Below are 144,179 nucleotides of genomic sequence, written 5' to 3'. Positions count from 1 at the left end.
ATGTTAATGTCCCCCTGAGAGAGTAACACACTTCCTTTGTTTTCTATGTACTGTACTGTGCCTATGTGACCACAAGGTAATACCTGAACTATTCCAAAGCGATGTTTGCACAGTTTTGAGTTTTTTGTATCTAACATCCTCATACACCTTTATCGTAAGAGCGTATCTTATATCTACGATGGAGTGTTTGATCAAAAGAAAATATGAAGCTGGTTTTAAATTAAAAGTCGTTGAAGTGGTGAAAGACATTGGTAACTGCGATGCTGCAACAAAATTCGATGCGTCTGAGAGACTGGTGCGACATTGGAGGAAGCAAGAAAATGTAAAAAAAAAAAAAATAATAATTAAGAGTCGTATTTTTGAATGGCATATATGTCAGGGTCTGATTTTATGATCGATTTTTCGGGTTTCAAGACCTGACTTATACGCGAGTAAATAAAGTATTAATCCGGTGGTGCAGTGGGTAGCACTGCTGACTTGCAGTTAGGAGACCTGGGGACCTGGGTTCGCTTCCCGGGTCCTCCCTGCGTGGAGTTTGCATGTTCTCCCCGTGTCTGCGTGGGTTTCCTCCGGGCGCTCCGGTTTCCTCCCACAGTCCAAAGACATGCAGGTTAGGTGGATTGGTGATTCTAAATTGGCCCTAGTGTGTGCTTGGTGTGTGGGTGTGTTTGTGTGTGTCCTGCGGTGGGTTGGCACCCTGCCCGGGATTGGTTCCTGCCTTGTGCCCTGTGTTGGCTGGGATTGGCTCCAGCAGACCCCCGTGACCCTGTGTTCGGATTCAGCGGGTTGGAAAATGGATGGATGGATGGCATTTTCAATATCTGTAAACTGTGATATTTGTCCTATCTGAACTGCCTTAGTGTGGGGCGTACCCAATGTAAGTAGTGTATCTGCTACAAACACATGCAACAAAGTTCATCCTTCTTGTTTAAGCCTTTGGTGACATAGCCGGTAAGTTTATGTATGTAAAAAGTTTACTGTGCTGTATCGCTACAGTTTAAAAGCTGTTACCAAACTATTCTGTTATTTGTGTGTTGAATACTTGGTTTCTTTACTTTGTAGTTTCACTGCTGCTCTTTGTTAATAAACTGAAGATTTGTACACCTTGTGTCAAGCCAGTCTCCAAGTTGTTATATTGATAAAGGGAGGGGTTTAGCTGTCTGAATATCTGTTACATCATAATAATGAGATCAGAACAGTGTGAGTGGGTCAGAGAGAGGATGTGCAGCATTGTTCATAATGGCACTCAGTTTTGTGTTATTATTTTACCCTTTAAGGTTCCAGAGTGCATCCTATAACTAACCTTGCCCTTTTAATTGCGAGTAACACAAGTGTTTAGTACCTTTTAGAAGAAGTTGAATATTTACTCATCACCCTCATTGTTTCTTTTTACTGCAAAATATATCTCCACTAGGACTGTTAGATTTATTGATGTAGCGTCTGCAGACAGGGTTAATTAATTGATTTCCAAAACCTCTTCCTTATTTCAAATTCTTTTCCCATTGGGATTTGGTGCTTTTACCACCCTGCCACAACCATTCTCGATTAATAAACTCCTAACAGGTCTGCAAAAGTTTTACACCTTCATATATCTTGGAGCATATGTCCTCTTACATTTCCAATTGTAACCTTAGATCCAAACTTTTCTTGCTATTCTGCGAGTAACACATAAAAGAAATGGTGAGACTCTTTTGTTTTTATGCTCGAAAAATATTAGGTAGAGATACATCAGGCCGACATGGCAGAAATGTGCTTAAATCACATCTGAAAACGTACTTACATGTAATCTGGATTTTTTTAAATTTGTGATTAAAAACCTGGTTTGTCTTTAGTTTCCACTGCTTGGTATCTGGTGGTGGCCCTGTGGTACCACCTTCTGGATGAAATTGCCTGAGTCTGGAGGAGAGAAGAACCACACTGAACTTTTTTCTTGATGACGTCTACGTTGGATGATTCTCTCTTTTATTCTTTAGATACTCAATAGAAAGTTCAGCAGGGCCTGGTTGGGCTTTTCATCTTGGAACCACAGAGGTTTTTTTCTCCACTGTGGTTGTTTTCCTCTCCCCACCGACCCTTAGTATACTATGATAAGCTGATTTGATTATTTATTTATTTTTCTTGCAACCATTTCTAAAGCATCTTAGAAGTCACAACATAAATACACATCATTGCTGTTGTTTATATGCAGAAGTTGTTGCTCCATTATGAAATTCACCTCACAGATAGCAAGCTTGGATAGTTACTCCTCTCTCCCTCTATAAACCCTTTGTTTTTGGAGACCAGATTGACATCAGATAATTTAATTTTGATGTAGAAGTAAATGGGTTACATTTGACTGGCTTTATTTATAAAGAGACATCTTTCCATCCTAAAGGCCACTCTGCTGATATGTAATCCATTTTATGGATGTCTGTTGTATGACTTTACAGAATTTACTTATGGCCATTTTGCGTGACACTTGGTAACTCTTAGCTCTCCCACTGATCTCATGTATCCTATATCACTGAATCAATAATGACATCCAGCAGGCAAAGAAAAGCTGACAAAAGCAATATGCTGCTTGAACTATTACAACAATAAGCAACTGACTGGTTTAAAAGAACATAAATCTGTATGAGAAAGGTTATATTTTATGTCATTTATAGTTAAAGACTTTAAATATATATTATTTAAAATATCTTTTTAAGATGAATGCTTCTATCTATCCATTGATCAATCCATTTTACTGATTAGGGCCATTACCCTCTCAAAAAACGGCTGCATCTTGTACAACTTTACATGAGCCAGCTCAAGTGGTTCCTCTTCATCACATTACAGAAATTCAATTTTAGTCGAGTTTTGCATTTAGGAAAAAACATTGCTAGAAATGATCACACAATGGCACTGAAAATCTTATACAATTCCATATAGGAAATGGCACAGTAAACAACAACAATAATCTATTTCTTGCACAGCCCAAAATCAAACAAGTAATGCCTCAATGAGCTTTAACAGACGGCATGTTTTGACAGCCCACCTAGACTTGATCGGATAAGAAGATAAAAATAAACTCCCAAAAAAAACTTTGTAGGGAAAAAATGGAAGAAATCTTGGCTGAGGCAATTCAGAGAGACACCTGTTTCCAGGTAAGATGAGCGTGCAGTGATTGTCAAAAATGGAGTAAATACAACACACAAAACAGAATACAAGTAATCCACTTCACAGAGCTATACGGCCAATCTATCACTGCCATCTCAGAAATACAATACAATAGTAAAAACTACTTTGTTGTTACACAGCACTCCTCACAAAGTGCAGATGTAAAATGCAAGAACAGATTAAACTACTCACTAAGTACAAAACTATCACATATCAACAAGGATTCCATATCACAATATGTTAAGCAGAAAAACTGGTGTGTTTAGCGTATGTTTCATTTGAAGTGTGCACATTTAGCTGTGATAACATTAAAAGTCAATTGCTAATTTCCTGATCTGTATGTTTATATTCTAAATATACAAAGTCCCTATGGCTGTCTTACCAGCATCATAGGCAAAGTAGCAAAACAAACATAAAAAGCCATCAGAAACATTGTGGGCCCCTATGCTCCTGGGGCCCCTGGCCAGTGCCCATTGTGCCCATACATTAAGACAGTGCTTAAGGTACATTAGAAATCTTTTGCTAATGCCATTTACTGAATGTTTAATGCTATTAATTTAGTAGTATTTCATTAGTACGCAGGTGTTGTACCGTGATAGCCATTATGAATGTAGTGAGAAGTCAAGCAAAATGACACCTTTTATCGGCTAACTAAAAAGATTACAATATGCAAGCTTTCAAGGCAACTCAGGACCCTTCTTCTTCTTTTTGATTACATCTTGCCTGAAAAAGGGGCCTGAGTTGGCTCGAAAGCTTGCATTTATAATCTTTTTAGTTAGCCGATAAAAGGTGTCATTTTGCTTGACTTCTCACTATAGTATTTCATTGATGCGCATTACGATTAAGATTATATCCTGTCTTTCAAAAAAAAAAAACACACACACACACATACCTATTTTATCTTAGAATGCCTATAATGGAGAAAAAGATTACTTTTACCAAAGTGCTGACAGGGCGGTAAAGGAAATAAACAGATTAATCTGAATGATTCCTCATGCCTCCTTGTCTCTGACGAGACATTTGCAGTTGGTTCAACTTATTTAGCAGTGGGCTGCCCATTGACCGATACTTTCTTCATAGGACATATGCTCAAAAGGAATGCTTATGTGTGTTAATTTGGTGAAGAGGAGACCAGCCACCCAACTACATAGACAGGGAATTTACCTTGTATATAGGACGGTGATTGGATTTTTTGTTTTTTCCTGATTATTTTGTGCTTTTTTCCCCCCTGATGGAATTATTATCTTTATTGTGATATACTTTGACTTTCTTTGCATTTATTCTAAATGGTGGCGAGTAGGAGACCAGCCTCCTGTCATTTATGGGACTCACAATTCACAAACACAGTACGAAAAAGTAATTTTTTTTATTTTCTTTTTTAAATTGAAATTATTAAAAGCAAGTAATATTCCATACAATAAAGTCAAACTTAGCAAAACTAAATTCAACACAACCCACACCCATGAGAATCAGAAGAAGGCCAACAGCCAGAGTAAAACTTTAAGAGTAGAAAAGAGGAACATCTTTTCCCCAATATTAATGCATATTCTAAAATGTAATTGATTGGATCCTATGAGTTTTTAAAAAAGTTTTGCACAGATCCTCTAAGTGAGAATTAGATTTTTTCCCATTTCAAATAGTTATATAACATCAGTTACCCACTGACTTAAAAGAGGTGGGTTAGGATTCTTCCAGTTGAGCAAGACAAGTCAACATGCTAATAGTGAAGTAAAGGCAATTCCAGTTTGTTAGTCCTTCTCCACTTTAAGCCCATCTGGGAGTCCACCAAACACAGCTGTTAGAGGATTAGGAGAGATTGGGACACCAAGGCTGTCTGAAAATCATTTAAATATTATTTCCACAATGATGTTAGCTTGGTGCAAACCTAAAACATGTGGCCCAGTGAGGCTGGAGCTCGATTGCAATGTTCAGAGGTAGGATCTTGCCATGAATACATTTTGGACAATTTTAAATGAGACAAATCTGCTTGATAAAGATTTTAAAAGTAATTCTAAATGCTAATAGATCAAGAGTAGTTCTTCTTTACCTGAATAATGCCTCTGAGGTCATGTTTTGAAATCAGTGTGAAAAAGCACACAAAGAAACAAACAGAGTTAGAGAAGGAATAGAGAAGAATCTCTAGGTTTATTACAGATCTGAGTAATAGGAAATGAGTGGAGGAGCTGGAGTTGTTCAACCTAAAGAGATGCTTATAGAGCAAGCTAGAAACAAGATGATAGTGATGTATCCTCAATGTTACCTTTTTTAGCCTTGGAATATAACTGAGGATTGATTAATTCAAGTCTGCTGTACAACTGAAGCTGAATTTCTAATAAGTAAGAAAATTACTTTTTAAGGTCTAATGTTTTTTGATCATTTTTTTCATAGATTCAAGGAATTCAAAACACACATTAAAAAGGGTCAGATGAAAATGGACCAAAAACTATGTACCCCATACAGCACCTAGAATTTAACCACAGGTCAAAATATACAATACAAATATAGAGAAATATAGATATATAGAGCGCTGAATGCCAAAAAGATTATATTTCAGAACAACACAAATGGGATATGACATTAGACCATCCATAAGAATATTTTCTTATAGTAAAAAATAGCTGTAGTGAAAAAATTGACTGGACTCACTTCCTGTTCACATTTTTTTGAGCTGCCAGATGTGTTCCGGTAGTATGATACCTACTTTTTCAATTATGAAAATCTTGATGATTCACAGTCTTCCACTGAGGACAGAGAAGAAACGTACATGTCCAGACACTTGCAGACTGCATATCCTTAACCTCTTCTGTAGGAATCAAGAAAAAGGAAAAGTCATTTGCTAGGTAACAGCAGGGCGGGAGTTCAGTCTTCCCACATAGAGCAATTTTACATTTACATTTATTTGCTTAACAGACACTTTTATTCAAAGTGACTTACAAAAGCGGTCAACATAATTAAGTAAACACCAGTTCAGGGGACTGTTTGGAAACAAGTGTTACAGGACAAGTTTCCAAAATTGATCACCATAAGTGAAGAGATTAAACCAAAATACAAGCTAGTTACAGAAAACCTAAAAAGAAACTCACCAAAACAAGAGAGATTTCAAATGTTTCTTAAACAAATTGAGGGAGTCAGAATTTCAAATTATGGTGAGCAGGTCATTCATGCAGCTAGAAGCTACACAAGAAAAAAGTCTGGATTGAGATTTGATGCCATGCAGGTGTGGCATCAGCAGACACCATTCATCAACAGACCTGAGTGGTCAAAAACAATCATGTCTCCATATATATATATATATATATATATATATACATAGGTGTTGACCCGCTGTCTACTCTGTAAGCAAGCATCAAGGATTTGAAATTAAAATATGCCTTGTGGAGAAAACACAATGATGTGTACAATGGGGTGTTTAAGTGTGCCTTCGCATATTTAGAATATCACCTTTTTAAAAAAATGCACTGCATTTCTGTCCTGCGGTAGGTTGGCACCCTGCCCGGGATTGGTTGCTGCCTTGTGCCCTGTGTTGGCTGGGATTGGCTCCAGAAGACCCCCGTGACCCTGTGTTCGGATTCAGCGGGTTGGAAAATGGATGGATGGACTGCATTTCTGCGGTGATGTGAACTAGAGGCATAAACATAATTGATTTGACAGGTTTGTGACAGATTATATGCATTGTGTATCTTAAGAAAAGAACATAAAATAACTTGAGAGGACTTCAAATCGGACACCGAGATCTCAGCAGCTTACAGTATACATGGATCAAATTCCTCATAACTGAGAAGCTTGATTGTCTGCTTTGACAAATTACAGGTTAATGAAAACTTTATATTGCTTCTCAGACTGAAAGAAGAGATTATATTTGACAATAACAACATTCATATCTTCCCATATTTCTCCCCTTCAACAGTTATTAAACACGCCGCATTCTACAGCATTAGACAGCACCTACGCAGATCTGAAATCAGATACAGACTGTTATCTGCCAAATTGAAAGTGATTATTGAAGGTCAGTTTTACATTTTTAGTTCTCTGGATGAAGCATTCTGACATTCTTTTGAAACATGATCATGAGTCATATCATATCTTGGCAAGGCAAAGAAAATTCTGTTTTGCAGTGACATTTGCTGTAACTATAAATTATTTCCTTTTCAGACACTTTTTGTTTTGTTAAATTACAATTATTATATTGAAACTTCTTTCATTGAATATATGTGCATTTTGGTAACCACAAAGTAACTAGTTATTTACAGTGTGTGTGTGTGTGTTTTTTTTTTCACATCATACTCTTGGTTTATTGCATTGGGAATTTACTATGTCACACACGTGTGCATGGGAGGCAGCTAAAGGGATTGAGTAAGGGCAATTCCGAATCAGACCAGGATGTGGCAGAGTGCACTGACTCTTTTTCTCCCTTTCCTGCAGACCATTCATGGGAGATTCCACCTGGCCCTCTTGACGTCACATCAGGGTCCGAGCCTATGGAAGAAGACCTTGCTGGCTCTGGCCCCTGTGATGTCACGTCCGGGCTCGAGCCTATGGCTGAAGACACTTGTGAGCCCGACCCCTTTGACCTCACTTCCTGTCTTCCCCTTTAAAAGACTCCACCTTTTCCCTATTCCCTCAGTTCTGTTTAGGACTTGGTTTTGTGCACATCAGTGCTGTTTACATTTTCACAACTTTGCAGCCAGAATACCAAATATACGGGTGGCTGCCCCAAACCTTGCTATGACTCAGAGTGGAGTTTATGACAACTATTATACATTATCTCAGTTTTCATGGGAACTGTTTTACATCTTTCCCTAGGTTCATAGGGACTGTTTAAGATTATATCCTAGATTTACTGTATTTGGTACTGTACTATAATATCATGTCCCACTTTTAACATTTTCTACACCACTGCTGGGGGGTTCATTTTGTTTTGGACATTCTCTGACTCTTGGCATGTCAGAGGACATTTGTGAGGTGTGATCTAGCCTCACTTGGTTAGGCAAAATGCGAATTTGGGGGTGTTGGGGATGCGATAGAGAGCATTGCACTTTATTTATCCTTTCTACCCCAATAATTGTAAGTTCCAACAAAACAATAGGCTCCATAGCCATAACATCTTGACAATAATATGATTAATATGAAATCTAGTTCAAGGTCAAAGCTATCATATGTAACAATGTACTGCCTTAACTTAAGACAATGAAATGTCAAGAAAATTTGAGAAGCAGTGTCTTTATGACGAAACAGTAAACTTTGTGAGCTGGAATGTTTAAGGTCTCAATCATGAATTAAAAAGAAAAAAGTATTCTCTCACCTAACGTGTCTAAATGCCAAGATAGCATTTTTACAGGAGAATCACTTAATAAATAAGGACCAATTTCGGCTGGAAAAAAATTGGATTGGCCAAATGCTCCACTCCAGCTATACAAGGAAAATTAGAAGTGTGGAAATCTTAATACACAGAAAAATTCCATTTATAGTATCCGACGTTGCTGATCCTGAAGGGCAATATGTCATGGTGATGGGTAATTTATTTAATGTTGAAGTGATTTTAATAAATATCTATGTACCTAATGTGGATGATAGAGATTTCATCCACAAATTTATTACATCAATTCCCAATGTGAAAACTCATAAAATTATAATGGCTGGAGACTTTAATTGTGTTTTAAATCCAGACCTGGGGCCTCGTGTAGAAACGGTGCGTATGCAGAAAAATGTTACGTACAAACGTTTCCAATGCTCAAATTGCGATGTATAAAACCTAAACTTGGCGTAAAGCCACACACATTTTCACAGTAGTTCCAACCCTGGCGTACGCAAGTTCTCCGCTCGGTTTTGCAGACTGGCGGCACCCAGCGTCAAAGCAGTGCTACAGTTCCTGTGTGGTTACCCTTTCTTTTTTAGATCCACATCCCTGATGCGGCTTTATCATATACACTGAAACTGACTGCATATTGTTTATTAGTTTAATGCATCTGATTGTAATTAACTTGTAACAATATAATGGTCCAGGGAACAGCCAAAGTATTCCAAATACCATAGCTGCTTTAGCGTTATTACTCTTACTGCACCTTCTTTTTCTTCTTTCAGCTGCTCCCATTAGGGGTTGTCACAGTGGATCATCTTTTTCCATATTACTCTCACTGAATCACTCGGAGTATTTATATCACTATATCTGAGTGGGGAATCACAGATCTACAGCAAAGAATTATCGGTATACAGCATCAAGCACACGCTGCCTCAGCCATGCTGCCTATTTGAACTGCTCTCACGCAGCAAACGCTTCAAAGCCTTTCTTGTACGGACCTCACGGTTCAGAAAGTTACATCACAAGAACTATAAACGCACTCAATCAGTCCATCAAGTGCTCCTTGTAGAACTGTTTGTACTTATAAGTACAATTATCTCACTGTAAACTTGCGATACAGTTATAATATTGCACAACCTGAGCCACTTTATAAAGCACATATTTACATATGATGACGATATCATTTTTAAGATGAAATGCAGCAAAATATGTTTATTATATTATACAGATAGAACTTCATTTAAATAATCTATATTGTTAATAATTAAACATGTGAGGACACGGTGTCGCTGCGCTAGCAAGGATCCTGCGCTCCGTTCACGGATTTTTCCTGCCTCGCACTGTATTCTTGCTGGGTCTGACACGACACTGAATGTATAGAATAATTAAACATGTACTACGAAGATATTTCAATGTTCCTTAAAAGTTTTGAAGAATCTGCATTCTAAGCTTGCAGATGGCTTAACGTCTACTACAGAGCTGACTGTGTGGCGATTGGGTATTTGGAGAAAGAAAAGTAAGGACAGGAATTGGCGGTTAGTACGTTTGAAAGAGACAGTACTGCTACAATAAAGTATTTCATCGGAGGTCGCGCATGGAGCAGCAGGCATCTTGCGTGAAACATGAACAATCACTGTGCCACCGTGTTCCCATGTTTAATACATGCTTTAACTCCTATCATCATGAAAATGATATCACGTATACATCTCAGTATTTTAATTATTCAGAAGGCTGTAATATTACGAATGTAATGGATTCTGTGTCCTGTCGGAGGAAGAGAAAGCCCGGAAGCATGTAGTGATTCACACACACAGAGCACATTGAAGATCAAATACAAAACAAAACATTTAACATGCTACTTTAGTTACGATGGGATTTGAAAAACTAGTAAATTAAACTATTTTAAGATGAAGTTTATGATATTCTACTTTAATGACAAAATAAACTACGTGATTAAAGTGGAAATTTCGAGATTAAAGTTGACATTTCGTGCTTTTCACACTGTGTGCCTTTTTTTTTCTCTGTACCCTAATAAGCCTTCATATGACACTCAGACGGTGGGCTACGAGTCGCCTTTTCACGGCGACTTTGATATGTGACAACTTCTTTTTTATTTCGGGCACTGTGCAACTTTGTGAACTTGAGTTTTCGAGTTCCTCCGACACGCTATGTCACTCGATCAACTTCCTTTTCTTGATTATATCACTGTTTAAACCAACAAATAATAAGTTTTTTTCTTTGCCTCCACTTGGTATTCACTGAAATTCTTCTATTTTCCCCTGTGCTTTTGCCATTGTCTTTTCACAGAACGCTGAGCTTAAGGGCAATTTATATTGATTTACATATTCAAAGAGGCGTAATTCTGGGAGGAGTTAGGGCGGGACAGCAGATACATGCACGTGCGTTACTTTTCACGCTGACCGGGATTTATGTAGTGGAACAACGTGGAATTTGGCGATCGCACAGATTTATACTTCTGGATTTTTTTGTGCGAAAGCACATTTCCGCTTTTGTCTGTACGCCATGTTATAGTGTGAATTCTACGCACGGCATTATACATGAGGCCCCTGGATAGGTCTTCACCTACATTGGCAATAACATTTAATACTGCAAATATAATGAGTTTGTAATGAATCGTGACTTATCAGATTTTTAAACTCAAATTTAAGAGTATATTCCATCTTCTTACTAGTACATCATTGTTAGTGAAGAATTTATTATTTCTTCATAGATAATAATTCTTTGCCAATCATTAAATTTTGCAAGTACGACACTATTGTTATCTATGCCCTACACACTCGTTTCATAGATGGCGTCATAACCTCCTGTCATTAGCTGATGAGAACTGTATCGAATCCATATTCATATTCCAAGCAGATTGATTATTTACTAGAAACAAATACATCCTTAGTGGTCTCTGCAGGAACACTCTGGAAAACTCTGAAGGCATTTTTAAGAGGAGAGACTATTTCATATCTTTCTCACAAAAACAAATTGGAAACCAAGAAGGCAACAGAGTTAATTAGAGAAATTATCAGAATAGATCAAGAATATACCAGGTCTCCAAAAGAGGCACTTTATAGGAAAATACAGGTTTTGCAATCAGGATTTAACCTATTGACAACTAAAGAAACGGAACAGCTCATCTTTAAATTGTGACATTATTATTACGAACACAGAGAAAAGGCTATAAGATGTTAGCTCAACAGTTCCACAAGCAGAAAGTCTGGATCAAACTACTTTATAGCCATCCAGAAATCTTGGTTTGTATTAACAAAATTATTTCAGAGTACTTCAAACTAGAATGTGGTACTCAACAAGGCTGCACCCTATCACCATTGCTCTTTGCAATCATCATTGAGTTATTGGCTGTTTATTTTCAAAATGAATCAGCGATAAAAGGGATTACCATAGAATGATTTGAACAGAAAATATCACTATATACAGATGATATGGTACTACTGTATATATATCAGACCCACAAAATTCTGTGCCAGTAGTCCTAAAAGCACTAGCAGATTTTCAAAAGATGTCTGTACTCAAAATCAATTTTTGAGTAAAAGTGTGCTTTTTCAGTGAACTCTGTAGCACACAATATTAGACTGGGCACCTTCCCATTTATCTTAGCAGATCAGTTCAAATACCTAGGAGTAAACATCACAAGTACTGTAAATACAACAAAATTTTGCTATCTGTATGGAAAAAAATAAACAAGATGTGAAAAGATGGTTTACCCTTCAAAGCATCCCTGTATACATTAACAAATCATTTTTTAAGAAATCAGATTCCAGCATAACCTCATTTTATTTGGAATTTAAAACATCCATGTATCCAATAGGTGACTCTACAATAACCTAAAGCAGAAAGGGGCATGGCACTACCTAACTTTCAATTTTATTACTGAGCGGCAAATATACAAGCCATAAAGATCTAGACATTGACACAAATCGTGGTCTGCAATGGAATTAAAATCCAGCAGTATTTTTTTTATATTCCACGCTTTGTGCTCCAGTAAATACAAATTATCATCATTACACTAATAATTGAATTGGTCATTCATTCATTCAGAATATAGAAACAATGTAGGAAGCACTTTAAGACAGAGAAGCTCTTGTCTGTTGCACCTCTACATGACAACCACCTTTTTCTATCCTCTCAAATATGCACAGCATATAATGTTTGGAGAATGTCCGGGATTAATCAATTTAAGAGAATTGTACATAGATAGTGTTTTTGCATTCTACAAACAATTATGCTTCAAATTTAACTTCTCATCAGTACAACTTTTGCATTACTTTCAAATTAGAAACTTTGGATTTTTCCTCACCTCCCACCTGTTTCAATTCCAGAAGAAATATTGATCAGTCTTGGTGACTCAGTTAGCATCTCTATAATATATAAAAACATGTTTAAGTCCGTTCCTTTCAAAGATCCAAGGGTACGGTGGGAAAAAGACCTTTCACTTAATATTTCAGAAAAGGAGTGGAAGGCAGCCATGCATAGAATACACTCTAGCTCCATATGCACAAAGCACTCGATTATTCAACTTAAAATCTTTTATCGAGCGCATTTATCTTTTTTTAAATTGTTCAAAATGTATCCAGGGCAAGATTCAACCTGTGAACATTGCCACATGTTCACTGGGCCACATATTTTGTTGTGTACCAAATTAACATTGTTTTGGAGAAAAAGCTGTGAATGCCTCTCAGATGGCCTTGGTGTCACAATCCCTCCTAATCCATTAACAGCTGTGTTTGGGGGGCTCTCAGATGGGCTTAAAGTGGAGAAGGACAAACTAACTGTAATTGCCTTTACTTCACTATTGGCATGTAGACTTATCTTGCTCAACTGGAAGAATCCTAACCCACCTCTTTTAAGTCAGTGGGTAACCGATGTTATATACTATTTGAAATTGGAAAAACTCTAATTCTTACTTAGAGGATCTGTTCAAAACTTGGCAGGATCTAATCAATAATATTTTAAATTAAGCTTCTCCATTGCAGAAAAGGATACTCTTCCTTCCTTGTTGCTTTTAAAGATTAGCTCTGGTTGTTGGCTCTCCTTTCTTTCTCTTGGATGATAGTTAAACTTTGGTTTGTTAAGTTTCCCTTGATTATATGAAATGTTATTTGTATCCAATAAAATCATTAAAAAAAGAACAAAAGAAAAGAACACATGTAAACTCGGAAGTGTGAACTAAACCTTGAGGAGCAATACTTCTTGTTTTCCATTCCAAAAAGCCTTTAAAATCTCCCAAAATTTTAGTAGCAGTTTTGCAAAACTGAATCAAAAACTTGTCTGTTCACTAGCTGAAACTCTGTTTTCTATTACTCATCTGTGCTTTAGTTATTTCTCTGTTTTGGCATTATCTTTTTGTTCATGATGGCCTTTGTTTTCAATTTTTTTAAGTATCAACTAGTAAAGCAAGAAAACATTGATGAGTACATCCTATTTGCCTTCCCCTCTTCTTCATTAATAGCAGCACACTGCCTGCTGTCATCAGAACATGTAGCCAGTTAAAGCAGCAGGGCTTTTTGCTCATCATCAGTCAATAAAAGCATTGCGAGGCATAGAGACACAGTGCTGGTGGCCCGTTTGTCTCCGTATAGTACTCATCAAGAAGACGTTATTTCTTTTGATAAGGTTGATTTGTAAACTGCAAAGTGAAAGATCCATCAATCACAAGATTATAAGCCACGCTGCAGTAAATGGGACCTAGCTTGAAATTTCCCTAGGCAAAACAGTGGTTAACTTCTTTATGGTTTATAAGACAGATGTTTTTGCAGAAAGCTATAATGAGTACCGCAACTATGAAGTAAGAGCAACAAAAACTAGTAATCTAGCAAACAGCAGCAAAGCCATTTTTACTAATTAACATATTTCCTGAGCCACCGCATTGTAAAGGCTTTGGCATTCTGAATGAAGCTGCATTCATTTTAGCTTTTCCATCATAAATATGAAGGAGAGGGGGCAATGCAACTTTTGGGAATTTTGTTTTCTTATAAAATTGCAAAATTTTTGCCGCTTCCTCAGTAAACATGGTGAGGAAAGTAAACAATTTAGTATTATTTGACAGACATCGGGACGCTCTGCTGACGCAGGCTGTGGTTCTGGCAGTTCCACCTGAAGATCTCCGTGGTGGCCCCTTAGTGTAAATGCAAAGACGTGGTTCTGTCCATAGCGTGTCATCAGCCTGTGTCAGGCCCCTCCGCAGACGGTGCAGGTACTCACCATGACCAAAATGGCAGGCAGGCTGTCTGTAGAGTGAATGCGTCACAAATCAAGTATGAAACCACAGCATGAATCAAAAGCCTGTTATAAAGTTGGCACCATCACCCATAGCACAGGCCAATCATTGCACATAATTAAGTAACATTTCCTGTAAGTTCATACTTTGAAGTGCAAAAATTAAAATTATTCAGTGAGTCAATCTCTTTTTATATAGCCATTCATCTGTTTATGAGGAATCAGAATACACTTGTATCAGTCACGTACACTAATGTGTTCTAGCAATTTGTTTGGATAGTTCTGGTACATCATACAAGGGCAACTCAGAAAAGGTAAATATAAAAAATAAAATGATAAAATGTGATGCAGCATACAAGGGCAATATAAAAATTTAGAGGCAAAGTAGGATTAAAATATCTGAAGCTCAGACATGATTAGTCAGAATAACTGCATGTTACAAATAACTGTTTAGGTGACATGTTGTTTTAGCTTTCACTACACAAAGGCATTTGCCAGAGAGAAGTCTTTGGAACCAAAGTTGCCCTCGGTGAGTTAGATCAGCAAAGATCTTTACTCCACCTTCCTTACCCTAGGCTCATATAAGACTTGAATGTAAGGTAAGTTACAGCATATGATCTTTTCACAGGTTCTGATGATGCATTGCAGACTGGCTTCAGCCTGAACAGAGGCAGCACCGAACCAGACAGTTATAGATGCGGTCAGAATGAACTCTGGACCAGAGGTACTTGAAGGTGATTGAATTACCTCAGCTGACACATGAAGTCCATGGGCTTTCTTAATAATGCATGTGATGTTATTGTGCCACTTAAGGTTTTTTGACAACACAGTGCCCAGAAACTTAAATGACTATGTTATCCTAACAGCTGAGCAACATCCTTGGCATTTTCCAGGTGCAGATGAGAAATAAAACTTGCACTTGTTGCAGGTTTAGTGCTGAAAACACAGTCTCTCTCATACAAACACACACACAAATAGGTCCAGATTAGAGCTGCCAGACATGCATGTGTTTGTAAGTGGGTAAAAATCCAGAACACCTTTAGAAAATTTCACATGAGCATGTGTAAACTTTACACAGGCTGAAGTAACAATAAAGCTTATTATAATACAAATGCAATCAAGACAGAAAATAGGCATTCAGTAAGTTTGATTTTATTTATATAGCACCTTTCAAGGAGAAAAACAGATTGATTTGCTCCATACAATTTTACATATTCTGTTTATACTGGCATATTCTGCATTTGGGATGAGAGAGTGAAGCAGTAGTGAGGGCTACTGCCTTATGAATTCAACATTATGGGTTAGAATCTTGGGACCTCATTATTAAAACTTTGTGAATCTTAGTGCAGAACTATGCACACCAGAAAAAACAAAAATATACTTTGGCAAAAAAAAAATCAGATTTATAAAACCTGTTATACACACATTTCCAAACAATTTACTGTTTATAAATCACAATGTAAATTACCTTGTGGGCGGCACGGTGGCGCAGTGGGTAGCGCTGCTGCCTCGCAGTTGGGAGATCTGGGGACCTGGGTTCGATTCCCGGGTCCTCCCTGCGTGGAGTTTGCATGTTCTCCCCGTGTCTGCGTGGGTTTCCTCCGGGCGCTCCGGTTTCCTCCCACAGTCCAAAGACATGCAGGTTAGGTGGATTGGCGATTCTAAATTGGCCCTAGTGTGTGCTTGGTGTGTGGGTGTGTTTGTGTGTGTCCTGCGGTGGGTTGGCACCCTGCCCAGGATTGTTTCCTGCCTTGTGCCCTGTGTTGGCTGGGATTGGCTCCAGCAGACCCCCGTGACCCTGTGTTCGGATTCAGCGGGTTGGAAAATGGATGGATGGATGGAAATTACCTTGTAAATATCTACACGTGAACACACCTTGAAAGCTACCATGAAACATCCATATATGGAACATGCTAATCAACCTCATACATATGCAATCTCGATGATGCAGAACTTCATTGGCCGGTAGAGCTGCCTCCATCCTGATGTGACAAGACCTCACCACATGTATTCAAGAGTATCTGGTATCTGGCTCCGCCACTGACAGTGTAAGATCATGCACAGCATTATAGTGCCTCTCCTCTGTACTCTGGGGGTCCAGGAATGGCATAAGGTGCCAGTGTATGAGTGGGTAGCCACTATCACCTGGCAAATGTCATGATGTGACTGCTGTTAAAATGAATAGTACAGGCCATATGAAATACTGACTGTTCAGGAAATTACCTTACCAGCAAGCCAGGTGCCTCATACAAGACCATCATGTCTGCGAAATCTACTTTGCCTCAAAATAAATGAATCACCCGGGTCACTGAGATAATACGTTTTCTGACCATATCATGTCATTACGGATGACTTGTGCATTAACGGGTTATAACTACTTATGTGTAGCAAAAGCAACTTTGACATCAATAGGCATCCTTATTGAAATATGAATGCAGGTAATCACTCCAATTACATTAGGAAAACCAGACACTGCTGCAAATTGTCTATTTATGTTTTCAAAAACATGTTATGTTTTATGTATATGCACCGACAATATACAAAAATTGGATGTAGTGCCTCGCCGGACAGTTAATGGTCAGAGTGGTGGTTGGCAGAGATATGCCTGACCTGTTGGCCAGTTCCCTGAGAAGCAACAATAATTAGTTGAACAAAAACTTCTCAAATACCAAAAAAGTATTTAAGTAGAAATACGTAGCATTGGCCTCCTTAAAAACAAACTAAAATACAACCTATACATCATATTCATTATTGTTGAGGTACTGTATAATATGTTTGACACGGCAACCCACATTCTTACAACAGCTCGGTGATATGAATTATTATGCATGTGAGTCATCCTTTAGCTGATTTTGCTGCATTTCTCCGCTTGATTAAGGGTGTCAGGAGAAAGTAGGGTGAAATGACACGTTTTATTGGCTAACTAAATAGATTACAAATGCAAGCTTTCGAGGCAGCTACACACCTTGCCTGGTGCAGGGGCTTTAGCTGCTATGAAAGCTTGCATTTGTAATCTATTTAGTTAGCCAATAAAACGTGTCATTTCACCCTACTTTCTCCTGTATCAATCTATGGCTAACATGGTACAACACTCTACTGCTGTGATTAAGGGTGTCTTTATTTCCCAGTTTCTCCTATCTTGTGTATATATGGGTCAGAGATGCTGTAAATGTACACACGCTCCCCGGTCAAGTCTTCTTTTATAAGTCGCAAAGTTTGCATGGGAAGTGGAATACATGCATTTGAAGCCTCTTTTTTTTTTTCGTACACAAGCTTTAATAAGCAAGGCATCAGACTAATATATATGTGGTGTCACAGACGGCTGGGGTTCTGACCCGGCCGGGACGTTTAAAGGGACCGGAAGGTGACCTTTATGTCTTCCGGGTCATGAGGGGGCAACCGCCCTGAACTGGGAAAGGACCACGGGAGAGGAGGAGAGACTTTCCAACTCGTTGGGACCTGTGGCCACCACCAGGGGGCAACTTAAGCCTTGTAGGATCCGGAGAATGGTCACTTTTGCCACACCAGGCAAGATGGCGGATGAACCTGCCAGGGACGCCCGGAGTGCTACCGGTGCAAAGGGCAGCACTTCCGCCACACCAGGAAGTGCTGCCGGAAGATCGTCACCAGCCACCTGGAGCACATCCGGGCGGGAATAAAAGGGACCGCCTTCCTACAGTCTGGGAGCTAGAGTCGGGAGTGGGAGCAGCATGAAGCTCCCAGGAGGAGACAGGCGGTCAAGGACTGTGATAGAGAAGTCTAATTGTGGTGATTTACTTGCTGAGTACTGTGTGTGCTGTTTGGGACTGTGTTCCTCTGTTTATTTGTGGTTTAATAAACGTGTGATTTTATAAAGATGTGGTTTCTGACTGGTGGTGTCCAGATAAGCCTCACAGTGGATTAGATTGTGGCGTTTTCCTTTACCTCAAGTTAAGTGAGTGCTGGTAAGGGTGTAAGTGTTCCCTGGCATCTCATCTAGGGTTGATTCCTGTGGTATTCCCTATTAGATAAGGGACCCTGGGTAAGGGAGATAGATAGATAGATAGATAGATAGATAGATAGATAGATAGATAGATAGATAGATAGATAGATAGATAGATAGATAGATAGATAGATAGATAGATAGCACCTTTTTTGGATGGAACTCCATTCATAAACATTTTTTAAAATCAGTTTCCCATCATTGCAGGGTGTGCATCTAATAATATCCCATGTTTATTTGAAATAAATTCAACCTGACAGCTGTTTTAAATATTACCACTTTTCTGACCGACCTTGGCATGAAGCAGATGAATACAGTGAGCCACAGTGAAACAGTAGTCACTTCATTTGGCATTTGCAGTTAATGTACCCCAAATATATGTCATTAATATGATAAATTTAATTCTGCTTATGGTTTTCATTTTGTGAGAATTATTTTGAAATATGCATAAAACACAAGTCAAATAAAAAGAAAATGTTGGAACTCTTTATTTAATTTAGAGCGCTTTTTTAGCAGAGTAACTGAACAACATACTATACATTTCATTTCGTATTAGAGGTTTCTCGGCAATTGCAGATTTTTAGTATTTTATTATTGTTGTACTTGGGTGTTGTACCGTGTTAGCCATTATGAATGTAGTGAGAAGTCTTGCCTGAAGAAGGAGGCTGAGTTGCCTCGAAAGCTTGCATACTGAAATCTTTTTAGTTAGCCAATAAAAGGTGTCACTTTGCTTGACTTCTCATTTACATTATTGTTGTGATGAAGGTATTCTCAGTTGTCAAGGAGTTGGCAGGGTCAAATGTATTGCCAAAATAGAAGTGTGAGAGTCTGGTATAAGCCCAATAGAGATAAAAAGAGAGAGGAACATCCACGCTGAATGGAATTCCACCTGTAGTGTGGAAAAATGAACACCACTGGGGGCAGTAGGTCCTATCTGAGTAACATGTGTTCCAGAAGGAATATGGATTGACGAAGAGTGAAGTACGGTATCCCCCGGGACACAGGATATGGCAGGGCTTTTAAAGGTGAAGTCATGGAGGAATGACTAAACACCTCATTACTCTCCAGCTCATTTGGATTCAGCATACAGTTCCTGACTGCAGACAGGCAGCTTGAATGTTTGTTAATAAACCAGACTGATAAGAAATATAGAAGTTTAAAAGTATGCTGGTAATAGTCATTGATCATGGCATCAGAGAGTGGTGATGTGCTAATCAACATGCAGTAATTATTTCACTGTACGCCTTACATGTGACAGCACTGACCCATTAAAAATATTGGGATGAGAGCAGGCGATTCATCACAACACCTAGTTTGTCTAAAATAAAATCAAGTGGAGTTTTTAGGGTCTTTAAAGTCTATCTCTCCACCCCATGAATTGGTAATTTATTTCATGTGTGTATGAAGAGTAACTTACTAACTTTTGCGCAAACATTTGCCCTTAACAAGTTGCCAACTGTGTCCCTTTATTCTTCCATCCATCTATTATCCAACCTGCTATATCCTAACTACAGTGTCACGGGGGTCTGCCAGAGCCAATCCCAGCCAACACAGGGCGCAAGGCAGGAAAGAAACCCCGGGCAGGGTGCCAGCCCACCGAAGGGCGCACACACACACACACCAAGCACACACTAGGGACAATTTAGAATTGCCAATGCACCTAACCTGCATGTCTTTGGACTGAAACCGGAGTACCTGGAGGAAACCCACGCAGACACGGGGAGAACATGCAAACTCCACGCAGGGAGGACCCGGGAAGCGAACCCAGATCTCCTAACTGCAAGGCAGCAGTGCTACCCACTGCGCCACTGTGCCACCCCCCTTTATTCTTATTATTTCTATTAATATTGTAAAACTTGGAATCCATTATACTGATTTCTTTCATAGTTTTTAACACTTCGATCATGTCACCTTTTAATCTCTGTTTGCCTAAACTGAAAAGGTTCAACTCCTGCAATCTTTCCTCACAGTTCTTGACTCTAAGAATCAGCATTATTGTTCTTCTCCAGACTTTCTTTAGAGCTGCTACATTTTTACTTTCTCACACACATAGTACTGTATAGAGAATGTATAGGAATCGTGAAAAAAAATTGACCTTGAGATTTCGATAAATCGTAACGTTTTAGACCTTCCTGAGTGTGAAAATATCATTTTTGAAATTATGTCTGTCTGTGTGTAAGCACAATAACTCAAACGCTTTGACCTGGTCTATAAGATTTTGTACACCTGCTTTATACTAAAAATATCTGTTGATATGCTATCAAGTTTTGGGCAACCAGAAGTGGTACTTTAACTGAATACTTTCACAAATTTTCAAGTAAACTATGGTTATAATTACAGATAGAGGAGAGAGGTTAGGAGAATGCATTGATACAGCGCATTGCCGCACCCACCACATAACAAACCAATTCAGGATCCCAGATTTGGACCCAAGTGCAGCCATGCAACGGGTGACACCTCAGCACCATACTAGTTCAGATGGAATGGAACAGTGTGCGTTTTTTTTTATGGTGGCTGGAGTGCCAATTCTGCCACCAACCCCCAAGAGGGCCTACCTATAGGGCTGGATGCATATTAACATCATACCCAGGATGAAGCAATTGCAGGTTAAGGGCCTTGCTCAAGGGCCCAACAGAATGAGTCTGTTTTGGCGTTTACAGGATTCGAACTGGAAACCTTCTGATTGCCAGTGCAAATCCCTAGCCTCCACTCCACCCATAATTACAAATAGATGTTTCAAATTTTGTGTAAATATTTATAATGGTAAAAAGCAAACAGATATGAAATTTGAGAAAAATTACGCAACCAGAAGTAAAACTGTAGTATTTATTTAAAAAACTATTCAAACTTTTTGTATCATGGAAATATAAATGTGTACACGATATTAAAAACTGTATTCAATATAACGGATATTCTTTCAATAACTACTATTCATTTTATTTTAATTTATACATCATCAGTTTAACAATAGCGTGTAAACATTGAACATGCCATGTAAATATAAAGATGTAATGGGAACAATAAGCTGCTACATCCCTGTTGTGTTCCTGGTAATACATTTAATTTTATGATTTTGTTTTTATTTCCACCATCATTATCATAATTAAATGTAGCTAAATACAGTTTTACCTATCGCAATTTATTGCAACAAATATTATATTATACTAACATGTTTTTGGATATCTATAACTCTTTTTACTTTGCACGTAATCTAGGTAATGCATATGTAATCATGAAAAAATTCTAGCACCATTATTGACCTCCCTAAGTGTGAAAATATCATTTAATATAAAGTTTGATTATAAACAGAGATAAATGATTGTGTATCGATATTATCAGTTAGTTATGATAAGAAAAAGAGATTTGATGTTTGAGAAATATTGCGCAACTAGAAGTGGTTCTAATGACCTTTTCCTCTGTCTCAGTATATGAGAAAGTCATAGGGGAGCACACTCCCGATTTTTTGTAATATGCAGACCAAAACTGGGTCAAAATATGGCCTCATTGGTGAGTTATGTAACTTAAGCATAATCTCTCTTGACTTGTATTGCACACATTGTGCTATTTAATCTAATGTCCTAGAAGCATTCTTGATTGATACTTCTTCTGTTAGGATGTAGATAGTTCAGAGTCCACTTTGACTCCGAAGTCCTTCTACAAGGTGTACTTTCAAGTTTCAGACCCCACATTGTGTAATCAGATCTCGCATTAATACTTCACACGTATAACATATTACATTTACTTGAATTACATTTCAAATCGCTCTGTAAGAACTAAACTGATTCTACATTATCTGCCCCTGCATCTTGTTTTATATCCTCTTTACACCTAACCAGGTTATTGATTATAATATTCTTGTGCAGATCTTTTATGTCAGGACACAGAGCTAAGGCCCAAGCATTGATCCCTGATGGGCACCACTTTTAACATCACCTAATTTTGAAAATGTTCCTCACAGCATAACCCTTTGCTTCATGAGTTTGATCTAATTTTGTACCCGCCTACAGACTGCACCATGAATTCCTAATTCTTTTAGATAGATAGATAGATAGATAGATAGATAGATAGATAGATAGATAGATAGATAGATAGATAGATAGATAGATAGATAGATAGATAGATAGATAGATAGATAGATAGATAGATAGATAGATAGATAGATAGATAGATAGATAGATAGATAGATAGATAGATAGATACTTTATTAATCCCAATGGGAAATTCACAATTTTAGGTTGATCACTAACCTTGCATGTAGTACCTCATCAAAAGCCTTCTGAAAATCAAAATAAATAATGTCATATGCACCTCTCTTAATTGTATGCTTTTATTGCTTCCTCATAGAATCCTAGCATTTCAGAGAAATGCGACCTTCTTCATCTGAACCCATGTTGAGTATTTGCTAACACTCCTGTTTTACCCGTGTGCTGCCTGATCTATTCTTTAATAATCCCTTCCATTAATTTACCTGTGATGCACGTTAAGCTTACTGTCAGCCAAATCTCCCTTTTTAGACAGCAGGATAATATTTGCTAGCCTCCAGTCTTTAGAAATTTCCCCAGTTTGTAGAGAATTTAGGAGGTTTTTATATATGTAAGTGTTTATATGTGAACTCAAATGAACCTACAACCAATTTAAGGAGATACTGTCTATTTATGGGCAATGTAGGGACACGTGGTCACTATCAAAGATCTACCATGTTGTCAACTGTAGGTACAGAAGGGCCATTCTGACTCAAGAAGTGACTTGGAAGTGATGGGTTTAAAGCTACTAACACTGGTTATGATGAAGAAGTAAAGAGACAGGAGAGTACTCTGATTTTACTTCTCCGGTATTTAAAATGATGATTCACCATACCTAGTGGACAAGAATTCAAGCCTGTGTGGCTAATTCCAATTTATCTAGTTGTTTGATTTTTCTTTATTGCCTGGATTGTTCCTCTGGGTATTTTAACTCATGATAAGCAAGTTTTTGAGTCTCCTTTTAATTGATTTTGGTGAGGAGAAACTTCATGTGCTCACTTTCTTCTGTTGCAGTACTTTAATACAAGTATTTTTAAAAGTATTTTAAAAATGTGAGATAACATACAAAGAAATCCATAAATAATCACTAGCATCTTATTTACATGTCTGACTTGCAGTAGGCCAGCATCAGCATAGGAGCTGGAGTCCATCCTGGCAGCACTGGCAGGAACCAGCTGTGGATGGTGGGCATCAGTAAAACTCCACAAAATGAACAAAAAAAGGGTAGAAATACAGTATGTTTTGACTGTTTAGTCTGCATCATAAATAAATGATAACAAAAGTATGTGGACACTCCTCCAAATGATTGAGTTCAGGTGTTTCAGTTAACAGGTGCATAAAATCAAATACATCGGAATCTCTATTAATAAAAATTGCTAGTAGAATGGGTCGTACTGAAGGGCACATTAACTTTAAATGTGGCACTGTCGCAGGATTCCACCTTTGCTTCAAGTTAGTACGGGAAATGTCTGCTCTACTAGATCTGCCCCAGTCAACGATATGTGCTATTAATGTGAATTGGAAGTGCCAAGGAGTAACAATGCCAAATGTTGAAGCGCAAATCACGTAAAAATCATCAATCCTCTGTTACATTACTCACAAACTGCCTATAAAGTGCAATATAAATAAAATGTATTATTATTATTATTATTATGGAAGCAAGATTAACACAAGAACTGTGCAAAAGCTTTCATGAATGGGTTTTCGTGGTTGAGCAGCGGCACACAAGCCTAAGATCACTGTGTGCAATGTCTAGCAAAAGCTAGAGTGATGCAAAGCAGCCTGCCATTGGACTCTGGTGCAGTGAAAAAGTGTTCTCTGAAGTCATGAATCATGCTTCAATATGGCAGTTTGGTGGACAAATCCGGGTTTGGAAGATGCTACTGTCTGGACTGCATACTGCTCCTGCTGTAAAGTTTGATGGAGGACGGATAATGGTCTGGGGTTGTTTTTCAGGGTTTAGGATAGACCCTCTGGTTCCAGTGAAAGGTACTGTTAATGCTACAAAGACATTTCAGACAATTGTGTGTTATAGTTTAGGGAAGGGCCTTGTCTGTTCTAGCATGACTGTACCCCTGTCCATAAAGACATGATTTAATGATCTTGGTCATGACATCCAACCTATTGAACATCTTTGGAATAAATTTGAATTGAATTTCAAGGCAGATGTTCTCAATTAACATCAGCACCTTACCTCACAAATGCCCTTTGAGCTGAATGGGCACAAATTCCCATAGATACCCTCCAAAATCTGTTGGATAACCTTCTCAGAGAAGTTGAGGCTGTTATAGGGTGGACAGCTTAATACTGATGCCCATGGTTTTGGAATGGGATGTCCAACAAGTTGCATATGGGGGTGATAGTCAGGTGTCCACAAGCTTTTGGCCATATTGTGTACATGAATGTTTATCACTTACCAAGGAAATAAAGAGTAATAAGCACAAAGTGTAAACAAGAAACATCTAAAGGCACTCCACAGGCCTACCCTCTACCCTTATCTCACATATATAGACACACGCCAAACTAATTTAAAGCTGTCAATCAATAATAAGCATGTCTCCAAGATATACAAAGGGTAAAACCCAACAAGACACAACACTGTCAAAACAGACAGCAGATAGCCAGGATTCAAACTCAGATCTCTAAGGGTGTGAAATAGAATCACTAATTAACTTATTAGCTGGTAGTGAAGGTCCACTGCAAACAGTTTATATTTCGATTCCACAAATGCTACATAGAATTGACATCTTGTGAGTGAAGAAGCCACCACATTAGGATGAAGTTCATGGGGCATCAACCAAATTGAAAAGGCCACTCACTAATTGACACAACTTCTTTTTTTCTCTCACTTTTGACCCCGGCTTCTACTTCCCACACCACTTAAGTATTTACTTCTCTACATTCAAAAGGTGAGGTAGATTTAATACCCCCACCCTGGGGTCAGAACAGACCTTAAATGTCAGGGTCTACTCGTGGCCCCTGATGACCCTGCATTAAAGAAGGAGTCAGATCTCCAAGACGGCTCCCTACTCCCTACTAGACATGGTCTCCTAAGGTCAATCTTGGGATTGTAAACCCTCTGTGATTCAGCTGTGGTCGCTTACTTGTAATAAATCTTTCCTTGGTATCAAAATCTTTAAAAGGAAGATCTGTCATCCCTAACCTCTGAGTCCTAAGTCATCACTATATGCTTCCATTTGAGCTGCTTCTTCTTCTTTCACATTGGGCGGTCACCCTAATTGGTCTCTGCCTGAGCACTTAGCCTACATGCCAAGCTTATCCCATAGCAGCCACTGTGTTCCCCTACCAGCATATACAGAACCTCTCCTGCCGCCCGTGTGGCTGACTTTTTTTGCCTAACTCTGCTCTGTGCCATCTTGATGCCTGTTGGCCATCCCTTAACATCATTTATCTTGTGCAATTTTCAATTTACTGTCTCTTCCAAAAACAATGCTTAAACCATTAAAACACCACCATAGGCCATGAAGATGGACTCACCATGTTTTTGAAGTATCTTGTTCACTACATCAGTTTAAATCAGGATGACCCTTTAGACCATGTGATGCTTCCCCAGTCCTCTAGATTTCAGTTTTTGGGTTCTTTACTTCAATGTTACCTCACTTTCTTGTTTTTTGCTGAAAGGAATGGAACTCTATTGGACTGTCAACTCTGTGTTCTGATGTACTCCTCTTGGCATGACTGTACATCTCCATTGGCGTCTTTTAGTATTTTTTCTGAGTATATATCCAGCCATAGAACAGTCACAGGCTTCTTCTTGATATACCAAAGACACTGTTGAATATGGAATGCCCATCAGTCTTGCTTTTTCTGAAAGACACATTCCCATAATATCATGTTCAAAGCCACTTAATTCATGCTGATCCTTCATATGGAATTTATGCACACAATATCTGTTTGTCATGGACATTGTCTGCAGGTTGACATGGCAGCATATGTATGTGTAAGAAAACCTTTACTCTCCACTCAATTCATTTTCAAAGAGCACCCTTCCTTTGGCAATTGACAGTGTGAAATAACTCACAAGAACACTGGAAGAGCACTGAAAAGACCTACAGCAGAGAATCAGACCAGAGGTCATGTGTTGTGAACTAACATCACTGTTCTCAGTGCTATAAAAGTTTTAACTTATGGCAAATAGCAAAATTCCAAAGGCACAGCTCTTAAGATGGATAGAGGATTGATGCTCAAAATTAATTCTGCTGATGTCATTTATATTTTGACCTTTACTTTCTACTGCTTGTGGTGGGCTGGTATCCTGCCCGGGGATTTGTTCCTGCCTTGTGCCCTGTGTTGGCTGGGATTGGCTCCAGCAGACCCCCATGACCCTGTGTTAGGATATAGCAGGTTGGATAATGACTGACTGACTGACTTTCTACTGCTCCCTTGCATTTCATAGGACATGGAAAAATAACAGTATCCATTTGTGCTGTCTGGACTGAAAGAGATAAAATTCAAAATTGAACACAATTTATGGAGAATTAAATTGGTATTAACTGAGCAATATTGAAACATGATTGCAGGAGAGAAGAAATCAAGGTGATCCATACCAATGTTATTATTAAATAGGTAGAACACAATGTTTTAATATTACGTTAGTCACCAACTACAAGATAATCCTTACTTACATATGTTAGTTACATGTAATGTTTACTAAAAGTCAAAAAGTTCCATTTGCTTAAATGCCGTATTTAGATGCCAGCATGAGCCGCTTGTGATAGAAGCTGCACAGCAACAAACATTTCCTTAAAGCAGAAAAAACCACTAAGCATCAGAACGTGGGACACATTGCTTGCAATTACCAGCCACCAGTTGCTCTGCTTTCAACAAAAAAGATTACAGTGGTATGTATGTCTTTCATTTCCTAGGAACATCTGAGTCCTGGGGTGTTTTCCGAATAAAGATTTTTAGTGAAGCAGTATTTAATTGTATGAAATTAAATCAAATGTGAAAAACTGGCTGTGCAAAAATTTGGGTCCCCTTGTAATTTTGCTGATTTGAATGCATGTCACTGCTCAATACTGATTACTTGCAACACCAAATTGGTTAGATTAGCTCGTTAAGCCTTGAACTTCATAGACAGGTGTGTCCAATCATGAGAAAAGGTATTTAAGGTGGTCAATTGCAAGTTGTGCTTCTCTTTGACTCTCCTCTGAAGAGTGACAGCATGGGATCCTCAAAGCAACTCTCAAAAGATCTGAAAACAAAGATTGTTCAGTATCATGGTTTAGGGGAAGGCTATAAAAAGCTATCTCAGAGGTTTAAACTGTCAGGAAATGGAAGGCCACAGGCACAGTTGCTGTTAAACCCTGGTCTGGCAGGCCAAGAAAAATACAGGAGTGGGATATGCGCAGGATTGTGAGAATAGTTACAGACAACCCACACATCACCTCCAAAGACCTGTAAGAACATCTTGCTGCAGATGGTGTATCTGTACATCGTTCTACAATTCAGCACAATTTGCACAGACAACATCTGTATGGCAGGGTGATGAGAAAGAAGCCCTTTCTGCACTCACGCCACAAACAGTCGCTTGTTGTATGCAAATGCTCATTTAGACAAGCCAGGTTCATTTTGGAACAAAGTGCTTTGGACTGATAAGACAAAAATTGAGTTATTTGGTCATAACAAAAAGCACTTTGCATGGCGGAAGAAGAACACCGCATTCCAAGAAGAACACCTGCTACCTACTGTCAAATTTGGTGGAGGTTCCATCATTCTGTGGGGCTATGTGGCTAGTTCAGGGACTGGGGCCCTTGTTAAAGTCGAGGGTCAGATGAATTCAACCCAACAAATTCTTCAGGATAATGTTCAAGCATCAGTCACAAAGTTGAAGTTACACAGGGGTTGGATATTCTAACAAGACAATGAGACAAAACACAGTTCAAAATCTACAAAGGCATTCATGCAGAGGGAGAAGTACAATGTTCTGGAATGGCCGTCACAGTCCCCTGACTTGAATATCATCGAAAATCTATGGGATGATTTGAAGCAGGCTGTCTATGCTTGGCACCCATCAAATTTAACTGAACTGGAGAGATTTTGTATGGAAGAATGGTCAAAAATACCTTCATCCAGAATCCAGACACTGATCAAAGGCTATAGATAGATAGATAGGAGGCGTCTAGAAGCTGTTAGATTTACAAAAGGAGGCCCAACTAAGTATTGATGTAATATCTCTGTTGGGGTGCCCATATGTATGCACCTGTCTAATTTTGTTATGATGCATATTGCATATTTTCTGTTAATCCAATTAACTTAATGTCACTGCTGAAATACTACTGTTTCTATAAGGCATGTCATATATTAAAAGGAAGTTGCTACTTTGAAAGCTCAGCCAATGATAAACAAAAATCCAAAGAATTAAGAGTTCCCAAACTTTTTCATATGACTGTATACACTTTTTAAAAGATGACTTTAATCTTGTAAGAATTAATTTAATATTGGGGATTTTGCTTTGTATTGCTCTTTAAAGTGCATTGTGTAAAGAGGTTTCCTTAAAATATAGACTATAAAGTAAATGCTCTAGAGTAGAATGCTCTGCAAGATTAAAGCCTTTTTTAATTTCTCACCGTATTCACTACCAGCAACAACCAGAGACACAGATCTTCACTCCACTGCCAATCACTGGCAGAAAACATATGTAAGTACAAGTTCTGAGTGGACAGACCAAGGAGGTGAAGACCATGATGATGCAGTTAGAAACGTAATCCTAACCATCAAGCATGGACCTCCGGCCACCTACGGCACACTTAAAGGAAACTAATCATCCCAGGCATTCCTTATAACCATCTGGAAGTGTTCATGTGCCCAGTGACACTGAAACCCTACTGCTGAGTCATTTCATTTTACATTAATTTATAGTTTCTGTTGCATTGGAGTCACATGATGCTGGATCCTGTCCCATTTGTATGTGACATCAGCCTACCACAGGGTATACACAAGCAAATACGGCAGCATACTGCCATGGCTTCAAATTACACCAAATAATAGGCATCCCTCGATTCCACTACAGGACAGACAGTACAAGACCTTTAACATCTGTCACAAGCAGCTGTGCTGAGTGTGAGGGCACCTTCTTTTCCGGACCACCACATGGCCTTGATGAGACATCAGCATGTCATCACCATGTATAGCAACTGGCTTTTGTCCACTGCATGCCAGTGGTTCTTAATTTTCGTCACAACTACACATTGTAAAGAGTTCAGGCATTCCTATGAAATTTAGTTATATGTTTAGAAGAGGTATATGAGTGGTCAGCAGGGAATGGCCATTCCTGACATGCACTTTCAGACACTAGTGGAATTAGACAGACCTTGTGGTAAGAACAAGGGAGTTGTGCAGGCCTAATCAAGGTGACACTCCAGGATATCAACAGGAACTCAGATCTGAAAAGCTGAAAGCCTCTAGGCTAGTGATCCTTATATATGGGGAAAGATGGCACTTAAGTAAATATGGCTTTAAACTCACATCTTTCATTTAAACATTAGAGCGATTGTGATGAAAACATGCCATTCACCCCATCAAGCTCATCCATCTTAATCACCTGGGTTGCTCAACTTTGCATCATCTGTCTCTTTTTTAGTTTGATTGGCTGGCACTACAGGTGTGATAGAACATAAATACACGCCAGTACTTTCATAATCTCTTAATACTTTAGTGATGTATGTAGTAGTCGGGATGACACCATTGCACTGATTTCAGTAAATTCCTCAAAAAAATAAACCCAAATGTAACATTTTCAGGAAGATACCATAACCGTAACACATTGGCTAACATTATCAGCTTGAATTCTAGTTTATCCTGTGTAGTTTATATCTTTTATATCTCATTCCTCTGGGGATAGAAGTTTCCAGGTCCAGTCCACAAACAAGCTGTGGAGTTAATTGGCCTGTGGTAACTGATGCACAGTGACAGAACATTTACCCGGTGGACTGGCATCGTATTAGGCATGAGTTCCTTCTGCCAAGGTAAGCTCTGGTGTTGTGCATCCCTAAACTTTTATTAAAACAGTCAACACAATCAGCAGAGAGTATCAAAGAAGCTACACCACTTTGGTGGAAGAGAAGAAAGTGCTGTGGCTTTTATATTTATTAAGCTCATCTTTGAATCAACCTGAGGCTTTATGTGCTGGCACAAGTCTTCTGTAGTATAAGAAGAGGTTTGGTGGCAAAAACATTTAACCTGAGTCCAGCGTCTGTCAGCAGTATTGTCTTGTGTGTGTATGTGAGTGTGTGTTTCTGATAAGTGGTCCGTGGTGCAGTGTGAATTTTAAATAAATAATCACAGCCCATAAAGTGTAGGCACCAGTTGGGCAATGGTATGTATGAGTGCATTTCACACTAAGATTATTTGAGATACTGGCTGACCGTGCCACAAACATATGCAGAGGTGGGCAGATCTGTCTCAATGGTGCCGTAGAGAAGGCAGATCATTGCACCCATGGCCAATTAGACTGGCTGTATAAGAGGAGCCTGCATGGCAAAGAGGAAAAGACAGAAAAAGAGAAAAAGGAAGGAAAGAGAGAACAGCAAAAACCATGAGAACAGCATTGGGTGAAGAGGCAGGACGACCCAGCCAGCAAGTGTAGGAGAGACAGTATGGTTGTTGTCCCCATGAAGGAGTGAAGGATCAGTGCTTTAGAGGCAGATCGTCCCCACTAAATATTTGTTGAGGAGTGAGTGCAAACGAGGTGGAAGCATGCCAGGGGAGTGAGATGGATGACAAGATGGCACCCGACTTCCCCATCTGACCGATGCCACACGAGGAAACTAAGACGGGGGTCATGTTGGTGAGAACCATGGTGGCTAGTGTTTTGGTTGGCTAAGCGAGAAATGGGTGAGCTGGGTAAATGAAGTGGGAAATATGCTGGGCTCGTGAGACAGAACATTGACCTGATGACTGTATACATTAGAACATTAGAACAATCTAGGCGAGAACAGGCCTTTCAGTCCAACAAAGCTCGCTAGTCCTATCCACTGAATTCTTTTACAAAAACATCAAGTAGAGTTTTGAAAGTCCCACTGTCTACCTCACTACTTCGTAGCTTATTCCAAGTGTCTATGGTTCTCTGTAAAGAAAAACCTCCTAATGTTTATGCGAAATTCACCCTTAACAAGTTTCCAACTGTGCCCCCATGTTCGTGATGAACTCATTTTAAAATAACCGTCTCGATCCACTGTACTAATTCCCTTCATAATTTTTAACACATGTCACCTCTTAATCTTCTTTTACTTAAAAGGAAAAGGCTCAGCACTTTTAACCATTCTTCATAATTCACCCCATTTAGCCCTGGAATCAGCCTTGTTGCTCTTCTCTGGACCTTTTCTAGTGCTGCTATGTCCTTTTTGTAGCCTGGAGGCCAAAACTGCACACAGTACTCAAGATGAGGCCTCACCAGCGTGTCATAAAGCTTGAGCATAACCTCCATGGACTTGTACTCCACACATCAAGTCGCTATATAATCTGACATTCTGTTTTCCTTCTTAATGGCTTCTGAGTACTGTCTGGCAGTTGATAGCGTAGAGTTCACTATGACTTCTAAATTCTTCTCATAAGGTGTACTTTTTATTTTCAGACCTCCCATTGTATATTCAAACCTAACACTTTTACTTCTTATATGTAATATCCATCCATCCATTATCCAACCCATTATATCCTAACTACAGGGTCATGGGGGGTCTGCTGGAGCCAATCCCAGCCAACACAGGGCACAAGGCAGGAAACAAATCCCAGGCAGGGTGCCAGCCCACCGCAGGGCATCTTACGTGTAAGGCTTACATTAAATTTCATCTGCCACAAATCTGCCCAAGCCTGTATGCTATCCAAGTCCTTCTGTAATGATTTAACGGATTCCGGATTATCTGCAAATCCACCAATCTTGGTATCATCTGCAAACTTAACCAGCTTGTTACTTATACTCCTGTCTAAATCATTTATATACTGTATATTAAAAACAGCAGCGGCCCCAGCACTGACCCCTGCTGGACACCGCTCTTAACATCAGACAATTCTGATAAGGTTCCTTGCACCATCACCCTCTGCTTCCTGTGTCTGAGCCAATTCTACACACATCTAAAAACATCACCCTTAGCTCCCACTTCTTTTAGTTTGATACCCAAACTCTCATGTGGCACCTTATTGAATGCTTTCTGAAAGTCCAGATGAATAATATCATATGCTCCAGTTGATCATATAATTTTGCTGTTTCCTTATAGAATTCCAGCATGTTGGTAAAACCTGAACCCATGCTGACTGTTCAGAAAAACTGCTGCCAGGTGCTGCTCAATCCTTTCCTTAATAATTCCTTCCATTCATTTTCCTGTGATGCATGTTAAGCTTTCTGGTCTGTAGTCGCTTGGATCTGCCCAGTCACCCTTTGATGGGATGATATTTGTCATTTTCTAGTCCTTCAGAATCCCCCCAGTGCATAGTGACTTCTTAAAAATATGTGTCAAGGGTTTATAAATGTACTTGTTAGCCTCCTTAAGAACTCAAGGATAAATATTATCTGGTCCTGGTGATTTGTTTGACTTTAGTGTAGTTAGTGTTTACTCTCATTTTAACTTGATTTTAAATTAACAGATTGTTACTGTTTTAATGGATTGTTTATTCATTTATTGGAGATTTTGCACTGCACTATGGACATTTTGATTTGGATTGTTTTAATAAAAGCACTTATTCACTTTTTCACATACCCCTTACTATGTATGTGTAATAATTTGCTATGCTGATCTCAGTTACAGTATCAACAGTGGCGGGTTCAAGAGGCTCCCAAACAGGAGTGGGAACTTGGAGTTGACCTGCACAGTCACAGTGTTTTTTGTTTCTTTAATTTCAGCTACTTTTCACATTTTTCTTTCTCTTTTATTTATGTTTTAGATCTATTTAGAAAATATAATGATACCTTTGATGAAAGCCTTTTTATATTTTTGTGAGTAAGTATGTCAATACAGTCAGGGCAGACGTTAAAAAAACTGTCATCAAAGGAGGAGAAAGAGGGCGAAACAACAGACAATGTGGTGGTCAACCCTGAAAGGAGCCCCTTCATACACTAACAAAATTACAAGCAACTGAGTCAACCAAACAAAATGGGATGAATGAGAGCTTAGTCAACAGAGAGTGAATCTTGCCACAAGTAGTACTAGTGAGATGTCAACTGCTTTTTGCACTTCTTATCACCCACCACTTATAGGCCTATAAAATTATGGTCAGCCACTGAGAAGCAGGAGATTGCACAATGTGTGCTCTCAAGAGCTTTGTAATCCAAAACAGGGTTGACCTCTGAAGACAGCAGCAGTAGATTTTAAGTTTATAGAGCCCTTATTGTCACGTGTACAAAGTAAAATGAAGTTGTTACTTGCTTGTGCTAATCAACATGCAACACGTGGCCCTCTCCCCAGTGCCATGATAAGCAAGTAACACTACCTTTCTTCAGAACATCTGCCTTCTTTATTAGAAAAATCTCAGAACAAACAGGCAAACAGAATAAGAACATTTATTTTATCCATTTATTATGTTAAAGTAAATGTGGGCAAAACCTGTTTTTCTTCTGTCCCCATCATATGTGCCATTTCTAGGCATCCTGGAAGGGCTAGTGTAGTGTGAACATTGGGAATCCACTGGAAGTGCCACCTGTAGGTAAAAAATGAATTTTCTGAGATAGGAATGGAGAGGGAAAGATTTTTTTGTGTATAGTAGTGTCCTTTACATAAAGCAAGCATACAGTGGATTCTGAAAGACTTCTTCACTGTACTGTTTTCTAATTTAGAATATAAATGGATAAATATGCCCTTTTTCTACTAATATACACTCAGTAACACAAAATAACAAAGTGAAAATATGTTTCTTAAGGAAAGATTCCAATATCACTGAAAAATGAAACATCTCTTTCAAAAAGGTATTCAGACCCTTTCCTGTAGCACCCCAAATTGTGGTCATTTTGCTTCAGCTCTCCTTGCGATGTGTCTAGAACTTGGCTGAAGACCAAATGTGTCAAATTGACTTGATTGCACATCATTTACAAAGGCACATACCTGTGTATGGAAGGTCCCACAATTCACACTGCATGGCAGGATAAAAAACCAAGCCATGAAGTCCAAGGAACTCTCTTCAGGCCTTTGTGATCATATTGTGGTGAGGCAAAGATCACAGCAAGAATGTAAAACCATTTATAAAGCTTTGAGTGTTCCCAGGAGTACAGTGGTCTGAAGAGTTGTGAAATGGAAGAAATGTGGAACCACCAGAACTCTTTCTAGAATTAGCTGTCCAGCCAAATTGAGTAACAGGACATGAAGGGTCTTTGTTAGTGAGGTTACCAAGAACCCAGTGGTCACTCTAACAGAGCTTCAGTTGTCCTCTGCTGAAACAGAAGAACTTGTCTGAAGGATGGCCATCTTAGTAGCACTCCATTTATCAGGTGTTTATGGTAGAGTGGCCAGCCAGCTTGGAATTTGCCAAATGGCATTTAAAGGACTCTGGAAACACAAGGAAAATGATTCTCTGGTCTGATGTGACAAAAATGTAACTTTTGGGCAGAACTTTAAGCACTATACTTGGGAAAGCCCAGGCACTGCTGAGCATCTAACTAATATCATACCTATGGTGAAGCATGGTTTTGGCAATATCATGCCATGGGGGGCATCTCTGCAGACAGGGAAACTGGTCAGAACTGGGGGAAGGATGAATGCAACCAAATACAAATTGGTCCTTGAATACAACCTGCTCCAAAGTGCGCACGACCCCAGACTGAGGCAATGGTTGACCTTTCAGCAGGATATATAAATTTAATCAATTATTTGTTATTATTATGGCTGTCTGTGTGAAGTGAAACTTTATAATGTTTGTGTGAAGTTTATTTTTAACAAGTTTCCATCAGTAGCCCCATGTTCTTGTTAAACTCATTTTAATTTAACAGCCTGGATCCACAGTACTAAGTTCTTTCAATGGTTTAGTCATTTCATTTCTTGATCTCTGATTGCGTTAACCTCTCCTCATATACCATACCTTCTACTTCTGGAATCGGCCTAGTTGCTTGTTTCTGGATGTTTTCTAGTACTGTCATGTCTTTTTTTTTGTGGTTTCTCTAATCAGGCCCGGTGTGACTGTCAGTAGGCTGGGTGATGAACTACCGCCCTGTTGAAGGTTGGTTCCTGCCTTGCACTAAGTGTTGCTGGGATCGACACTGGCTCCATGAGACCCTGTACCAATTTGAAACTTTAGAATAATTCTGATGAGTAAAGCCAGTTAGCCCAACAAGCTTGCAAATCCTAATCACAATGATTTTCAAAAATAATGTTCCTTAGCAGACTACTTGGTAATTTATCCCTTGCATTTTATCTGTAAAGCTGGCTTAGGAATTTAATGTTATGTATTCAATTTTCTTGAATGTTGTGAAAGTATGTTTGAGAAAGAGTACTATTGTTCCATACTTTCACACATTTTGGTGGTGATAATTAAAGGTCAAAGGGGTAAATAATGACCCCTGTAAATAAAGAATAAGTACTTGACAGCAGAGCCACTCTTCTGTTCACTGTTCTTCAATTCTGTAGTTCTCACTTATCCTGAGCTCTTATTCTATCAGCAAACCTGCAGCCTAATTCTTGTCAAACATGAATGGAATGCACAAGTTAATAACTTTCAAAAAAAGTGAGTAATGCTGCAGGGGATTCCGTAAATTAAAATGTATCATTGATCGTTAGAATAGCATTTCTTGGTGTACTACCAAGCGATGGATCTGATAGGGCCTGTTTGTGTCACAGGCTGTCTAAGAATATGTTGAAAGAAATGTGTTTACCCCTCCCCAATCCAATTAATTAACTCACCGGGGCCCCCTCTATGTGTATATGTGGGCTTTCAGCTGACTGGTTATCTCTAACACTAGTCATTCTTGGGTTGCACTTGTGAAAGGTGATTTTATTTATAAAGTGCAAGTATAGAAAGTGAGACACACAGTGTAAATCATTATGTTTTACTCCATTTAAGGTCTTTCACGACGAATTCCATACTGTAAAATGTTGTCTGTGTAGACTGTCCAGGCAAATATCTCTGGTGCAAGGTTCATGAGAAGGAAAGCAGAGTCGACTGCTGTGTGCACGCTAGTTTTCTAAATTGTGAAACACAATTTGTAGAACACTTTGGAAAATGAATGTAGAGGCAAGGGATATGTGCATGGAAACGTATTCCTTCTGTCTCTTGCACGGCTCCTTGGCTGCTTTGCTCCTTTCTGTTTCAAACCTGTGATGGCTGCACTTATTGATGAATACGAGCTATAATGTCTAGCCACAGTTTGGATGCCATCGTTAGCTGTCCCTTCAACTGGTTATTGTACCACTTTTTTTGGAGGATCACAGTCATGCTTACCCATTTTGTCAAATAAGACTGTTTTTAGCATAAGTGTCTTCCATTTTTTCCAAAGTGCAGCAGGGCAGACCCAATGGTGGATAAGTGAGCTCTCTCAAGGACTTCCTCTTTATTCGTATAGTTCATTGCTGAGAATATTTAAAGGCAGTGTTGGTGAAGACCTACCAGGAGTTCAATTTCTTTTTGATACAGGACCCAGGCCTCTGTGTGACATTGACAACTTTATAAACCTGGACTTATTTAGTGAGGCTGAGAGAGTGATTCTGCCAGACTTGCCTGGAGAGACTGCCAAAAGAAATTGTCTTGGTCCTTGTTCACTACCATATGACATGATTTTATCCATCCATCCATCCATCCATCCATTGTCCAACACGCTGAATCCAAACACAGGGACACGGGGGTCTGCTGGAGCCAATCCCAGCCAACACAGGGCACAAGGCAGGAACCAAAAGCTTCTCAAAAGGTTTTGTCCCCATAAGCAGGCAATGCCAAATAAAAACCTACAGTCTGTGTGGAAGTGGATGAAGATGGTGTCTTTCAGGTCCAAATTTGCCTCACATTGTATCATGCTAGAGAAGATGGAGAACAAGGGAGTCTGGAAGAACAAATCCTTGCTTGAAACTGTTTGAAATGACAAAGTTATCCAGCAGTTAGCCACTGTAATATAATTAATCCATCTGGCCATCATGGAGCTTGCAAATGATGATGAGACACCTTGGGCTCCTCAAGCATGACAAGATCTTCTACAGTCCAGGACTGACAGTGTCAAAAATCTATAAATACTGCATACAGACTTTTGTTATGTTCTTTGTACTTGCTTAAAAGTAACAGGAAATACAGAGAATAGATGGATGGTTGGATTCAGAAGTTAGCCCGCAGGGAAAGCTATTAAAAAGAGTGTAAAAATTTAAATAACTACAATCAGTGGTAGCCCCAGAGGAAAAATCAAATGCTAGGTGCAGTGTGGATAGAACAATTAGAAAAAAGTATCAGGAGTATTATGTGATTGAAGAATTAAGGTGAAAGTTAAAGGTCAGGTTTTTAAGGCAGTGGTAAGACCATCAATGATGTATGGAGCTCATACATGGACATTAAAGGGAGCGCAGGAGAAGAAGTTGGATGTGACAGAAATGAGAATGTTGAGATGGATGTGTGGAGTTACAAAAAAGGAGAGAATAAGAAATGAGACAATCAGAGGTATAAGAAAAGTCAAAGAGATATCAAAGAAAGTCCAGGAAAGTAGGGTCAAGTGGTCTGAACATTTGATGAAGAGAGACGATGAATATGTGAGAAAAAGAGTGACGGGAATGGTAGTACAGGGACAGAGAAAGTGTGGAGGGCAACGCAAAGGTGGACAGATGAAGTAAAAGTAAAAATGACTGGTGAAGAAGGTCAGGACCAAGCTGTATAGAGAAGGTTGCTTAAGCACGTCAACCCCTCATAGAAGTCAGAAAAGATGAAGAGGAAGAAGAGAATGAATGCAAAAAAAGATCACAGACAGATTAAGTGACCCAGTGAGCCTTACACAGGGTGTCAGCAGTGACACCTGAATCGACAGCCTAATGCACTGCACTAAAGTATCTATCTATCTATCTATCTATCTATCTATCTATCTATCTATCTATCTATCTATCTATCTATCTATCTATCTATCTATCTATCTATCTATCTATCTATCTATCTATCTATCTATCTATCTATCTATATGATCATTCTTTACCATCATATAGGATTCCTCACTCTTCCAAATCCTTTTGTTTCATTCGTACCGTAAATGAATTAGACATAGAGCATGATTGAAAAAATGCTGGGGTCTGATCTTTATTAAGCAGGGCAAAACAAAATCACTTAATTCCACTAGTGATTTCCAGATTACAGATTTTTTTGCTACCTTTCAACAGCAGCACTCATGCATACAGAAGTCTGTGCAGGGCCTTTGTTTTTTTATGATGTATCATATTCCCTTCAAAGTAGCTGCAAGCTCTATTAAGACATGGACTGAGTGCAAGAGTAGGCCTACGGTTAACCCTTTAGAATACAAAAGATTTGAAAAGCCACAAAACCCCCAACATTTAAAAGTAGCTTTGTAATAAGGTTGGCTCACTGCATACGTAATCTGCTGGAGATTTCAAAGAACCCAAACAAGCCCTTATAGGTGCTGCCAGTCTCTCCCTGTGTGGTTAAGAAGTGGACGATTCTCCAAAGTGTTTTTTTTTCCCCTTGCTTCTTGAGTGCAGCATGAACTACCTGGGAGACTGACACACTCGCTCAAAGCCTTAATCCCCATTATGTGCCTTACATAGCCTTTGTCAACAATCCATCCATCCATCCATTATCCAACCTGCTATATCCTAACTGCAGGGTCACAGGGGTCTGCTGGAGCCAATCCCAGCCAACACAGGGTGCAAGGCAGGAAACAAACCCGGGCATGCCAGCCCACCGCAGGGCACGCACACACACCCACACACCAAGCACACACTAGGGACAATTTAGAATTGTCAATCCACCTAACCTGCATGTCTTTGGACTGTGGGAGGAAACCAGAGTACCTGGAGGAAACTCACGCAGACACGGGGAGAACATGCAAACTACACGCAGGGAGGACCTGGGAAGCGAACCCAGGTTTCCTAACTGTGAGGCAGCAGCACTACCCACTGCACCACCGTGCCACCTTTGTCAACAATTAATATTAATTATTATTAATATTATTTTGTCAACAATTAATATTAAGAAGAAAGATGCCTCACGCCTGGACAAACTGGTGAGGAAGGCAGGCTCTATTATTGGCATGGAGCTGGACAGTTTGACATCTGTGGCAGAGCGACGAGCTCTCAGCAGGCTCCTATTAATTATGGAAAATCCACTGCATCCACTAAACAGTGTCATCTCCAGACAGAAGAGCAGCTTCAGTGACAGACTGCTGTCACTGTCCTGCTCCACTGATAGACTGAGAAGATCATTCCTCCCCCAAACTATGCGACTCTTCAATTCCACCCGAGGGGGTAAACATTAACATTATACAAAGATATTGTCTGTTTTTTACCTGCATTATTATCAATCTTTAATTTAATATTGTTTTTTGTATCAGTAAGGTGCTGCTGGAGTATGTGAATTTCCCCCTGGGATTAATAAAGTATCTATCTATCTATCTATCTATCTATCTATCTATCTATCTATCTATCTATCTATCTATCTATCTATCTATCTATCTATCTATCTATCTATCTATCTATCTATCTATCTATCTATCTATCTATCTATCTATCGATATACTGTATGAAGGTCCATAATAGACGTTAGAATGGACATTGAACTCGTGCCTCACAGTCACACCACTGAGGTGTATGCCAGTGCTTTGAAAGATGTCACTTATTTGAATGGGAAGGGGATGAGAACACTGTGCCTTTTTGCTGCAATTCTAGTGTCTTCAGTGTGTAATGAAGATCACCAAGACAGAGATTGCAATTTACTGTGAATCTGCCAGACCAGGAGTATTGGTAAGTTTTATATTGTCAGTTGAATATTTGAACCATTCCAATAGCTATGGAGCTGACTGACAATCTAGTCATCTAGCAGGTAATCCGGCAACAGCACGGCAAAATGAACTAACTGGGCCTAGCATAGTCGATACCAAACAAAAGTAAGCATTTAATCGGCGGCTGAAACAATATCATAAATTGTCCTCCACCCTGAGGGATTGTCTTAAAATTATAATGTAATGATGATCTCCTCATTTTAGCTCTTATAGCGAATAACGATAACTGCCTTTGAGGTCCAGAGTGACTGTTGTAACCATGTCCCCAGTGTGATCATCTAGGATGTAAAAGGCAGAAGACATCTGATTTTTGGGGTCCAGCTGAAGTAAGTAGAGCATATAGTGAGACTTACTGTAATAATAATAATAACAATAACAATTCTTTGCATTTATATAGAGCTTTTCTCAGTACTCAAAGCACTTCAGTGAGTGGGAAGCCACTTCAACAGCAAATTATGGACAACAGTCACCTGGATGATGTGATGGCAGCCATTTTGTACCAGTACGCTCACCACACATTAGCTGTTAGGTGGTGAAGATGTGAGATAGAAAGCCAATTAGTGACAGGGGATGATTAGGTGGGCAGAATGACTAGGCTGTGGTGGGCAATTTAGCCTGGACATCAGGATACACCCTGCCCTTCAAAAGGAATGCCCAGGGATCTTTAATGATGACAGAGAGTCAGGATCTCAGTTTTACATCTCATCCGAATGATGGCTCCATTTTTTACAGCACAGTGTCCCCGTCGCTGCACTGAGGTATAGGGATCCACACTCAGACCACAGAGTATGCACCCCCCACTGGCCACACCAACAGTTCTTCCAGCAGTAAGTCAAGCTTCTTCTAGATGTTCTCTAATCCAAGTGCTGGCTGGACCCAAACATGCTTGGATTCAGGTGGATGACCTGTTCTCAAATGCATATGGTATGGCTGTGTTATGTACAGTATGGCTCTTTGGTCTGTCATGAAAATTAATTGTCACTGGGGAAAAGAAGCTAGTGTTACTTAATTTGTTCATCATCTTATCACAGCAATCTGTATAGAGCTCTGGTATTGGTCTTTGACTAAAATGCAGTATATATGTACGGCTGTCATATCTTGGTTCAAATGACTTTTATTGAAGCCTCCTTTCTCTACTGTCCGAATCGGTGCCATGATGGTTTCTATGCTTTAGACAATTGCAAGTTATATTCGTATAATTTGTGTTGCTTTTGTCATACAAAGTATCTGCCTGAAATGATACTTTCATCAACAGCTGTTTGTAGGTCACAGTTTTTGATGCCTTGACCCCAGAAGTTCATATGTTTTAAAAGCTTGGTGGTGGTCCCACTTTTAGCCACTACAACACAATAGCATAACTGGCAAATTATTATTTCTTGGTTAATGTCAGAAATTCTGAAACCAAACCATGCCCAAATAACAGAGGACCCTCCACTATTTGAACCAATTCTGTCTCATTGCCAGCCTTAGTTCTATTTGCTTGTACTTTCATGTTCATCCTCAGTTTGTTTTACTTTGAATGTGGTCTCAAAAATAAACTCTATAAGCTTTTGCAGCCACCATGGTATTTACAACAGGATTTTGCCAAGATATACAACAAAAAAACATGTGCTCCAAATTGCTTCTATCAGTTAACTTTTTAAAAATTCTATTTTTGATACTGAAATTTGTTTAGTGATGTAATTTACAAACCTTTCTTCCATCAATTCAAAGATCCATAATTTAATTCAGTGCAGATATAAAATGTTTTCAGCTTGCCCTAGTATTTAAAGCATTACCCTAAGGTGAAAAAGAAGCCCGTTAGGAGAAAGAGGAAGGTCTGAAGGTATAAGAAGTGAGAAGCAACAATTAAAAGGAGGCAGTGAGAAGTGATGATCAGGAGAGGCTTCATTATGGGAATAGCACTGACTGGAGGATTCTGGTGCCTGGTCATAAATCACCAAATAATAAAAGGACAAGCCACAGTGGATTCTGGTGAACGCTTCATCACCATTAGGAGGACGTGAAATCACAGAAAGAAGACACAGGCATGGTGAAGTCATTTTATGTTGCTGATTTTGTAATATTGCACTTTTGCATTTGCTACTGTTGCCAGCATCTTCCATTATCCATATATTCCAGATTGTAAAGTTAAACCTAACTTCTTGTTACTGTTTCTAAAGACGGCATATGTTTAAATGTCTCTTTGAGTCTCTGTTTGGGTTTAGAACGTGGTTTCGCTGTTGAACAGATATTTGCAAAATGATTTGGTTTTACCCAGGCACCTCTAATGTGCTTTGTTTGTATTCTTTTGTCAATATATATTTTTACTCTCCAGTCTTTCATTAGTAATTCTGAGAGAGAGGCTTGTAGAAAATGTAAATGAGTAAATGAGAGGACCTGCTTTTAAAAAACAACTAAATAAACAAATAAAACAACTGAGTAAATCACATAGACAGTCATTGTGGATTTTTAGTTTTTCTTACAAAGAAGCACAGAGGTTTTTTTGTTGGATTAAATACTTTTTAAGAAAGAAAGATATTCTATAGTATTTTCCCTGTTTTCACTTTGAAAAAAATATTATGCACTGGCATTTATTCAAAAAGAAACAACAATCATGTATGTAAATAAACAGACAGTAAAATTTAACAGTTCCTTGATTTAATAGTATACACTGTTCAGCAAGAAAGAAAGAAAGAAAGAAAGAAAGAAAGAAAGAAAGAAAGAAAGAAAGAAAGAAAGAAAGAAAGAAAGAAAGAAAGAAAGAAAGAAAGAAAGAACACTAGCCTACAATAAATCTTGAACCTGGGCCAGCCAGTAATTTCCGGTAAACCACATGAGAAAAAGAGGAGGTCTTTATAAGCTCTCACTCCTGCATCACAGTGGCAGTCAGCACTCACTCACACACACACACACACACACACGCTTCCACACGAACACACACACAACCGGACAGGCACACCACTGCAGGGCAAAAGGAGCTCTCTGTCTTGAATGTACATCCCAGCAGTGGAAAGATCAGCTCAGCCGCTGCAACTCGCCTCAATGCATCAAACTGTGGACTTTGCTATGCTCTGTCTGCACCGGCGAGCCAGATGAACACACACACTTCAGCCCACACTTTGCTCAGAGCCAAGGTAAGAACTGTTGCTGTTTCTTTTCAATTGCATGTTGCTAAAATTTCCTCTCTGCCGGCTGTGCTGGGTCCGGTGTAGGCTACTCTCACAGACTGTGTTTTGGACTCGTCGCGCTGGATGAATGTTTTTAACATACTGCTCTGTTGATATATGGATGATGGCTTTGATTTGTGCTGTTTGTGGCAGGTGTCCCAGTGTCAGAAATGTCACAGTGTAAACTGCATGAATTGGAGGTGTGACCTGTTGCTGGGCACTCCTGCAAGGTGCTACATGTTATGAAGTATAGAGAGGTACTGCTTCTTATTTTTTCCCCTAAGTTGATCATAAGCAAGTACGAAAGTATACTGAAGGTATTAGTTTACAGCTTCAGGCATCCTGAGGCTTGGCTCTTGAACAAAGTACCTTTTCCTGATGTTTAATATTCTTAAATTCACCTTTTTCTCCAGTGCAGATGTGAAGAAATCCGCTGACAGGTCTGACAGATAATAAGTGGGAACTGTAAAATGTGCAAAGCGCTTGGCATCTAACCGTACGGGTTCGCTTGAGGCAATCACTTAAACGTTTCCTCTTAATTACTCAAGCTCGCTTCTTTTCCCAGCGCAGCACTTTTGCAATCCTTGGTCGCGAGCTAGACACGGGACTGCGCCGGGAACGCATCGGACCCTCACTTCTGTCCATCACCGCCGCAGGAGGACCTTCATTTTGGTCTTGTTTGATCAAGTAATTATGAAATTCTCGGTGGTGTCTTTTGGATTATATCGTTGTTGCAGAGCATTTGCCCTTTTCCTGTGCATTTTACATGGAACGTTTTGGAGGCTGGGGGTTACCTACCCATTTTAAACACCTGCTGTCGAGTAGCTCGTTATTACACACCAATTATCACTTTTCTGGGCATGATATATGTACGGGTTGTAACGCTAATCTTCATGATCCGTTAAGCAAAAATCTAGCAAATAATTTCAGCATCCCATGTGAGTGCGATTAAAGTGCGGGCTTGAAGTTCACACACGCTGGGTTTCACTGCAGAAACTCAGAAAAAAAAATTAATTGATCGATCCGTCCCTCCATGTATACACCTGTCTATCATAATAATTTGCGTGTATTAGGAAAGATGCCGGATGGTTTGGCATAAGCGATGGCAAATTCATTTAATATTGAGTACAGTCCGCAATCATCTCGCATCCAGTCTCGAGAAGACTGCAGCATTTCGCGTTTCTGTGAAGCGTGAGTTCAGAAAGCTGACGGATTGCTGATATACCAGGGTAACGGTGCTGCTCACGCCGAAGCACCTTCAAAATCCACTCTTATTTCCAATGCAGTGTTCAGCGACACGTTCCCACCTGAATGCAGCACGAGTCAACCCTGACATTGCCAGCGGAGTTGGCCCGGTACAGCAATACGACTCCCCGACGTAGAATCCCGTTTCGGACTGGACGCACAAGCGCGACTTGCTCGCTCAAAACTGACTCTGCAGCTCGGTCTTGTGTTTGTGATTATAAATGAAAGCATCATTCCAGTTAATGCGATTGTCTTTATACTACCGAAGGAAAAGCACGTGAAATCAAGGAAAACAAAAGTGCACTTGAATCGACTCAGGGTCCACCGCCGTGAAGAAAAGCGCCATGGAATCTCCTGAGACTTAGTTCACTTTAGTCCACAGCAGTGGTCTCTAGACCTCTGGGGGTCTGTGCGCACGTGACAGGTGGTCTGTGGGCTGACATGTACCCACCTTTCATAGAGCCTTTTCATGTGGCCTTATCAGTACGAAAGTTCTTTCAAGTAACAGACCACAAAGCACCCTGTCTAACTTTCTTGCAGATTATAACATCTACTCAACTTTTTTCCTGTACTCTGAGCAAGCGTTGTAGCTCATAGAGCAGCAGTACGAGAATAAGCCCACAACACAGAAGGAGACTGAGAAGCAGTGCAGGTCTGACAGAGTTTTGTTGGTGCTGTTTTTTTTCCTGTCTTTTATAGGGAACTTTATAAAGACATGGCAGTTGAAGTCAAATAGGCGTTCAGTATAGATGATAATTATAGTAACACACCAAATTTGCAGTAAAGAGAGGCTGTTGGCCATTGCTGGTTCTCCATCTCTTTGAATGGTCTGAAACACTTTGAGATCCTCCAGGCTAAACGAAGAAAGTAGAAAAATATGTTACATGGTTTCATGTTGAAGTCTGATAACTTCTTTTTCTTTTTTTTTTTTGACAAATACACGCAAGCTAAGGTTCAAGTCCCCTGTTAGGAATTTATATTACCCAAACTCTCATTTTCCTGTTTCCTGTTCTTACTTAGTACCTGTGTACTGTGTTGTGTCTGATACATTCATTTTAGAATATCTGCTGCATTTGATTTCTATGTATGTTTTTAAAATAACACCTGCTACATGCAGCTTGCGCCTAGGTTAATTGTTTTAAGTTGTTTCCCCATCATTGAGCACAACTTTTATTTTAAATAGCATCTTTCCACAGTGTATATACTATTAGAAAATGGTTTACAGCCATAGAGTAATACAAATGTCTCTGGAGGCTTCTTGGACTGAATGAATGAGTTAGCTAAGTCGGAGAAAAGTCTCCATACATTCACAGGTGGATTAGGGATTGACTTTATGCTTTACAGCCTAACACCTTAATCACTAAGCCACACTGCAATTTAAAGAGATTCAGTTCTTCTAAACAGGAGATTGCTCTTTACAAATATGGGATTAGGAAAATAATAGAGCAGTTCTGTCAAGTAAACTAAATTTACAGTGATTAGGCTGCACAGGATAGTCATTACAGAACTGAAGCTGTCTAGTTAAATTCATTCTTTGTTCACTGTAAAGGAGTAATTTGTCACAGAAAGATGTCTGCACTTTAAACACAGTTGTGACTCCCAGTGTATTATGACGCTTCCTGTCATGGAAGAAAGACACTATGTTAAATGTGAAAAATAACGAGCAATAAATCATGTGAAAATAGACAGCTCATAATTAACTTTATGTATTTCATCTGCTCCCTCATCTACCTGCCTTTAAAAGAAAAACTTCTTAAATGGGCTAATACTGTGCTTGCGTTGTGCATGCCTCCCGTTCCCAAACACCCTCTGAGTTTCATTATTGAACAAAGAGCACAGTATCGAATGTGTTCTCCATAATAATTGAAAAATGAGCATCTGGAGAAGTGTCTGTTCATGATTAGGGAATCATACCATGACAACATTACTGAAGCCTGTTTTTTATGAGCACTTTCCCATCTCCCTTTCTGCTTGTGCTAGCATGTTTTAAACATTATGTATTTTATGTTACCTAAATACAAAGACATGGCTGATCAGCTTTACTTGTAATTATTAAATGTAATGATGCAGTGTGGTGTGGTGTGGTGTGGTGTTATGACTTTCAGGCAATTCCCACCTGTTACTCATTGTCACTGCCAGGTCAAACGGAAGTCTCCTCTCCCTACAGCACCCCCTCCAGCCATTAATCTTTCCCTTTGAGTGGGATATTGATTCAGCCACATCCCATGTGGGTTATTCCTCCTTCTATTCTGTCCTTCTATTATGGCACCCCAGCCAGGAAAGGATCCAGTACAGCACTCACAATGTGTGTGTGTATATATATATATATATATATATATATATATATATATATATATATATATATATATAATGTATATATTGCATAGTTTACTGTCAAATAATGCAAAGAGTACATGACACGTGTTTCACCCTTATTTGGGCTCATCAGGCGTACACACTCTACTGCACCCCTTGCAGGGATCGAACCTCGGACGTCAGCGTCACAGACGAAGTCCCTTTATGCTGCGCCCCAGCGTGTAGTTCGTTTATTTGACAGCCTGTAGATCGGAGTACACACACACGCACACACACATACACAGAGATAGAGTGATGTATCACTGCTGTGTTGCAGTAAGGAAACAAGGCTTCAAGTTTCAGATGCTCCCTGCATGATGTTTGCATGGTGTCTCTTTGTGTTGGGTTATTCCAGATGCTTTGGGTTAATCAGACCACCCAAAGAAATGCAGGTTTCATGCATTGATGATGCTAAATTGACCTGTGATTTGTGTGTGTGTTTCGCCTGTGGCCTATCTCAGGATAAGTGGGGTTGACTGATGGATATATGGATGAAAGTATGTATTCTAGCTGTGCTACCACTCTAAGACAGGCTGAAATCTAAGTAATCAATGTACACCTCAGAGTTAAAGTTTGCAGTGCAATGCATATGTCTCTGTTACAAGCAATTTGCTATAGGACTTATAAAAGCAGTTTTAATGTTGGTGGTGTGCCATCTATTGGAATAACAAATGTCAATCAGTCTCTAACCTACTATATCCTAACACAGGGTCACGGTTGTCTGCTGGAACCAATCCCAGCCAACACAGGGTGCAAGGCAGGAACCAATCCCGGGCAGGGCGCCAACCCACCACAGGACACACACACACACACCCACACACCAAGCACACACACACGGGACAATGTAGGATCACCAATGCACCTAACCTGCATGGCTTTGAACTGTGGGAGGAAACCGGAGCACCCCGATGGAAACCCACTCAGACACAGGGAGAACATGCAAACTCCACACAGGGAGGACCTGGGAAGCGAACTGGGGTCTCCTTACTGCAAGGCAGCAGCACTCCCACTACATCATCGTGTCACCCGGAATAACAAATGCAATACATTTATTACTAAAAATGTTTGTAATGTGCCATTTTTTGTAATGACAGCTACATAGCAGCTAGACTGATGCAGAGACAATCATCTTTTTATTAAGGTGTATATATATATATATATATATATATATATATATATATATATATATATATATATATATATATATATATATATATATACATATATATATATATATATATATATATATATATATATATATATATATATATATAATTCTTTACATTTATATAGCGCTTTTTTTATATATCCACCAGAAAATATTCTAAATATCTCAACAAAAATGTTGTGTGTATTGTACTAAACACTGTGAATAGATAAACAGGGCCAATGCTTTTGCATTTTCATTACATTGCCTCATTTCTGTTAATAACTGTGACTCTTAAGCATTAGGACCGGGATATAATTGACATGATGCAGCGCAGGCGTTTAAAAATGCTGATGCTACTTTAACTAAATCTGGAGAATTCCACCAGATGGCAGTACAAGAAATCATCATGGTCAGAAAACAACATTCAGTTATGCTGTGTTGTGAGTTGAGGGAAAACTTTTTTGCATTCTGATGCTGTTGAGAAGGTCCAAAACAAGATGTCAACAGTGACACAGAAGATGGTATGTGAGACCTTTAAATGTATTGCATCATTACGATGGGAAATATGCAATGCTTGTATTGCCTATGCAAGAAATGGATGAAGAAAAGCACCACAAATACATTCACATGTCAGCAGTTAAGTTTGATGATTTACTTCACCGCATCGAGCCATTCATCATAATTCAGACCATTTAGCTTAATCCTGTTGTGGCATCAAACTATTCATTAAACATCAAAGCACCAGATTGATCCTGTTGGAGCTGCAATGCAGCTTGCTGTCACATGTTGATTGTAAATAACAATGCTGATGTCACGTACGAAAATCTGAACACACACACCACCCATATTTTTGCTGGTACTACAGCTTATGCATGTGTAACATTAAATTCTGGTGATGCTGGGAACACGTGGCAGCCATGATGCATGCATGTAATCGTTCTGAGCGTGAAGTATACACTGGCCCTTCGGGTCTCCTGGGATATGTACTGGAGGGTGCTGGGGCATTGCCCTCTCACATTATCGATTTATACAAGACAAACAATATGAATGATACACAGTACAATAGACATCTCAGGTCTAACAGAAATTGCTGCTCACCTCCTGCTTACCTGGTATAAAAAATTAATCAACAAATTATTTCATTATATAGATGTGATTCATAATACCCCTCCATACCCCACCACAGTTTATAAGTTTCTCACAGACTGAATAGCCCCCTCAGCTGTCTAGTGCACTAAGCTTATTTCACTGCCCTCAAAGTCAAAGTAGTCTAGAAAAGGGGCCAAAGTCATCCTTTCAGGCTTACTTAATGACCCTGAAAAAGTCATTTTAAACTGCCAGGTTTCCAAAGTGACTGTATTAGTCAGTTAGATTGTAACCCGCTTAGTCCTGAACAGGGTCATGGGGGTGCTGGAACCTATCCCAGCTAGCAAAGGGCACAAAGCTATAACAAACTCTGGACATGGCACCAGTCCATTGAAGAGCAAACACATACAAACACACACCTTAACCATACACTAAGGTCAATTTAATAATAATTGTGAAGAAATAACTTTCTCTTGAAAAATACCAAAGTTATCCTTTAACCAAAATGATGGCAATTTGATCTTTATTATTATGGTATTCTCTGTTCCTTGTTTCACTCTTAGTACTCCTCAGCTTTGGTCTCTTCACTGACTGCAATAATCCAGTTTTAAAACTCTTGTCTTGACCTACAGTTCTCTTAATGACTCTGAAAAAATACTTCACTTTAGAACACAATTTTATGTCTCTCTCTCTCTCTGTATATATACAGTATATATATATATATATATATATATATATATATATATATATATATATATATATATATATATATATACAGTATGCTATATGCTGTATATATAACATACATATACTGTATACTCATGATAAGTGACGCCTCCTTCCTGGGACAATGGGATATATAGTGGAGGAACTGGAAGGGGTGGAGTCAATTGCCCTCACAGGGTGTCTCTTATGCACTTTGGAGGGAATAAAAGAGGATAAGATTAGCACCAGCACTCCCTCTCTAGCCTGGGTGCTAGTATATACTTCAGAAGAGCTCAGAGAATGACGTGCATGTATGACAGTATATAAACTATCCTATAAAGTTTCTTTTGTAAAAAAAAAAAAAAATGATGACAATTATACCATGATGTAACACTATAAGTCACATTGTATAAATTTATCGGCTTTGTAGGTGAATATAAATAATGTGGTCTGTTAGAAAAAAAAAATAAACAAAACACAAAAAAAAAAACCCACAGACTATAGTCATTTTTGTGTACTACAACTAAATCCAATCAACTCAGACTTTTTTGTGTTTGTCTTATAGCACCTTTCATAGTTTCCCTTCTTATAAATCACTTTGCAAAGCATGTTATATTATAATATGCCCAGTAATTTAACTTTACCATTTTTAAGAGCATGTACAGTTTGTTTTTCAGGTAAAAGCCCTGGATTAGGCCAGTAATCAATTAAAAATTTCAGTCAGGAGGAATTTAATGATTTTGGGCAAGCAGTCTTCCTCTATAATGGCAGTAAGAATCACTTTGGAGATTGCTTTGAAATCTGTCCCCAAGGGGTAAAGGTTTTGAAAATTGTTTTAACATTGTCCACGTTAATTAGAAGTGGGGGAAAAATTATGTTAAATTCTAGGAGACCCCAAATAAATATGTCAATGGAATGTCATTCTGTGGGACATACTATGTGTTTGTCTGTAAATATTGGTATTATTGCCAAAGAAGATAAAACAATGGACATCTGCAAAATAAAACTAACTTCAGTCTACTGTGTAAAAGTCCAACCAAGCAAAAAGAAGTGGGGCCTACTGACTAAATTTTTAGGCTGGAAATCTTAAAAATGTTGGTTACATTCATGCTGTTCACTTACTGTGTAACCCTGAATCTAACCTGTTATTTCTTATGTTGTAGAAATATAGGAACATTGCACCTGAATGAATTAATATGACATGTTTACAACATAAAGGTTACAAAACATAACATTCTCTGGCTCCTTTTATCCAATTCAGGATTGCAGGCTGGTCAGACTGTACTTCTGCATGAATCCAGCCATGAACGAGCTACAAGTTTTGAATTACATAGATTACCTGCAAAACTGTAGGAGACATTGCCAGTAAGACCGTGTATAATCTGTAAAGCAGTTGGTGTTATATGCTTATTATTTAAGAGGCTTATAAAGAAGCATCAAGAAAAGTGAAAAGACTGTGTATGGTGTTAATGGAGAACTTAAGAATTGTCCAGGATCTGTATGAGGGAGTGAGGGCTTGGGTTAAAAAAAGTGTTGGGGTAACAGACAAGATCCCAGTTAAAGAAGACCCCCTGGTACAGACCTACTCTAAGTCCCTACTTTTTTGATCTGGTTATGGATATGTTGAGTCAAAGGATAAAAGACCAATCCCCCGGTGCACACTTTTTGCTGATGACATTGTTTTGTGTAGCAGCAGAAAAGAGGAATGGAGAGGATGTTGGGAGAATGGAGAAGGGCTTTGGAAAACAGAGGAAGAAGACATAATAATAATTTATGAATGTATGAGATTTAATGATGATCAGGATTCAAATGTTAGCCTGCAGGGAGAGCTAATAGAAAGAGTGGTTATATTTAAATATCTAGGATCAGTGGTAGCCAAAGATGGAAAGTTAGATACATAGAAAACCACTAGAGTGCAGTGAGGATGGAATAACTGAAAGAAGTTATCAGGACTATTGTGTGATCAAAAAATAAGGCAAAGGTTAAAAGTGAGGTTTTTAAGAGTGTGAAAAGACCAATAATGATGTATGGAGCTCAGATATGGGCAGTAAAGTGAGTGCAGAAGAAGAAGTTAGTTGTGGCAGAGATGAAAATTTTAGAATGGATGTGTGCAATTATAAAAAAGGAATGAGACAATCAGAGGTACAACAAAAGTTGGAGAGATATCTGAGGAAGGACAGGAATGTAGGCAGAAGTGGTGTGGATGTGTGATGAGGAGAGACAATGGATATTTGGGCAAAAGAGTGATGGGACTGTAAGTACAGGGGAAGAGAAGTGGGGAAGGCCAAAGCGGAAATGGATGGTGTAAAAGACAAAACAAGAGAAGCATAAAGGTTTGGGGTTTCCGTCCCTGTATACTGGAAGGATGTAAGGTCAGTCAGTATTGTATAGAACACATCAGACAAATGAGGAGCTGACAGGCGGACAATTTATGGGGGTGGAGACGGACGTAGACAGGCGGAATGCTGGGAAGGAATGGTGGTGGTGGATGGGAGTAATGATGTCATCAGGAGGGGACCAGAGGGAAGGAAGGAACCCCGGAAGTGACTGGTTTCTTTAGCGAGTCCGGGTAAATTCACGGGGGTGGTGCTTTGTTCTTTCTGAGGAAACAAAGAAAGAGAGGTTAGTACCCCGTCATTGTCCCCTGGTACGATATGTTATGGTGTCCATCGGATCTTTAAGCGGCTCCCTATGCGCTCGTGCGTGACAATGGATAAAGTAAAAGAAGATTTGAAAGAAAGGAGCATGACTGGTGAGGAGGATGAAGTTTTAAGGAGAAGGTTATCAAGCACATTGACCCTACATAGAAGTGGGAAAAGATAAAGAGGAAGAAGAAGTTGTAAGAGACTAGTGTCATATCTGTGTAAAGTTCCTCTTGTTCTAAATCCTTTTACCCATCACGGTGACACAGTTAGTGCTGCCATCTAAAAGCTTTAATGTTAAAGGTTGAGTACTGCGCTGGTCCACGCATTACATTGAGCACAGTGGATGAGGAATGGAAATTTTCTTAATAATATGTGCTTAGAAATTCACTTTTGCTCTTTAAACATAAAACATCTAAGAGAAATCCAGCCTGGAACCAATTTATTCTAACTGAATTGAATACAGAGAGATTAAATAGTTAGGTGCTGGGCACCAGTCTTACCCTCTAGGGCCTTTAGCTAGTGCCATACTAATCCATTTGTCTGTTTACTAAACATTAATATCAAACACTAATTGTGTCTACATTTTCTACTTATGTTTACAACACAAAACCCCACTGGACTCCTTGAAGCAATTGTAGTATAACATTAAAGTGGTATTCAACATGTGAAAAGCTCAGTCTTTGCTCTCTGTTATCACAAAACCTTATTCTTCATTCCAGAAGCATTACCACATCTGCACAAGGTGTTGGCTTGTGCACACATTAAAAAAAAAATCTGCATTTGTACTTACCTACTACAAGTAAATAAATAGGGGCATGCAATTTTAATTGTCTGCCCTTAAACAGTCAGATGTCTCTAATTTGTTTAACTAAATTTCGCTTGGCTTGGTTTTAAATGAGATGCAGATGAGAATAATATCAATTGTCTAGTTTGAATTGTTTTGAATATTTTTCCGAAAGAAAACCTAAATCCAAGAAGTTCAAACGAGTGTAACAAAAGTGGATCCCTATCTATCTATTGTGGATGCTAGAGGCGCTGTTGCCCCGTTGAATCCACCAGACAGACGTCCCAGACACACTTGTAAAAGCACCAAGAAGAATGTTTTAATAATTTCTTCAAATAAAGTGCACAAAGCACCGCACACTCCACAATTCACAATAATAAATCAATAATCAATAATACAATAATCAATTACCAATACCAATCCTCCACTCCCAGCAGCTCCGTCACACTCCCACCCAACTCCGGCTCATCCTGCTGGAGTTTCCCACAATCCTTTTAGTCCATGACCTGGAAGTATTCTTCTCCGGGTCAAACACCTTCTTCAAATATCCCGAAAGTGCTGTGAGTTTCCTTCCTCGTGACTCTGAAGTACTTCCGGGTTAGCGTCACAGTAATATTCCCCAGGTTCTAGTTGAACTCCCCCTGGTGACACCCATGGTACCCAACAGGGCTAAAGAAGCGGACTCCATGTCCCATGCTGCCCTGCAGGAATTCGGGGAACCATTTCCATCCAAGGAACCTGCCATCTAGTGTCCCGGGGGATGTAGTGCCCTGAACAGGCCTGGTTTCTTCAGTTGAGGGACGTTCTATCTATCTATCTATCTATCTATCTATCTATCTATCTATCTATCTATCTATCTATCTATCTATCTATCTTCAAGGCAGGGCTTATCATTAAATTTATTTTTTATTGGAAACTTTAAATGCAAAGAAAATCAATATAGTACATGGCTTTATGAGATACTCTGATGTCACTATTATTAATTTCATGTCAAGTAGCTTTGCACAATCAGTACTGCCTCTCTGAGCCTGACAACATCCTCAATCCCTCAAACACTCCCTAAAAATTATCATTCTTTTGTAAATTTCTTTCTGCTGTAAGGTATTTGACATTTGACTTTAAAAGCTCAATATTACAATAAACTGGTGATTTATTGTACACACCCCAAGATGTTTGCTGGTTCTGTAGTGTGTTACTGTTATTGTTTTCTAAAGTAATGGCAGCTGGCAGAGTTTGCTATTGCATATTAAATTCTTTTTTCATAATTGTAATGTAAAATTAGAGCATAGTATCTGTTTATCCCATGTGTTCTGCAGACTATAATTCTTGCTCAAGGTATCATAGTGCATAGTGTTGTGGTCTACCAGCTATTGAACCTGGTTTGATTACCAGCTGATGATGATTATTTAGCAGATGCCTTTATCCATGGTAACTTAAAAAACAGGTTAAAGTTCATGCAAGATTGATTAGAAGGTGCAAGCAATTAAAAGCAACAAAGAACAAGATTAAAAAAACAAGAGCAAGAGGGAGTCATTCTACTATATAATTATACCTGCAGTTAAATGTAGACACAAATCAGTATACTAAACTCTTTGTCGGTAAAACTGCAGGTATCCTGTAGAAGAAGCACTAAACAGAAGGTGTTGTAATAGGCAAAGGGTGTTTAATCCACAGCTTTGGATCAAGAATGTTGACGCATTGTCCTGTCTTGGCACAACTGGCCAGAGGAGGGATGGTTAGCAGATGGTCAAATGCAGAATGGATACTACTTGAAGGGACAAGTGGAGAGACCAAAGACTGAAGATATTAAGGAGCAAAGTCATTCAGAGAACTGTAGGTCAAGACAAGAGTTTTTAAACTGGATTATTACAGTCAGTGAAGAGACCAAAGCTGAGGAATAGTAAGAGTAAAACAAGGAACAGAGAACACCAGTCGAGCAACAACATTCTGGAGTAGTGGGAGAGATCTGATAGCAGTTGAAAGAAACCCCACCAGCAGAGAGTTTCAATAGTCCAGTCGAGAGAGAACCAGTGCCTAAACAAGGAGTTGCATGGCATAATTTAGTGAGGAAGTGTTTTCTCCTCTATATATTATAAAGAAAGAAACCACATGATTGGGTCATTGAGAAAATATATTTAATGCAAGAAAGTGGGAGTTCAGAGAGTGGACGCTAGGGGTCGCTGTTGCCCCGTTGAACCCACCAGACAGACGTCCCAGACACACGTGTAAAACACAAGAAGATTTTAATAACAATTTCTTCAATAAAGTACCCAAAGCACCGCACCTTCCACAATTCTTAATAAATAAATCAATACAATAATCAATAACACAATCCTCCAACTCCCAGCAGCTCCGTCACACTCCCACCCAAATCCGGCTCAATCTGCTGGGGTTTCCCAGAGTCCTTTTAAAGTCTCTGACCCGGAAGTATTTCTTCTCTGGATCAACACCACATCTTCCTTCATCAAGCGTCCCGGAAGTACTGTGGGCTTCCATCCTCGTGACCCCGAAGCACTTCCAGGTTGACGTCCTCGTAATATCCCCCTGGTTCTTGGTGAGCTCCCCCTGGCGGCACCCATGGCACCCAACAGGGCTGAGGATACGGACTCCATGTCCCATGCTGGCCTGCGGAAATCCAAGGAGCCATTTCTATCCAGGGGAGCTGCCATCTAGCATTCCGGGGGATGTAGTGTCCCGAAAAGGCTGTTTATTTCAGTTGAGGGACGTCCTGACCAGACTGAAATGCCGGCCGTCCTTCACAAGAGTAATGGTGAGATTCCTGAGTGTGACTGATGGTGAGAGGGTGACATCTTCAAGAGCAATGCTTAGAGACAAATCTGAGGGTGGACAATCAGAAAATAACAAGTGTAGGATATCTAACTTTGAAACACATTAAGTTTAAAATGATAAGCATTTATCTGTGACGAGACGGCAGAGAGACAGCTGGAAATCTGAGCTGAAACCTATGGGTTTTAAGAAGGAAATGAGAAGGAAGGTCTATGCATCATCAGCACAGAGGTGGTAGGAGAAGCAATGTGAAGAAATAAAATTGCCTAAGGAGCACAGTGTAGATAAAAAAGAGAAATAGACTAAACACTGACTGTTGAGCCACACATGTGGAGATTTTCTGTGGAGAAACCAAGGAGTTAGACCAGGTGACACAAAAGGATTGATCAGAAAGGTAGGACATGAATCAGTCAAAAGTAAAACCATGGATTTCAAGTTTATTGAGGGAAGACATCAGCAAGAACTGGTTAACAGTATAGTATCGAAAACTGATGAAAGGTCAAGATGGACAAGTACAGAGTAGAGAGAAGCCACTCAAGTAGACCTGAGATCATTTCTGTCTGAAAACAGTGCAGTTTCTATGGAGTGACCTTTTCAGAATCCAGATTGACAAACATCTATTAGGTTTTTTTGTCAGAGAGAAAAGAGGAGAGTTGTTTGTTGATTATGTGTCCTAGAGTCTTCAACAGGAATGGCAGAAAGGAGACAGGATGGCAATTCTCAGTGGTAGCTGAGTTGAGAGAAAGTTTCTTGAGAATAGAGATCACACAAGACCTCTTGAAATCGTTAAGGAAGATGTCAGAGATCAGCAAGGCATTAAAATGAAAGAGATGTACTTGGTTAAGGAAGGAGAGATGGACTGATGAAGATGTGAAGGAACAGACTCCAACGCACAGGTGGTGGGTCTATCGTTACAGAGCAGGTCGTAAATGTCTGCTATTCACAGGAGAGAATGAGGAAAGTCACAAGAGGTGAGCTAGAAGATGCTTTAGGAGTCTTAAATTGTTTTGGATTTTAGTGACTTTGGAAGTGAAGAAGCAAGGAAGCAAATTATGCTCCAAACTTTACATTTATTTATTTGGCTGACACCTTTTACCCAAAGCAACTTACAACATTTATAGTATAATTGGTTCCATTTCTTTTGGTTTTCCAATTGGAGCACAGGCAGGTTAAGTGACTTGCTAAATGGTCACAAGGAGAATTTGAACCCACAAACACAGGGTTTGAAGCCCAGAGCCTTAAACACTACACTACACTGCCTGTACTGGATTCCCTTGTTGCAGTACTACCTGGATATGCACCAGCTGTCCATGATCCTGAATAAAACTAGCAGGTTTGGATCATGGGTATAATGTTTTCTTAGGGAATGGAGAAAGCATTTTTTCCATTTGCATCCAGTATAGAGTGTCATTTAGTGAATCCCCAAATCTCCGTCCTTCTATCAATAGTTATTGCACATCACTATACATTCATTGTTTGGCTTCTAGATTTTTATGTGACACTCCTTTTCTTTGTTTTTCCAGAACATCCAGGATATATTGTCTCCAAAAGATTTTTGCACACTTTTTATACAGCCTAGATATTAAATTTCTGTGTCTAGCTAATCATTGTGTATCTTGCAATTGACTCACATGCATATATTCCAATCAAAATGTTGATATTGTGCAGAGTGGGTACATGATTACACATGATAACGTCAGCACCTTACACTTCGGATTAGCAGCTGTCCAAAATGTTTAGTTTTGCAGAGCTTAACAGTGTAACAATTTTGCAACAGCTGTGGTTTTGTATTTAAGATTTTAAACTTAATCCTATAATCCTCACCACTTACTCATGTTTGATAAAGCAGTTTAAGTTTCTAGTTCGCCAGTTTCAAAAATATGGAAACGATAGGACTGAACCATATTTGTAAAGCTCCTCAGAGCAGTGATCACTATGGAAATCATATCTAAAAAAAGGTGTTTTTTATTAAATGTTTAAAGACAGGCCAAGTATATCTAATCATTTTCTTTAACTTAGACTCCCTCACAAAATTCTTGGGATTTATTCAGAGACATGGTGCAGAAATGTGTGGAACCTTTCCCAAACTGGAAGTTACTGTGTGTGAGATGTTTTTCCAGATGTGCTTCTTTTCCATTAAAACCACCTAATATTTTACTGAGCAGATAAGATAAGATATTTTACATAATATAATGCTGGACCATCACAAGGCATTAATCGCTCTATCTATGTGATGAGCTGTCTTCTGTTAATAACTTAAATAAGAGAGTTAACAATAAGGCATCATGTAGCTCTAGGCACATTCCTTATTCAACATGGAGATACAGCCAAGCGTGCAAAAAGCTCCTTCTCAGTCTCTTTGACCTGGACCTTGAGCAGCAGTACCTCTGGGAGAACATGTAATGTGCTAATAAAATGTTGGCGTTACTTGTCTGAGACTAGCCTGAAATCGCCAGTGATGAGGACAGTGTCCAGACTATAATTATGGTATTGGCTGCAGGGTTTCTCATACAGGTCTGGACTGTTTCGGTGTCCGTTTGAGTTGGAATATACACAGCCATGACAATGACTGAAGTAAACCCTTGGGGAAGATAAAGTGGTCTACATTTCATTATCAGGCACTGCAGGTCGTGTGAGCAGTAATGTGATAAGACCATTATGTTCTTGTTGTCGCACCTGTTGTTGTTGACCAGGAGAAAAACAAAAACCTCCACATTTTGATTTGTTGGACTCCTCTGTTCTGTTTATACAGTAAACACAGAGAGAGATTCAGTAGGAAGAATCACATGATACGATACCAACAGAGTTAGCTGTGTCTCTGTGAGCCAAAAGATGTTGCAGTCCCAAATGCTTTACTGGAACTTTATCCTTGCTCTGATGTTGTCCAGCTTGTTCTTCAGTGACTGGAAATTGGCTATTCTAACACTGGACAGTGGTGTTCGGTGGGCTTGGGTCCTCAGCCTGTCTCATCATTGATGTTTCTAACAGGTGCATCTCCTGTTGTTGTCGCCATGTTTTTTGAAGGATCTTACTCAGCCAAACTGAATCAGCAAATATGTAGTAAGAAAGCCAGTGAGTGGCCTGTAGTCCTATGTTTGTGAGTGTCTGTTGACCATAACTCATGAAACCCAAAGTAGCGGGTGTTAAAATAAATAAAATAGCACTTAAATCAAAGTAAACGCACAGTCTGATCTGAGCTGGCAGAATAGCGACTGTGCTTAGTGGTGTCATCTTGTCTGAAGGTTGGTGATTGGTGTAACCTTAAGCCATTTAAGTGATATATTGAATGGGAACAGTACATTTTTATACAAAATAGTTTAAAAAGGTTGGAAGTAGGTGAGCCAATCTGCCATTTAGTCAGGCCAAAACCTTGTTAAATTAGAGCCAGCGGCAACTATGGCTTTTAGTAAATTTTATTTAAATATTTGTCTCCCCAAATTGTTTGTCATTCTTCTATTTATCTTTGTGACCTGTGGGAAGCGAAACAGAACCCAAACCCCAGACACAACTACTCAGAACTAAATCCCGGAATTCAAACAAGGATTTATTTATAATGAGGTACCTCTAAACAGGCTTCTTTACACATCCAAGCACAATACAATGCTTCTCTTCTTTATCTCTCTTTGCCCTTCTCTTCAACACTTCCCAGCATCCTTGTTCACATCCTTCTGAATCCAATCACCGCCAGGTAATGCTTTTATGTCTGACCTGGGGGTAGTGCACCAACATCACAGTGCACAGTGCACCAACATCACATCCGGGAAGGATTTCTGTTTCGGGCATAGTCTCCCTAAAAAGGAGATGACCTCCCTCTGTAGCTCCACCTGGTGGTCCCCAAGTACCCCTGCAGGGTTGTTCACCAGGACTACAGCTCCCAGGTTTCCCTGCAAGTCCACCACTGGAAGCACCATCTGCCACTGTCTGTAAAGGAAAGAAAGTCCCCCTCTGTCCTTACAACCCAGTCAAGCAGCCCATCCACCCCAGACCTACCATTATAAAGGCATCCCAGTCAGGTATGGAGCCATCCATATTGTGTACTCTGGGACATCTTGACTAATAAAACTACTATTTTGACATTTGACCGGGTGTTCTAAAATTTGATTTTCTGTAAGCCCACTTACACAATTTTTTTAAAGTGGCAGTGTTCACAGTTTTTTATGTACTTTGCCATGTGGCAACAATTTATTATCTGACTCTTTGATCCATGTCAATATTTAAGCAAGCAGGTTTGTGATGGACATTTTTTTGTTTCAGGTTTGTTTACATACATTTTACTTAGCAATGCAATGCTTTCCAATGTATTGTTGCATAAGAAACTTTACAAGTTTATTTTTGACTGCAATATTTGAGTAGCCTTTCTTGACTCCTAGAGTCAGGTTGTGATCTGGGCCAGGGTCTTTGCCGAGACCATGAAAGAGAGGGGCGTTGAAAAGAGGAGTGAGCAAGAAAATGACATGGAAGATAAGATCCATATAGTCAGCTCCAGACAGGCAGATGTTTTGTCTTGTTTGTATTCATCCTTTCTTTGTATGTTAAAGGTATCATTTAATTGTAATAAATTTTGTCTTTCTTGGACATCATTCTGGGTAACAAGGTCATTATGAAACTACTGTTATGCTCAATTGCTTAATCTGAAGGATTTAAAACATTTCAGATCACCCTGAAGTTTATTTATCATTCGGCCACCCCAGGACTTCCTCACACTGTGGACTTTCACCTTCTGTGTAAACCACTGATGAATTAATTTTTGAGTTCCTTTGTTAAAAGTCTTATTCATTGTGGATTATGACTGTTGTTTTGTTGAATCTGCTATTCTTGATTAAGTTCAGCTCCTCTCCAATATACAGTACTTGGCCTAGGTAGGCTATAATTATGAGTGGGTTAAATGGACTTTAATATTAGTTGACATTTACTGTCTATTCTATCTGCAGCTTCAAGGCTGGAGGCTTTAACCTTTGTCCACCATTTGATTCAAAAGATATACTTAAATCTAAAAAACATAAACAGCCAGCAAGATCCTAACACAGTCAGTGGAAACAACAATCAGATTTTATACAAGAACCTTTTACAAAAACAGAGCTCCTCAATGAATGAATGTTTTTAGATGTTCGCCTGCTGGCTACAGTATTGCCACTTTTAATGTTCCATACAAAGGATGGTGTGTTTGCTTACAATCCAAGAAACAAATTTCATTTTAGACATTTCATGATTAAACTAATTCTCCTGTATTCAGATGTTAAAAAGCTATCAGTTACATAAGTCGAAGTTTGGAAGCAGGCCTTTCATCTTTACACACAAAAATTATGTTTGCAGACTTTGGCTCATCTTCTTGGATGAAAGATCAAAGAAAGGGATGCACACCATCTGATTAGACAAACTGATGCCATCTACGTCAGTGCCAGATTTGACCTGTTGTGTATGCAATGAAAAGCCATAAACTACCTCTTCTGTCCCTAAATTATTTAAATTGCCTCAGTGATGCTGAAGATTTAGCTGCACGCTATTGAATGGCATTGCCATGATGGAGGTCTTTGAGTTGAAGTTACTGCTTTGTTAGTAAGGAGTAAAAAACTGAACTTATTTTAATTTATTTATTTGTGAATGGAGTGCTTTGTGGTATATTGATTCAAGGTAATTCACAAACAATCATCATCTTTGTTATGTTTTATCTTTCATTATTTACACATGAAGAGATCCATCAAAAAATCAAGTTATCCTTTTTTTTTTGCAAATTTGGGAAATAATGCAATGGAAATTACTGACAGTATAATGTTTGAGAAGAACTTTATATCTATATTGAAACCAGGCAATTTTCTAAAGTAAATCAAAAATACGTCATTTTTCAAAACAGGACTACAATGCTATGTCATCTTCTACTGTAAGCCCACTTAATCCTCTGCAGGGTTGCAGGGCTAAATAAGATGACAGAGTCCATTATTTAGATTTTTATAAGTGCAGCATATATGCAAAATGATCATAGGAAATAAATTTAAAACAAGCATTAAAAATTGAAAATAAAATAAAATAAATGTAATAATAAAAGACTACGCATCACAAACCAGTGAAATACAATGTAAATGATATAACCTTCATAGTCAAATCCATTGTCAATTAATAGTGTAACTGTCAACTTAAATACCAACAACCATGTAAAATAATGAAAGTGTCACAGTAATGTCCTTACAGTCACCTTCTTCTTCTTGTTTTTCTTTTTCATCTCTTCCCACTGTTATGTGTGGTCGATGTATTTTGTTCAAACTTCCCCATATAGCTCGGTCCTGCACTTCCTCGCCAGTCAAGCTCTTTTCCTTCAGATCTTCTTTTACTTTATCCATCCAACTCCACTTTGGCCTCCCTGGCATTCTCTTCCTCTGTACTTCATTCCCATCAGTCTTTGGCTCACATATTCATTGTTTGTGCTCATCACATGTCCATACCACTTCCATCTACTTTCCTGTCCCTTCTTAGATATTTCTTTCACTCTAGTTGTACCTATGATTGTCTCATTTCTTATTATTTCCTTTTTTGTAACTTCACACATTCATCTTAACATTTCTTACTTCTGCCAAATCTACATTCTTCTGCTGCATTCCCTTTACTGTCCATGTCTCACCTCCATACATCATTGCTAGTCTTACAACTGTCTTAAAATCCTGACCTTTAACCTTTTCCTTAATTCTTCAATCACTCAATTCTCCCGATACCTTCTTCCAATTGTTCCATCCACACAGCACTCTGTGGGTTATCACTGCGTCTAGTTTTCCATCTTTGGCTACCACTGATCCTAGATATTTAGTTTTTTCCACCCTTTCAATAGCTCTCCGTGTAGGCTAACTTCTGAATCCTGATCATCAATAACTCTCATACTGTATATTCTGATAACCCTACAATCATCTGTCATAGACAATTAAGTAGACTTTGTCAACAACCAATATAAAGTAACACAAGCCGCAGTAAATATAGCAGTCATTCAGTCATCTTTCACAATTACCATAATAAACTGGGAGACTATAAAACTATAAAGTACTTAATCCTCACTGTCTTCTTCATCTACTGAATCCATATCATTGTCTTCATCCATATTTGTAGTGTAGCATCTGTCAAAGCACTGTTATAGAATGTTCCATGGCAATCCTATTTTGCCAGCAGATTCTCAACATCTTCCTTCTTCACATCCTTGACAGCCAATGCCATTTTTAGAGGCTCTGGTTTAAGTTTCACTGATATTTTTCAAAGTATCAGGGTGGTGGGGAAACTAACTCAACTTGAATGACTTTTGGTATTTCACAAAGGCCTGAGTTTCTGATTTAAAATCATGTGCTTATCAGTTATTCTAATACATGCAGAAGTTACCATAATGATGTAAGAATGAAAAAGAATTTTTCTTGATTCTAATATTTCCCTGATCTTCCAAAAAAACTTAGTTTGCTGAAAGAAAGCTGGGCTCAGTGTTCGAATTAGAGGATTCCGATTTTCTAAGGGGACAATGTATGGATAGAAACATTTCTATTTTGAATTTCATCATAATTGTGCACCAGTGAAGGGTCTAACACTGCACCATGAATTTTATTATTTAGTCAGACCAGGAACCAGTCATCAAGTGCAGATGTGGTCATATCGGAGTCCTCCTGATTTTGTTGTCCCAATCAAGCACAAAAGTGGATATCATTGCGTGTTTGCTTATAGCACTTGCCATATTACACCACTACAACAAAGAAGTAGAGATACAGTTGACATAAATAATACAACTGTAGTGTATTTTTGGCAAAACACTGTTTTTACATCATGTCAAAACACTGTAAATGCCTCAGGTTCATCTAAGTCCAGGCATGTCATAAAAGACCTGAGCTCGTCTACGATGAACAATGAATATCACACCCTATTTGGCCTTCTGCATCTGTAAGGCCATGTCATTTCATTTTTAGTTTCCAGTGCAGTGGGATAACCAAATCCTTAAACAGTATTGTGAAGAGGGAGTAGCACTGAGAATACACAACTTGTGTATGGTTTTGATGCTAAAAAACATTTTATGCATACATAAAACAGGCAAACCAAATGGATGATATATATATTTTTTTCTTTATTTCATCTTATACAATTTCTTGTATTAGGAATTTGTTAGTTTTCGCATACCCCTTGGGGTCAGAGCGCAGGGTCAGCCATTATACAGCGCCCCTGGAGCAATTATAGGTTAAGGGTCTTGCTCAAGGGCCCAGCAGAGTAGGATCTCTTTTGGCAGTGATGGGGATTCGAACTGGCAACCTTCTGGATACCAGCACAGATCCTTAGCCTCAGAGCCACCTCTCCACCCCATATTTGTGATCTAGAGCATCAGTAAAAGTACTAGCCAGCTTGTGCCTTCGCTTTATCTACATTGTAAAGCCTTCCTCCAATTTCTGTTGTGTATTTTGACAGTTTCCAAATAATAACTTGCACTACATGTCACCCTATCCTAGGTGAAATGTGAAAAAATAGAATGAAAATGCTTATTTAGATGAACAATAGAAATAGGCATTGCCTAACATTCGGTGACTGGTATTTCCATTAGCTGGAAAAGAGCTTTAGTAACTGCAATGCTCAATGAAATGCTAGATTAATGCTCAAGGTAACAAACAATAAGTGACTATAAAGTAAATGATTGTCTACTATTAAACTGAAAATAATGCAGATTACTGTAAAATGTTGGACAGTGACTCTTTTTATGCCCAAAAGAAGCATTGTCCTGACACAGTTTAGTTTAAATCTCTTTCATAAAAATGTGGCTGCAGTTGTGGTTTGTTAATCTGAATTACTAACTGCAACAGGTCACATGCAAACTAAAAGTGTTAACACTTTTATGAAGGTTGTCTTATGCAATCTCTATTCATTAAGGTCATTTTAACAAGATAGTGCACTGGACATTGGCATTTCTGTCCTTCCTTGTGTGTAAGTCTTCCACTTTAAATCAAAGTTTTTTGCGTTCATTTACTACCTAAAGATTCAGAGTGAACTGATCGTAAGGAGCCTTATTGGGATGTTCCTAAAATTCGTTTTTTCTTCTTAGCTAAATCATATACTGAAAGCACGTCAGCATGACAACATGGTCCATTGTTTCTCTTCGCAAACATGCATCATATCTGTGGCATTGTAAATAAATGTAAAATTTAATGATTCTTTTCACTTTTATGATACTACAAAGATCTTTGTGTTTCCTATGAACTGCTGATATTACCACTCACTAATCTCAATGATCAAAACGTCTCATTAAAATATTCAATATCGAGAGTATGTATAAAGTGGTTATTGGCAGAAAATACACAAAATACAATTTGTACTAAAATGGATGTATTACATTCTGATACATGCACATTCATCTTTACATGCTAGGCAGTAGAATACAGTATATTGTGTTTTTTTTAAATATGATTTCAGCATTGCATGTGATTCAAACAGTTATCCTTCTATGCCAGTATAGACTGGAGTACGGTGTTTACTGGTCTTTGCAATGCAATACTCCATAAAGAATAAAATGCAAATCATGTTTTTGAATATTAGAGCCCAAGCAGCCTACTAATCCCATCCAGACCATTGCCTGTATGGATTTTGCATATTTTTGCTATGTCTGTGGGATTTTTCTCTTAAGATAGTGATCAAACCCAGGTTGCACCACCATGCAACCCACTAGTTGTCACGTTTGTATAAATTTTGCCTAGGTGCTCTGCCCAGTGATCAAGGCCACACTGAGAAACATGTTCAGTAGCTCCTCTCTGTCCGTACAGCCTGTACAAAGAGTTTACAACAATGGACAACACACTTTTTAGAAGTGTTGCTTCTGTGGATGGGTAAATAAATGCAGGGTAAGACCCAAAAATGAGTGCCAATGGGGTCACCCTTTCCCCGGAGGAAAGCACTGCTGAGTTAAATATCCACTTATTACCTTAGACACATACTCGTTCAATATAACTATTGTGGAAAGCAGCCCAGACACAGACAGGCAGACACTGATGTTTAACAACCACACACATGTTTACAGTAATCCCTCCTCCATCGCGGGGGTTGCGTTCCAGAGCCACCCGCGAAATAAGAAAATCCGCGAAGTAGAAACCATATGTTTATATGGTTATTTTTATATTGTCATGCTTGGGTCACAGATTTGCACAGAAACACAGGAGGTTGTAGAGAGACAGGAACGTTATTCAAACACTGCAAACAAACATTTGTCTCTTTTTCAAAAGTTTAAACTGTGCTCCATGACAAGACAGAGATGACAGTTCGGTCTCACAATTAAAAGAATGAAAACATATCTTCCTCTTCAAAGGAGTGCGCGTCAGGAGCAGAGCCTGTCAGAAAGAGATAGGAAAGCAAACAAATCAATAGGGCTGTTTGGCTTTTAAGTATGCGAAGCACCGCTGGTACAAAGCTGTTGAAGGCGGCAGCTCACACCCCCTCCGTCAGGAGCAGGGAGAGAGAGAGAGAGAGAGAGAGAGACAGAGAAAAACAAACATCAAAAATCAATACGTGCCCTTCGAGCTTTTAAGTATGCGAAGCACCGTGCAGCATGTCGCTTCACCTTCATGAAGCAGCTGCACAGAAGGTAGCAACGTGAAGATAATCTTTCAGCATTTTTAGACGAGCGTCCGTATCGTCTAGATGTGCAAACAGCCCCCCTGCTCACAACCCCTACGTCAGGATCAGAGAAAGTCAGCACAAGAGAGAGAGAGAGAAAAGTAAGTTGGGTAGCTTCTCAGCCATCTGCCAATAGCGTCCCTTGTATGAAATCAACTGGGCAAACCAACTGTGGAAGCATGTACCAGAAATTAAAAGACCCATTGTCCTCAGAAATCCGCGAACCAGCAAAAAATCCGCGATATATATTTAAATATGCTTACATATAAAATCTGCGATAAAGTGAAGACGCGAAAGGTGAAGCATGATATAGCGAGGGATCACTGTATTCATATTTACACAACTATTGACAAGTACTACGCACACACAACCCAGTGCCCCTGAACCAAGCACCTTGATGAACTTCCTGGTGTGGCGGAAGTGCCGGCTGAGCACCCGGCTGAGCACCCGGAAGCACTCCAGGTGTCCCTGGTAATCCTTCTGCCAGCACCTCCGGGTGTGGTGGAAGTGCTGACATCCAGGGTTTTTCAGGCATCTGGGCGCCCCCTGGCAGTGACCACGGGCCCCTATAGGGTTGAGCTTCCATGATCTGTTCCCGTGGTCCCTATACCAACCAGGGTGGCTACCCACTCGTGGTCCAGAGGAGGCGTAATCCCTCTTCTGGTCCTTCCAGGCGTCCCGGCTGGGTACCACCCCCGCTTGCCACACTATATAATGTCTTTATAAAATGATTGCCATTCTAAGACTTTTTACAGGGCAGCACAGTGAGTCACTGACAGCTCAGCTCTCATCTAGTCTGCTGTGTCGCTTCACCTAATTGTATAAGGCACCTTTCCAGACTGAACATCATCTCAAGGCTCTGCACAGGTAGAGCACAGAGGATTTCCTCATTTCTGGTGAGCTCCGCTATTTACTCCCACAGTAAGCAAATTGTCAAGACTGAACCAGTAAACCAGCAGTGTGTTACTTTAGCCTAATTGTCTTTTGTTTTATTTTGGAAAGGTCTTAGGATAACCCTGTTCTCACTTTCAGACTCTTTGTTACATAGACCCGAACAGAGTATCCCGAGTCCTGACTATAGTTCTCAGATTTGCACATAACAGCCTGTTACAAACTGAAATAAGCAGCAGAGGAGATTTATACTTTTAATCAATCAGTTTCTTCACTCAGTGATATATAGAACCTTTTCAGGGTGAATATGAGACTCTCTTTTATAAGCATGGTTTCTGTACTACCACAATCAGACACTGGAAGGTTACATGGCTAGCTGAGGGTCATAAGGTTAGTGGCTGAAATTGAATCTGGAGCCATGCAGCTGGCAGTCTGTTAGCATTGTCACAATCCCAAGCAGATGTAATCTCCTTGGTAATATTGTGCCAATACACATTGTGGCTGGGTACAGGAATAACAGTTCCACCAAAGGAAAAATTTGGGGTGCCAACCGGGTTGTCCTGCTTATTGTCCAAGAATACAACACAAATAAATGCACCTTGACTTATTTGTGCTCCAAATATCAAAGTAATGGGCTAATTAGCCATCAGTTCAGGTCATTTTCTTAATAGCCCTTGCCAAAAAATGACACCTTCTTCCAGGAAGCCCAGGCTTTTATGGACAGTGAACCAGAAAGGACGGAGTCAGTTGCCCTCACTGAGCAGTTTCTCAACACAGTAGACAGAGAAGGAGATGACAATGTTAGCAGTAGCACCCTGACCCATCACAGAGGGTTATTACAGGTTATTCCTCGACAGAGGCGGTAAGGAGATCCTCCAAAGCGCATGTGTGACAACATTAGGGACCCTGAACAGTATACACAGATGAAAGAGAATTAGAGTAGTCATTCAGAATCACGCATAGAGTAAGTTATGGGTATTTGGCCTATTACCGAACTACCAGAAAAAAAAACATTTTCTGTATTAAATATCATACCAGTGGTACTTGTTTTGTTGTTTCTGCACTTGGACCACTGGCAGGTTACATTACTTATTCAAGGTCACACAAAGAGACAGCGAAGTGACTGCCTTATGTGCTACACCCCAGAGAAGTTGTATACATAAATCCCATCTGTCCATCTATTAAGCAATGGTAGGGAATCCACAGCAAAATGACTTGTCCTGGCAGTGCAGCTTTCTCTGATGTGCCAAGATTGCCGTAGGTACCAGACTGACTTTGCTGGAGCAAGTAAGAAACCTGCAAATTTAAAAATAGCTGGGTTGACTCCTCCAAATTACTGTACACAATCTACTTGAAATCAAGATGATAGATTAATTGATAAGGAGTTCAGGCAAAAATTTTAAAGGCATGTATGAAAATTCAAATGTCCTTAAGCTGGGGTGACTGGAGGTCTGCAGATTTTTTTTGCTTTTGCTGTAACGGCTTTTGTGATCAAAGACAAATTCTTACTTTTTTAACTTCTTGGATAATTATACAAGTCTTGTTACTTACTACACTTTCACTCAAGAATTCAACTTACCCTGCAATGTTACTCTTACTTTTCTGAAAGGTTGAATAAATACAGGCAGCATACCATGTGGTTGGACTGCCTGTTGAAAGCCTAGCTTTGCTTAAATAGCTCTTAAAGAGATGGAAAAATCAGACTGGGGTTCAATTAGTGTTTTGTCCTGTAAAGGGGCAGATAATTCACTCTTGCTGTTCATTTTCCTACTTTTGTTTAGCAACTCAGAAAAAGTGAACAGTAAAATATTAACAAGTCAGTAATGATGTCAATACATTCCTAGGCTCTAATACAACAAATGTGTCATCAGAAGAGTTTGGAAACAAGGAAATAGGAAATCTGTTTAAGAAAGTAGTGCAACACTTGGTTTCAGATGAATTGAGCAATCAATCTTTATGCAATATGGCACCTTCCACAGTTAGCATAATTACAAGTCACTTTAGCGATAATGCTGAGGAATACATTTGTATTAACTCCATGTGACTTGTTAGTAAGGATTGTACAGTGTTTAGTGCAGCAGGGCAAATAAAGTACAATAAAAACTTGAAAAAGTCTGAGTTTTGAATCATTTGATATAATTTCTGTAACAGATCTTAAAACAATTGGCATCTTTTGTTCTTGAACGCCCAGGAGGACGGGTGGAGGGCTTATTGCTCCTCCAGAACGCGAGGGGGCGTCCGCCCTGGTTGTGTTGGGGGCCACGGGTACAGAGCTTGGAAGCTCTACCCTGTAGGGGCCCGTGGCCACTGCCAGGGGTTGCCCTGATGCCTTGGGGACCCTGGACCCCAGTGCTTCCGCCACACCCAGAAGTGCTGGGGGGAAGAGAAGAAGGGTCACCCGGAGTGCTTCCGGGTACACAGCCGACACTTCCGCCACACTGGTGAGTGCCGGTGGAAGATTGCTGGGGAGCACCTGGAGCACATCCGGGTGTGTGTAAAAAGGGCCGCCTCCTTCCAGTCATTGGCAAGAGTCGGGAGGACTGATCAAATATGCATCAAATGTGCATCTCGTACATATGTTTCATCGGACTAGGGAGAATTCATCAATATTTGTTATGTTATGAACGTGGAAAAAAAAATGATCTTTGAAACTTTACATATTTTTTTTAATGTTCTCAGTATATTCCTAAGGGAGATATTTCACATTTTCTTGGATTGATCAACAACATTTATTTATATTAGCGCATTCTCATACAATCCATTTAGCTCAAAGTCTTTTACAAAATGTCAAAGAGAAAGTTACACAAAAAGAAAAACAAATAAGATTAGGCAATCATAATAAAGAATAAGTGACAATGAAAAATCAAATAAATCTATACAACCTTAAAAACAGATAAATAAAAGTATAGTGTGATAAAAGCAGTGTCGTATCATGATATAACTCTCTAAAGATAAGGTCAGATGGCCAGGGGGACAAAAAAAAAAACTAAAGTTAACATGGAGATAAAAACAAAATCTGCAAGGGTTCCAAGGCCGCAGTAGTCCAGTATGATAGGATTTGATGAAGTGGTGACATGGACAGCTGAGGCACCCATTAAATGAAGGTCTGCATGGTGCCTTAATCAGGGAACCAGTCACAGAGGAACTGGAATAGACAGCAGAGAAAAGTAGAGATTATATAAGATTGCAAATCCCTGAAGAATTTGATAACTCTATGCCTATATGGTCTGTTAGGTGTACAACTAAAATGTAGCTATGAAAAGCCAATTTCAAATAATGGGTTTTTAGCAGTTTTTATTTAATTTTTCACAGTATTAGCCTGGCAAATTCCAATTGGTAAAGTATTCCAGGTTTTTGGTGCAAATCAGCAACAGGCCGCCTCACCACTTCTTTTAAGCTTAGCTTTTGTAATTAATAAGCAGACCACCATTAGAAGATCTAAGGTAATGACTTGGAGTGGAATTCCAAAATATAGGACGAGGCAAGATTATTTAAGGCTTTATACACCATTAGTAGTATTTTAAATTCAATTCTAAATGACACGGGCAACCAATGTAACAATGCTAAGAATGGTGAGATGTACTCAGATTTTCTTTTTGTAACTACGATTCTAGCTGCTGCATTCTGCACGAATTGCAAACAATTGATGTCTGTTAGGGGTACATTACAGCAATCTAGTTGACTAAAAACAAAAGCATGAATTCATTTTTCAGCATCTTGTGAGGCTATAGGAGGTGTAAGTTTTTCTATATTCCTTAAGTTAAACAATGCAGTCCTACTAACCTGGTTAATATACAAACTAAAGTCTAGGTCAGAGTCAATGATTACCTCTAAATTCTTTACCTCCATCTTGAATTTTAAACCTAAGGGAATAAATAAGGTTATTTCCAATATCCTCGCTATTTCCATATTTGCCAATCACTTGCATTTCTATTTTATCCTTATTTAGTTTGAGAAAGCTACGACTTGTCGAATTGGAAATACTGCTAAGACATTGGATCAGAGAGCCAATAGCATCAGGGTCCTCAGGCATTATTGATAAATAAAGCCATCTGTCATCTGCATAGCTGAGGTAGCTCCCCTTATAGTTTGAGATAATCTGACGTAATGGAAGTATGTAGACTGAAAAAGAAGCAGACCAAGAAGAGGTCCTTATGGTACACCATATACAATATGATGGATCTCCAAAGTACTAAAATGTAAATGACTTTTAAACCTAAGGGAATAAATAAGTTTATTTCCAATATCCTCACTATTTCCATATTTCCCAATCGCTTGCATTTCTGTTTTATCCTTATTTAATTTGAGAAAGCTATGACTCATCCATTCTTATACTGTAGTTTGAGATAATCTGACGTAATGGAAGTATCTAGACTGAAAAAGAAGCAGACCCAGAAGAGATCCTTATGGTATACCATATACCAGGGGTGGGCAGAATCAGTCCTGGAGGGCCGCAGTGGTTGCAGGTTTTTGTTCCAACCCAGTTGCTTAATTAAAAATCAATCCTTGTCAATTATTTAATTGCATGGCTTGCTAGTGCTTTAACTCTGCCATGTCAGGTCATTCTCATATCCTAGATTTATTTTCCTTTCTAAGGATATCATCCAAATGATTTGAAGTCTAAAACAGATGAGTAATTCTCAGTGCTTCACTTTTTTCTCTTCACTTTCCTTCCAAGTATTTAATTAAACCAAATAGTGTGTGATAAATACACACAGGTGTAAATGAAAATAAGCTAAATGGAGAAATGCTGGTCTCTTTTGTCATTTGCATGGTATTGCTAATTAGGAGCAATTAAAAACCAAGAATACAGCTGTTTAAGACTAAAATAAGCAATAAGGGTTCAAAATCTTAACGAGTGAGACAACTAAAGTGAAGCTGAAGTGTTACTTGAGCAATGAGGGCTTCTTATTAAGCAATTGGGTTGGAGCAAAAACCTGCAGCCACTGCGGCCCTCCAGGACTGAATCTGCCCACCCCTGCCATATACAATATGATGGATCTCCAAAGTACAATCACCACAACTAACAAAGAATTTTCTAACTGTTAAATAAACCAATTTAAGACCCTTCCAGAAAGGCCCACCCATTGTTTTAGGCAATTTAAAAATACTGTGGCCTGTGGCATCAAATGCTGCACTCAAGTCTAACAGAACAAGAACAGATATATGGCCTCTTTAACACACAAATCATTTACTACTTTAACTAGTGCAGTCTCTGTATTATGGTTTGTTCTAAAACCTGACTGAAATTTGTCAAGAATAGAATGTTTAATCAAATAATCATTTAGCTCCTTAACAACCACCTTTTCTAGAATTTTACTTAAGAAAGGTGGTTAGAAATTGCTCTAAAATTGTCAAAGACAGAGGAGTCGAAAGTAGTTTTCTTCAGCAGGGGTTTAACAACTGCAAACTTAAGACTAGTATTAAAGCCTCACAGGTTTCACCAGTAGGAGTCATTCCATTGAATGAGCTGGGTTTAGAAGACGATCAATAGTTGAGTAATAAAACTCTTGGATTACCAGCATCATTTTTTAGAATCTTAGAGAAATAGGACTACCTCTCAAGGCGGACTGTATTTTTATATTCAGTTATTTGTGGCTTCAGTATTTCATAGTGGACAATCAGTTTAGTTTTTCTCCATTTGCTCTCAACTCTCCAGCATGTTCTCTTTAAGTCAGACACTCTTTGGGTCTTCCAAGGAATGACAGTGCAAGGGATTTCTTAACAGATCAAAGAGAATTGACCTGAAATGCCCTCAGGAGGCGTATAAATTATATATCTGCATATTTTTGGATATTTTAGTTTGATCTTGTCAAGGGATTTTCAAACACAGCATCTGAATGATTTTCTAAAGGGAATAACAAGCCTGAAATATGCCCAGTTTGGAGATGAACCAACGTTTTATCAGACCTATGCTACTTTTTCCCTAAATGCTACTGATGAGTATCATATACCTTATAATGTTTCATCATTTTACTTGTGTATGTTCTTCTAAAGTTGATTTAGTATTACAGATGCCTTTCTTATGGGAAAATGTGTAGAACAGAACCCAAAAGTCCCATTATAATGTATTCAGGCCTATTATGTAAAGTTACAATAGTTCAGTAAGGACCACACAGCCTTGGGTAGTAGATCACTAGTTACTATTTCATCTCTTTTTACAGTCACGCCCTCTCTAAACTACCTTATTATTCAACTTGAGTCTAAATATGTTGCTTCGGTCAAGGAGGTGTCATACTGAAATCTTCAACCATGTAGGGAATTATCGTTGTATAGAAATAACCATACCTAATTTCTCTGGCTGAACAAATATTAACATTGTTTGAAAACATCAAGCAGTTTGCAATCAAGCAGCTCTTCTTCACGCATAACTCCATATCTTCTTAAATAATATGCTACTGCGGCTGTCCGTTTGTCTGTCCAGGATTCAGAATCACCTGTAGCTCGTAAACCAGCTCACTCCACTTTGATCATATCCTTTTGCTGTTTCCTCATAGAATTCCAGCATGTTGGTAAAACCTGAACCTGACTGTTCAGAAAAATTGCTGTATTTGCCATGTGCTGGTCAATCTTTTCCTTAATAATTCCTTATGTTAATTTTCCTGTGATGCATGTTAAGCTTTCTGGTCTATAGTTGCTTGGGTTCTATTCAATAAGGGCGCGCACAAAAGGGCGACCTCAATTGGGCGCGGTGAATAAAGGCGCACGTAAATAAAGGCGAGTTTCAAAAGGGCGACCTCAATTGGGCGCAGCGAATAAAGGCAAACGCAACTATGTGCAATGCCACGTAGATATTTTATTATTATCTATCTGAGGATAACCTGTCTTAATGACTATCGACCAGTTGCTCTCACCCCTGTCATCGCAAAGTGCTTTGAATGACTGGTAATCACCGACATCAAAGCCTCCATCCCAGCTGATCTAGACCAACACCAGTTTGCCTATCGACCAAACAGATCAGCTGAGGACACCATTTGTGTGGCTCTACATGGTGCCCTCTCGCACCTGGAAAAGCCCAATGCCTAAGTTAGGATGCTCTTCATTGACTACAGCTCTGCATTTAACACCATCATACCTAACCAGCTGATCCAAAAACTCTATGCACTAGGACTTGCTCCGTCCATATGCAACTGGTTACTGGATTTTCTCACCAACCGCCCCCAGTCTGTTAGGATGGGCAAACACACTCCTCCACCCTAGCCCTGAGCACTGGTGTGCCGCAAGGATGTGTACTAAGTCCCCTTCTCTATGCACTCTTCACCCATGACTGTCGACCCATCCACCAATCAAACATTATTGTTAAATTTGCGGATGATACAACTGTCATCGGGCTTGTAACAGACAACAGTGAAGCTGCATATAGGGAAGAGGTTCAGAATCTGACAGAATGGTGCAACACCAACAACCTGGTCTTAAATACCAAAAAGACCAAAGAAGTTATTCCGGAATTTAGGACCACTAAAAAGACCAATCACAGTCCGACAACAATTAATGCAGATCCTGTGGAGAGAGTTTCCAGCTTTAAGTTTCTAGGAGTCACCATCTCAGAGGACCAGAGGCACAACAATGCCTCCATTTTCTCAGGAAGCTAAGGAGAGCTGACCTCCCCTAGAAACTGCTGGTTAATTTCTATAGATGCACTATAGAGAGCATTTTAACTAACTGCATGATGGTCTGGTACAACAGCTGCACCAAGGCTGCTAAAGAAGCCCTGCAGCGGGTCGTAAAAACAGCAGAGGCCATTATAGGGACCGAACTGCCATCACTCGAATTCTTGTATAAGACTCGCTGTGTGAGAAGGGCCAAAAACATTCTCAAGGACAAAACTCACCCTGGAAATTCTTTGTTTGAGCTCCTCCCGTCAGGCAGACGCTTTAGGTCAATCCGTGTACGCACAAACAGACTAAAATATAGTTTTTTCCCATCTGCCATAAACTTTCTCAACTCTGAATCTCCTCAGTCGAAGAACCATTTTTAAATTGAACATGTGCAATAAGCTATAATGGTAATGTGCAATATACTAATGTATTACAATATACTGTAGAATATGTAATGTACTATTCATTAACAGGTGCAATAACAATTTATGCTGCTGTACTTTGAGCAATATGACATATTTGGAATTATTTAACTTTTCTTTAAATGCACCTCGGGGCTGTCACACAAAGTAATTTTGTTGTGTTACACAATGACAATAAAGTGCTTGAACTTGCTTGCTTGAACTAACTATTATTATCTAAATTATCTACAAACGCCTTTATTCGCCGCGCCCAATTGAGGTCGCCCTATTGAAGGTTGCCTTTATTTACGCGCGCCTTTATTCTCCGCGCCCAATTGAGGTCGCCCTTTTGAAGGTCGCCTTTTTGTGCGTGCCCTTATTGAAGGATACCAGTTGCTTGGATCTGCCCAATCACCATTTTTATATCTTCTTATGTAATACGCTACCGTGGCTGTTTGTTTGTCTGTCCAGGATTTTAAATCACCTGTAGTTCGCAAACCATTTGACCTATTGATCTGAAATTTGGCACACATATACTACATGACATCTGCTATGCACTTTCGGGGTAATGATTGACCTCCAAGGTTATTCCTCTTTTATTTTTATTTTATTTTATTTTATTGTAGAATCAACTCTCGGCAGCAGCCAGCAGGGTGGCCGTATGGCGCCTGTGTACGGGCACCATTCTCATCCCTACCACCTTCGCCGTCACTTCCCCTACCTCTTCATATCTTAAATCATTCTTGAGGCAGATTGAGGACTTAAGTGCCAGCTTAAGTGAAAAATTAAGGAAAACATACTAAGTAATTGCAACACAAACACTGACTTAATCAGTTTTAATGAGAAAAGATGGCTATGCAAGAAGAGAAGAAGTGGGCCGCTAGGGTGGAGAAAAGAAGAGCTGCTCAGGAAGCAGCAAGCGCATCAACCTCTGAGCAAACGCATGCTAAACATACAGAGATAGAGGATGAAAACTAGGAACGCTCAAATCAAGTGTATTCAATGCACGTTATTGTGCAGTACACATTTGGTTTTTCAAATTTTCAGATTTTCAATACTCTCTAAAAAGGACATACACTAAGTTAAAGCTGAGAAAGGCCATCATGATAAACAAATCAAAATTCAGGAATGTTGTTAGTTGTCAGTGTGATATTAAATAATACAGCTGGAGGATAGGAACTGCAGAAACATTATTTGCATTGTGAAAAGAATGGAAATGCTATTGAATTTCTGAAAAAGATTTGCCCGATGTGCATCATTACAGTTTCTCCTGCAGCTAGATCAGCCCTCAAACTGTTATTTGTGAGGTTTGGAAAACTCAATTTATCCTAGTGAATCTTTTTTCTTTTGGATTTGAGTTTGGTAATGACTAAATCTAGAAAGACTATGCCTGAAGAGAGGTAAAATTTTATGACCCTAAGCCAGCCATGGAAGCCATTGACATTATCCAAGTTGCTGGCACGATTACTTTTTACTGTCTGCTTTTGCACATTCACTCCCATAAACACCTTTTCTATCCTGCGCTTGTTTGAGGCTCTTGGTTTGATCTCAATTATAATCTCCTCTTTTGTTAAAATATTCTGGATTGCAATTGTAAAATTTTACTTAATAATTGTAATTGTGTTGCTCAGCACGGAGTGGGCCTCATGCCTTCGTGGGTTCAACTTTATCTTGTTGTACTTCCATCCATTTTCCAACCCACTGAATCCGAACACAGGGTCACGGGGGTCTGCTTGAGCCAATCCCAGCCAACACAGGGCACAAGGCAAGTACCAATCCCGGGCAGGGTGCCAACCCACCGCAGGACACACACAAACACACCCACACACCAGGACCAATTTAGAATCGCCAATCCACCTAACCTGCATGTCTTTGGACTGTGAGAGGAAACCGGAGCACCAGGAGGAAACCCACGCAGACACGGGGAGAACATGCAAACTCCACGCAGGGAGGACCCGGGAAGCGAATCCGGGTCTCCTAACTGCGAGGCAGCAGTGCTACCACTGCGCCACCGTGCCGCCCCTTGTTGTACTTTGTTTACTTTAGTCAGTATGTGTGTTGGAACAGCAAGGGTGTGAGCTGGGGGTCTATTTGGGGTGTTCACTGTTTCCTGTATTGTTTAGGGTACAGTTTTGCAGGGTGCCCTCCCATATACAGTATGCTTATGGTGCTTGTGCAGAGAGGTCATGATGATGTAGATGTTTTTTGGTTTTTCCTACTTTTTTATTTTTTTCCTTTCAGTTTCACCATTAAGATTCTCTACTGCACTCACTGCTAATTTAACAGTAGTTTTTTTGGAATACCTGGGCTCTTGGATTGATTGGCATATACATGCAAGTTGTCAGTTGATTTAGCGATTATACAGGAATCCAGGCTGTCTGCCAATGAGGTAGTCAGAGTTCATAAATAAGAAATTCTAGAAAACGAGGAGTGTCTGTTCTTCTACAGTGCAGGCTAAAATATATGGCTCAAACTTTGACAGGTCCTGTTATGTGTTGATCAAGGTGGCTGTTAGGTAAATAGCGCTCTGTTGTTTTTATTCACTAACCCCATATCAGTCCTCTTTTATTCCTTTTATGACCAGCCAAAATGTAAATATAAAAGGCTATTTTGCATGTGGATGCAACTACCTAGACCTGAAAAATAATAGCAGTCCTGCTTTCCCAGTGTGTCGTTCGCTTGACTTGCTTGCTGTGTAAATTGGTTTCTGATTTAAGCCTCATTGACTATTCCAATTTTTTGAATCGCTATGCTAAAGTGTTTTCATTCTTTATCAACCCTGGCATGACTTTTACTCAGCCTTTGAATCAGCCAGCTGAGTCTGTCATCTTTGTTTCTTCATTCTTTGGCACATTGCTCCATATGTTCTGGCTTTGTCTCTCAGTTTCTGTTTTTGCCTCATACTGTATATTTCTTCTTCTAGATCTGTCTGCTCTTCCTATGCTTGAATCCAACAGAAGTGGTTTTTTGATAGAACTACTGCTAAATTAGCATTGACTTCAGGAAATCTCCCGATTTTCTCTCACTCTTTTAATTTATGAAGACATTCTTTATTCTTCTTTTTCTTTAACTTTCTTTTGGATGGACTGACAGGTCATCTGGCACCCATACAGTGCACTGGCAGACAGCTATGTGTCTGGTTGGTTGGCTGGCTGGGAGCTGCCTAACCAACAGTTATTGTTGTAATCCTAGTCTTATTTTGTGATCTGTCTTATTCTATTTGTTTATCTCTTCTTTGGGTTTGCAATGTCTGGCACACCTCCCTCCTCCCCCCTCCCAGCCATACTGCTTAAGCTTCAATTATGCTGGACTCTCAGGGGACCCCAATTTTAGGTCTTTGGTAATGTGGGATAAGTGGAAGTTGGGCTATATTTGGAGAAGGAAGGGGGAGGTCACTCTTTTTACTTGATTTTATAAACATTTTCACTAATAATAATTTTTACTGTTCTTGTACTTGGTGCTTTTTTATGTCAATACATTTTTATCCCATTTTGAAATCCCATTCAGTGCTTTCCTTCAGCTTTAAATTTCACCTAAAGTTGAATTCAGGGCAACAACATAAACCACAAGTAGGCCAAAAATGAATGTGCAAGTCACCGCTGAAACTCATGTGGCTATATGTGAAGTTTCATCTTTAGTGAAATTTAAAATCCACTTTAGTGCTTTTCAAATGTGTAAAATGTGCAACATTAAGCATATTGGACTGAAACCCAGAATAGTGAGAACTTTACATGTATAGTTAAAGCTGGCCCAAATTTTTAATATGTTTCATCCATCCATCCTACCACGCCTGACCGGCATCCTCCCCCACCATCGAAGCCAACTCACAACCAGGTGGTGATCAGTTGACAGCTCCACCCCTCTCTTCACCCGAGTGTCCAAGACATGTGGCCGCAAGTCCGACGACACGACCACAAAGTCGATCATCGAACTGAGGCCTAGGGTGTCCTGGTGCCAAGTGCACATATGAACACCCCTATGCTTGAACATGGTGTTCGTTATGGACAATCCGTGACGAGCACAGCAGTCCAATAACAAAACACCGCTCGGGTTCAGATCGGGGGGGCCATTCCTCCCAATCACGCCCTTCCAGGTCTCACTGTCATTGCCCACGGTGAGCATTGAAGTCTCCCAGCAGAACGAGGGAGTCCCCAGAAGGTATGCCCTCTAGCACCCCCTCCAGGGACTCCAAAAAGGGTGGGTACTCCGAACTGCTGTTTGGTGCATACACACAAACAACAGTTAGGACCCGTCCCCCCACCTGAAGGCAAAGGGAGGCTACCCTCTCGTCCACCGGGGTAAACCCCAATGTACAGGGGGTGCTAAAGAAGCCCTGCAGCGGGTCGTAAAAACAGCAGAGGCCATTATAGGGACCAAGTCGGGGGCAATAAGTATACCCACACCTGCTCGGCGCCTCTCACCGGGGGCAACTCCAGAGTGGTACAGAGTCCAGCCCCTCTCAAGGAGATTGGTTCCAGAGTCCAAGCTATGCGTCGAGGTGAGTCAGACTATATCTAGCCGGAACCTCTCAACTTCGCGCACTAGCTCAGGCTCCTTCCCCTTCAGAGAGGTGACATTCCACGTCCCAAGAGCCAGCTTCTGTAGCCGAGGATCGGACCGCCAAGGTCCCCGCCTTCGGCCACCACCCAACTCACACTGCACTCGACCTCCTTGGCCCCTCCCATAGGTGGTGAGCCCATGGGAAGGGGGACCCACGTTGCCTCTTCGGGCTGTGCCCGGCCGAGCCCCATGGGTGCAGGCCCGGCCACCAGGCGCTTGCCATCGAGCTCCACCTCCAGGCCTGGCTCCAGAGTTTTAATATGTTTCACTGAAATTCTAAACACAGTGCTCGTGCAAGCAGAAAGAGCATTCAAAGGAGAAACTCAGTCGTGCCCCTTTTAATACAATTAAAGACCTTAATGAACAGAAGAAGCACTCGATGGTGAATATGGAAAAATCAAAATGAACAAAATAACAAAGGTGTAGCCTCTTCTTAGCTTTCAGAACAAAGTTCTGTTTCCATGGTCCTTGCTAGTTTATCCGAGCTCCGACCTGTGGCTTACCCAGATCAGCAAGTGATGCCTCCTTCCGGTGCTCTTGGGTTTTATGGTGTGCCGATCACATAGAGCGGAGTCAGTTTCCCTCATTGGGGGGGAGATGACGTATTTAGCTATAGCACCCCCTTTTACCCTTGGATGGTATCACTTACCATGATGTAACAATACATATACAGTATATGTAAATATCTATTCTATATATAAAATCCTAAGCCTAAAAGTGCAACGATTTTATGTGACGTTTTTATGTTACATTTTTTGTCATGCTTTAAATCGGGCTTATTTTAAAACCTACATGTATATGTTTGGTATCATTCTTTTCAGAATTTATCAAACTTTAATGTGATGTTGTTAGATTTTCAGATTCTTATTCTGTTTTTAAATTATAAACTAAAAAATTTCAAGAACTCACGTGCCGCAAGACAAAACTTTGTACCAAAAGATTTAACTACTCCTGGGGCCGGAAATAAAAGACAAAGAGTAGGACAGCTGCTGTGCATGCTTTTAAATGTTCGAAGCGCAGCACGAGATGCAGATCACATGGCAGAGCAGCAGCAGCAAGCCAGCAGCTGATCGAGCAAAGAGGAGGTAAAAAAAAAAAATTGTATTTGTTTCCCATTGTATCACCGTTCAAGAGGGGGTTTTGGAGGAGCGACCACATCACCTTGGGGTGCGTTCTGACCCTCTCTTCACAATGCAAGCGGCAGAGACACGAAGTGGCTGACGCATAGTGCAGGCCATGGGGGTTGGCGAGCGAAGCAAGCAATGATTTAAGCAATGTGTATATAGACACACATTGTAAAAGCTAGGGAATGCCACTGAACTCACACCTCAAACACAATATACAAAACAAGTCCAGGGTTCAAATTAAAGGGGGAATTTATTATAAAATACCTTTTATAATAATTACACAGGTTGGCTTTTCTTTTCTCTTTCTACTGCACTGCTATTCCTCCAAGGCAAGTGTTGCCTGTCTCCGTTCTCAGCTCTGATTCACCTGGACGAGGAAGTGCAGGCCATTTTATTGGAGTTCTGGGAGTACTTCTGGTACCAGAGCTTCACCCATTGGAAGCACTTCCCATCCATACAGAAGTCCCCAAGAATAGGGAGTGTAACTCCCTGCAGCACCCTTTTGCATCATCCACTGTTCCCTTTATAAATGAGGAAGCAGAGATTGCTGGAGCAGGATTTCATTAAGGATATCTCTATACTTTGCTCCATTCAGCATTCTCTCAATCCTGTCCAGTCTCCCAGTACCTGATGCTGAAAAATAACCCCACAGCATAATTATGCCACCACCATGCTGCATCTTTGGAATGGTATTATGCAAGTGTTGAGCAGTGCCCGGTTTCCTCCAGACATGATCTTAATCTTGGTTCCATCAGGCCAGACAATCTTGTTTCTCACAGTCTGAGTCTTTTAGGTGTCTTTTTGCAAATTCCAAGTGGGCTTCCATATGTCTTTTACTGAGGAAAGGCTTCTGTCTGGCCACTCCGTCATAAAGCCCAGAGTGGTGGAGTGTTGCAGTCACAGTTGTCCTTCTAGACGTTTCTACCATGTCTACACAGACTCTTTGAAGTTCAAGTACTTGGTCACCTCTCTTCCCATGGCCCTTTCCCCACAATTGCTCGGTCATTTTCTTAGATTTGTGCTATACGATACAATCCTGACTCTAACCTCTGCAGGTAATTCCTTTGACCTCATGGCCTGATTTTTGCTCTGATACACATCAAATCAGTTGAATTAACCATAGGTAGACTCCAAACAAGGTGTAGAAACATCTTAATGATGGCCAATAGAATGGGATATACCTGAGCTAAATATCAATTGTCATAGCACAGGGTCTAAATGTGATATTTCAGTTTCTTAATTTTAGTAAATTTGCAAAAACCTCTAAAATCCTGTTTTTGCATAGTCATGCTTAGGTATTGCTTTTTGCCTGATGCAGGGAAAAATTAAATTAAACAATTTTATAAGCAAAATTAAACAATGTGAAAACTGACAGGATGAAGACACCATATTTCAGGGGAATGTTGTAGTGAAGTGGCATGTTATAATAATAATACATTTTATTTACATAGCACTTTTCCCATGCTCCCATGTGTTGATGTCTCATGGATTTAGTGTACTGGTTTTGGATATAATGTACAGTCTTTGTTTGCACATTCTTCTTGTATCTGCATGGGTTTTCTCCCATATCCAACAGTCATGTTTATTATATTTATTGGCAAATCTAATCTTGCTCCATTGTGGCTTTGATTGTGGGTCTGGTGTCCCATCCAAAAAGATTTCCTGCTTTGTGCAAGATGCTGCGAAGGAAGTCTCCAAACCCAAACACTGTTAAGATTTGGATTAAGTAGTTTGGGAATGTTATGTTATGTTATGTTTTGTTATACTGAACAAAATGACATTATTAGACGCAGTTAATATAGCTCAAGTCATATAAGCTGAAGCCCACTCTGGCAGTAGCACATGTTGATCCTGACAGCAGCAGGTGCAATTTGAAGACCACCCTGGACAGAGCATCAGCCCATTGCAGATTACACACACACACACACACACGCACACATGCACATGCACACACACTCATCAATATCACTTCCTTCAGGCTGAATAACCTAACAAATATCTTTGTAATGAGGCAGAAAACAGGACTGCCCAGAGGAACACCCACATCTTATCAACATTTAGAGCAGTTTTGGCAAGAATAGTCCATTCAGCTTCATAAACTGGTTAACCCTACTCATCTTACTTTTCCAAAATTATGTCAAATGGCTTGTTTTGCCTTGACTTGTTTTATTGTCAGGTTCAAAGTTGGTATTCTGCCTTTAGCCTGTTTTTGCCAAGACAGGCTCAAAGGATAGATAATTATATTCTGTTATGTTATATCACATTATATTATATTATATTATATTATATTATATTATATTATATTATATTATATTATATTATATTATATTATATTATATCGTATTACACCCCATGATTCTGCCCTAAACGGGTTAGGAAAATGGATTGATGGATATTATACTATACTATATTATACTAGCTGTGCTACCCCTCTAAGATGCATTGAAGTCAAATTAATCAATGTATACCTAAGCATTAACATTTGTAGTGCACTATGCAATGCACAAGTCTCTGTTATGTGCCATCTGGTATGGGATTCGTAATAGCAGTGTTAATGTTTGTGATGCGCCATCTGTTGGAATGACAAATGCAATGCATTTTATTAGTCAAAACATTGGTGATGTGCCATCTTTTGAAATGACAGAAACATAGCCACCAGACTGACACATAAACAGACAAACACACAAAATGTATCCCTTTATTAAGGTGACTTACATTATATTACATAACTTGCAAAGCAAAAAGCTAAAACGGACTTAATGGTGCAATGGTAAGTCTGTCTGCTTTGATTGTGTCCTTCATTCATGAGCCTTTGTTCACTGGATATGTTAACCCTTTGTAAGAAGAATGAGTCGAAGACATCACAAAGGTTTGGGGCAGCCACCCGTATATTATGCTTGGCTGCAATTGCTCTTTTTAAATACACGAAGTGAATCGTTCGGAGTCCAAAACAGAACTGACTCTTAGGAGACAAGATGGCAGCTTTAAAGGCCCAGAAGGGAAATGACGTCTTCATCGCAGGAAGTGGGAGTGGTATCCTGGTGTTCAGAAGTGACGTCATCCTTGGGGCCGTCCAGAGGCGGGATTTCCCGGGACAGGTCTGCAAGGGACTGAGAGAGATAGTCAGTACACTCCGCCTCCCCCTGGCCTGGCGTAGAATTACAAGTGTCTAGGCCCTTCAGCTGTTTCCCATGCGCACGTGTGTGACACCTTATAACCCCACTTTTTTTGCTTCTTATCGCCTTTCTTCTTGGTTTGCTATCTTATGCCGGCTACTTGGATTTGTTCATCAGATATTCCTGCCTTCTTGTGAGACGACATTACCCTCCACAAGAGCACTGACGCCTTATCACCTTATATTATATTACTAGCAAATCATGAAAATTTCACAAGAATAAAAGCGTTAGTGAAATGATGATGAGGGAGAGAAGAACATCACATATTACAGTAAGAAAGAGATTATTTAAATAAGTAGTGACTTGTGAGAGGACTCAATATTAGAATAATCACATGATTAGTATGGGATGTTATTATAGTCACTTACAAGAACATGAATATTTACAATACAAAGTGTAACATGAACAAGTTAACAGAACATATTGGCACATGTAAGTCAGTATGTGTAAAGTGTGACTGTTAGGTAATGTAACATATGCAATTTGTTGCATAAATGTTATTGTCAGTGAAAATATTCCTCAGTGTGTAACCTGCAAGTACCTGTATGTTTTACCTGGGTTTTGATGTAACTCTGGAAAATGTAGCGTACAACTGACCATGGGTAGAAACAGGGCCTGGCAAATAAACTCCGACATTATTAAACTTATGTCGTTGTGACTTGGTGATAGTCATACAATATGCTAAATGAGCAGGGAATTGCCTACGCTGTAATTTAAAGGGAATATCTTGTTTTAAGTTGTCAGTGTTATGGAATCCCTGTAGTTTTTCCGTTGTAATGTCTCTTGTTGTCTGGCAGTTTGCCAATGCTCTTCAGAAAGGTTGTGTGTGTAATGTGTTGGCGAGATCATTTCTGTTGGTCGCAGCTAGGCTGTATGTGCCTTTTCATTTTATCTGGAGGCTTACGTTGAAGTGAAGGAAAGAGGAGATTTAAAATGGTAGTGTCATAATGCAGTTTTGGTCAGTAACAATGTATTCACTGAACTGTCAATAATTGGTCACATTGAAGACTTGAAGATAAGCCTAAGACCAAAACTCTGCCAGGAACACGGATTCCTCGCTATTGTTGTGAAGGGATAGAGTAGTTGTGGCAACCGTTGTTTATATCGAGCACGGACGGACACAAGTGAAATAATATAAGGATATTATATTATATTATATTATATTATATTATATTATATTATATTATATTATATTATATTGTGAAGTTACTAATTCAATAATTCGTTTAAACATGTAAAATTAAGGCCTGCTTTTTGAGAGATCAAATGACAGTCAACTCAGGTAATTTTATGTAATATTTATCCCTTTGCTCGTCTTTATTATGTGCCTGACATACCAGTGCCTATTGTTTTTAGCCCTTCAGTTTACAGATTACTGTACCATTTGACTGTGAAATTAAACTTTACAGATTCAGCACTTTCATCCACAACAGTTTTCTCAGGCAAACCTAAATTACAACAAAGATGTCTTGTAGAGAACTGGAAAATCATGTTTTTTTACTGCTTAGAAAACTTTGTGTGCTTTGAATTTTTTTTTTTACATTATGAGAATTTTCTATTCTGAAAGTTTAGTTTGTGCATTTTAATTTCGTACGCAAGTTTGGATTTTATTTTTTTGATTTGGATTTTAACATCACCATTTTGAAAGTTGCTGCCAGCGATTATGGGTTGTCTCTCAGTTTTGAGAGACTGAGTGAGGAGTCTGAGTGTCTGGGATTGCAAGTGTCCTGGATAAAAACCAAGATCCAGGCCTTTAATGACCTCTTAGGTACAGCCATCAGCAGTATGTCTGTCTGCGGAGAAAATGTCGACCTCCCTAAGAGGTTTACTTACCTTGGCAGTGACATTCATGTCTCTGGTGACTCTTCCTATGAAGTCAGTAGACGGATTGGGAGAGCATGGGGGTTCATGAGGTCGCTGGAAAGGAGTATGTGGTGCTCCTGATATCTATGCAAAAGGATGAAGGTCCAAGTCTTTAGAGTCCTGGTGCTTCCTGTCTTGCTATATGGTTGCTATATGGTTGAGTACCATTGGTTTGACTTTGTATCAAATGAGCAGTTTCTCGTGGAGTCCCAAGTGAGGCACATTACCTGCATTGTGAGGAAGCGTCAGTTACGGCACTATGGCCATGTGGTGCGTTTCTCTGAGGGTGATCTGGCTCATAAGATTCTCATTGCTGGGGACCCGAGTGGCTGGACCAGGCCAAGGGGTCACCAACGTAACATCTGGCTGTGGCAGATATAGGATCATTTCCGGAGGGTGGGACTGGACTGCATGTCTGCCTGGGGGGTTGCAAACCAGTCTGCCTGTACCAGTGCATGCTCCCCAACTTGACTTGACTTGGCAATCTGGGCTGATTGCTGGGAACTTTATTCCTGCAACAAGCTGATAAATTACATTACAATAGCACACAATCCTTTTTCCAAGAGATGGATTCAATTAGTGAACAACTGCTTTTGCAAATCTCATTTTCAGTATTCTGGTTCTGACTCTTGCTCTTTCATTTTGACTCTTTGTGTTTTGGCTCTGGTTATTGGCTCTGGATTTTGGTGAACAAACCATTATATTTTTTTTTATTGACAACATTTGCGATTACGTCCTGTGAACAACAAATTTCAGTATTCAGAAGATTTTACCCTTTGTTTTCAATTTTGTGTTCACAACAATTAGTTATGAAGGTTTTGAAATCATTTCTGTTTTCTTTGTCCAGTGACTCCTGACTCACCAGCACAAGAAAACGCTCACATATGGCATACCGTTAGACTCGTCTTGATATCTAGTAATGCAAAACATTGAGCTTTTTGGCCCTAAAATAAAGAGTTGAAGTTGAGCATGCCACACCGGCCAGCCCCAGGAGTTCACCCCCTAATGGGATACAAGAGTTCGTAGTTACTGCTTATTTTCACAAGACATTGAAACAATGGGGAATGGTGGTAACACAGGCATGTAGAGTTTCGTTTTTACGCTTTATCGAGGTTGCTGATAACGAATGTGATATTTTTTTTGATATCTGATTCTTTACCAGTGATTCATCTTATCAATGAACCACTCCCAGAATGTTAAAAATAACAAATGTGAAACAATTTTAGACATTTTAGACTTTTTCAAGGTCAGTGATTAAGAATATGATGTTATTTTTGATTTTTTTATATTGCAGTCGAGAATATTTAGATTTTATTTAAAATGAAACACACATTTTAATATTTCAAACGCAAATATTCATGCTTATTGTGTAACTTTACCTCATGATCTAAATAATTACATTTCTTATGAACACCCAAAATTAGGGCGGCATATCCAGACGCTTTGTTTTTTATTTCTCAGGAAACCATTCTTTTGTTTTACGCTGTTGGTTAGCTGCCCATCTTCATCAGAAAAGCACACATAACACCAGTAATCACCCAGGGCAGGTGATATGGGAAAAAGACCAAGTGGTGGGTGTCCAAGCTGGTGACCCTTCAGGCTATTTTTTTTTTCCTGTAACTGGCATACAGTGGTAGAGAATCCGTGTCTCATGGTGGAACTAATGGAAACTGAGAGAAAAAGAAGAGGTTATTTCTGAAATGAATCTGGATCTAATTATAGCCCTGAAAATGTCACCCTAGCATTAAAAAAAAAAGTGCCACTTGTTTAGTAAGTAAACGCATAGCATAAGCCAAGAAATTCATATTTATTACAGAATAAACAAAAGAGAGATGTGAAGAGATTATACAACTATGGGAACTTGGCATGCTATTGAACTATCTGAATGTAAGAATTACTGCTCTTGTTTGGGCAAGAATAAATCAATCTCCCCTGAAGGAACAGATACTCCTTAAAACTATTAGTATTACTTTGGATGAGATCCACTGAGTCTTGAATGCATAAATTCTGTACCACGCTTGGTCTTAAACAGAGTGTGCAGCAATGTGCTGTAAAGCTATATGAATGAAATCCACTGTCAGTAGTCAAAGGCAAAAATATTCTTACCTCATGGACTAAAAGAGCACTCAAGGAGCTGTTTATCTCTCTATTATATTAAAAACTCCTGTAGAGAAACAGTACGGCTACGATACGTGATCTTCACGTTAAGATCATGGAAGACACTTAAAAGACCGCAAGACGAAAGAAAATGGCTGCGGAGCGTCTTGCGGGGACCTTAAACATGAAACTTTGTGTCAAGAGATTGACCCAGGACCGTCTCGCGATGACGCAGAACATGAGATTCTTGCAAGACACGCCCTACTTACAAATAAATAAGAGCAGGGGCAGCCAGCAACACACACTCACTCATGTTTTGGCTTTGAGCACACACAGATCCAGGGCTCTCAGCGCATATAAAGCATATAAAGCGTATAAGGACAATACGTTATAAATGAAACATAGACGACAAAGCGAAGAAGAAAGCAGCGCGGAGAAAAGAGACTCAAAAGCATTGGAGAGACAAAAAGAATAATCTAGGTGCAAATTCAGAAAATAAGGAAAGTAATTATCAGCCCGGAACAAGTGGAATTAAAAAAATAGCACGTCCAATCCGAACATTGGCGCTATACACATGCAGAGCAGATTATGAAAGCAGTGGAATTCGAAAAGCTCCAAAAAAAAAAATAGTTGACGCGATACACATGTGGAGAAAGTTAAAGAATATGAAAGTTGGAAAATTAGAAAGTATAAAAAAAATAATGTAAAGATCGCAGTAGTGCAAACAAACGGAAATTATTACTCGAAAAAGGGAAAATAATCACCACAGACCAGGTGTCATTGAAAAAAAAGCAGGATAAAGTGAGTTCAGAAATAAAAAACAGAGTAGAAAACGAAGTAAAACGTCATAAAAAGGTTAAAAAACAAGGAGGCCAAACACACGCCGAGCAGGTTAGAGATAATGAAAACTGGAATTCAAAAGACTCAAAAAAAACGTAGGTGCAAAACACATGCAGAGCAAGATACAGAATATGAAAGCAGAAAAAAACAACAGTGTCAAAACAAAGACAGTAAACATCGCATTAGCGCAAACAAAGAGAAATTGTTACTCGGAGAAATAACAAAAAAGGCGAATAGAGATCGAATATATGGACACAGGTGATATGTCAGAAGTATGTAAATATTGTAAGACTTTGAAGTTTAAGTCAAGAGAATTTCAAAAATGGAATTTACCTCACATGCATTCATTGGTTACTTTGCAAAAAAAATTATTAACTGCTGACGATGTGGATCACTTTGTCTGTGCTGAAATTCCAAACAGAGAAACCTATCCTGAATTATGGTACAAAGTCATTAAACACATGTCTCACTGACCTCATTAAAAAGATTCAGCATATTGGGACTCGAAAGATTCCAAATATTGTTTTTACAGAAGTTCTGAAATAAAAGTGAAACTAATGAAATTGCAACATTTCAAAGGAAAAAAAAATCTTAAAAGTGTGTATCTGGAAAAACAAAAATGGGGCTTGGCGAGCGAAGCGAGCAGGGGGCAAAGCCCCCTAGTGTCTTTAAAGAACATACTGTGACTGGAACTATGAGCTCAGTGACTGAAGGCAATGAACAAATAACTCTGCACTTTGCCGGGTAGGGAGTTATTGATTACTAACATTACCAATAGACTCCTAAAGAGTATTCAGTCAATGTCTATTTGATGAAAACACCATGGAAGATGCTTTCACTTTTAACTCCTCTTCAACCCGATCATGAGATCCACAAGGTAATGGAAGAAGTTATTGAGCTTTTTTTTTTTTATTTTTTTTTTTTTATTTATTAAAGCTAATAACATTCTCCCAGCCCTTTGCATGTGGCTGATGGGATGTCTCACGATGGTGGAAGCAGATGCTGTTAGTGCCAGGTGCTGGATAGGAATTATCTGCTCTTGGAATGTGAGCCAGCTGTGTCTGGCTAAAACTGGCTGGGGAGTTGAAGAATCCTGAGAATGAGGGTGAGGCAGCGATACCAAAAAGACTGCTGCAGTGCTTTGTGTCCGTGTCATGGTGGAGGATAGGTCAGGTGGCCTGTGGGTTGCTCTTTTTCTTTTTATATGAATTGTCATACCACCTGCACTTCGGAACAGGTAATCCACCTGAAGCTAAACATGCTTGGGCCTGGTCAGTGATTAGATGGGAGACCAAATAGGAAAAGCATGGTTTGCTGCTAGAAGAGCTGTTGGTGAGGCCAGCATGAAGTACTTATCTGATGGTTTGTGTGTTGATACCAATGTCCCAATTCTGTGATGGTGAGACTGTGCTGTAAAAATGGTGCAGCACTTTGGATGAGATGTACAACCGACGCCCTGACTCTCTGCGGTCATAAAATATCCCAAGATTAGGGTGTACCCAAATGCTCGGGCCTGGCCCATCATGGCCTTGTTCATTCTGGCCTCCTCATCTTCCTCTCTTTCTAATTAGCTAACTATTTCTCTCACCTCGTAGCTAATGTGTGGTGAGCATACTGGTGCAAGAATGAATCTAGGTGGGTGCTACACATTGGGCGTGGATGACGACGCTCCTCACTGTTATATAAACTGCTCTGAATGTCTAGAAAGGCGCTACATAAATGTAACTATTGTATCTATATTGCTATTGTGTACATCTCAAAGTCATTTAATACATGAAGTATTTTTTTTACCTCAACTATAGAATCTCACCTTCAAAGGAAAAAGGCAATTGGCCTTCTAGTTTAGAAGAGGTCACACATTCAGACCAATGTCACAGTTGATGTACTGTGCAAGCCCCTACATATCAGTTTATCTGCCTGCATCCTCTTTGTGAGTATGTAAAATATTTCATCATGTTGTATTATAAACTGTAAAAGAGTTATAGTCTTGACAAAAGTATGCATTTAGCACAACTTTTATTACATTTAGAATACAAGTTTTTACACAAGGTACTATTCAATGTCAGCACCTTCTTCAGCAATACACCCATAGTGAAGCACGCGTCATTTTTCAAAATATTTTTGCAATCCTCCATCCAGAACGTTTCACCTCTTCATCTAATTCAGACTTGTGACCCTTCAGCACTGCTTTCAAGAGGAAAAGGTCTACAGGGTTGAGACTGGGACTGTAAAATAAAATGAACATATGGGGATATTTTAAGGCAGGTATTCATTAGCCAAATGCAACTAATTATTGCTTTTACAGTTACTGTACATAGCTCTTAACATTCTAGCAGTGCATTATATCTGTGGTCTCATGGCTCACTTTGATAAATCATAATGGATTTACAGAAGTCTTTCAGAAACTAAATATTCAATTTTCTATTTTTAAAACAGATTTTAAATGTATAGCATTTGCTTTCTGTTTAAAATAATGTAATCAGTGTAGACTCTTGTTGTGTGTAACATTCATTTATAGGTATAAAAATATCATATATAAATTTGTAACAATCATTTCACTATATACATGTATCACTGTATATTGTGGAGACCAGCCTCAACACATACAGGCAGACACCGATGGGTTCAAAACCACAACACGTTTATTCATATTAACAATATATACAAGTGTATTGCACACAACCCGGTGCCCCTGCACCACACACCCTTAGTCCGGGCCTCTCAATGTCCAGCCTTCCTTCACCACCTCCACTCCTCTCCTCCGAGCTCTGTGCTCTTCCACCCGCCTCCAGCTGACGAATGGAGGGAGGCGGCCCCTTTTAAGTCCATCCAGACGTGCTCTAGGTGCCTCCTGACGAGCTTCCTGCAGCACTTCCTGGTGTGGCGGAAGATCCGCACGAGCACCAAGAAGCACTCCGGGTGTCCCTGGTTTTCCTTCCGCCAGCACCTCCGGGTGTGGCGGATGTGCTGACGTCCAGGGCTTCTCAGGCATCTGGGCGCCCCCTGTGCTGTCAAATAAACGAACCACATGCCATGGCGCAACGTTAGGGGCTTCGCCTCTAGCGCAGACATCCGAGGTTTGATTCCCGAGAGGGAGTGCAGTAGAGTCTGTACACCTGATGAGCCCAGAATTAGGGTGAAACACGTGTTGCGTACTCTTTGCATTATTTGACAGTAAACTATTTCAACCATATATATATATATATATATATATATATATATATATATACAGTGGTGTGAAAAACTATTTGCCCCCTTCCTGATTTCTTATTCTTTTGCATGTTTGTCACACAAAATGTTTCTGATCATCAAACACATTTAACCATTAGTCAAATATAACACAAGTAAACACAAAATGCAGTTTTTAAATGATGGTTTTTATTATTTAGGGAGAAAAAAAAATCCAAACCTACATGGCCCTGTGTGAAAAAGTAATTGCCCCCTTGTTAAAAAATAACCTAACTGTGGTGTATCACACCTGAGTTCAATTTCCGTAGCCACCCCCAGGCCTGATTACTGCTACACCTGTTTCAATCAAGAAATCACTTAGATAGGAGCTGCTTGACACAGAGAAGTAGACCAAAAGCACCTCAAAAGCTAGACATCATGCCAAGATCCAAAGAAATTCAGGAACAAATGAGAACAGAAGTAATTGAGATCTATCAGTCTGGTAAAGGTTATAAAGCCATTTCTAAAGCTTTGGGACTCCAGCGAACCACAGTGAGAGCCATTATCCACAAATGGCAAAAACATGGAACAGTGGTGAACCTTCCCAGGAGTGGCCGGCCGACCAAAATTACCCCAAGAGCGCAGAGACGACTCATCCGAGAGGTCACAAAAGACCCCAGGACAACGTCTAAAGAACTGCAGGCCTCACTTGCCTCAATTAAGGTCAGTGTTCACGACTCCACCATAAGAAAGAGACTGGGCAAAAACGGCCTGCATGGCAGATTTCCAAGACGCAAACCACTGTTAAGCAAAAAGAACATTAGGGCTCGTCTCAATTTTGCTAAGAAACATCTCAATGATTGCCAAGACTTTTGGGAAAATACCTTGTGGACTGATGAGTCAAAAGTTGAACTTTTTGGAAGGCAAATGTCCCGTTACATCTGGCGTAAAAGGAACACAGCATTTCAGAAAAAGAACATCATACCAACAGTAAAATGTGGTGGTGGTAGTGTGATGGTCTGGGGTTGTTTTGCTGCTTCAGGACCTGGAAGGCTTGCTGTGATAGATGGAACCATGAATTCTACTGTCTACCAAAAAATCCTGAAGGAGAATGTCCGGCCATCTGTTCGTCAACTCAAGCTGAAGCGATCTTGGGTGCTGCAACAGGACAATGACCCAAAACACACCAGCAAATCCACCTCTGAATGGCTGAAGAAAAACAAAATGAAGACTTTGGAGTGGCCTAGTCAAAGTCCTGACCTGAATCCAATTGAGATGCTATGGCATGACCTTAAAAAGGCGGTTCATGCTAGAAAACCCTCAAATAAAACTGAATTACAACAATTTTGCAAAGATGAGTGGGCCAAAATTCCTCCAGAGCGCTGTAAAAGACTCATTGCAAGTTATCGCAAACGCTTGATTGCAGTTATTGCTGCTAAGGGTGGCCCAACCAGTTATTAGGTTCAGGGGGCAATTACTTTTTCACACAGGGCCATGTAGGTTTGGATTTTTTTTTCTCCCTAAATAATAAAAACCACCATTTACAAACTGCATTTTGTGTTTACTTGTGTTATATTTGACTAATGGTTAAATGTGTTTGATGATCAGAAACATTTTGTGTGACAAACATGCAAAAGAATAAGAAATCAGGAAGGGGGCAAATAGTTTTTCACACCACTGTATATATATATATATAATATACAGTAATTCCTCCTCCATCGCGGGGGTTGCGTTCCAGATCCCCCCGCGAAAGGTGAAAATCCGCGAAGTAGCAACCATATGTTTATATGGTTATTTTTATATTGTCATGCTTGGGTCACAGATTTGCACAGAAACACAGGAGGTTGTAGAGAGACAGGAACGTTATTCAAACACTGCAAACAAACATTTGTCTCTTTTCCAAAAGTTTAAACTGTGCTCCATGACAAGACAGAGATGACAGTTCCGTCTCACAATTAAAAGAATGCAAACATATCTTCCTCTTCAAAGGAGTACGCGTCAGAGTGAGAGAGAGAAAAAAGCAAACAATCAGAAATCAATAGGGCTGTTTGGCTTTTAAGTATGCGAAGCACCGCTGGACAAAGTAGCTGCGAGGAAGGGAGCAAGCATTTTTCAGCATTTTTTAGAGGAGCGTCCGTATCCTCTAGGCCAGTATGCGAACAGCCCCTCTGCTCACACCCCCTCCGTCAGAGCGAGAGAGAGAGAGAGAGAGAGGAAAGCAAACAATCAAAAATCAATACGTGCTGTTTGATCTTTTAAGTATGCGAAGCACCATGCGGGAAGCATATCGCTTGCAAAGCAGCCACATATAAGCCCAGCAAAGAAGGGAGGCACTGTGAAGGTAATCTTTCAGCGTTTTTTGAGGAGCGGCCGTGTCCTTTGGGTGTGCGAACAGCCCCCGTGCTCACAATATATTTAAGGAGTTTTATTTAATACATAATACGCGCTGTGGTTGGGTAGCTTCTCAGCCATCTGCCAATAGCGTCCCTTGTATGAAATCAACTGGACAAACCAACTGAGGAAGCATGTACCAGAAATTAAAAGACCCATTGTCCGCAGAAATCCGCGAACCAGCAAAAAATCCGCGATATATATTTAAATATGCTTACATATAAAATCCGCGATAGAGTGAAGCCGCGAAAGTCAAGGCGCGATATAGCGAGGGATTACTGTATTTTGTGTACATACAGTATATAAAAATAGGAACCATCAGTTCTTTCACCACATAACTCCATTATTTGGCACTTTCAGTCCTGTTTTCTTGGTATTCTTACACAACAGGAACATAAACTTTTGTCCAGTATTTTGTCCAGCTTAGGTTGGATCCAGCCAAGTGCTGTGTGCCTCCATTAAATATTGACCGGTACTCTTGTGCTTATTGGATTTCATGGCACACACATAATTCAGATCTAATAAGTGTGAAAAGGCTTTATGAATTGTAAAGTAATGGTATCTAAAAGAGACAAAATTTTAAATAGTGTTTTCCTATGCATATTATAATGCAAGATAGATATTGGGATAATGCTAGTGCAGACAGGGAGTTCAGCGGTCAGTGGAAAGATCTGGGCATACCACATATACATCTTAGTCAAACAGAGCAGACTTAGCATCAAAGAAGGCTTTCAGTTCAAACCTAAATGCTGACTCGCTGGGTGACCTTGAGCAAGTAATCTAACATGTCTGCAATTCACTTGCACAAACTTGGAAATTATTGTAAAAGTATTATTTTTCTGTCACTTTGGATAAACAAAAAGTCTGATAAAAAAATGAAATCCTGCTCTCAAAATGTCACCTTAACATAAGTGCCAAGTGAGTGGTCCACTCAGCGATGAGCTTCCGAACAAGTCATAGAACTCTTTCTAGCTGTTAAGGGGTTAAGGAATGTAACATTTTATTAATTTTGGTGTTCTTCTTTGGTTTGTCCTGAATTGAAATAAAAAAGGTTTCAGAAATGACGTGATGAATCAGTGAGTCTGCGGGCAGGGAACAGAACATAAAAAAATTTGACAACCAAGTGGGGATCATTCAGTCCATTAAGCTCGCTTGTTTAGTTAATAGCTATGCTGCCCAATGTCTCATCCAGATACCTCTTAAAGGTTGTCAAGATTTCTACTTCAACTACTGTACATGTCATGGTAGTTTGTTCCAGAGTCCAACAACACCTTGTGCAAGGAAGTGATTCTTGGCTTCAGTCCTAAATACACTTCCCCTTAATTTGCACTGGTGTTCTCAAGTACGTGATTCATTCTTTAACTGAAGGAATTCTACTGGATCTACTTTACTAATGCCTTTGAGGATTTTGAAGACATGGATTAGGTCCCCCACACAGTTTCCTCTGCTTGAGACTAAACAGGTTCAACTCCCTCTATCAATGTAGGTCTTGTCCTTAAATTCAGGGGTGCACTTGGCTATGTGTTTTTGTAAAGTGGTGACCAGAAATGCACACAATACTCCAGATGCTATCTCACTAGTACGTTATATAGTCTGAGCATAATGTTCTTTGATTTATATTGAACAGTTTTTAACCTAACATTTTATTTTCCTTTTGAATCTCTTATGCTCATTGCTTAAATGGTTAAAATGTTATGTCAACATAAATCTCTAAATCCTTTACAGTAGATGGTTCTTGTAGGACATTGTTTCCCATTTTATATTTATAATTGACATTCCTATTACATATGTATAGCACTTTGCATGCACTCTTCTACATCAAGCTGCATATTCCAAGTATTTGTCCAGTTCTGAAGCTTGTCCAAGCTATCTTGAATTGTTTTTGCTGCCTCATCAGTGCCTACCATTTCTCTAATTGTATTATCATTTGTGAATTTCCCTAACTTTACAGGAATCTATATCATTAATATAAATCAGAAAAATTAACAGTGCCAGAACAGACCCTTGAGGGACTCCACTGAGGACCCCATTTCTCCTCTTATGTGAACTCTTTGTCTCGTGCCTGTTAATCAACTTGAGATTCAGTGTTGTAGATCACCTCTGATGCCTACAGCTCGTAGTTTCACAATTAATCTTTGGTGCGGAATTCAGTCAAAGGCTTTTTGAAAGTCAAACTCAACTATGTTGTATGCTTTGCTTTTACAATTTCAGTTTTCTGTTCCAGATTGGTTTGACAAGATCTTTTTCTCAAAAACCCATGCTGGGGGTTATTTAGTGTGCTAATTTCATCCTAAGGGAACATGTTCACCTGCAGTGTGTCCGGCTTTTCCTTTTTTGGTTATTGTTTAAAATGTTTTACTTGAAAACTCACGGCAGTGCTAATAAAACTACAGATTTTATAATGCAGCTTCGTGTTTTAGAGTGTTTTATCTGCTCAAACTATATACGCTCTACCCCAGTTGACTAGAGTGCAACCAAAATGAGATCCACACGCTGTTTAATTCGCACAAAACATAATTGCTGTTTCCTCAGCTCACTTACTTGATAAGAGAAGGGTTTAAAAATTATATTAGATAAGTATTAACTGGAATTAACCGAATAAGGAATATAAGTGGAAAAAAATGTAATTACATATTTTCAGATGAATCATCAAACTAAAATGTCAAAAATAAAAACATTGATAAGTAAATGAGACATGAAAGATGAAGAAGATGTTACATTCAAAGTGTTGCCAGTTAGTGTGTATTGGAGATATGCAGCTGTACATTACGGTTTCTGTAACTAAAAGTGAAGGCACAATTGATTATTCTTCAGTCACGGTTTACTGTGTCTTTTTTGTTGCATTCCAGGCAGGGAAGCTGTGGATACCAGTACTCCTGTTTTTCCCGCTGGCCTTCGCATATGTTCCTGACACCTGCAGGAACTCTATGAAGCAAGAGCATCTCAGCATATTAGACCGTCTGGTAAGTCATCTGTGTCATGCTATATGTGTATTGTGGTGGGTGGCCGGAACTCTTGCTCAGCCAGGACACCCACGGTATGGAAGGGCCCAGGGCGAGAGTATTTTTGGGACAGTTTGTCCCTCAGGCCAACAGAAGGCATCCCCCTTGGTTTCCAGCAGGACCACAGGTGATGAGCATGGGAGCTCACACCTGTTGAAACCTGTGGTCACTGTCAGGGGGCTCATGGACCTTTCCAGGGCCTTATTTGGCCACACTTTCGCCACACCCGGAAGTGTAACCGGAAGAAGCTCATTAGGCACCTGGAGTCCATCCAGGTGCCCTATAGAAAGGGGCCAGTCCCACCATTCAGGAGTCAAGAGTCGGGAGGAAGAGGACAAAGCCTGAGAAGAAGTGAAGACAGAAGAACTGGAGGAAAGGAAAGGACTGAACTGTTTATTGGATGTCTGGTGATTGGTGCACTGTGCTGTGGGGAGCAGGGTGAAACGCTCCCTAATTGTAAATAAACAGGTGTTGTGTGGCAAAACCTGTCTCCTGCCTGTCTGTTTCCGAGTTAGGGAGGGTGTACACCCCCAGGTGGATCACAGTATCATTGTTTTTATTGTGCTGTTTAATGTTTATAATGTGCATCCTGAGAAAGGCACAAAATGCAACAAAGACTAATACAGTGATAAGAGAGAACCTGAAAGCTTTAGCATTTCTGAAAACTGGTCTCAGTGCTCAAGCTGTATGCACATAAAACATGCATTATGAACAGCAGCAATCCCTGTTCTGACAGCCAGCCACCAAATTTCATTCATGTCTAATTGCTGTAGAGCCTGAGTGGGTCTCACAGTGGACCACTGCAAACATAAACCGCACTGGAATGTTTTATAGTGCCAAAAATTAGCCAATTGACAGGTAAGTCTCATACAGATTTGGGGAGATCATGATTTTTACATTTTGATCTAACAAGACACCAAAACGGAAAAACCCATGGATCCAAAAAGTTCAACTGCAGTACTTTTCACCAAAAAATAAGAAACAAAAGACTTTCACAAAAGACTTTCACAAAGCGCTTGCAGGAGAGAGTGTTCTTCTTCATTCTACACCACTATTACATGACTGCGCTTCAGATTGGGGTTGGGACCAATGATGTAGTGCAAAATTCATGCCCAAAACATTTATTTCAAACCCACCTGTCTTGCTGCTAAATTCAGAAATAATTTTAATAAATGTTTTTTTCAGACACCATGTTAAATTAAACCTGTACAGTGTATGGCCAATGTGTTGCATTTCAAGAGGAAAAGCTGTGGTGGTAACACAGTACAGTATATCGGCTGTTAGATTGCTCTAAAGATGGGCAGGATTAGATGTCTGACTGACAACGACGTATCACATAGAATGCAGACCACTGCATGCCACATGTTTCAGAAAGGTTTGTGATATACGAGGGGGGACCCAAAAATAACCGGAATTTTGTTGTTGTTAGGTTATTTATTTATTTCCGGTTATTTTTGGGTCCCCCCTCGTATTCTACAAGCCCAGAAAGATTCAAGATGAGCACAAGATTAGCTGTGCTAAGTGCATGTTGGCCAGTTTTTATGAGCCACTTCTCATGGCCCATAACAGCAAGAAAGTGTGACTAGGGACATCAAGCTTTGGAAAGTACCAATATTAAACAAACTTGCCCATTCTTTGGTGTAACTATTTTTTGATGTGCCTTAGTTTTTCCATCTTGGTGTTCATTATAATGACAACAGTGAAACATTTTAAGACTTGAAGTGTATTTATTTACTGAAATACTGCTTATCATTACTTTTACCTGGGGCTGGCAGACCATTTAGCCTATCTATCTATCTATCTATCTATCTATCTATCTATCTATCTATCTATCTATCTATCTATCTATCTATCTATCTATCTATCTATCTATCTATCTATCTATCTATATAAAATCTAATGTCTGTCTGTCTGATTGTCCGCTTTTCATGAGAGAACTACTTAATGGATTTAGATTGGGTCTTTTCCTGTAATTTGCTTGAACATTCTCTCATTGCGCAAAGTATAATAGTTTACTTGCGGTACCAATTTATTTGCGCGAATCCGAGATAGATTCTGCGGGCCAATGGGAGGGGGGACACTCCTCATTCACGCACCAGCCTCCATTCGAGTTAGTCTACCTCTCGCCACATGTTGCAGCATACCTTGCCTCTGCTTATCTAGCAATACCTGTTTGTTCAATAGACATTATCATCTACAGATTGAGAGAGAGATCCGAACTAAGTTTATTTTAGAGGGTATTGCTCATTGGCAGAGATATCACGGCTACATGCTTTTCTCCCCACACAGGGGACACTGTCCAGTCAGAGGTGAACACGATCAGATACAGTGCAAACATTTGACATTGGAGCGTACCTACCTTCCACTTGGACAGAATTACATTTTTTTTTTATTGATTTTTAAAGTTTGTCCATGGGGGGCAGCTAGTCTTGACTAAGTGGCTTGTGGTTGTCTGCAATGGAAAGATGTGGGGCATGGAAATAAAGGAAAATTAGCGTTTTCTGTTGAGTTTGCTGCAGTACTATATTTACCTTACGTGATCCTCCCACTCATGAATTAAACAATGTTATCTTTGGGTAATTTGACGGTGGGCTATTGTGCCAATTGCTTGCCAACATGTTTTAGAGCACCATTTACACATTTATTTTTTTGCATGATGGAATTCTCCATTTTAATTAGATGATTTATTAAAAATTATCACTGCCACCTGTGTAGTCGTGAAAATGCACATACTATTTATTTCTGCTTAAAGTATTAATATATATTGTTGTGGCTGCTTTCTGGAGACCAAATGAGAGGGTCCTTTCAGTCTGGAAGCCCCCACAATATAAGATTTGCAGGACTGTCCCTTAGGCCAATGGTTAGGAGGTGACATAATTAGATGGGTATGGAGGTGAAGTTAATGGGTGGAACTCATGAGAAACTTTGATGTCCCCATCCATAAACCATTCATCAAAATAGGTTCTATTAATCAAAGACCATTAGCCCCAGCTATCTAATAAATAATAAAATGTCAGTTTAGCTTTGGTTGTTTAGTGCTGGGGATGATAACACAATACTTTAGGGATGAAAGGTTCAATTGCTGATTGTGGCAATTTTTTTTATTTTTACAAAAAGGAGTTAAAATGGAGCATTTCAATGATAACAAAATGAATAACTTTCTGAATGACATTGGGTCTCTAAATACTAATGAGGCACAACCTAATTTGCCTTGAAAAACAGGAGATATTGTCAAGAATATGAATGATGTTTTCACAAAGGATAATGATGGCCTGCTTACCATTGGTGGTAGTCAAAAAGTGGATGGGAAGCAAGAAAATTGACTTGAAATGACAGAGTCTGAGAAATGGGTTTTACTGGCCCACAATCAAGAGAACAAGCAGCAGGCAAAAGAGTTTGGGACACATGAAGGATACCAAGGATAAGCATAGGAGGAACTCTAAGGGCAACAGAGATTAAGCCACCTGAAGATACCAAGAAGAGCTGTAGGAGAAATGCTTTAGGTACACATACAGCAAGAGAGGTTGAGATGTGAGAAGTTACTGAGTAGAACTGAGGAGGAACTCTGCAGGTACATGTAGGGCAAGAAAGGTTGAGAATGTGAAAATACTGAGAAGTGACACAGGGGGAACTCTATTTTAATTTTATTTTCTATTCCCTATCTTCAACAGGTAAGCATAGGCAGCTACCAAAAAAAAGAATGAACAAAATAAAGAAGGAATAAACTAAAACAGGGTTTGATTATGAATGCATGATTCCAAAGATGGGCAAAATTTATTTAAGTGTGACACATATTGGTAAAGAAATTTGTTAGACTTCAGCATGTAATTAACATAGTTATCTAGGTGTCAACTTTAGGATAGATATTCTTTTTAGTGCAGCTTAATTATAAAAGTTTATGAGGAACATTTTCACATAACATCAACAGTGGTGGTTCTGAGCTTTAAAAGTAAATAATCCAACACACAGTTATCCATTTATGTTTGCACAAGTTTATCATCCTTCAGATCATGTGTGCATTGGCAATTAAAAAAGGAAAATACAATCTGAAACAATCTAGTAAAATGGTTAGCACATAAACCAAGGGATGTTCTGTTCAAACTTTTACTTAAACCAAGGAGGCAACACTTGGAAATTTATGCCCAGTAATTTAAGGTTGTGGTGACTGTGTTACAAAAGACAAGTCTATACACCGAAGATGCAGCCACTGCATCTCTGAATTCAAATGGCATTCTTTAGAAACAAGGTAACCAGAATAACTCAAGTTCTTTAATTGTGATTACAAAATACTTCATGAGGGTTTTGTCCAGGATTTTAAACCTTTAGATGCCTTTGGCAAGGCCCGTCCACTAAATATGTTTCAGTAAGTGAAACCCAAACTTCAGTACCTCAGCTTGAAAATATGAATTTATGCTTCAAGACTGAGAAGCAATTTCTTAGTGTCATTTATATTGTGATCATGGTGCTGAAGTGTATTTACTTCCATCAGGCAAAAAGCAGTAAATGATCTTGTTTGCAATTTTTGACTCAAAAATGTTACATTCATTTTAATATGCTAACGAGCAAAAATCAAAGGAGAAATTAATGTTTGGACCCTTTTTCTACTTTAAGTCCTGTACCTTATTTATTATTCACATATGTACTGCTCATAATTTGTGAGTATATGCACACAGGTCTGTAGATTAAATGATTGGAAAAAACTTTTTATGTCATTTTATTTATTGAATTTTTCCAATATATTCCAATTGTATACAATGTGTATAACAGAATCCATTCCCTGATGACATCCACCATCATTAGTCAGGAAGCACTGAATTAAGCATTAAGCAACAGGAATTCAGGGTTTAAAGGACTGAGGAGTAGTAGATGAGCCCTAAATATTTTTTGTGGATGTTTCGAGATGCACATGACTCTATATGTAATAAACTGTAAAATGTACATACCCAGCTATCATTAATGATAATTTCAGGGGACTTCTATCCTGAAGCAAGAAGAAGTTTAAGAGTAAGACTGTCGAAACAGACAGGGTGAGACGCAGGGAGGACAGATATAAAAGGATGTGAGTTTGCAGCAAAAGTAGAAAATCAACAGGGAAGAAGGAAGACAAGGAGTGATACAGTATACGAAGGTCCAAAGAGACAAAAACAGGAGGACAACACCAGAAGCTGTGGAGTAATGTATCTGGAACATCCAAATTGGAAAAATGACAAAGAAGATCAGGTTCAGGACTCATCACATAGCAATTAGAGGGTGTATGATAAAGTCTCTGAATAAGAATTTCTGAAAGCCTTGCTGCAGTGCAGGTGTAAAGTGCTTAAAGTTGTTCCTGGAAAAAAGACTAAAGTTTAGATTTAGTTCATTTATCTAAAAGCTCAAAATGTAGTTAATAGCAAGGCTCACTTTAAGAGCAACAAATGGTGCTTCATTCCCAGCAAAATTTGCACCATTGACACGAGAGGAAAGGTGTTTAGTTCCTGTCTGTAAATGTTTTCCTGTATTAATTTGGTATGTGTCTGGCTGTCGTTTAGTTATTAAATACACAGAGGAGAGAGAGGTTGTGAGCTTGCACTGATACAGCACGTTGCCACCCCCACCACACAACGAACCACCTCAAGATCCCAAATTAGGACCCGAGTGCAGCTGTGAAACGGGTGACACCTCAGCACCCTTAGCACCATACTAGTTTGAATGGAGTGGAACAGTGTGTGGTTTTTACAGCGGCTGGACTGCCATTCCTGCCACGAACCCCCAACTTTTCCCTGCAAGTTGGAGGTAACTAAATTAAGATCACTAGTTAAAAAAAAAACAATTACCAGACTCATTTTCTGTCTTGTGTAGACCTTATTTTGAACTATTAGATGTGTCTTGTGATTATTCTGGTAGTATGATGCCCAGTTTGCTAACTGTGAAGACAATCGCAATCCTAAAGATGCATTTGAACACAGGAATGAACCTCAGAGCTCCATGAAGCTTACAGTGTGCATATCCTCACTCTCATCTGCATGAAACAAGAAACAGGAAAGAATGGCTGCTAGTAATGGAGAGGGGGATATGGGGGGTTGAATGGCTGGAGTTTTCCTGTAGGAAAAAAAAACACAGTAATGTGCACAATGAGGTGTTTTGTGTCAAAAATATGTGGCACGTCACATTTTTAAAAAACAAAATGCACTCCTTAGCAGTGACGTAAATGAAAGAATTGATTTTACTGGCATGCTAATTGAAATTGGGCTGTTTACCCATCATTATTGGTTGGCCTAGACTAATACATACATTTTCAAATGCAATGCAACACATGTTATACTTTAAGAAAAGCCAAATTAAAAAAAAAAAGATAAAATAGAATAAAATATTATATTATTAAGGTTTATAAGAGAGTGAATTGGATAAATGAGATAACTTGCACAATTGAAGAGCATCCTTCCTTCTCTTGCAGTGTTGTCAAACTCAGAACCTGGAAGGCCACTTTGACTGCAGGTTTTCATTTCAGCCATTTTCTTTATTATTACCCAGTTACTACTACTAAAACATACTTCCTTTTATGTAATTTTAATCGACTTGCTCTTTTAGATTCAGACCCTTTAATTGCATTTTTTTTCCCTTAATTTGCAGTCAAACAAAAATGAGATTGTAAAGTGAGAAAAGAAGTCAAAAAGAAGTCTTTTCAGTTAGCGTCACGGGTGTCGTACGGTGTTAGCCATTTATGGATGTAGTGGGAAGTCAAGCAAAATGACACCATTTATTGGCTAACGAGAAAGAAGGAATCTTAGCCTGGAGAGGTCTATTAATTGTTTTTGTCCCAGTGTCTATATAAGCACAGGGAATTCCAGTTTCTGTATTACATCTTGCCTGAAGAAGGGGCCTGAGTTGCCTCGAAAGCTTGCATATTGTAACCTTTCAAGTTAGCCAGTAAAAGTTGTCATTTTGCTTGACTTCTCACTACAGTTAGCATCAGTAATTGATCAATAATTTAAAAGGTGGCTGTAACAAAAACCTACGACTCAATGCATTCTCAATAATCCAGGTAAGGAAATTCTAGAAAGTTGATTCAGTTCATCTGGACATAGTTATTTTCCAGGGAAACACGGCCCATTGTTAGTCAGTGGTGCTAGTTTCTGTCATTATGCAAAGGTACTGTTTATAAGGTTGGAGAAACCTGCAGTCAACGGAGACTGAGGAAGTCACTTGGATGAGTGATGTAACGTATCTCCCTGGAAAATAACTATGTCCAGATGAACTGAGTCAACTTTCTAGAAAAACCTACAACCACTGTGGCCCTCCTCCTGTCACACTGCAAAAAATGAAATCTAAGCAAATAAAAAGTATTTACAGTTTATTATGACATTAAATCTTGTTTTCCTTATGGTAAGAATTATTGACTTATCAAAAAATTTCTACTGACAATTATTTGGCTTACTTTAAGAAATCTTATCAAGTAAATTTTGCTTGCTCCATTGGCAGATTTGCTAGCTAAATAAAAGCAAAACAACTCCCATTTAAAGTTTTTTCTTTAAGTTTTTGAATATGCATTTTTTGCAATGCACTTTCTTTTTGCTACATAGAAATGCATCTTTTTATTTTTTTCAGGTTGCAAATCAGCTGGTAAACAGCTGTAATATCCGATACAAATTCATAGAAGAAAGCCAGTTGGTGAGTACATTTCAATATTCGAGTTAAGGTTTACGCGAGGCAGCTCACGAGTGTAGCACTGCTCCTGCTGACATTTTAAAACTGCCGTGTTAGTAATCATGTGTCATTAATGAAGTTCCTACCACCTTAACATCACTTCTTCCTTTATTTCTCATTTGCTGCAGAGCAAAACCTGCTTCGTTAAGGCTGTCTTTCCCAAGATCCTTGATCTTCTGAATGACCACTTTAAATATGGAAAGAATTCTAGCAATGGAAAAGATGTGCAATTGCTGAAAGATCTAATAGGCAACATTTACAAGATAAGGTGTATACCTCCAATTGACTTGGACAAAGAGGTAAGCTTCATGGCATCCTAAAAAATACCAGAGTGCCTTTGTATTGGCAAATCTTTACTTGTTTGAGACTGCAACAGTACATTCTGTACATGTGTATGTTCATCCGTCATTTTTGTTTAAATCCAGCATCCACTAGCATCTGTACATACTATTTATATTATATGTCTCTCTGTCTGCGCAGAGTTGTTACTGGGATTTAAGTAACGGACTGTTCTGTATCTAGAAATTTTTTTTTTCTACTTAACGGAGTATATTATGGCATGAGGTAATAAATAGTGTGCAGGAGGTTCTGACTGCGTAGTTATGGGTGACATTTTTGTCAGCTTATAATAGGCTGTGGCTGGTGATTGCAAGCAATGTGGCCAACATTTTTCTGCTTTAAAGAAATGTTTGTTGCTGCACAGCTTCTATCACAAGCGGCTCATGCTGGCATCTAAATGCGTCATTTAAGCAACTGGAACTTTTTTATTTTTAGTAAACATTACATGTAACAAATATATGGCTCTTTCCAATGAATATATTTCCTTCAGTTTCTTTAATCAGTTGTTGCTTTCAGGAAAAACTACATTGCTGAGTCATCCTGGTTTAGATCTTTTCCTAGATTTCCATCCCTACAAAACTGTTTTAAGGTTATGAAGTGCCACTATTTGAATTATGTGCGCATTTCCACATTCGGGGCTGAAAGTTTCAAATGTCTCTTCACCTCATTTTCTAAGTTTTGTACATCTTTATTGCACTCTTAGAGAAATTCTACATCACTCACGGCCACCATCACAATCACAATCACTGTAGGCTTTAAGCTATTAAGTGAAAAGTAAATTAAACACAGTCATGCTGAGACACAGTACATTAGCTTGACATTGACTGTCTCACCAGCAGACAGCCATATCATGCATTTGGTCAGTCTCAAGTCTTTATAGTAACCCATCTATCTATCTATCTATCTATCTATCTATCTATCTATCTATCTATCTATCTATCTATCTATCTATCTATCTATCTATCTGTCTGTCTGTCTGTCTGTCTGTCTGTCTGTCTGTCTGTCTGTCTGTCTGTCTGTCTGTCTGTCTGTCTGTCTGTCTGTCTGTTGTTACACACTCCACACAGAGCCATAGCATTGTTTGGGGTAGCCAACTGAATAATTGGTATCCTGGCTGCAATGTCGTAAAAATGAATACAGCACTGATGTGCACAAACAAACCGAGTCCAAAACAGAACTGAGGGAATAGGGAAAAGCAGGAGGCTTTTAAAGGGGAAGACAGGAAGTGAGGTCAAAGGGGTTGGGCTCATGAGGGTCTTCAACTATAGGCTGTAGCCCGGACGTGACATCACAGGGGCCGGAGCCGGCAAAGGTCTTCTTCCATAGGCTCGGTCCCGGAAGTGACGTCAAGAGGACTAGGTAGAATCTCCCGTGACTGGTCTATCTATCTATCTATCTATCTATCTATCTATCTATCTATCTATCTATCTATCTATCTATCTATCTATCTATCTATCTATCTATCTATCTATCTATCTATCTATCTATCTATCTGTCTATCTGTCTATTTTTCCTACTGCATACAGATAATTAAATCCCTGTACCTGTCGCTATTTGTCAGAAACAGCTAGATAAATCTGTGTAATTACTTGAGCAGCACTGACAGGAATCAATGCACCACTTAAAGGCAAAAAGAACAAGCATATCTTTGCCTTCTGCACACTTATTCGACATTACTTCAGGAAGTTAAGTATAAAGATATATCAATCAAAATTGCTAACCCTAGCATGCAATGCTTAACTTGTATCTATAGAACCAAAAATCAAATTGTCTAGACTCTCAAGGCAATAGTGAGGCTCTTAACCTGCCAGACTACAAATCTGAGAATGTCTGCTTGTTTTGTGAACTACAGTAGTTTTTGCATTCATCACCAAATATGCAGTACAGAAAAAATACAATATTTGCCATGATGTACTAAATTGCTTTACAATGTGCAGTCTCCAAAATAATACACTAGCTGCTGAAGTCTTCTAGCCAAAGATGTTTCCCTTGAAGTTTACATGAATGTCACAAAAGGTTTTCAGGGTGGTTTGTCCTGTAAATTTTAATTTCACAAGTTCCATTCTTTCTGGTATATTTGCAGAACTTTTTAGAGCCTGACAATATTTATATCTGTATATTTATATATTTATAGCTTCTCTCCATTCAAAAATTGTCGGCTTTCCTGACATGACAACCCCCTTAACCTAATAATATCTTACATAAAATTAAGTGCCAAATCAAAAGAATAAAAGAGAACAACTCCTAACTCTACAAAAATCAGCTGTCTTGACTGAGCAGAGGATTATTTTGGAATGATTGATCCTAAATGAGTCTCTTTAATTCCCTGTATTGACAATGTTATTTAAATTTGTTTTTTGTATATTGAAAGGATAATCCTGAGAAATTCTGGAAAGACTTCGACGAGCCACCCCAGGCTGCTTTACGCCGCATACGGAGTGCAGCTGCCATCTACCTGAACCTACTAGCCACCTACAGGAAGGGTCCCAACTGGGAATGCTCTGAGTATGATGCAGAGGTACAAGCATTCACCACTGGATCAGTCTCTTCCACCAGTAAGTAATTTTTGGATTATGAGATTGAACATTATTATGAGGTTGAACATTAATGGTTAAATACACACTTCCCATAGTTTAGAGGATGAATGTTGTAATTCCATTTTAAAACTGTGAGATCTAATGACTAAATCACAAAATTTGTGCACTTGAGGTATATAATTATGCCATCCTCCATTGTATATATATTTTTTGTATTTATGAATACCTATTTTTTAAAGAGGCTCAGTGCTGCTACCACACACCTCCAGAGTTGTGAGTATGAATTCAAGCCAAGTCTCTGAGGTTTCCTCTGGCTAAATCAGTTTTACTTCAGTATCACAAAAACGTGTAAGTTAAGTGAATTGCTGATTTTTATGTTGCTCTGTGTGATCGTGGCCCATATTGGACAGATAACCCAGTGTATCCATGAATAAGTTATGGCCTTTTATTTCCTAAAATGAACTAAATGGGTATTTTAATTGAATAATGGATACAGGTATATTCAAATGTAATCAGTTTTCGATTTTATCAGATTGAAAAGCTGGGGTGCATTCAAAGCAGACCTCATTCACCAACGACTACACCGACCACTCTGTCGTCAAACAAAGCATTTTATTGTAAAGCATTTTCAGCTATTTATTGATAAATTGACAATATCAAATGCAAGCTGCCCATAGATGTACTTAACTGCATATACTGTATGCCATGCTCCATGTCTGTCATGGTGAAATCCAGGATGCAGATTCCTATGGTATTTTAGAGTGTAAGGCCAAGCTGCTCTCTTCTCCTTCATTTTTCCTAACTGCACTTCATGGCCTCATAAAGATTGTTAAACAAAAGGCCTATGAGTCAAAAAGGGTGACAAAGTGCCAGTGTAATTCCCTTTACAGCTCACTTTCAATACCATAAATTTACTTTCATTTTCACCTTTTCCCAAATAAACCTGCTGCATACACATAGTTGCTTTGTTAATATTTTTAGACCCTGATCAAGGAGTCCATAGCTTAATTATATAAAGTATGGGCAAAGTTCTGGTATAAATATCTGAGTAAATGGAGTTACACTTCTATGAACAGAGAACTTTACAATTTGTTGAGATAATTATAATCATAAATGTAGCTACTCATTAAATCACAGGCTAGAATGATGTTACTGTCAATACACTGATATCATGCCAATGTCCCTGTGAAGCACTCTTGTGGCAATAATGCCTGAAGAAGGGGCCTGAGTTGCCTCGAAAGCTTGCATACTGTAATCTTTTTAGTTAGCTAAAAAGGGGTCATTTTGCTTGACTTCTCACTAAATCCATAATGGCTAACAAGGTGTAACACCCTAGTACTACTTGTGAAAATAACTAAACTATAAACTGAACTATAAAACAAATACAGGCAGTCCCCGGGTTACGTATGAGATAGGGACTGTAGGTTTGTACTTAAGTTGAATTTGTATGTAAGTCGGAACCGGTACATTATTTTAACAAATGCTATTGTTGATCGACTGTAACCAAGTGCTCTGCCAGTGAATGATGGAGTTTCACCTCTTTCTGACCTTTTTATTATTTCTACCTTATTTTCAATGGTGATGGTTTTTCTCTTCTTTACTGTATCACCAGCACTTGCATCAGATTTGTGTTTCAGAGACATTCTTGAAGGGTGAAGACAAAAGGTTAAGATTAGCTCTTCTGCACAACACTGTACACGTTATCACAGCAGGAAGGTACCAGTTGTCAACACGTCTGATGTATAGGGTGGTCCAGATCTAATTATGCAATTTTCATCACTCTATAACTTATTCAGTTTTTTACATTGAAAATCACCCGAAAAATCCCGGACCATCGAGAAGTGTGTGAACTGACGACATGAAGAATCATCTTCGCGCCGAACTGGAATCGTCCCTACATAAATCAAAGTCATCCAGACGATCTGGATCTGCATAATTAGATCTGGACCACCCTGTACTGACAAGAGACAACTTCCTGCTATGTGCGTAACAGTACAAGCAGGCTTGCTATTGAGAATGAATGGGGACAGCGAGGGACGGTTCATCACCAGCCCACCTTACAGTCACCTCCACTACAGTATTCTGCCTGAAGCATACGCAACACCACCGCCCCCATTCAACATGCAGTCATCCGAGGCACACTACAATGCTAGCCCCCGCCGCCCTGTTCAGCCACAACCAGATCACCGCTTGCAGCTTTACTAGCCGCACACCTAGAACGAACGGGGCAGCCGTGTGTGGTGGGCGGGCAGTAAAAACCGCTTGCCACCAGGAACCACCCGAGGGACACTACACTGCGCGAGCAGCGAAATCGCTCCCCTCCAGCCACCGTCCAGCCACCGCTTGCAGTGTCTGCAGGCAAAGATGATAGAGCGGCAGTTACTGAGGCGCATGTGTCACAGCTGCGGCCCCGTTCGTATGTCATAGGTCAGATGTCCGTAACCTGGGGATTACCTGTATCCACTAGAATGGTTGCAGAACTGGCCAAATAATAAATAAATAACATACTTCTAAAAATCTAAAAATTACATGTATGCAATAAATGCACATGCTGTATCATTATTAGTAGTGGTGAGTGAAATGATTAAAGAAAGAAATGAGAAGAAATGCATTTTCCTCCTGTCTACAAGGTGACAAAAAGAAAGTTACATGAAAAGAAAAACAAATAAGATTAAGCAATAATATTAAAGAGTAGGTAACAAAAAAAAGATAAGGTCAGATGGCTGGGAGGATAGAAAACAAATTAAAAAACTCCAGTTAAAAAACAAAATCTGCAGGATTTCTGAGGCCAAAGATGATAAGATTTGATAATATTGTTCTTGTGGACAGCTGGGGCACCTGCCTTCATTGCAACATCTCAGATCGCCACCACAGAAGAATCAGAAAAGACAGCAGAGAATAGTAGAAATTAATATGGATTGTGGATCCCTGAAGAATATGATAATTCTATGCCCGTAGAGTCTATTGAGAATACAAATAAAATGTAGCTATGAGAAAGCCATATTAAAATAAGGGTTTTTTAGCAGTTTTTTTTTTAAGTTTTCCACAGTATTAGCCTGGTGAATTTCTATCAGTAAAGTGTTCCGGATTTTAGGTACATAATAGCACCTGCAAGGTTGAGTTTAAGGAGAAGGTGAGACAGGCACTGGGTGGTAGTGAAGAATTACCAGACAGTTGGGAAACTACAGCAGAAGTAGTAAGGGTGACAGCAAGAAGGGTGTTTGGCGTGACATCTGGACAGAGGAAGGAGGAAAAGGAAACCTGGTGGTGGAATGAGGAAATACAGAAGAGTATACAGAGGAAGAGGATGGCAAAGAAGAAGTGGGATAGTCAGAGAGATGCAGAAAGTAGACAAGAGTACAAGGAGATAAGGTGCAAGGTGAAGAGAAAGGTGGCGAAGGCTAAAGAAAAAGCGTATGATGAGTTGTATGAGAGGCTGGGCACTAAAGAGGGAGAAAAGGACCTGTACCAATTGGCTAGACAGAGGGACCAAGCTGGGAAAGATGTTCAGCAGGTTAGGGTGATAAAGGATAAAGATGGAAACATACTTACAAGCAAGAAGAGTGTGTTGAGCAGATGGAAAGAGTATTTTGAGAGGCTGATGAATCAAGAGAATGAGAGAGAAGAGGTTGGATGATGTGGAGATAGTGAATCGGGAAGTGCAACGGATTAGCAAGGACAGCTATGAAGAGGATGAAGAATGGAAAAGCCATTGGTCCTGATGACATACCTGTGGAAGCATGGAGGTGCTTAGAAGAGATGGCAGTGGAGTTTTTAACCGAATTGTTTAATGGAATCTTGGAAAGTGAGAGAATGCCTGAGGAGTGGAGAAGTGTACTGGTGCTGATATTTAAGAATAAGGGGGATGTACAGGACTGTAGTAATTACAGGGGGATAAAATTGATGAGCCACAGCATGAAGTTATAAGAAAGAGTAGTGGAAGCTAGGTTAAGAAGTGAGGTGGTGATTAGTGAGCAGCTGTATGGTTTCATGCCAAGAAAGAGCACCATAGATGCAATGTTTTCTCTGAGGGCGTTGATGGAGAAGTATAGAGAAGGCCAGAAGGAGTTGCATTACGTCTTTGTGGACCTGGAGAAAGCATATGACAGGGTGCCTCGAGAGGAGTTGTGGTATTGTATAAGGAAGTCGGGAGTGGCAGAGAAGTATGTAAGAGTTGTACAGGATATGTACGAGGGAAGTGTGACTGTGGTGAGGTCTGAGGTAGGAGTGATGGATGCATTCAAGGTGGAGGTGGGATTACATCAGGGATCAGCTCTGACCCCTTTCTTATTTGCAATGGTGATGGACAGGTTGACAGACGAGATTAGACAGGAATTCCCGTGGACTATGATATTTGCTGATGACATTGTGATCTGTAGCGTTAGTAGGGAGCTGGTTGAGGAGACCCTGGAGAGGTGGAGATATGCTCTTGAGAGTAGAGGAATGAAGGCAGAATACATGTGTGTAAATGAGATGGAGGTCAGTGGAATGGTGAGGATGCAAGAAGTAGAGTTAGCGAAGGTGGATGAGTTTAAATACATGGGGTCAACAGCACAGAGTAATGGGTATTGTGGAAGAGAGGTGAAAAAGAGAGTGCAGGCAGGGTGGAGTGGGTGGAGAAGAGTGTCAGGAGTGATTTGCGACAGATGGATATCAGCAAGAGTAAAAGGGAAGGTCTACAGGACAGTAGTGAGACTAGCTATGTTATATGGGTTGGAGACGGTGGCACTGACCAGAAAGCAGAAGACAGAGCTGGAGGTGGCAGAGTTAAAGATGTTAATATTTTCATTGGGTGTGATGAGGATGGACAGAATTAGAAATGAGGACATTAGAGGGTCAGCTCAAGTTGGACAGTTGGGAGATAAAGTCAGAGATGCAAGAATGCGTTGGTTTGGACATGTGCAGTGGGGAGATGCTGCGTATATTGGGAGATGGATGCTAAGGATAGAGCTGTCAGGTAAGAGAAAAAGAGGAAGGCATAAGAGAAGGTTTATGGATGTGGTGAGAGAGGACATGCAGGTGATGGGTGTAACAGAACAAGATGCAGAGGACAGAAAGATATGGAAGAAGATGATCTGCTGTGGCAACCCCTAACGGGAACAGCCGAAAGAAGAAGAACAGCAAAAGGCCACCTCACCACTTCTTTTATGCTTAGCTCTTGGAATTATGAGAAGATCTCCATTTGAAGATCTAAGGTTACTACTTGGAGTATAGAGGGCAGGCATTCCAAAATATAGGACAGAGCAAGATTATTTAAGGCTAGTGTTTTAAAGTTGATTCTGAACGGAACAGGTAACCAATGTAATGACGCTAAGACTGCTACTCAGGTTTTCTTTTCCTAGTTAACAGTCTGGCTGCTACATTCTGCACTAATTGTAACCAATTGATGTTTTTCTTAGGTAGTCCTGAAGTTAAGCAAAATGACACCTTTTATACTAGAAAGAATTACAATATGCAAGGCAACTCAGGCCCTTCTTCAGGCAAGATGTAATACAGAAACTGGAATTCCCTGTGCTTATACAGATACTGGGACAGACACAGCATTGGAAAACCTTTAAGTGAGACATCTTAGGTGACAAAATTAATAGACCTCTCCAGATTAAGATTCATTTAGCAAGACAGGAGAACAATGTATAGTCAAGATTTTTTGATAAGATAACTGTCCAACAAAGTCTTTTGAAGTTTCTGATGAGTTTTTTAATACAATGTGGATCTATAGTCAGGTTGTCTGGGAAAGTCAGAGAGATGCAAACAATCCTCATACCTGGCCATAAAACTCTTGACTCTATTCAGACCATGTTGTAATGTGTTAAATTTTAGCACGAGTTTAGCTTCCCATTCTTTTCTCTTTTGCTGTGTTCTGAAGTTACCCATAAGCACTGTGGCAGATGGCTGGGGACCATGCCCAGCCGGGACGCCTGGAAGGAGCAGCCCCCGGGCCACGAAAGGGCAGCTGCCCTGGTTTGTATGGGGGCCATAGGAACGGAGCATAGAAGCTCAATCCTATTGGGGCTTGTGGTCACCACAGCAGAGCCCCTGCAAGATTGTGGAGTCCTGGTAGTCAGCACTTCCGCCACACTCGGAGGTGCTGACAGAAGGAATTCCAGGGACACCCGGAGTGCTTACAGGTGCTCATGCAGCACTTCCGCCACACCAGGAAGTGCCACCAGAAGATCGTCAAGGAGCACCTGGAACACATCCGGGTGCTTATAAAAGAGGCCACCTTTCTCCACTCAATAACCGGAGTCAGGAGGAGGAAGACGTAGCTTGGGAGGAGAGGAGTAAAGGCGTAAGGAATACAGAGAGTGAAGGAGAGAAGGGAGTTTAGTTGGAATGGAGCACTGTGTTGGGTGCAGAACATTTGTATAAATAAAGAGTGTGTGTTTTTGGACATTTAGCATCTGTCTGTCTGTGCCCGGGGTTGTCTTATCACAGCACTGTGACTTTAAACTCCCTTTCACAGTGTCCATGGCTATTGAAGTGAGCTATTACAGGAACATTTCTGTTGCCATGTTTAATGTGGAACCTGTGCAAATGCATTCTTTGGTGGAGTGTTTGTCCAGTTTCTCACTCACAGAGTGCAGTGTCAGGACATTTCATACAGAGAATTAGGTAGGCCACATTAGATGATCTTCAGGAAAATTATGCCTTTATGTGATGTTCTAGTCGGCACTGTGGTATAACTACACAATCTGTATCATAAATATGAGCACACGTTTTACATCTTTTCTATAGGCAGGGAAATGTATCATTTTCTGTTGATTAGGGAGCTTCGGACAATTAGTTGCTGCAGGTTTGGTGGTTGTCTGTATGCCAGGAGGGATGGTGCTGGAAATACATTATTCAGCGTTTTGTCATTGTTTAGCATTGGCTGAAGTTCTTTTATAATTTTTCAAAGTACTTCAAGATGTGGGTTACAAGGCAACAAGGGGATTGTGGTTCTTGTTGTCTTTGTTTTTATATTCCAGAAGGTTGTCTCAGGGTATGGCAGTAGCTCTTTTTATTTTAGTGTCTGTTGTTTTGGGTGCATAACCTTGTCCGATGAAATCTTGTCTAAGCTCCTGCAATTGCTTATCCCGGTCTATCGAGAGTGCATTACAGTAATCTAGTTGACTAAAAACAAAAGTATTAACTAATTTTTCAGCATCTTGACACCTTTTATTGGCTAACTAAAAAGATTACAATATGCAAGCTTTCGAGGCAACTCAGGCCCCTTCTTCAGGCAAGATGATTACATCTTGCCTGAAGAAGGGGCCTGAGTTGCCTTGAAAGCTTTCATATTGTAATCTTTTTAGTTAGCCAATAAAAGGTGTCATTTTGCTTGGCTTTTCTATACATTCATAATGGCTAACACGGTACAACACCCTAGTACTTCAGCATCTTGTAAAGTTATGAGAGACTAACTTTTGCTATATATTCTTTAAGTAAAAAAATGCAGACCTAGTAATCTGGTTTATATGCAATTTAAAGATTATGTCAGAGTTAATAATCTCTCCTAAATTCTTTACCTCCGTCTTGATTTTTAAGCCTAAGTTTATTTCTAATACCCTCGCTATACCCATGTTTGCTAATTAGCAAAATTTCTGTTTTCTCTTTATTTAGTTTGACAAAGCTACTACTCATCCATTAGGAAATTCAAGTAAAACATTAGATCAGCTGTGGTGGGCTGGCGTACTCCCTGGGGTTTGTGCCTGCCTTGCGCCCTGTGTTGGCTGGGATTGGCTCCAGCAGACCCCCGTGACCCTGTGTTAGGATATAGTGGGTTGGAGAATGACTGACTGACTGACATTACATCAAAATGCCAAAAAAGACAGGGTCATTAGGCCCTATGGCTAAATAAAGCTGTGTGTCATCAGCATAGCTGTGGTAGCTCCCCTTGAACTTTGATATGCATTTCATGCATTAATTCCCATTTGACTGACTGTCATTAAGTATTTAAATAAAGATCTTTACTGAAAATAAAATCCTTGGATGTATGCATATCCTCAGCTAGGATAAGGCAGTTGTTAAGTAACAGCGGGGGAAGCGAGTTTGGCAATGGTGCTCTTTTGCTTAGTGAGATTTTGCTATGGAGAAAACACAGTTTGGTGCACAATAGTATGTTTTAGTGTATCTTTGTGTGGAAAATACCCAGCCTATCACGTTTTAAAAAACATAATGTACTCGTCTGCGGTGATGTGAACAAGAGGGATAAATAGAATTGTTTTTTCCAGTGAGGGACGAGTTACATGTTTTATACAGCTGTAGAAAAGGATACAGGTAAACAAGTGTGAACGAGGTTTGAGGAAGCAGTATTCCTTATGTTCCACCCAAGAAAAAACTTTAAAACCCCACAAGACTCTTTCATGAATTTCAAATTTCCCAATTGTAAATTTATCTGTGAAACAAACTTTCATGTCAATTCGGTAAAACTCAATGCAAATCAAAACTTGCCTGTTTTGCCTGCCACTAATTATCAGTATTAGACTAGCATAAGTATTCATTCTTCAGTCTTCACATAGGTTACAGGGTTCTATGCTTAAGAAAAAACTATTTCAAACCATTCTTAAAGAAATAATAGTGACAATCATTTTGACCTTTTGACACTGGACAATAGAAACCTAAAGTATCCTACTGAGATTGGAGATCTGTGCACAGGTCAAACACTCACCTTTACCCTTAGGCATTGATATGCCATTTAATTATGCAAAGAAAGTAAAACTATGGATCATACAAGATTATGTATGTTATTATCAGAGATATGTTTCTACAGTATGTCACTATTTTGTATTCCATTTTCGATTGTGGGAACTATTATCCATCCATCCATTTTCCAACCCACTGAATCCGAACACAGGGTCACGGGGGTCTGCTGGAGCCAATCCCAGCCAACACAGGGCACAAGGCAGGAACCAATCCCGGGCAGGGTGCCAACCCACCGCAGGGGAAATATTATTGTGTACATTTTTGAGGCTGGCAATGACCACCATTACTATCATGTGGCAGCTAGAAGGCATGACCCAAGATGTCATCCTGTCAATGCTGTATAAGATGGTGTCACATTACCTTTTGCATCCAAGTTTTTGGATTGTGTACTAACATGTGTGCAGCAGCTAAAGGTATTCAAACTAAGCAATTAGGACGTTTTGCGTGGTTTTCTGTTTTAATTTTTGATTTATGTATTGGAGTTTAGTGAATGGTTATTTATTCCAGCTTTAAGTTTTTCTATTTCATCTCCTGGCCCAGCACTGTGTTGTCATTTGGCCTGCTGTTTTTCCACCAAGGCAGAGGAATTTATTTTTAATTGTGCTTTGCCCCAATGGTTTTGCCAGTTTGCAAGAGTTTATTTTGATGGCATATTCTTCAGAGAACCATAGACACAAGGAATAACTTACTAAGTAATGTGGTGAAGAGTTGGTCTTTAGGCGGCACCTTCAAATCTCAGGTTCATGGTAACTTGGACAATCTAGGTGAATAGAAATGGTGAGCTTTTCAGGCTGCATGACCTGTTCTTGCCACAGTTGTTCTAATATTCCAATGAAGCTAAATCTGGGTTACTCTTTACAGTTCTGGTTTGTCAAACAACAAAAAAAATATAGCAGCACAAGATGCTGTGCAGAAGAATGCAAAACTAAACTAAAGAGCATGGTCTACCTCGACAGGCTTGGAAAATAAAACCTGTTTAGTCATGAGACAGAGAAGGCTCTAAGGGGACGTAATCCAGGCCATTAATATTCTCAGGCATTGACCAAAAATCTACCAAATTCTTTTGTGTAATGAATAACATATTTGAGGACACCAGTGGCAGATAAGGGAAAGTGCATTTTGGACTGAAGTCCACAAAGAAACCTAACAAGTTGTAGTTGATACTTTTTAAAAAGTAACTGGATGGTTTATTAGGACAATTCAGATATTAGCTAACCAAACAATCTTGATGGACTGAATGGTGTCCTCACTAGTCAAACTTTTTATGTTCTTATGTGATACTCAAGAAATAAACACTATATTTATTAACAAATAATTCACTCAATTGCCTTGGTGTAAGTTGGAGATCTCATAGTTCATTACCAGATTCACTTTTAACTCCTAAAATGAATGGGTCAATAGCAATCATGCATAACGGTCCAACGTAAGGGAAAAAGATCCTGGAAGTACTGTGAAAGTTCTGTTACCACAGAAGTCGCCAATGTTCTCATTTTTTGAAGTACAAGCAGCAGTAATTAACACTTAAACTGTCCCACTTCATCTGTTTTGCAGTAAAAAAATGCAATATGTTAAACTCAGAAACACTTTGTAGAGACCTGAACAAAACCTGGGATACAAAAAAGAAAAAAAAAATCAGTGGACCCGTATACATATTACCACTCCTGTATATTTTACCCATTTTGGTGAATGAAATAATTTTACACAAGCACCGGAAGCACTTGAGTGCATAATTCCTATTTCTTGTGGAAAATGATTCAATTTACTAACATGGAAGCAGCAATGACGTGGATGGAACACGGCTATTTCTGTAGGAATTTGATTTTAATGTTTCTCTCAGACAGTCACTCTCTTATTTCAGAGTCTTGATTTCCACACATTTTTAAACAGTTAATCTTGCCAAATAAATTTTGGTGGCACTTGTTTACAAAAATTCTTTAGCTGGTCCAAAGCTTAAAAATTATCAACCAAACCTCTTATGATTCTCTGACATTAATATCAGCCCTGTTATGAAGAGCTGTCATTATATTACACAGTACATGCTGCACCTTATAATTTTATGTCTTTCTTCACATTCCCAAAAATCATAGTAGACCTTAACTTGAATTTACTACATCAACTTCTAGCTTTTCCACATACAGTGGAACCTCGGTTCATGAACGTCTCGGTACACGTACAAATCGGTTTACGACCAAAAAGTTCGCCAAATTTTTGCATCTGTTCAAGACCACACACTCAGTATACGAACAAGCCAGTTTCCCTTTTGGTTTGTACGTATTCAGTCTCTCTCCCTGTGCATTTCCTGTGCAGCGAGCAAGAGAGGAGAGAGTGAGAGAGTGCAACACACACACACGAGAGAGAGAGAAACACACACACACACACAGGCGCGAGAGAGACACACACACAGGCAGCATGAGAGAGAGACACACACACACACAGGCAGCATGAGAGAGAGAGACACACACACACACAAGCAGCGCGAGAGAGAGAGACACACACACACAGGCAGCACGAGAGAGAGAGCTGGATGCATAAGGTAGAGAAGGCAGTTAAAGAATGCACTGGGCTTGATTTTGTTTTCATTTCTGTTTACAGCGATCGGTTCGTAGCGTGCATTGTTGCAATGTTACTTTCTTGGTGGTTTATTAAATTACGGATTTTTTCAAATGTTCATTTTTTTCCCTGTGCTTAAAACTCATTAAAAAAAAGTGTTTTTAGCCAGCGGTTGGTAGCGCTATAGCGCAAACTATTGCAGTGTTAGTTTTCTCTGTTGTTCAAGGTTTCCTCAGTGTTATTCAAAGTTTTTACATTTAGTTTACTATTACGCTGTGCATTCTATGGTTTAATTAACTATATTTGTGCTTAAAAACTTAAAAAACATATATATTTACATACAGTTCATATGGTCTGGAACGGATTAATTGTATTTACATACAATCCTATGGGGAAGTTACTTCAGTTCACGACCAAATTGGGTTACGACCAGAATTTTGAAACGAATTATGGTCGTGAACCGAGGTTCCACTGTATATGACTTCAACACTAATAATAATAATAATTCTTTACGTTTATATAGAGCTTTTCTCACTACTCAAAGCGCCTTGTAAACTCCACACAGGGAGGACCCAGGACACAAATCCATGGTCTCCTTGTTGGAGGGCAGCGGTGCTACCACTGCGCTGCAATTTCTGGGTAGATTTCTAGGATATCTGACACATGTGAATGGGGCTTAGGAAGTCATATGCTACAGGCCGGGATTTACACTGCATGATGTTCATTTTTTTGAAAAAGTGTGAGACTTTCAGAAGTTGATAAGATTTTTCTGGTTGTCTACTGCTTTTAAAAGGAAACGTGTTAAATCTAAAACATCTTGCAATAATTATATTTTATTTTCAATGACTGAAATACAAGTTTTTCTTGAATCTTTCATACATACATCAGTTATGCCGAAGTAAATACAACATGTTACCAAATACTCTATGAATGTTTTCTTACAATGGAAATTTTCCATTATTATGAAACTCTAAGCTGTGCAGAATAACCAGTGAATGTTTTATTTTTAACAAATCCATATTTTTGGAGTAGAAATGAAAAATAATCCTTTCTGGATCAGTTCCGCTTGCTAGAGTTAATTTAAATTTTAGACATCAATCTCATTCTGGCTCCTCCAACTTCCTGGCTTAAGGACCTGCCAACATGATGACCTCAGAAGATTTTCACAAATCATTCTACTTATCTGTTACACATGGAGATGTCAGAAGAAAGCTGTAGTGCACGCTCATCCTGATCCCGCTTTATGCAATGAGACATGCTGTGTAGGCCTATTTCAACAAGGTACAGTGCAGATAAAAAATATTCACCATCTTTGAAGTTTTCATGTTTTATTATTATACAATATTGAAACACAGTGGATTTACTTTGGCTTTTTTGATACGGACCAATAGAGAAAGATTTTTTAATGTCAAAGTGAAACAGATCTTTGCAAAATGGTCTAAATTAATTGTAAACATTAAACACAAAATAATTGATCCCATAATATGTAACCCCTTCAGTACTTAGACAGCCATGACAGCCTTGAGTCTGTGTGCAAAGGTATCTCTCTCTTTCTCTATCAGCTTTTCATATCTGGACAGTGCCATTTTCCCCATTCTTCTTTGCAAAACTTCTCAAGCTCTGTCTGGCTACATGGGGATTGTAAGTGAACAGCCTTTATCAAATCCAGCCACAAATTCTCAATTGGATTGAGACCTGGACACTGACTTTGTATCTCCAGGACATTAATGTTTTTATTTTGAAGCCATACCTGTGTAGATTTGGCTTTATACTTGGTGTCGTAGTCTTGCAGGAAAACACATCTTCTCCAACGATACAGGTTTCTTGTGGGTTAAATCAAGTTTCTCTCCATGATTTCCCTGTTTTTGGATGCATTCATTTTGCCCTTTATACTTGCAAGCCTTTCAGGACCTGCTGCAGAGAAGTATCCCCACAGCATGATGCTGGCACTACCATACTTCACAATAGAGATGGTGTGTTTTTGATAATGCTCAGTGTTAAAACATGGGGCCTCATGTATAACGCCTTGTGTAGAATTCACCCTAAAACATGGCATATGGACAAAATTAATAATTCAGATATGTAAAACTGTGCTTAAACAAAGTTCAATGCACTTTCCCTTTATAAATCCAAATTAACATGAATTTTAATGCACATATACATGCCTATAGCCCACCACTACTCCCACCAGAATTGTGCCTATTTGAATATGAAAATCAATATAAATAACCCCTTCAGTTCAGTGTTTTGTTAAAAGACAATGGCTAAAGCACATGTTATAAAGAAGAATTTCAGCAAATGCGAAATGGAAGTCCTGCTCAGTGAAGTGGAGGCAAGGAAAAACTTATTATTTGGTGGCTTAAGCAGGGCTATAAGCAACAAAAGTAAATTGATGGAGTGGCACAGCATGGCAGAAGCACTCAAATGTTCAGGTTCAGAAGGTAGCACAATGCCTGAAATAAAAAAAAACAAGTGGTCAGATATCAAAGTCGACTTGAAAAGACGAGTCGCACCCCACTGTCTGAGTGTCATACAGAAACAAAATTCGGACACAGTGAAGAAAAGAATTAAAGTGTTTACTATAATCTCAAAATGTCAATTTTAATCTCATAGTTTTTTTTTTTGTCATTAAAGTATAACTTCATTAACTTCATCTGAAAATAAATGTTTAATTTACTAGAGTTTCTCAAACCCCATCATAACTAATGTAGAATGTTAAATCCTTTGTATTCTAAGTTTTCCACAACCCAGTCTTTAATCACTATGTGCTTCTTAAATGGGCTTCCTCATGTACTGAGAGGAGACACAGTCAGCGATCACCACGCAGAATACATTTACATTCATGATATGACAGCTCCCTGAACATTTTAGAATACTAAGATGTATACTTAATATCATTTTCATAATGAAATGCATTAAAGCACTGTCCCAGAAAGCATCAAGCAATCTAGGCAGGAACAATACCTGGACGGGACACCAACTTATTGCAAGGTGAATACGAGCACACGCATACACTAGTAGTGTTAATTTAGCTTAATCAAATCCCCTAGCCTGCATGCCTTTGGACAGAAACCAAAGCATGAGGATGAAATCCAACAGGAAAACATACAAACTCCAGGCATGGCACACCAATGGATGTGACCTCCTCTCACGAAGCAGCAAAGTTACTGCTGTGTCACTGTGCTTCTACATGTTTGATTATTAAAAATACACATTATTTAAATAAAGTTAACAATTTATCTGTAAAATGTAATGTACATAATGCACTTCATCATAAAAATGATATCAAATATGTATCATAGTATTCTAACAGCATATAGTTCCAAAAGGATAGCTCTTGGAAGTCTAAATTGTTGTGGGACAGGAAATCAGTTATGATTTGTAAATATGTACTCTCTTTGAATTCTTCCATTTGCAATCTCCTTTAACAATGCTAAAACAGCTATAATAGTTGGAACAGTTTGGCCATTCCGTGCACCATTATATTGCTACAGACTGATTACAATCAAGTGGCTTAAATTTGTAAATGATATGCAATAAATTTCAGTGTATTTGATAAAGCCTGCATCATGGATGTGAATATACCGCACAGAAACAGTAGCCCTGCTTTGACATTGGGAGCCACACATTTACAAAACTGAAACATGCATACACATGGTGTGAGGCTGCCATGAAAATGTGTGTAGCTTGTGAGTGTGGAAACAGGTGTACACAACTTTTTTTGTGCATATGCACCATTTATACATGAGGCCCATGGTGTTTAATCTGATGGCCAAAAAGCTCAATTTTAATTTAAAAGAACCATAGAACCTTCTTCCAGCTGAATTCAGAATCTCTCATACGCCTTCTGGCAAACTTTAGCTGAGGTGTCTATACATTTCTTTTAACAGTGGTTTTCTCTTTGTCACTATCCCAGAAAACACCCACACAACAGTTTTTGTTTGCCCAATCTTTCCAGGCTTATTCACTGTAGCTTTACCTCCTTCAGAGGTACTCCTTCTGGACTCTATGGGCCATTCAGTTATTTGGATTATTTCTTGTCTCAATCCTTTGACTTGTGCTTTACAATAATCTTAACATTGAGCTGCTTGGAGTGTTCTTTTGTCTTCATTGTGTAGGGTAGGCCACTATACTGGCTCACCACAAGTTGGACCCACCACATACAGGGGCATTTGTACTACAAGCAATTGAAACCTCTTGACTACAGACTGACTCCATTGAACTAAGTGTGTGACTCCTAAAACTAATTGGCTGCACCAGTGATTATTTAGGGGTGGCATATTAGTGTGATAAATACACATGCAATCCATTATTTTGTGTTTTACATTTGTATTTAATTTAGAACACATTGCAGATATTTGCTTTTACTTTGGCATTAAAAAGTCTTTTTCTGTTGATCAGTGTCAATACAAAAACAAATTAAATGTGATTTAAAGCTGTATAGTAATAAAATGTGAAAACTGCCAAAGGGGTGAATACTTTTCATAGGCACTGTACCTAGATAGTCATTACAGTCACAACATTGTTGACTCTCTTACAAGTTAGCATCATCTTAAGAGATACCAGACAATCATAGCATTTCTTTTTCCAATTTACCATAGGTACAACGCCATGCCGCTGCTCTTGCCCAGCTGTGCCTGGCGCTACAGTGTGGGAATCTATTGTACCTACTGTCGCAAGGCCAGGTCCTTCAAATCCCGTTCTTGACGTGACAACATCAAATCAGTCCCCTGAGACATCATCTTCCGATTCTGATTCTGAGGCAGCAGAACAACACACACCATGGAAAAGCAATATAGATCCAGCTCGAAGGACTGTGGCATCAAGAGGTGCGAAGTTGCAAAAAATTACTTCCTCTTGGTCTCCTTTCTCTTCTCATCTTTATGACAGCTCTTCTGAGTCTGTGGGACCTGAAGTTAAAGGTTTGACTTTGACGAACTGTCTTGGCTGCAGCTCAACTCAACAGACTTTGTCTACTGACTCTGATGATGTTGGCAACAGGAACTCTCCTTCTGTCTTTCCAGACTCTTCCATGTTATTCACAGCTTCCAGTGAAGAGTTATTATTGTCTGAAAACTACCCAAGGAAGCCCACACTCAGTCCTTCTGTGTCAGACAAATTGACAGTTAAAGGCCACCTAATCCACTTTCCATCTACTGTGGTGCACAGGGAAGCAACCCAGGGTGAAGCTCACTCGCTTTTGAGCATTACCAGCTCCTCAGAACAAGACCTTCAGAAAATCTCTTCTGTATCCCTAATTTCCACTAAGGATGATCTGACCACTGTCACCCCAGACTTTAGTTTTCCTGATGGCACTATTCACAGCCTGCATGTGGCAAAGTCTCATTCTGCTCATATTGTAAAGAGATCAGTAGATCCCCGAATGGATGTCTCATCTGAAAGAATTCGAGATCGGAAGTTACCTGGGGTTGTTCCTTTCTTCTCAACAAGCTCAGAGGTGGGGCCTGCCTCTGCAACAGCTCTGCCAAAGACCAGGCTGGCATATAAAGACGATAAAAACAGCAAAAGGAAAGGCCTGGGACCTCCATCTCATTGGCCTGTGGATGCTAGTGGCAGAGGACCAAATTCACCAGATATTTTCAGAAAGCCACCATCTGCCAGGATACAATCCATTCTGAACAGTGGCCAAAATAATGTCCTAAACCTCTGGCCAGGTAGTATGTCTGTCATGTTGTGGCTTCAAACACTTAAAATGTCTCACTGCACAGAGGACACAGCCTAAAATGCCACTTCTTCCTGTGCCTGCAATTCACTGTTTAACACAACTATCTAACCAAAATAATGGATGTGGTATAATCCCAGCATGCAGAGACTCTGGACATATGGAGGGGAGGTGGGAGGTGGGGTCGTATCTTGGATAAAACACCTGGTTTCTTTTAGGTTCCAGTCACTGATCGAGTAACTGGCCTAGTGTTCTTACAAATACACACAAGTGCCATTTTTATTTTTAAATCAGTTTTTGGTTGACCTTGTGTGTTTCCCTATCCTCATCAGTGTAAGAAGATCTAACCAACAAAGTAACCAAATGTCACTAACTAAACACAACCTCCGTGTCTTCTCTGGGCTCACTGCTTTTCAACCTGCATTGATGGTTTCTAACACATTATATTAACTAACCGTTAAACTCTTTTTTAGTTTCCTACCCCCACCATCTCCTAATGCTTCACTGCCTTCTTGCAGAATATGAATCCAGCAGCCTGGCAAACCATAAAGCTGAGAGAGGTCTCCGTGAAGGGTCCAAGGAAGAGCAAACTTCCTTCAAGATGGCTTGTGTAGGACTGGCTGTGCTATCCTGCCTGCTACTCATTGTGATTGCATATCTTCTGGTAAAGAAAGGCAAGAAAAAGGTACACAACCACATTGTGAATTGTTTTGTTTTTTTGTATTTTTTGCAGAACTCTTCACTGAGTACAGGCTTAGAGGACGGGCACAGGTCCGCAACTATAATACACAGTAGCAAATTGCTAAACTACCTGTAAGCAACATTATTATAAATATATGCAAACTATGTTAGGGACAAAGTAAAACATAGCTGATCTCAATGATTAACATAAATAAATCATTATAATATAGTGTCTTGTTAATTGTAATTAAGATATCTCACCTTGACAATAAAAGACAAAAACAGAAACTTCAGTCAGAAGCATTACTGGAGAAAATAAAACATGGGGGTTCCATGGTCATTTACTCTATAACAGACAGGCCATCTGTCCTTATACCCATCAGCCCAGGTAATCTACAGTAACATAAGTACACATTAGACAATAAAGAAACAAAATTATACATTTCAGTTGGTAAAGCCCGAAGCCCCCAGTATTGTTTGTGGTCAGGAATGACAGGTTATCAATGTAGCAGTGGACGAAGGGCCATGAAAGCATATTGAGAGGAGATGCAAGAACAGAAAAAGGTCAGTAACAATTCATAATGTTGCACATGTATTCTTGTACAAATGACTAAAAGACAGAGCTACAATATAAACAACTAATAATCAGCTCTAATCATAGCTTCTTCTTCTTCCAATGAGCTTCCTCAAACCTTCTCCATACTGCTCAGCCCTGCACCTCCTCCCCAGTCAAACCCTTTTCCTTTAAATCTTCTTTTATTCTTTCCATCCACCTCCATGTTGGCCTCCCTCACTTTTTCTTCTCCTGTACTTCCATTCCTACCCTTGTTTTGCTGACGTATTCATTGTCTCTCCTCATCACATGTCCATACCACTTCAATCTACCTCCCTGTACTTTCTTAGATATTTCCTCTACTTTTGTTGTACCTCTGATTGTCTCATTTCTTATTTTGTCCTTTTCTGTAACTCCACACATCCATCTCAACAATCTCATTTCTTCTCCTGCACTCCCTTTACTGCCCATGTCTTTGCTCCACACATCATTGCATCCTAAAAACATGACATAACATTTGCCTTAATTCTTCAATCACATTATACTCCTGATACCTTCTGAATTCTGACTCAGCCCCTCCAGGACATGAATGTTGTTGTTTTTAAGCCATTCTTGTGCAACTTTGGCAAACTACCAAACCTGATGGTGTTTATGACCTAAGAGATCTCTTTCTTGGCTACAGATAGATGGGTAGATGGATGGGTGGGTGTCACTGAGATATTTCTGTTGTTGGGTTTATATTCTTATCTAGCTACTTCTTATATATATTCTCTCTTATTAATCATAGAAAAAAGAGCACAGGGTTTGTTTTATTTTGGGGATGACACAGAGGGAAACAGCTCTTCCCTAATAACATCCCAAATTTAACCTCTACCCAGTTATCTATTAGTGAGGTGTCAGATTGCAATTTTACTGACAGCAGTCACAGATGACCAAACCAGGATTGACTGCATTCATTACTTTCATTAACTTACTCACAGACCGTAAACACAGCGCTCACCAATCAAGCAGGAGAACAGGTACAGCTCATTATAATTCTTTTTTTTATAAAGGTCCTAAAATGTACCTACAGCTTAAGTAAAGTGATGGTGTAGTATTTACTCCAACATTCAACCTGGATAAGTAGCAGCACTTCTCGTTGAAGGCTAGATGCCCAGCGTGTCTAGTGCCCATGTGGAAGGTCTTCTCAAATTAAACAGGGAGGTGGTCAGTTATTCTTTCAGGGCCTCCAGCCAAACCATTGATTGGCCCAGATATTTATGACTTTTCCATAGTTGCATGCAGTGTTTTTGATCCAAAGGCATTTAAGTGTAGGGGCCAACTCCCTTCCTATAGTTCTAGAGGCCTGTGGCCTCTTAACCAATTTCGTCCAGGCCCTACCTTTCTTCTCAATTCTACCATTTGTAAATGATTTACCTGGTGGCAATAGTCTCACAGGATGTATTTTTACCTGTATTTACCAATTCTAGCTGGTCTTGTGGCAAGCCAAGCAAGTCAGCAAATATTACAATAGAGTAATTGTTTGACAAAGTACACTTAACGCTAGATTTTGCTAAGTTTTTCTAATACATGCTTTTATCATTGTTATATTAGGTGTCTAATCATGATATACATAAGAAATAGGATACAGAGTAAATATGTATAATCCATCATAGTCCATCGTCATATCATAACTGTAGTAAGACGGTAGCAGAAAATAAATTACATTAGAACATAAGAAGTTTGAAAAACAAGAGTAGAACATTCAGTCTGTCAAACTTGTGCTTACATTGTCCCAAAATATCATCCAGATACATTAAAAAAACTCAAATTTTCTGCTCACCACATTACCTATTGATTTATTACAGATTCCCATAACCCCTTGCATGAAGAAGTGCTTCCTGACTTATGTCTAAAATGCACTTTCCCTTAATTTCCATTGTTGTCCTTGAATACACAAGTCACTGTTGATAGAAAACTGGCAATTACCAATGAATAAATGGCACTTCTTTGATAGAGCTTCTCACATTGCAGAGCCCATCATGTACCAGCCTACAAAACCCCTGACTCCACCAACATCTTGGACATCTTCAGATCCGTATTTTCCCTCAAGGTGTCCGTTTTTCCACCACTACACACAGTGTTTTATGCTTGGGTCCAACTCAAGGACACTCCAGTAACAACACCAAGGATTTTATGCCCTGCACTTTCCATATGTTCCTTGTTGGTAATCATTGCCACATGGCATGTTGGATTTTGTCTTAAAGCATCTTACAACACAATGTGGTTTGGGTTAAAAAACATTTATGACTTCAGTCCCAGATCTTTTTTAAGCCACAAGCTCCTTTGAGCCGCATATTACAGCAAAAACAGCTCAAAGTAAATATCCTTCTTTGCAGCCAAAGCCAACTCTCATGAAAATGCCTTCCCCTCCACCTAAAAGGTTTCCAGGTTTTCTCAGCTGCTTATTCCTAGTCTCCTGAAGTACACCAATTGTACACCAAAAACTGTAATACCCTCTTGCAGAATGAAAACAGATGCATTCATCTATTTTGTGATTAGACTATTATTGAATCAAACACATGCAACATGTAAACAATTAAAAAAAATTTTAGGACGAAGAGATAAACAAGAACCCTCCACCAGTGACCACTCCTTACTACATTGGTACACCTGAAAAGCCTCCAACCCATTCATCAATCCATCCACTAGCCTGCTTTCTTAATTTATTTTAGGGTTTTGAGTGTTTCAGCGATTTACAACAGCATCAGGACCAAAGTGGAAACCAACCTTTTATAGAATGCGAGTTTTCTGAAGGGCACTTTCGCTTATACAGAGCCAGTTTATACCTGGTGGTTAACCTAGCATATTACACTGCTGATAGTCTCCACAGTGGTCTTAAAAGTACCTAGTTATGTCATCAGCAATATCGGCTTTCCCCTGTAGCCTTTGGACAGCACTTCACAATATGCTCCAGAGTCTCCTTTGATGTCAGAGAAGGCATTCTGCTCTCTCTGCTACACCCCCACAGTGCAGGGTGGATGAGCTTGGGAGGACTTCATACAATTCCTGGAGCAAGAACTTGATGCAGTGTAGTTCTGCCCTTCAAGGGTCAGTCCACACAATCTACAACAAGTTTCCTTCTGGCTTGGGCACCTTGCTATCTCATCCCTAGTGCTCTGTTAGATCACTCCTTCTTGACTACTTCTCTCACCTCCTCCTGGTCCAGTTCCTGCTGCACCTTTCCTGGTGCCTCATCATAACAGGGAGTTTTAAAGGTTCCTAGTCCCACTCTCCATCTGATAACTGCCCCCATCATGGCTCTATGCCTCAGTTGTGACTCTGCTTGTGCCATTGCTGTCTCCACTCTATAATCCCTGCCAGTCTTAACTGCTACTCCTGCCCCGCCGAGACTTTAACGTCACTTGACTCCCTAAACTCCACCACCTGGCTCACACACACTCTTTTAAACTCGTCTTCAATCTGTATACAAATCAACTAAATAAATAAATGCCGCCATTTTCATTTTTGTACACACATCAGAAGGCCCATGTAACTGACTTAGCCAGGATTCGAAACTGTGCCTAAGTTGCCACTACAAACAAATATTTCTCTGCTCCTTAGACCTTTCACAATATTGAAGCCTGGGCTCTGAGCCAATAAACAATAAAATGAACATATTTTGTTTATAGAGCAATTTTTTGAGAACTGATCTATAGTACAACACTTGGAGGTGAGGCATGTTATGCTGTTGGTCACACAGTTAATCATTGATGTGGACTGAATAGGAAACTACCTGGCTCAGTGCTCTAGAAACCTGCCTCCTGTCATTAGCATTGGGATCCCAGTGAAAATGCAGGTCACGGTTAACTCCTCAAGTTGGCACCTTAGGGGCATTTAAGGTACCTGTCTCTAGCAGCACCAGTCACCCATTCTGTATAATAAATTAGGATATTTTTCTTATTTGTTCACTAGTGTTTTTTTTATTTTACAGGATCCAAGAGGGCAGCTTTACAAAGAAGTGCCACTTACAAGGTAAGTTCATTTATCAGAAGAATCAATTCACACTTCACAAAACTACATGAATTCTTTTCACTTTCATGGTAGTCTGAGTAAGGCAACAGAAGGCGTGGGTGCTAAACTAAATCTTTTTAATTTTTAACGATGAGTCAATAAATGTGTGAATCGGTGTGAATTTTTATAGCCCAGTGGTTAACATGCCAAACCTGAAGGCAACATAATGCCACTTGGAAAGGCACTGAAAAGAAATACATGGGAGACAACAAAAATCATCTCTACAGTAAGCTTTGGTGTGTAATTTACCCCATACACTCCGGATTTTAAAATCCTCAGCACATGAGGCCAACCATTAAGGTGATTGGTGAAAAAAGAAGCCAATGTTCAGTCCTCAGGTAACATGCATCATGTATGGGTAGTGAAGACAAACTTATTAAGGACTATAAGAACAGAATGTTTGGACTCAGGTGAAGGGAAACTGCCACAGACAGCACATGACTCTAAAACAAAGAGAAAAGAATAGTTCATTGATCCAGTATGTCAAATCAACCTTTCTGACTCATAATGCCAGCTCAGATATCAAACGGCATCCTATGCATAACAAAACAATTTCCATGCAACTGTTGTTCTAGATAAGCAATAGTCCAAAAATAGTGTGGAGTGGATATCTCAGAATGCCCCACACATGTTCTACTTGTGAACATGGCCAGGCAGGGAAGGGTACTACCAACAGAATGGTATTTAGGAGAAATGGCAGCAATATGTGGACGGACATGGGATGAAATCAGAATGCTCCAGAAGTTACTATGATAGATTATAGGACTTCCCCAATATATTAATAATGTGCACCCAATAACCAGAAGAGGACATCCAGTATCATTAAAGAATGTCCCACACCTGGACATTTCAAAATATGGGCACTGAACTGATTGAAAATGTGTTCCAGATTACATTATTGTAACCAAGTGCAAATCCAATTGTCATGACATAAGGGAGAAGCAAAACTCTTCACCTTAATGCCAGACCAGGCTGTTTTATCCAAACATCAATTCAGAACAGTTCAAAACAAGTATACTATTTTGTTCAGTGGTCCAAAGCATTACCCATTGATCCATGGAGTGTAGATGGTGAAAATCATCGATATAGTTGCTGTGCTGACCAATATAAGATCCACTACTTTCACCATACTGTTCTTTATCTAGGCTGCCCAAATCAATCCCATAACCAGTTTTCCAACATCATTCCACAGTCATGATATGTAATATGATTCATCGGGGTAACCATGACTTCCATAAAGCTGATACACCTCATCATGGAGGTGCTCTGCCAGGTTATTATAACCTGTCATTGTCTGGTTATTATATTTTGATGAGAAGCTCTAAATCCCCATGTGGTTGCTGAGAACATGACAGACATGCAAGTCTATTTGTCATCCTGGCTATACTGATCTTCCTTGCTACATGCCACACATAACTTGTATACTATTTGCAATGAAAAAGTTAGAAAAAAGTGTATTTCGACCTGGCAAATACCAAGAAAGCTTGAAGCAAAATTCATAATTCTTTAACTAGTAGTTTATATATTACCCTTTATAGTGTTACAAATGGTGTTTTTTCATTCTAATCAAAGAAACATCAGAGATGTTTTAAGAATGATGCTGAGTAAAGGGCTTGATGAAGGCCACCATATACTAAGTGAACACTTTATTATGTCCACCCGGCCTTCAAATGCAACTGAAAACGGGCAGTTAAATATTTAGGTGTTTTTAAATGGAGTATGGTAACAGGAGTCTGATATGTTGGTGCAAATGTGACAGGAAAAGCAGCCTGGCTGCAATTATCACACCATACAGTTTCACAGAAATGGAAAGAATCAGCCATATAAGGCCGGTTATGTGGTCAAATAGATTTCTGATAATAAGAGCTAACACCATTTGGTTCTGTCGGTTAACCTACATCCAAGTCGGACACTGGTGCTTAAAAGGGTGTTTCAAAATGTATAACTCATTGTTACGGATGAATTATAGCAGACAAAGACCAACCACATAATCCACTGAGCGGCACTCTTATCAGAGAAAAAATGAAGATGCACTTTATGTGGGCTGAGCAGCATTAACACTAGGGACTTATGGACTGTACAAGCATCACCTGTTTCAATGAATTATAGTTCCTGATCATGGTAGGAAAATCATGAAATGGCCAAAATCTCTTGAACCTGTGGTTCCATTTTGTCAGGTGTCTTCAAAGTAAATTGGATGTTTGGCTACAATGGTGTGGAGTGTGTTTTCAGAAACATTTTGGATTCAAGTAGAGTGATAATGGCATGCTACAGGATATCCAGAAAGCACTGCCTATGAGGTGTTTTCCTCACTGCAGCGGCACACCTATCTAATCATAGGGGTTTTTTTGCACAAAAATGTCAGTGAATTGAGCTTTGTGCAGTTGATATTATGGCCAAATCTCAACCCAGATTAGCCTCTGCTACATGAAATGGAATGTGATATTTGGAATAAACATCTGCCAAAAAACAACCATGGAGCCAAAATGATTCAGGAGTCCTGTGCCATATTTATGAAATTGGGAATCTATAACTCAAAGATCTGAGGATGTTGTAGTGACAAGTAAGGAACCAGTTTGCAGTTACAGGTGCATATCAAAATGGCCACTCACCATATGATTAACAGTCAATGGGTGACAACCACAGAAGTGGGGATAGCTATGGGGCATGAGAGTCTGCAGCCCATTGGAAGGCTTTAAGGTGCTAATTTCTGTTTTCTTTTACAGTTGTGCATATGACACGGAGATGCAGCCATGTTCTCCACTGAATGGAGCAGGTAAGCAACACCATTTTCTTGTTCAGATTTCTACTGCCTTGTCTTTTCTTGCAAATGGACTCTTAGCCTAATTAAGTGAGTCATTATTTCCCAATTTCTGTGTTTTGGAGTCAATGTAGAAATTATAAGCTAAGTTTGGTGGATTTTTATTAAAATGTAAAAATCAGTTATAGATAGATAGATAGATAGATAGATAGATAGATAGATAGATAGATAGATAGATAGATAGATAGATAGATAGATAGATAGATAGAACTTTAGTTGTTCATGGAGAGAAAATGTGGCTTTTTACAGAAGCTCTTTAAATAGAGCTTAGGATAGATACACACCCACACACAAACAAACAATATTGTTATAGAGCATAACACACAACAGAAAGACTAAAAGGGAAGAAAATTAAAAAGAAAGAAAAAAGTAAAATACTAAAATATTGTTTAAGTGCTAAATCCACTTTCAGAGCTTTTATCATTTTTAGGTCAAAACCGTTTATCTTTAGTGATGAGCAAAACAGCCGAGTTTAAATTTGCATTTTGTTTTCCAAGACTGGTACTAAAAATCATTTCACAGATGATTTTGCAATTGTAGAACTCACTAAATGTTTTTTTTTTTTTTTGGATGGGAAAATAAAGAATACTGCTCCCTAAAGGCTCATTCACACTTCCATGTTTACCTGTGCTCTTTTTTTCAGCTACGTAATACAGGTAATTGCTTACAAACCAATTAATTCTGTTTATGCCCGTCATTCATTACTGCAGAGGAACACAAGTACATATTTTAAAAATATGACGTTGCGTATTTTCCACGTGAAGACACACCAAAATGCACCATCTTGCACGTTACTGTGATTGCCCAAAGGAAAACTCACTATATGGAAAGCTGCTTCCACCGACTAGGACAGCCGTTAAGAAGCAATCGTCACTTTCCGGTTTCTTTATCGTTCTACATAAACTTAATAGCATGCATACTTCATGTGCAGTCAAACTTTGATTTTCTTTTCTGTCTCCAATGCATCTTTAGGACTACGATTGCCAATATTGTATCAGTACATGGAGGTGTGACAAAATATTCACACATGGCATGAAATGAGTGAAGCAATTTTTTTTTCACTAGAGATCTTTATTTAAGTACAAAATAACTTGCAGAATTAATGTATGGAAATGCTTCCAGATAGGACTAAACGTCTTTCTTCTTGTGTCAATTGCATGAATTTCATCTAGAAGCAAAACATAAGTTGTTTTGTGATTATTAATTTTTTTTTTGCAGTTTAGTGCAAATCATCTTGCTCATCACTGTTAATCCACAATATTTTTTAAACCCCATTTCAGACATTAGAAACTCATTTGACCTAGCAGAAATCAAAGTGATTTAAAGTCACAGAGTTTAAGTAGACAACCCTTAAATATATATGAAGGCCACCCAGAGGTTCTGGAGTACATTTGTTTTATTGCTAGGAATTTATTTATTTTCTAAATAGTCTCCGTCAGCATTAACAGCTGTACACCAACAAGAACTAAGAACAAGTATTTCCGTTTGGAAACGATGCCAATGTTGTTGGCAATCCAAAATGAACCCAGACCTTTCTCAGAACCCACAATTCAAGAAAGTCAAAGGCTAATACATTCAGTAACAGTCCATTGTTTCAAAAAACATTTCTGCACACTTATATTGCAAGGGTAAACATCACATGCGCTAGTAAACAGCAGTAGCAAGCAGATCACAGCAAATTAACAACAGAATATACTGCAGACATTTCCTGTTCATTTTGAGTGAAGTATAGAAAGTGTTGAAATAAAATGTAGTCAACACATTCAGTGGATTCAGGAAGTATTCAGACCCCTTCACGTTCTGTGCACTTTGCTGTGCTGTAGATAAAACTTTATATGTAAAAATTTTTGCACCGCAATCTACGTTTATTAACCCATAATGACAAAGAAAAAATTAAAAACTGAAACCTCTCTTTCAGAGAAGTATTCAGATGCTTTGCTGAGCCACTCCAAATTGTGATCATGTCCATCCTCTTTATTTTATTTTTTTTTATCCTTGAGATGTATCCAAATCTTGATTGGACTTCTCTTGTGACAAACTGAATTGATTGGACACCATTTAGAATGGCACGCACCTGTGTATTTAAGGTCTCACAATTCAAAATACATTTCATGACAAAAGTCAAGTCACGAAGTCCAAGGAACTCTCCGTAGACCTCTGTGATCAAATTATGGTGAGGGATAAATCAGGGCAAGAGTATAAAACCATTTTATTTGAGTGTTCCCAAGAACAGAGTGCCATCAGTAATTGTGAAATGGAAGACTTTTGGAACCATCAGGACTCTTCCTAGAGTTGGCTGTCCAGCCAAATTGAGTAACCAGGCAAAAAGGACTTAGTCGGGCAGCTGACCAAGAACTCAACTGACACTCTGACAGAAGTTCTCTGCTGAAATGGGAGAGACCTTCTAAAGGATGAGTATCTCAGCAGCACTCCATCAATCAGGCATTGATGAAAGGCATACATGAATCAGGCATACATGAAAGTCTTTCTTCAGTAAAAGGCATATGACTGCTTAAAGGACTCTAATAGCCGGAGAAGAAAGATTTTTTGGTCCATTGAGATCAAAACTGAACACTATCTATCTATCTATCTATCTATCTATCTATCTATCTATCTATCTATCTATCTATCTATCAAAATATAAAATTACTATTAAAAAAAAGAGCATCTTATCAGAGGGCAAATTGTAACTAATGAATACCAGAATGTTGACTCTTACTTCTAACTCAACAGGAGCCTTGATAATAAAGCCCCCATTTATATCCCCTAAAAAGTGATAGGTGAAAGGTTTGCTGGTGTTTCAGTAATAAAATACTGTAGAAGACTTCTTACTTGTAAACTTTGTCATACCTTCAAAAAGTAAACCAGATCAACTATGAGGTGTGATCACAGGGAAAAGAAAATGAGACAATACAAATAAATCGAATAGTTCCTGGCTGACTCCTATGCTCTGCCATGCAGGAAAACGGCAAAGGAAAAAAAAAATAGAGAATTGCAGATTGGAAGGCTAGGAGTTCAACAGGGTCACAGCATATACAAAGCATTTTTTTTTTAAACTCTCTTGCTACAGAAATAAGCTGGCAATAAGGGACCCAAAGATGGACAGAGCTTTACACATAGCAGAAGAACAAGAAAATCAAGTCAAATGCACACTACTTGTGCCTACTTCACCAGTACTGGACATGGCCCTCATCTATAGCAGGGCACACTCTACAACCCCCACCAGGCCAGTTTAGAATTTCTAATTCAGCTAAATCATGTGATCTAGTAGATTTTTTAAATTTGAATAATTATTCTGAAACCATTTTATTAAGGGTATACTGTACATCCAATTGGAAGTTTTATTGCCCATGAATTTTGATAGTAACAGTTATTTTGTCAGTGAAGGCCATTATAAAGACTTAAAACTTTATTTATTATTCCACCATCAGTGTTTTTTTTTTGTTGTGGGTGTCTGCATTTTGCACACTTTCACGTTGGTTATTATGGTATCCATTTTCAGAAGGTCTGCATATACATCCTGTAATTACCTAGATTTGGATAAATTTTGTGTGACTTTGGTTAGCATTTCTAGTTGAGGTTTATTTGTCTTTTTGACATTTCTTCCTTTGTTTAAGAGTTGACTTTTGGTTAGTGTTTAGGCTTTGATGACAGTGCTGTTATTTTCTGATCCTCACTCTCTCAAAAAAACAAACCAACAAACAAACAAACAAATTGCTGTCTCTCTTTCTCTAAGACAGTACACTAATCTTTGAGATGTCGGAGCTAATTTATAACACCTGGATGAAAATCCCCACCGAGAGAGCAGGGACATGCAGCCTCTGCACAGACACTGACTGAGCTGGGACTTGAACTCCAGAACTCTCTAATAAAGCACCCCTGACCACTGTGCCATCAAACGTTTTTGCTCTGTCCCAGCAGGTCTTAACTCCTTCTTTGGCACTTCTACTACACAAAAGGCATTCTTGAGGTTTGGTTATATATCAGTCACACGGTCAGGGAGTTTATAATTGATTGTCTGCTAGGATTCTTGATGTTATTTTGGGGATTAATCAGCTACAGATCACCATTTGAAATGCCACTGTTACATTCCAAAGAAGAAATTTGCAGAACAAAATTGTACCTCATGCAGTCCTCTAAAGAAACAAAACATAATAATAGTGATGTCTAAAAATTATCGATTGTACTTTTACCTGAATGTAATGAAATGGAATGTTTAATGTGGATGTTTGCCTGAACAGCAGTGGTGATGGCGATAATGCTTATGTTTTCCATTTGCAGACCACTCTGAAGTGCTAAGGAAAACATCTGAGTGAACAAATAAACATCCAGATATAGAAAATCCCAGGAACAACCACTGAAAGAAACAGCAGATGACACGCTGACCTTGATGGACTACTGACTATCAAACTGTAAATTTAATAGCAATATATATATATGCATACATCATACATATGTTGCATATAGTTTTGAAATATATATATATTTATATTTATATATACAACTTTACCATAGAGATTTTTTTCTAAAAGTGCCTTTTTTATTTTTTTGGGGTGGAAGATTTTTTTTCATTGCACAACTGAGTGTGGGAAATTTTCTGGACTTTCCAGCTAAAGCATCACAGATAAAACAAAGACTTTTTTGTTATTTTTATTTTTTTTATTTCTTAAGAATGTAAAGACTTGAACTAACTGGGACATCAACCTTCAATAGACAGAGGCAAAAAAAAACAACACGTGGAAAACAGAATAGCCTTTTGGATAAAGAATAGGCCTACAGAAGGAAAAATATTAGCATTTTTTTTTCAGAAGAACAATCAGCAAGCTGGGCAAAGGAGCAAAACAAATCTCACAAGTAGGCTACGAGGAGAGCCTAATGGGCAGACTTCCAGGTCAACCTTTCCAATCATGTGACATAGGAGATGAAGAACAGAGGCGCTTCATTGCATTTGTCCATCTCCAGATTTGTAGCAATTTTTTTGCCAAGTCTCTTTTTTGGCCCTGTGATGGCCTTAGCTTTTATGGATGAACTTTGCTGCAGTGCAGTAAAATGTATGTGGCTTTGTGTGAGGCTGGCATTGCTAGCAGACTTACTGTTCTGCTTACTTGGCACACCAAAAGGCTTGGCTTCCCGTCTCTTGGCTGGTTAACAGCAGAGTAAAGAATGAGAAAAGATGTATTCAACTTAATATATTTTTATATTGCCAGATTTGTAGAATTTCAAATGTTACTGCAATAAATATATAAAAATATATATGTAAAATTCACCACTTGTTGAAGTGTTTTGATCTTTTTCTTTAATGTGCCTGTATGTAACCTGATGCTGTATAAAGGAGATTTCTGGTTTGCCACTCTCTCAACTTGTTGGATGCCACATGAACTTTTTGGGAAAAAGTAGCTAAAGAACAACACTGCACTTTGTCACTTCTTTTCTTTGTTCTTCATAGAATGCCATGTGAAAACTAGAGACTTTAGTCACTGACCACCTTTGTCACCATGAGTCGCCTTGCTTCCATTCCCTTTTTTTGATTTTATTGATTTTATTAAAATAAATTAACATTCCATACAAATAAGTCAAGTTTTACAAAGCTAGGTTTGAAACAAATCAACCCCCACCCATGAGAAAGAGAGCTAGGCCAGCAGATTAAAACTTTAAACTAGTAAAAATAAGTAAATAGATACATTAATAAATTAACAAAAATAGATAAAAGAGGGGAGAGAATATGCTTCCTCAATTTAAATGCTTATTCTAAAATGTTATTGATTAGATCCTGCCAGGTTTTGAAAAATTATATACAGATCGTCTACATGAGAATTTCGTTTTTTTCAATTTCAGATAATATATAACATCAGTTACCCACTGACTTAAAAGAGGTGAGTTAGGATTCTTCTAGTTGAGCAGGATAAGTCTACGTGCCAATAGTGTAGTAAAGGCAATTACAGTTTGCTTGTCCTTCTCCACTTTAAGCCCATCTGGGAGTCCACCAAACACAGCTGTTAATGGGTTAGGAGGGATTGTGACACCAAGGCTGTCTGAAAGGCATTTCAAGATTTTGGTCCAGAATGATGTTAAATTGGTGCAGGCCCAAAACATATGACCCAGTAAGGCTGGAGCTCGATTGCAATGTTGGATCTTGCCCTGGAAACATTTTGGACAATTTTAAACAAGACAGATATGCTCGATATCTAATTTTAAGTTGAATAACTGTATGCTTTGCGCACATGCTGCTCGAGTGAATTCTGTGCAGTAGGAGTGTGAATTCCACTCCTTTTCTGATGTGTTGAGTGAAAGATACATTTCCCACTGTACTCTCGGATCTTTGAAAGGGAGGGACTGTAAAATGGTTTTATATATTATGGAGATGCTGTCTAAGTAATTAAAGACAAAAGATAATCAAGTTGCTGATATACTTAGGCAGTGGACAAGAATTATACTCATTAAAACCAACACAGTCGATTTACTGGATTTTCAAGAATAGTGATGGCAAAACTAAAAGTCTGCATTTCAGACTAAGGTTCTTTAACCTTTAAATACTTTCAAGACAAAAAAAAGTTTTTACTTTTTAAAACTTTAAACTTTTAAAAGTTTAACATGAGAAACATTAATAACTGCTAGTGATTTGCAAAACAGTGCCATTTTGTTTTGTACACAGGTGACACATAAATTAATTTTTTGCTCAATTTTACAAAAACCTATTAACATTATTTTTTTTTTTTGGAAGGGAGGGTAGTTTTAAAGTTGTTTTGGGTGGGAAGCAAGGAACATTAATACCTAAAGAGGTTGTTCCACAGCCAAAACCTCAGTTTTCTTTTTTGGGCCGCCTCATCACTTTTGTTGCTGACTACTAGTCTTTTCCTTCCATGCGACTCCACATGCTCTCATCTGTCACATGCACCTCCTGCCTTCTGCTTCACTTCATTTCAGGTGATAGGTAGCACCAGCTGTTCTCACTTTCCCGTCTTTGTTAGCTGATCCACACCAGGATCCTTCCAAATTCTCGGCGGCAGCCGTGTACCCAGATCAATGGATTTTAGTAGTGAATGATTGCTTGCAGGTATGCACTCTCTATTTGAACCCCTTTTTCCATGCACTGCACCAGAATAAATGTCTCAAAGTTTCTCTACATGGAGATAAAGGTTACAAAAGATGAGGTGAAAATGTACATTGTTGTGACATGCAATTTGTTTTTTTGTGAATCAAAACTCTTAAGTTTCACTGCAAATTCAAGTCCACGTACTCATCACTAATTCTCATCTTCTTTATATAAAATGTCACCTACTATTGAATCAGTCCATGAGGAGAGCCTGATAGGCGGTTGCAAAGCAAGCCTAGTAACAAATGCAACAACCCAGAAGTTACATGATGAAATTTCAATGCAACAAAAAGGAAGAAGAAAAGCCTTGAGTTCTTGAAAGGATAAAGGAGGTGGATGTCTATTTTGAACTTCCATAAAAGTTTAACGGTGTTTAGATCTGGTATTTAACAGTGTGTATGCAGGGCACTGAGGATAGACATAAGGGAACAGCATTTGCGACAAAGGGTGTCCTGTAAAATGGCACCATTCCTTTGTCATTATTGAACTTAATGACTCCCATAAGATTTCTGCCCATAACATTGTGAATCCTGCACTGTGTTTAACAGTTGGCAGCAGACGTTGTGTTTTGAAGGCATCATTTGGCTTTCTGTAAAGGTAGGAAGGGGATAAAGGTTGACTCATCAGTCTACAATATATTTTTCCATTAAGCAGGGGTTCAGATTTTGAGCTCCTTACATAAGAATATGCATCTTGGTGCATTGGCCTTAGATATGAGCAGTTTGAGAAGGACAGTGTGCTATGAATTCCAGCTTTGTACAGTTCACAATGTGCATTTTTGTTGAAACTGGGTCACGGAGGTGTTAATTCAATTCTGTGGTCATTTCTGAGGCTGCCCTTTTGTAGCATTTAGCAACAATCTTGTGAAGTGTCAGACTGTCTCTGAGCTATGCCCATGTTTGGTGTATGTATCATTATTTTTGAGACTGTTCTCCTTGACATATGAAACGATTTTGTTGTTTTTGGGAGGATTGAACCTAATGATTGCTCACCAACTATCTGACCTTCTTGGACCTCAGTTATTGCCTCTTGCTGCATCAGATGCAGGGTGTGGGTAGTTCCTCAAAAAAAGTATTCCATTACTAATTACTTCTCTCATATTGTAATGGGGTCACTTTACTCATCACTTCCTGGAAAAAGTAATCCCATTGCTAATTATTTTACTTGCATGTTACTCTCTATACCCATGCAAATATGTACAAATCAGAACGCACAAGGATGACACCCACATGTCTGTTCAGTGTTTTACTGAGAATGAAACAGAGAGCATGGTTTTGGCACTAAATGATACAACTTACATTAGCACTGGACCACCTCAAACATAAGAAGCAGCAAACAGTGGCCTTTAGCTTCAAGAACAAAATTCTTATTTAAAATAAAAAATTTTAACAATCAGAAAAAAAGCTTATTTAGTGCCCAGATGCTTTCATACATGCAGTAAATGTTAAAATGATTACTGGTGTAGTGGCTAGCTCTTATTGATCATGTAGGGCCAGCTACTTGCAGTGTTCATTGTATAACATAATAAATAAGTCCTTGTCTCTGTATCTGTCCCATCTCTGTCCTCCTCACGCTATAAAAAAAGGCATGTGATGTTAAAAAAGAAAAATATTGGTATTTTATAATTTACTATCTTGCAATAAATAATAATTATGGTAAAGATTCAGTGGGGACATTACATTGCTACATTTTACAACATGTGCCACATATAGTGTTTTCTTTTAATGTGATATACAATATATATTGACTTTTTGTGCTTATTAAAATCTAATTATTATGAGCTTGTTGATGAAGAGGCTGTACATCACATTGAAAAATAAAAGATAACGTACCACTTCCGGTTAGCGGAAATAGCCCAAAAGGTGATAGAAATCTACATTTTGTACCTAATAGTTGTATGCAAAATTTGGTTGACCTAAGTGAAATGGTACTCAAGTTATTGTGTCTACATACACACACTCACAGACATAATTCCAAAAATTGTATTTTTGGACTCAGGGAGGTCTAACACATTGAGATTCATCAAATCTTGAAATGGAATTTTTGGAGGATTCCAATACTTTCCCTTTGCTTCGTATACGAGAAAGTCAGATAGGTCTAAAATGTTGAGATTCATCAAAATGGCCAGTACAGTCGGCAGATGTTGGCACTTTAAAGATGATTGCACCATTATAATTCAGTCAAATCTAGTTTGTTTGGTCCATCCACATTGACTTCAATGCATTTTGCCAAGTTTGGTGATATTCGCGAACACTATTCACACACGTTTGCTCATCACTATTCTATTTAAGTCAGTAATTGTTATGTAATTACAAGAATTTAGGCTATAACACATTACACTATTTTGTTACTAGGAAATGTAATTTATATATATATAAATTATATATATATATTGTGGTACCAGGTGGGGGTGGGATGCCCAGGAGGACCGGAAGAGGGCTTGTGCCTCCTCCAGAACACGTCGGGGCGCCCTCCCTGGTTGCTGTGAGGGCTACGGGTACAGAGCTTGGAAGCTCAACCCTGTAGGGGCCCATGGTCACCGCCAGGGGGCGCCCCGATGCCTTGGGAACCCTGGACCTCAGTACTTCCGCCACACCCGGAAGTGCTGGGGGGAAGAGTACTGGGGACACCCGGAAGACTTCCGGATACACTGACAGAGCTTCCACCACACTGGGGAGTGCCGGCGGAAGTGAATCGGGAGGCACCTGGAGCACATCTGGGTGTGTATAAAAGGGGCCGCCTCCCTCCATTCAATGGCTGGAGTCGGGTGGAAGAAGGACAAAGTCTTGGTGGAGAGGAGTGGAGGCGGACCTGAAGAGGCAAAGGCATAGTGCTGGAGAGGCCTGGACTTTGGGGTGATTGGTGCACCAGGTGTGGCGGATGTGCTGAGGTCCAGGGCTCCATAGGCATTGGCGGTGACCACGGGCCCCTGTAGGGTTGAGCTTCCAAGATCAGTTCCCTTGGTCCCCAAAGCAACCAGGGCGGTCACCCCCTCGTGGTCTGGAGGAGGCGCAAGCCCTCCTCTGGTCCTCGTGGGCGTCCCGGCTGGGTACCACCCCCAGCCACTCGCCACAGTATATATATATATATATATATATATATATATATATATATGTATATATAGTGTATATATATGTATAAAGTAGAATGTATTTTCCCTGTACAATCATGCACTCTTTGAACGATCTGGACCAGATTTGGCATAGTTACTCTCTATAGCAGGGGTGGGCAAAGTCAGTCCTGGAGGGCTGCAGAAGCTGCAGGTTTTTGTAAAA

At 39.3% G+C, this 144,179-nt stretch overlaps 1 protein-coding gene across 1 annotated transcript; it reads left to right on the top strand.

Moving 5' to 3' along the window:
* Nucleotides 1–43,456: 43,456 nt before the first annotated feature.
* csf1a (colony stimulating factor 1a (macrophage)) lies at nt 43,457–139,075 on the top strand. The gene is made up of 10 exons (XM_028796653.2): nt 43,457–43,717; nt 98,074–98,187; nt 105,811–105,873; nt 106,038–106,208; nt 108,620–108,803; nt 124,622–125,695; nt 126,222–126,388; nt 130,911–130,951; nt 133,717–133,766; nt 138,093–139,075. The coding sequence occupies exons 1-10, from the start codon at nt 43,676–43,678 to the stop codon at nt 138,125–138,127; spliced, it is 1,941 nt and encodes a 646-aa protein (XP_028652486.1). The 5' UTR covers nt 43,457–43,675; the 3' UTR covers nt 138,128–139,075.
* The last annotated feature ends 5,104 nt before the right edge of the window (nt 139,076–144,179 follow it).

The sequence above is a fragment of the Erpetoichthys calabaricus genome, chromosome 3 (genome assembly GCF_900747795.2).
Source record: "Erpetoichthys calabaricus chromosome 3, fErpCal1.3, whole genome shotgun sequence".
NCBI lineage: Eukaryota > Metazoa > Chordata > Cladistia > Polypteriformes > Polypteridae > Erpetoichthys > Erpetoichthys calabaricus.
Note: the sequence above shows the minus strand (reverse complement) of the source record. Positions and strands in the feature narration are given on the sequence as shown.

Bases quoted from the DNA above. Each gene is read 5' to 3' on its own strand.
- csf1a (XM_028796653.2), top strand. From the start codon at position 43,676: ATGAACACACACACTTCAGCCCACACTTTGCTCAGAGCCAAG. The intron at 126,389-130,910 runs GTACACAACCAC...TTTATTTTACAG, and splicing joins TAAAGAAAGGCAAGAAAAAG to GATCCAAGAGGGCAGCTTTA. The intron at 133,767-138,092 runs GTAAGCAACACC...TTCCATTTGCAG, and splicing joins TTCTCCACTGAATGGAGCAG to ACCACTCTGAAGTGCTAAGG.